Below are 144,179 nucleotides of genomic sequence, written 5' to 3'. Positions count from 1 at the left end.
GTACATCTTAGGTCTGAAATGGGGCCAAGGGACAGCTGTGGGCAGGCAGCATGGACGGAATTTGTACACGTGAGTTGGTGAACCCACATACGTCCATGCAAGGGCCCTAAGGAAGGGGAGAAAGGAGGGTAGCAGGGGTGCTGTGGTAGTTTCTCCTGTGCTGCCATATTCTGGCGTTAGACTCTGAGCATTTGAATTCCAGATTCAAAATTGGCCTTTTAGGTTGTTGCAAAGGTGGTCGTGTCCAGGTAGGAGGACAGAACATCTTACTTACAGTTTTTTAGCTTGATTTATTGCTTTTAAACGTTTAGACAATCGGGGTTGTCTAAACCCTATGCAGGGGTCTCCCTTTGTATTCTTGCCCCATACATGTTAAAGGTGTGCCTGCTCGGATCATACCTCTCTAAGGTCCCTTCCAGCTCTAACTTATTTCAGAGAAAATAATAGAACATTGGGACTAGAGGTTGCTCTGTTTCAATCTTCAATTTGTTCACATGACTCCTTGAGCAAACTGCTCAAATTTTCTAAGTATCAGTTTTTTCATGTATTAAAAAAAAAAAAAAAACCCAAAAACTCTTTGCAAAGTAGTAATGAGGCTGAAATGACATTATCTATTAAAAATTCTGACACTTAGTGGGTCGCCAACAGATGCCAGCTCTCTATGGTGGGAGAAGATAATTCGCAAAAAGGGATAAATCAAACTGGCAGTCACACTCCTTGGTATTTACTCAAACGAGGTGAAAACATACGTCCACATAAAACCTGCACGCAGATGTTTATAGCAGCTTTATTCATAATCTCCAGAACTTGGAAGCAACCAAGATGTCCTTCAGTAAGTGAATGGATAAACATGAGCTATCAAGACATGAAAGAAACTTAAATGTATCTAAGTGAAAGTAGCCAATCTGAAAAGGCTACACACTGTACGATTCTAAGTACATGATATCCTGGAAAAAGCAAAACCAGGGAGACAGTGAAAAGACCAGGAGTTAAGGGAAAAGGAGGGATGGAGAGGTGGAACACAGAGGATCTTTAGGAGAGGGAAAATATTTTGTATGGCACTATAGTGGTAGATACATGTCACTGTATGTTTGTCAAAATCCGTAGAACATACAACACCGAGAGCGAACCGTAAACTATGGACTTTGGGTGATAATGATGTATTCATGTAAGTTCATCAATTATAACAAATAACCACTCTGGAGGGGGATGTTCATTGTTGGGGGGAGGTCGTGCATGTGTGGGGCAAGGGGTATATGGGAACTCTCCAGACTTTCCCCTCAATTTTGCTGTGAACTTGAAACTGCTCTAAAAAATAAAGTCTACCTTTGTTAAAAAGGGGTGAAGAAATTAAATCCTATCATAATGCGTACCCACTGTCCCTCATTTCTCCTTCAACAATGAGATTCTGCTAAGAGAGGAATTATTCCAAAGATTAATAACGCTTTTTATCTAAAATGAGGAGATTTAGCTCATCCAAAAAAGCCATTCAAATTATGAAGCAGATGTTCCGTACCAGCTGTTTGCAGATAATCTCACCAGCAGTGTCAGACATGGAGTTCCAGAAATACAAAGATGCTAAAACAGCAGTAACTCAGAGCAGAGTTTAAAGCAAGGAACTTAACCCTTAGCGGATATGGAAGACTGGGCCACCGCTGGATACAGGGGTGTAAAATCAGTTTTAAACTTCAGCTAACAGGGTCAATATTTTTTTTCCAATAAATCTAGTGACCAGTGTTTACATACTGTTTTGATTAACATGTGGTTTTATTTTTTTTAAGTCATCAATATAGAGAATACATTTGTTAGTCAGGGCTAATGAAATTATATCCATGTCCAATTCTCAGCGCCCTGGAGGAGCTGAAGTGACTAACGCTCCATGGAGAACACGCTGAGTATACTGGGAACAGCATTAACCCAGCTATTTCAAAGCTCTCTTCTGAGGAAAGGGTGCTACAGAGTGTTCCACCGTCCTGGTTGTCCAGGACCCCACTATTCAAGGAAAACGCTAAGTTTCCCCAGATCTATTAATCAGGATAGCCAACGATGAAATAATATAATACTCTGCCACACAGCACTGTAAATCAACTATACTTCAATAAAAATTTAAAAATAAACATATATATATAAATGCTCTGCAAAGTGCCCAGTGGCCTGTGTGTTACTGAGATCAGGGGGATGTCCTATGAGTCCTGGACAAACAAAATGCTTAGAAAGGAGACCATAACCTCCCCTATTTCTTAGACTTGAGACAAAACAAAAACAGGATAGGAGCTAAAATAAGTAAACAAAGACACACCTAAGCATCTCAGATATACATAAAAATTCAGTTAAAGCAATGCAATGCCGTGAAGATGACTTAGGAAAGAAACCTAAAATTAGATGTTCACTTGCATTGGAAAAAAACCTCTCAGCCTTCCTGTAAGAAATAGTCATTATTTCAATGCTGAATTGTTGAGGTGATCCAGTAGGGGTGTTTTTAAGGCTCTGAAGAAATAATGAAAAATTTGGGGTGCGTGGATTATTCCTCACTGGGACTAGGCCCTGCCTGATAGCACAGGATCTATAATTAGTCATGTAAGTAAGAACCATAGGTCAGCCTCCCTTCCCATTCAGCACTGGTCAAGCTTTTAATAATTGCCTGTTTTTGGCTCAGCAACTAAAGTGTGATACTGAAAATCTGGATGGGGTCCAGGAAAGAACAATGAAAATGATTAGGAAACATTCCCCCATGAGGAAAATGTAAAGAAATGGGGCTTATTTAACCTAGAAAAGAAAAGGCTCAAGGGAAACTTAGTAATATCCTTTAAATAGATAAAGGCTAATGTGAGTGACATGAACATGATTATTTTTACTGATAACAGTTTAAGAGATGATATTGCAGCACAAAATAAATTAAGTTAGATATTAGGGAAACGTGGTAAGACCTGTGATCTACTGAAAACTACAGAAGACTGAGAGTAATATATATATGTGTGTGTGTGTATATATATATATATATATATATATATATATATATTTTTACAGACATTTAAGAAAGGAATCCTCTAGTGATGCCTTGCACCTTAGGGAAAAAATGGATGAAATGAGTTTCTCAAAGTCGAGCCTCTGAAATCCAAAGTATTTTTAGGTAACAGTACCACCTCATGTGTATCCTCAATATCAAAATCTATTCATAAGGATCTCAAAGATTACAAAAGGTACACACCTTGCATTAATAACATAAATTAGAATCAAGTAAATAAACAACAGAAGTTTAGGCAAAGCAAGTAAAAGAAAGCATACTCTGTGTTGGCTTCTTAGTAATGTGCTATAAATGACACTCAAACATGATATAAGAAAATGTAATCCTAGTCCACAATCAAGTTAAATCTCTATTTCAATCACCTCCAATAGTTCATTTCATCAACTCTGAAAAATTAAGCACATTTAAGGTCAAAGGTTTCTGCACGATTCATCCTGCAATAAATTTCTCTTCAACCTTGCTATCCTTTCTCACCTGAGCCAATGCCAACTGGTTGGCTCACCCCTTTCTTTCCATCCTTAACCCTCATCACAGTGGAAGTGCAGGAAAACAAAGGCAAAGATCCTAAAAGCAGTCAGAGAGAAAAGACAGAAAACCTAAACGAAATGACAATTAGACTGATGAGTGACTTCCGGAAAGCAACAATAGAAGGTCAAGCCCATGGAATAATATTCCAAAGCTGTCAATCTATAATTGACTTAACCAACTAAAAAGACATTTTTTATATAAACTAAAATTGAGTAAGTCTCACAATGAAATCTGACTAAAAATCACCAATGATGTTTTTTTAGAATGTAATTGAAACTAAAAGGACCAGAATGCAATAAAAGCAAGTTGTTTTTCACAGCTGGGGATCAGACATGGAGCTTCTGGGGGCCACCCACACACAGAAAGAGCCTGTGTAAGAATCAGATCAACAAGAGGAAAGCAGAGGTGGATATAATGAGGAGATTCATCCTAGAGCCCTGAAGCCAACCATTTCCCTGGAGTTTCTAACCATGCGAGACAATAAATTATATTTTTTGTTCAAAGCAAAAGGAGAAAATGTGGAACATAAAATGTAAACTATGAAAAAGCAATTTATAAAGTGAAGAATACAAGATCAAAAACTAATAAACAATATAAAAAATAACTGTGTTACGAGATATTTTTAAATTTTCTTTGTTACTTGAGTAAGAGAAGGAATGGGGAGGGGCAAAAGGAGAAATAATCCAATAAAAGTGTTCAGAACAGAAGGCTTTAGATGTGCAGTGGTGATCAGGAAAGAGGAGGAATAAAAATGGCGCTCAGATTTCTGGCTTCAGCAGCAACGGACTGAGGTGCTATGTTTATAGAGATGTGGAAAAGTAAAGGACAAGCAGGTTTTGAAGCCCAAGAGTTAAGATTTAGAAATATACAGTCTTTCCAACTACAAAGGTGAAGAAAATAGATATGTAAGTCTTCGTATCCAAAGAGAATCCAGAACTGAAGATAGAAACTTGGGAGTACTGTCCAGCAGAGAGTATTTGAAGTTTCTAGGAGAAAGAGAGAACGTAACGGGGGAAAGGGGAAGAAAGAAAAGAGGAGAAGAGGCCAGGATTCATTCTTTGTTTTTGCGGTATGCGGGCCTCTCACTGCTGTGGCCTCTCCCGTTGCGGAGCACAGGCTTCGGACGCGCAGGCTCAGCGGCCGTGGCTCACGGGCCCAGCTGCTCCGCGGCATGTGGGATCTTCCCGGACCGGGGCACGAACCCGTGTCCCCTGCATCGGCAGGCGGACTCTCAACCACTGCGCCACCAGGGAAGCCCCCAGGATTGATTCTTGATAAACTCTTAACATTACAAGGACAGGGCAGAGATGGAAGGGTGGGCTAGCATACAGAAGAACAGCAGCCAGGAAAGTCAGTGGGGGTGATGGCAGGGGAGGGGGCACTAGAAGAAAGTGGTGTTAGCAAAATCAAGAGACAAGGGTTGAGTGGTTTTAAAGATATGTCTATAAATTCTTTGATACTGTTTTCTTCAGGTGGAGCTGAATTTTCTTACCCTGAAGCATGCGCTAGACTTAGTGACTCACTTTTAATGAGTAAAATAAAGAAGTGATGCTGTGTAGTCGACTTCAGACAGTAGGTCATAAAAAGACACTGCACCTTCTGTCTTGGTCACTTTCTCTCTCTCGGGTCACTCACTGCAAGGGAAGCTAGCTGCCATGCACAGCCGGGCAGCCCTGTTGCGAGACCCACATGGCAAAAATCTGTGGCCTCCAGTCAACAGCCCCGTGAGGGAGTCACCCTGGAAGTTAACCCTCTTGCCCCAGTCAAGCCTTAAGATGACTGCAGTCCCAGCCTTGTGAGAGACCCTGAGGCAGAATTACCCAGCAAAGCCGCTCCTAGACTCCCGACCCTCAGAAACAGTGTGAGATAATAAACGTCTGTCATTTTAAACCACTAAACTGGGGTAATTGGTTATTCAGTAGAAGATTAAAAACACACACACACACACACAAGGATGCTAGAGGAAGGCAGGAGTGGTAAACTGTGTCAAACGCTGCAAAGAGTTCCATATGGAACGGTGGGGTGGAAGCCAGAGTAGAAATGGGTCAACATGTGAAGGAAAGATGAAAACAGAGAAAGCAGATAATTCTCTTGAGAAGTCCGGCTCAGGACGGAAGCAGAGAAATGGGGCAGTAAGCTGGCAGAGGGCCAAGAGGACAACTAAAGCAGCAAAAGTCGATCTAGGGATCTAGAACAGAAGTCGACGGCTGACTCGTGACAGAAGCAGAAAACCTCCTCCACGGAGACAGGAGGAAGGCCAAGAAGACAGGTGCAAAGGTAGGTAACACTTCAGATCTTGTTAACACGATTTTCTCAATAATAATAAGGTGGGGTAAATCCTTGTCCACAGTCCCTCACAGGTGGGCATCTGGCCTCTACTTGGGGACATCTACCCCCCTCCTCACGGTCTCCAGGGGTGCGGTGTGCTGCCCCTCCCCTAGGAGGGGAGTGCCTTCCCAGGAAGCTACTCCTGAAACAAGACAGCATAAATCTTCACTCTGATGTTCGAGGAATACCTGACTCCTTATGTTGATTCAGGGAATTACATTTTCTTTTAAAAGATACCAAACAAAAGATACCCTCCTTCCCTAGATATGGTATTTGGGATGAGGTGGGACTGAGACTTTCATTTTTATTTTACACATATTAGAATATACATTTCACTTTTCTAACTAAAAAGATTATTCAGGACCCTTTAAAACATCTCCAATTATATTTAAAATATCATTTCTTTGCTTTAGATGATATTCCAATATAAATAGCTAATGATCAATTTACTAAACCTACAGTTTTGTAGGTTCTGTTTTGTTTTAAGTCAATTCCCTTTCCAATCCCACTTTAGCTGCCACAATTTCTCAGCTGCAGCAGGTCCTTGGTCATCACAAAACTTGACCCCAGTAGCTATTTCTCGTTAATAGTTTTGGTCATTCAATCGCTACAAAGTGTCATGTGTAGGCTGACAGCAGTCCCATCCTGTCGTCTGCCATTACCAAGTTAGCTTGATCAAACGTCAGATTCACACACAATACTCCATCAGCGGGTTGCAGCTGGGGGACCTAACACCAGAAGCAGCCCGTTCCTGGAAGTCAAGTCCACATGCTTTGGACGGTGTTTCTTCTCAATTTTCAGAGAACTTGTTCACTTATTTCTAGGTTTTGAGCATTCTTAGGAAGGGCTTATCTTCCATATTTGACTTGTGAGTCTTTTATCTCCATTTAAATACAGACTACAGTTTCTTACTCAAGTCTAGCAGGGAACATAATCTTGGTTGGTGCCTCTTTCTGGGAGACTCTCAGACATACTGCCAAGAATTCCGGCAGTTGTTCAAGATTTTGCAGCTGGGTCACTGGAATGATCTTTATCCATGAGAGCCCACATAGAATGACATAAAAGTTTAGGTTCTTTCCAACTTGAAGGCAACATCAGAATTCATTTCTGGAATGGGTCAAGTCTTAAATTTAGTGAAACAACATAAGCCACTCTGAACTCGTCTCTTTGACAAACAGAAACCTGAATATCACATCATTGAGTCTCAAAGTCTGAGGCCCAGAGCAGCAGCAGCAGCTGGAAACTAGTTCACAATGCAGATTCTTTGGTCCCACCTCAGACCTACTGAATTAGACACTCAAGAGGTAGGGCCAGCCATCTGTGCTTTAACACACCCCGTTTCCAGGGGATTCTGATGCTTGTTAAAGTTTGAGAGCAACCGACACATTTTGCTAAGTGGTTCATCCTCTCACAGAACCAAATGCTGTGAATTTGACTTGGGATGTTAGGAACCTCCTCTCAGAGAACAATTCTCTAACCAAGGACAGAATGCGTATTGTTGACTTGTGCGTGAAGAGAGCTGGGTGAACTCTCAGTGGAGGTTTTAGACGTAAGAAAAGATAATGTAGGATTCTGGTAAGGAGGTGAACAGTCACTGTGATGGTAGGCATCTCACATACCTCCCATTCCTGGGGAAGAATGAGTAATGGTTCTTCTTTTGGAAAGAGGAGGCTTTAAAAACAATGATGGTTGATGTTGCTGGTGTGAAATATAAAGGGTAAAAAGAAAAGCCTCCAAAAACATCTGCAGAGACTGCTGATTTTGTTTTGTTGTTTTTGTTTGTCCCCTTCTGAAGGGACACCGAGAAACATTTGTGTTTAATGACTCTTAAGTTGACAGGAGCTGTGTCACGGGGGAATATAGGGCCATAAAGGGCAGAAATAAACCATTTCTTGGGGTCTTCTGGATCACACCCGCAGCACACAGGCTGAAACCCACAACAATGACTCACAGCTCAAAGAGAGCACCCCCTGCCATTCCAATGCTCACTGGCACAAGAACAGGCCCTGACCCACTAAATCGGATCCACCCTCTTACTTTTAAAACCCACTCTACTAAGTGAGCTATTTTCACAAAGTTTTTTTTTGAGGTATAATGAGGATGATAAATAATAAGCACATACAGCATAAAATATGGAATTCCTTCTGTCAAACAGCAAAACTGTCACCTGTATTAATACACTAGGCCCCTAACAAAGAATCACCGACTAGACAGAGAAAGAGAGTTACCTGGGAACGTATTAATTGTCTTAATACATTGTGTTGGAACATTCTGGCCAGTTTTCATTTTACAAATGCTCAAATCTCTCATCTTCTATGTTTAGAAAGTTAAAAAAGAAAAAGTTCATCAAATTGTATTTCATTTTCCCTACTTTTCCTTTAGCCTTTTAAAGATGGCTTGGCCTACTTATATCTATGGTTAAGGTTACGGTAGCACAAAGCACTTCTCCTTACTTCTCACCTCAGATACCTTTTTGTCACCAGCCTCCATTCCTTACTCTAATTTTATCCCAGCTTCTTCACCCATCTTCAATGCTTTCCCTTAAATGCAGTCTGAAATGATCTCATCCCTGAACTTGGAGTAAGTGGTGTCTGAATAATTCACCTGACACTTGACTGTGTACTCGTCTTATCACATCTCCTTTCTCAATGATTTCCCTGTATTTTGGAGCAACATTAAGACAAAACCTCCAAATTATTTATTATATAATTTGTGTCTCTCCATGTATGGACTTAAAGAATTTTTATGTTTCACAGTCAAATACTGTGACTGGAAGAATTACTCATTTCATTCTAACTTATCACTTTAATTTTTGTTGTTCATCACACTATCTGGATTAACTTTTTGCTTCAGTTCCACTTAACACTGGACTAGGCACTGAGTGTAAAAGTGTCTGTGGGTAAAACAAAGACAAATAAAACAGTGCCTGCATATAAGCAGCTTACTTTCCACTAAATGAATCTGCCTAAAACTAACTCTGCTGCAAAAATCAGAAGCACTTTACATAGCCAGGGAAGATAAATAAATATTCCTGCCTGGAAGTTCTTTATATAAAGTATTGGGCTGAGAGGAGAGAAAAAAGGAAAGAGCAAGAAGAAACCAAATAAAGTTATGGGTCCCTGAAGGAGGTAGAAGAGGTCCAGTGATTACAGGTTGATGCCAATGCCTCGCAGCACGTGGCGTAGTCAGAAGCTGAGCACCAGGAGATTGGTTCAAGATGGCAGAGTAGAAGGATGTTTGCACGCTCCCTCTTGTGAGAGCACTGGAATCACAACTAACTGATGAACAAGCATAGATAGGAAGACACTGGGACTCACCAAAAAAGATACCCCACATCCAAAGACAAAGGAGAAGCTGCAATGAGATGGCAGGAAGAGTGCAATCACAAGAAAATCAAATCCCATAACCACTGGTTGGGTGACTCACAAACCGAAGAACAATTATACCACAGAAGTCCATCCACTAGAGTGAAGGTTCTGAGCCCCACGTCAGTCTTCCCAAACTAGGGGTCCAGCAACGGGACAAGGACTTCCCAGAGAATCAGACTTTGAAGGCTAACGGTATTTGATTGCAGGACTTCAACAGGACTGGGAGAAACAGAAACTCCACTCTTGTGTGTGCCAAAGTAATGCACACATTACTTTGGCACACATAAAGTAATGTGCACATCAGGACCCAGGGAGAAGGAGCAGTGACCCCATAGGAGACTGAACCAGACCTACCTGCTAGTGTTGGAGGGTCTCCTGCAGAGCTGAGAGGAGGCTGTGGCTCACCATGGGGACAAGGACACTGGGAGCAGAAGTTTTGGGACATATTCCTTGGCATGAGCAGGCCCAGAGTCTACCATTAACCCCACCAAAGGGCCTGTAGCCCGCAGTGCTGGGTAGCCTCAGGCCAAACAATGAACAGGGAGGGAACTCAGCCTCACCCATCAGCAGACAAGCAGATTAAAGTTTTACTGAGCTCTGTGCACCAGAGCAACACCCAGCTCTACCCACCACCAGTCCCTCCCATCAGGAAGCCTGCACAAGCCTCTTAGATAGCTTCATCCACCAGAGGGCAGACAGCAGAAGCAAGAACAATCCTGCAGCCTGTGGAACAAAAACCACATTCATAGAAAGATAGACAAAATGAAAAGGCAGAGGTCTATGTACCAGGTGAAGGAACAATATAAAACCCCAGAAAAACAATTAAATGAAGTTGAGATAGGCAACCTTCTAGAAAAGAAATTCAGAAAAATGAGAGTAAAGATGATCCAGGACATCAGGAAAAGAATGGTGGCAAAGATTGAGAAGATGCAAGAAATTTTTAACAAAGACCTAGAGGAATTAAAGAACAAACAAACAGAGATGAACAATACAATAACTGAAATGAAAAATATACTAGAAGAAATCAAAAGCAGAATAACTGAGGCAGAAGAAAGGATAAGTGACCTGGAAGACAGAATGGTGTAATTCACTGCCACAGAACAGAATAAAGAAAAGAGAATGAAAAGAAATAAAGACAGCCTAAGAAACCTCTGGGACAACATTAAACACACCAACATTCACATTATTGGGGCCCCAGAAGAAGAAGAGAGAGAGAAAGGACCCAAGAAAATAGTTGAAGAGATTATAGTCAAAAACTTCCTTAACATGGGAAAGGAAATAGCCACCCAAGTCCAGGAAGTGCAGAGAGTCCCAGGCAGGATAAACCCAAGGAGAAACACGCTAAAACACAGAGTAAGCAAATTGCCAAAAATTAAAGACAAAGAAAAATTATTAAAAGCAACAAGGGAAAAAAGACAAATAACATACAAGGGGACTCCCATACGGTTAACAGCTGATTTCTCAGCAGAGACTAGTCAAGCCAGAAGGGAGTGGGATGATATATTTAAAGTGATGAAAGGGAAGAACCTACAGCCAAGATTACTCTACCCAGCAAGGATTTCATTCAGATTTGATGGAGAAATCAAAAGCTTTACAGACAAACAAAAGCAAAGAGAAGTAAGCACCACCAAACCAGCTCTACAACAAATGCTAAAGGAACTTCTCTAAGTGGGAAACACAAGAAAAGAAAAGGACCTACAAAAATAAACCCAAAACAATTAAGAAAATGGTGATATGAAGACACATATTGATAATTACCTTAAATGTGAATGGATTAAATGCTCCAACCAAAACACATGGGCTCGCTGAATGGATACAAAACAAGACCCATATATATGCTGTCTACAAGAGACCCACTTCAGACCTAGGGAAACATTCAGACTGAAAGTGAGAGGATGGAAAAAATATTCCATGCAGATGGAAATCAAAAGAAAGCTGGAGTAGCAATGCTCATACCAGATAAAATAGACTTTAATATAAATAATGTTACAATAGACAAGAAAGAACACTACATAATGATCAAGGGATCAATCCAAGAAGAAGATATAACAACTATAAATATATACACACCCAACATAGGAGCACCTCAACACATAGGCAAATGTTAACAGCTATAAAAGAGGAAATCAACAGTAACACAATAATAGTGGAGGGCTTAAACACCTCACTTACACCAATGGACAGATCATCCAGACAGAAAATTAATGAGGAAACACAAGCTTTAAATGACACAATAGACAAGAATAGATTTAATTAACATTTATAGGACATTCCATCCGAAAACAGCAGGTTATACTTTCTTCTCAAGCACACATAGAACATTCTCCAGGATAGATCACATCTTGGCACACAAATCAAGCCTCGGTAAATTTGAGAAAATTGAAATCATATGAAGCAACTTTTCTGACCACACATTAATGAGATTAGAAATCAATTACAGGGGAAAAAAACTCAAGAAACACAAACTCATGGAGGCTAAACAATACATTATTAAATAACCAAGAGATCACTGAAGAAATCAAAGCGGAAACCAAAGAAAAAAAATACCTAGAGACAAATGAGAATGTGTAAGAGGGAACTTTATAGCAATACATTCCTACCTCAAGAAACAACAAACATCTTAAATAAACAATCTAACCTTACACCTAAAAGACCTAGAGAAAGAACAAACAAAACCCAAAGTTAGCAGAAGGAAAGAAATCATAAAGATCAGAGTAGAAATAAATGAAATAGAAACAAAGAAAACAATAGCAAAGATCAATAAAACTGGGCTTCCCTGGTGGTGCAGTGGTTGAGAGTCCGCCTGCTGATGCAGGGGACACGGGTTCATGCCCCGGTCCGGGAAGATCTCACATGCCGCGGCGGCTAGGCCCGTGAGCCATGGCCACTGAGCCTGCGCGTCCGGAGCCTGTGCTCCACAACGGGAGAGGCCACAACAGTGAGAGGTCCGCGTACCAAAAAAAAAAAAAATAATAATAATAAATCAATAAAACTGAAAGGTGGTTCTTTGAGAAGATAAACAAAATTGATAAACCATTAGCCAGACTCATCCAGAAAAAGAGGGAGAGGACTCAAATCAATAAAATTAGAAATGAAAAAGGAGAAGTTACAATGGACAGCACAGAAATACAAAGCATCCTAAGAGACTACTACAACCAAATCTATGCCAATAAAATGGACAACCTGGAAGAAATGGACAAATTCTTAGAAAGGTATAACCTTCCAAGACTGAACCAGGAAGAAATATGAACAGACCAATCACAAGTAATGAAATTGAAACTGTGATTAAATATCTTCCAACAAGCAAACTTCCAGGACCAGATGGCTTCACAGGCGAATTCTATCAAACATTTAGAGAAGAGCTAACACTCATCCTTCTCAAACTCTTCCAAAAACTGCAGAGGAAGGAACACTCTCAAACTCATTCTACGAGGCCACCATCACCCTGATACCAAAACCAGACAGAGAAACTACAAAAAAGAAAATTACAGAACAATATCACGGATGAACATAGATGCAAAAATCCTGAACAAAATACTAGCAAACAGAATCCAACAGCACATTAAAAGGATCATACACCATGATCAAGTGAGATTTATCCCAGGAATACAAGGATTCTTCAATATATGCAAATCAATCAATGCGGTATTAATAGAAGGAAAAAACCCATATGATCATCTCAATAGATGCAGAAAAAGCTTTTGACAAAATTCAACACCCAATTACGATAAAAACTCTCCAGAAAATGGGCATAGAGAGAACCTACCTCAACATAATTAAGGTCATATACAACAAACCCACAGCAAACGTCATTCTCAGTGATGAAAAACTGAAAGCATTTCCTCTAAGATCAGGAACGAGACAAGGATATCCACTCTCGCCACTCTTATTCAACATAATTTTGGAAGCCCTAGCCATGGCAATCAGAGATAAAAAAGAAATAAATGGAATCTAAGTTGGAAAAGAAGAAGTAAAACTGTCACTGTTTGCAGATGACATGATACTAGACATTGATAATCCTAAAGATGCCACCAGAAAACTCCTAGAGCTAATCAATGAATTTGGTAAATTTGCAGGATACAAAATTAATGCACAGAAATCTCTTGCATTCCTATACACTAAAATGAAAGATCAGAAAAAGAAATTAAGGAAATGATCCCATTCACCATTGCAACAAAAAGAATAAAATACCTAAGAATAAACCTACCTAAGGAAGTAAAAGACCTGTACTCAGAAAACTATAAGACACTGATGAAAGAAATAAAAGATGACACAAACAGATGGAGAGATATACCACGTTCTTGGATTGGAAGAATCAATATTGTGAAAAGGACTATACTACCCAAAGCAATCTACACATGCAATGCAATCCCTATCAAACTACCAATGGCATTTTTTACAGCAGTAGAACAAAAAATCTTAAAATTTGTATGGAGACACAAAAGACCCCGAATAGCCAAAGCAATCTTGAGGGAAAAATGTGGAACTGGAGGAATCGGAGTCCCTGACTTCAGACTATACCACAAAGCTATAGTAATCAAGACAATACTGACACAAAAGCAGAAATATAGATCAATGGAACAGGATAGAAAGCCCAGAGATTAACCATGCACCTATGGTCAACTAATCTATGACAAAGGAGGCAAGGATATACAATGGAGTAAAGACAACCTCTTCAATAAGTGGTGCTGGGGAAACTAGACAGGTACATGTAAAAGAATGAAATTAGAACACTCCCTAACACCATACACAAAAATAAACTCAAAATCGATTAAAAACCTAAATGTAAGACTGGACACTATAAAATTCTTAAAGGAAAACAGAGGAAGAACACTGTTTGACATAAATCACAGCAAGATCTTTTTTGACCCACCTCTAGAGTAATGGACATAAAAACAAAAATAAACAAATGGGACCTAATGAAACTTAAAAGCTTTTGCAAAACAAAGGAAACTATAAACAAGATGAAAAGACAACCCTCAGCATGGGAGAAAATATTTATAAACAGGCAAGAGGCCAAGGATTAATCTCCAAAATAAACAAACAGCTCATGCAGCTCAATATGAAAAAACAAACAACCCAATCAAAAAATGGGCAGGAGACCTAAACAGACATTTCTCCAAAGAAGACATACAGACAGCCAAGAGGCACATGAAAAGCTGCTCAACCTCACTAATTATTAGAGAAATGCAAATCAAAACTACAATGAGATATCACCTCACACCAGTTAGAAAGGGCATCATCAGAAAATCTACAAACAACAAATGCTGGAGAGGGTGTGGAGAAAAAGGAACCCTCTTGCACTGTTGGTGGGAGTGTAAATTGATACATCCACTATGGAGGTTCCTTAAAAACTAAAAATCGAATTACCATATGACCCAGCAATCCCACTACTGGGCATATACCCAGAAAAAAACATAATTCAAAAAGACACATGCACCCCAATGTTCATTGCAGCACTATTTACAATAGCCAGGACACGGAAGCACCCTAAATGCCCATCAACAGACGAATGGATAAAGAAGATGTGGTACATATATACAATGGAATATTACTCAGCCATAAAAAGGAACAAAACTGGATCATTTGTAGAGATGTAGATGGATCTAGAGTCTGTCATACAGAGTGAAGTAAGTCAGAAAGAGAAAAACAAATACCGTATATTAATGCATATATGTGGAACCTAGAAAAATGGTACAAATGAACCAGTTTGCAGGGCAGAAATAGAGACACAGAAATAGAGAATAAACGTATGGACACCAAGGGGGAAAGTTGAGGGGGCGGGGGGAGTTGTGTGATGAATTGGGAGATTGGGATTGACATATATACACTAATGTATAAAATATAATGTATAAAATAGATAACTAATAAGAACCTGTTGTATAAAAAATTAAATTAAATTCAATTTTTAAAAAAATAGAGAGAGAATCTGAGTACCATCCACTGTACTGATATCAGAAACACTTACCCTTCCCTCTGGAAAACTGGTCCCATGCTCTAGGGAACTCATGCTTGGATTATTGTGATAGTCCCTTAGCAGCTCCTCCTCTGCTTTCTATTTCCAGCTTACAGCTGGCTCAAGATGCAGCTGCAATGCTAATTCCTAGTCCATCTCCAGAGCTGCTCACATGACTTTCATTTTCTAATAAACATTATTCCCTTTTACCTGATGAAATGGGCTTCAGGTATTAATTTTTATATTCCAAGTCCTCCAATAATTGCCCTGAAAGTACTTAAATGGCTCTATACCCATTCTACTGGCAAGCCCAGAAGTGAAGTTCAGATGCGGCTCCTGTGACAGATATGCATCTGGGCTTAAGGCTATGTCCGTTTCTTCTACACCGGCTTTACCAAGTGGGAGGCAACATCATCTAAAATTGGGTCAAGAGTATCCTGCTGCCTTCTCAAATGTAACACTGCATAGCGAGGTCCTTCCTATCCCACCCCATCCACCCCCTGCTGTTACTCTGTCCTAAACAAGGCTGTAAAGTAAAAGATTCTAAGTAAACCAAGTAGGGAGTTGAAAGAATATGGACTTCAGAGGCACAGTGATCTGGCTTTAACCTGAGCTATTGGAATCACTCACTTACTCATTAATACATTGATTCAGTAATTATTGGGCACCTACTATATGCCAGGAGGTTGCAATGGGGAGTAAGACAAACTCCTTCCCTGCCTTAGTGGAGCTCAGAGCAAGGCAGGACAGATGATCATTTCAAAAGAGCATGGTGGGTACTCTGATGATGGGAAGCAAATGGAGTTATCAAGCACAAGGTTGCAGCTCACATAACCTAAAGAGGGGGGCTTCCAGCAGACATACCACCTGGGCTGAGCGCAAAAGGAGGAGTGAGAACCAGACAGCCATCAGGGACAGAAGGACGTTCCAGGTACAGAGGGCAGAATGTATGGAGGCTCCAAGAATGAGAGAGCACAGCAGGATGAGGAAATATAAGATGTGTGATGTGGCTGAAAATTGGTAGGTAGGAAAGAGCCTGGCAGAAAATGAGGTATAAATAAGGACTGACTTGTTATCATAAGGTGTCTGGAGTGAACTGTGAGAATCATGGGTAACTACTGAGCAGAAGAGGAAGAGACAAAATCAGAGGTTTGTTTTTCAAAGGCTCGTCTCACTGATTTGTAGAGAAAGAATTGGAGGAGACAGGAGACTTAGAAAAAGAGGTCGGTGGGAGGCTGTTGCCATAATGGAGGTGATAAATATTAAGGAGCCAAACTAAGGCCCTGGCAGAGGAGTAATAGAGGAGTGGGGGTGTGTGAGTTAGGAACCAGAATCAACAAAACCTGGAGACAGGTTGATGTGAGGAGAAAGAAAAGGAGGGAAAAACAACTTCCAGGTTTCTGGCACATGCAGCAATGTCGTTCCTAAAAGAGGGACTTCTGGAGCCCAAGTACATTTTAGAAAGACAGTGAGTTCCATTTTGGATGTGTTAAGTATCAGGTGCCAATGGCATGGCCAACTGCAGGGGACCAACGAGCATTAGACTAACTTGGAGCTCAGAAGAGAGATCTGCACAGAACACATTAAGGGATGTGCATAGGAAAACCAGCCCACAAAAGATCCTGTGAAAGAGCTTCTAGAAAGGTATAACAGGAAAAATTTCCTCCCTAAAATGCAAATAACAATATATACCCCACAGGGCTGTTGTGTGAATTAGGTAATGCATGTATGTAAATGAAACATAATGTCCCTGATAGACCAGGAACATAATAGGTACACCACAAATGATAAATTTCATCATCATTAATGTTATTATTTATAATAAAAATAATGCATGAGTTTTCTTTAGGTGTTTAAGTAGTTGTCTATTTTTTTTATAATACCTCTTAACAAAGTTAGATCAACTCTGAAAGTTTGGAGTATAGTTTACAGTCATCTGGGATGAAAGCCTTTAAGTGAAAAATGCACATGTCTATTTAATTTATTTATTATTTTTTTAACATCTTTATTGGAGCATAATTGCTTTACAATGGTGTGTTAGTTTCTGCTTTATAACAAAGTGAATCAACTATACATACACATATGTTCCCATATCTCTTCCCTCTTGCGTCTCCCTCCCTCCCACCCTCCCTATCCCACCCCTCTCGGCTGATCTCCCTGTGCCATGCAGCTGCTTCCCACTAGCTATCTATTTTACCACATATGTCTATTTTAGATGATATACCTGAAACAAACAAATGAAAATTAAAAATTCTGATGTAAAAAATATGTAATTTAATAACTATGTTTACTCTTCTGTCTCTTCTGTAACTGTATGTGGTCAGTTTATGGAAACATCAAAGTGATCATACCAGGATGACAATAAAATTTAGAAAAATGAAAAACATGAAGGATATTAGCCACCTAAGGAATGGCTAGAAGGAGCAAAGGCATTGTCTATAAATAAATATGTGGCTGAGGAGTTTTGGAAGCACCTTCTTTCATCTAAGGTGCAAGGCACAGAGCACACACTCAATAAATATTCACCAAGTGAATGAGTGAATGTTAGAGTCGGGCACACACAGCTGACTACTGGATCTCTTCACCTGGGCTTCCCACCAGCACCTCACATTCAATCTATAAAGTGGAACTTACTATCTTTTCCCCCAAATCTGCTCCCTTGGTCACTTCTCTAAGGAGGTTAACACCATTATCACCCACCCAGATGAAGACTCTGGACTCTGCTCCCTCCCTCACCCCCAAATCACCACATCCCATCCAGGCGGCATCCTGATAGCACCGCATTCTCCAGTCGAAGTCAGAGCAGTCCCTCTAACACCCCAAAATCCCCCACACTGCTCCCCTGTTTTATGCCTCCAACGGCTCCGCACTGCTGCAGGAAAAATTCCCAACTCTTTGATGGCATAAAAAATCCAACCCCAGCTTGTCCCCAGCAAACCTACCCATTCCTCAGTCGTACTGAAGCCTCTGGGGCTCCCTAGAACCTCCGTGCCATTTCACACAGCCCTGCCTTTGTGAAAGGGTTTCCTTCCCACCTCATCTTCCAGGACGCCCCTTCAGACATACCTCTTCTCCAAAGCCTTCCTGATAAGCACCCTTTCATACCACCAGAGGTAGAAAGAACTCCTTGTACTGTACCCTCGCTCTGCCCTGCACATAACACCTACAGCATTTTATTGCAATTGCATGCGTAACTGTGTGTCTGATCTTTGAGAGTATTAGCTCTTGGAAAATAGAGCCACTTCTTAGTCACCTTTGTATCTTCTGAATTTAGCACAGTGGCCTGGCATACAGTAGGTGCCCAATAAATGTTTGCTTGCATTTACATCTTATTATTTATGTATTAGTACTTGTTATTTATTATAGTGGGTTTTTTAATCTGATGCTCTAGCTTATTCAATAGTCTTTTCTGAACAGGGTTTGAGTAAAGCAGTTCTAGAGACCTGATACCTTTTTTGTACATTGATAAAATCATGATTCTGGACTTCAAAAAATAAAGAAATTCCTAGATCCCTCTCTCAAAATATGATAACCACATCAAGATAAATTCATCCAGTGAGAACCATCTGGTCTCTATAGATGCCATCTCTAGTTCTGCCTGAATTACAATAATCTACATTGTGTTTGGGGACATGTAAAGGAGCTCTTTGGGACTAAGTATGAAAATATAATGGAGTTTTAAGAAGAAAACTATAAAACTCTACTGAGGGATATAAAAGAAAACTTGAACTACCTAAAAGCAAAATGCGCAAAGACTGTAAACTAGTAATTCACAAAAGAAATAGCACTGCTCACATAAGCAGTTCGAGGATTATAATCTGACAAAGATTAAAAAGACTGATCCTGTCTGGCTTTAGTTAAGTAGAGAAGCAGGCACTGTCAGCAGGAATGTAAATTCATACAGCATCTTTGGAGGGAAATTGACAATATCCAAAAAAAAAAAAAAGTAAATGTTTATATCCTTTAACCTATCACATTTCTAGGGATTAATCCTGTAGATATACCTGTGTGAATGCAAAAAAACACATGTACACAGCATATGTTCACAGCAGCACTAAGACAGCAAAAAAAATTGGGAATAATCACGTGACCATATGTTGCCAGTTAAGTGACTTTTGGAGCATCTATGAATAGAATTCTATACACCCACTAAAACACCAAAATGAAAATGTTCTGAGACAGAAACATGTCCAATTAGTTATGTAAAAGAAAATTATAGAATATTATTAAATGATTATTAAAGAATAATATGATTAAAGGATTTCATTTAAAATGATAACTATTTGTAAAAAATTTTCTACTTCAGGGTAGTATTAGGGTACTACCTTCAAAATTGCTGCCATATTCTATACCACTCGTGCTATTATTTACTTGTTTCTTAAAAATCAACCAATTTTTTTTTATATAGATGAATGTATTGGAAGAGAAGAGTGATAACATCCATGAAATCTTGAGTTCAATATGTATGTTTTCCTGATACACCTGGAAAATAAATGCAGAATATTAAAATAAAATATGTTCTTCCCTGCACCACCTAAGCTCATCTCTTGTGTGTCCCACTAGTGTTTCACATGCCTCACTTTGTGAGTCAGTGTGAGGACTGGCAGAGAAGACCAGCCAGATGTGGGGATTCGGTCACCAAACTGATAACAGCTGGGATGCGTGGGGCTGGGGTGTGGAGATTGTATTATAGAGAACTGTCATTTTCTCCATTACAGATGTCTGGGATATTGGGGGTATCCCCAGGATAAAGAACACACAGCACCTTTGTACTCAGAAATTAATAAATATTTATTTCAAGGTCTCTCTGTCTTGGATTATCTGTCAGAGAAACAAATATCACACTAACTAGACCTAAGACGACGTGAACGAACAGCAAATGAATCACCTTTCAAATGAGGCCAGCGCAGTGCTCTAGCTGCAAGGTGGTGGCCACAGTCTAAATTTCACAGTTGGGGGCTTCCCTGGTGGTGCAGTGGTTGAGAATCTGCCTGCCGATGCAGGGGACACGGGTTCGAGCCTTCTGGGAAGATCCCACATGCCGCGGAGCAACTAGGCCCGTGAGCCACAACTACTGAGCCTGCACGTCTGGAGCCTGTGCTCCGCAACAAGAGAGGCCGCGATAGTGAGAGGCCCGTGCACTGCGATGAAGAGTGGACCCCGCTCACTGCAACTGGAGAAAGCCCTCACACAGTAACGAAGACCCAAAACAGCCATAAATTAATTAATTAATTAAACGTCACAGGTGGGACTAATGTGTGAGCCTGAAGGATGAGTCTGTGCACGTGGACGGCTTAGTGATGAAGTGACTGCCACGCCGCTGTCCACAGCACCAGCACCTCTTCCAGTCCCAGGCCCGGGAGTCACTGAGAAAATTAACTCCTGTCACGAATGGGGAAGATGCACCGCCCAGCACCAGGCTACTGTTTGTGGGGAATGAAGACATTTACTGCTGCCCTGGAAGGTCATCATCTCCGGCGCTCAGGATGGGAAAATCAGCGTCTGTGCCGGAGTAGAGACAGGAGAGAGGCTCAAAGGAGCAAGAAGAGTGGCCTGCGGTTAGACTGAGTCTGTGCAGCACCCTGCTCGCCCTTCACAGAGACCCCTGCACAGAGGAATAAGAGGCATTCTCGACTAAAGCAAGCCCTCTCCCCACTCCACACAGACAGCCCTGCTCCATTCTCTGCATCTCTAACCTGAAATACTGTGTTAAACAACAGTGATGATGGCGAGGAGGGGGAATGTGCCAGTTCCGCTTACACTACCTGCAGCCATCTAAGACTCTCAGTCTATGGGTCACGTCCCAAACCATTGTTCTTATGTAAAGACAAGCATCCTGATAAAATTGCACGTGAGTGCTGCTGAAAAACAAATAACATGAATTTCTTCCCACCTTGATTAGACTTTTCTTTATGTTATGCAGCTAGATACCCACAGGAGTTGATGTGTAAGATATTAGCAAGTGACCAAAGAGGAATGTATGATAACGCCAAACACCTAGAAAAGCTTGACAATTCCATGGTCAAAACAGAGACGCTAATATAAATTTTAATAATTGTTAGCTAAATAACATACTGTCTAGATATTCTATGAAATTACATCTGTGTAATAATTTTAAAGTACATAAGTCTTGAAATATGTAATAAGGATCTGGTGGTTTAAGTACAATTTCCATGAAAATAAATAAATAAGAAAACAAGTGAGTAGAATAAGGGAAAAAAAGGTTTTTTAATATATATTATTGTCACCATGTGAAATTACTATATTAACTCAATCAACCTGAAACTGTCATCCTTAAAAGCAGAGTCAAGACAAATCCAATTATTTCTCAAACATAAAATAAAATCTTAACCACTCTCATTTACTAGAGCACAAGAAGGCAGCCTCCAACTTCCAGCCCCCTCTGGTTCTCAGCTTAATTGCTTCCGGACAGGAAGGCAAATCCTAAGAGGTGACCACATTTGTGCTCTGAGTTGTAAAAAATGTTATCTGGCTTTAAAATCTTTAAATGAGATTATCCTCAAAAGACAAAAAAAAAAAAAAAAAAAAGTTCTTTTATTCCCGAAAATGTTTTCCTATCCATAGAAGATTAAATGAGACACTACCATCTTATTAGGGAGGCAAACTATGGGGGTGGTGGGGGTGGGTTACTGACCTTAAATAAAAGTTAAAACACTCTTTTAACAAAATATAACAATATATATGTAGTCAATTACCTTCAAATATTTTTGCTCTTGTTTTATCCTAAAAACTAATTTTACAAAATGAGCTAGATCTTGACCACCACTCATCTGTTCAAACATTTATGAAACACCCTACTATGTGTAGGGCTAAGAGTTGGGGATTCTGAACTGAATGATATCAAAATGTATTGAGTCTAATGTAGGAGACAGGTGAGCACATAAATAATTATTATGCATCTAAATAAGTAACATAAAAATATATGTGGTGAATTTATAGTCATTGGGCGCTTAGGATATACTAAGCACCATGCTGACATCTTTATATACATTGTCTTAATTCTCTCATTTCTTTTTGACTAAATGTCATTACTGAACTTATATTATAAATGAGGTAACTGATGTAAATTGAGGTTAACATACTGGACCAGGATAACTCAGCTATCAAGGGGCTGAGCCAGAACTGGGTCTCAAGTCTCTTTGGTTCCAGTGTTGGAATCGCTGGCTGGACTGGGAGGAAATGGGATGGGGGCAGGTCAGGGAGGTCCTTGGATGCCATGTTTAGGATTCTATTTATCCTTTAATCAGGTGGGAGCTACCAAACAATCATAATCATGGGAGGAAGACTTGTTTTTGAGAACATCTCTGCATAAATTTTAATAATTGTTAGCTAAATAGCATACTGTTTAGTTATTCTATGAAGTTACGTCTGTGTAATAATTTTAAAGTATTTAAGTCTTGAAATATGTAATAAGGATCAGGTATTTTTTTAAGTACATTTCCATGAAAATAAATAAATAAGGAAACAAGTCAGTATAGCTAATTGTAGAGAAAGGAATTTGGATAAGGTTGACTTCTAGGCTATCACTATAAACTTAATAAGGATTGGAAAACAGACTAAGCAGAATTTAGTGACTGGATGAGTGAAGTGATGGATAGTGACTCCAAATGTCATGACTTGAGTACCTGGATGGACCATAAGTAATCAGTTCATACAGGGGAACAGCAGGAAGAGCTGTGGAGCCAGGAGCAGGGGTGCAGTGGAAAAGAATGAGTACATTTGGGGGCATGTTGAATTCAACTTATGTGGAATAGAGTAGACACATCCAGTGGGCAAATAGAAATATGACTCCAGAGCTCAGCAGTTAGACCTCTTTAAATATGAGTTTAGAAATCATCAGCTGAAAGGGCAATTAAGCCCACAGAAAGACACAGAGGAACTTTCTTCCATTTCTCATCCCCTAACTTCCTTTCCCTCTAACTTTCCTCCCCCCACTCTGTCTTTAACTGTTGTAATTTATCAAAGAAATACAGTAGGCTAAAAAAAAAAAAAAGAAAGAAAGAAATACAGTAGGCCAAATAATGGTCCCCCCTCAAAGATGCCCATATCCTAATCTCCAGAACCTATGAAAAGGTAGCTTATATGACAAAAAGGAGTTTGCAGAAATGATTTAAATTGAGGATCTTGAGCTGGGGATTATTCTACATTATCTGGGTGAGCTCAATCTAATCACAAGCGTCCTTATAAGAAAGAGACAAGAGGATCAAAGTCAGAGAGAGAGATTGGAAGATGCTACACTGCTGATCTGGAAGATGAGGAAGAAACTGCAAGCCAAGGAATGCAAGTGGCCTCTGGAAGCTGGAAAAGGCAAAGAAATGGATTCTCCCATAAAGGCTCCAGAAGAAACACAGCACTGCTGATATACTGACTTTTATCCAGTGAGACTGATTTTGGACTTCTGACCACAAAACCTGTAAAATTTTTAAAACTGTGTTGTTTTAAGCCACTACATCTGTGGAAATTTATTATAAGAACTATATAAACTATATAAATCATACAAGTTTATATACAAACTATGTAAACTAATACAAGCACTAACCTATTTTTGTTTTATTCTTTAGAGAGCATTTTGCATGACCTGTTATTAATTTTGTTTGAATTCTATTTTATTTATTTTTTTATACGGCAAGTCCTTATTAGTTATCCATTTTATACATATTACTGTATATATGTCAATTCCAATTCATCACACCACCACCACCCCCTCCGCCACTTTCCCCCTCGGTGTCCATACATTTATTCTCTACTTCTGTGTCTCTATTTCTGCCCTGCAAACTGGTTCATCTGTACCATTTTTCTAGGTTCCACATATATGCATTAATATATGATATTTGTTTTTCTCTTTCTGACTTCACTCTGTATGACAGTCTCTAGATCCATCCACGTCTCTACAAATGACACAATTTTGTTCCTTTTTATGGCTGAGTAATATTCTGTTGTATATATATACAACATCTTCTTTATCCATTCATCTGTCGATGAGCATTTAGGTTGCTTCTATGTCCTGGCTATTGTAAATAGTGCTGCAGTGAACACTGGGGTGCATGTGTCTTTTTGAATTATGGTTTTCTCTGGGTATATGCCCAGTAGTGGGATTGCTGCATCATATAGTAATTTTATTTTTAGTTTTCTAAGGAACCTCCATATTGTTCTCCATAGTGGCTGTATCAATTTACACTCCCACCAACAGTGCAAGAGGGTTCCTTTTTCTCCACACCCTCTCCAGCATTTGTTGTTTGTAGATTTTCTGATGATGCCCATTCTAACTGGTGTGAGGTGATACCTCATTGTAGTTTTGATTTGCATTTCTCTAATAATTAGCGGTGTTGAGCAGCTTTTCATGTGCTTCTTGACCACCTGTATGTCTTCTTTGGAGAAATGTCTATTCAGGTCTTCCGCCCATTTTTTGATTGGGTTGTTTGTTTTTTTAATATTGAGCTGCATGAGCTGTTTATATATTTTGGAGATTAATCTTATGTCTGTTGATTCATTTGCAAATATTTTCTCCCATTCTGAGGGTTGTCTTTTTGTCTTGTTTGTAGTTTCCTTTGTCGTACAAAACCTTTTGAGTTTCATTTGGTCCCATTTGTTTATTTTTGTTTTTATTTCCATTACTCTAGGAGGTGGATCAAAAAAGATCTTGCTGTGATTTATGTCAAAGAGTATTCTTCGTATGTTTTCCTCTAAGAGTTTTATAGTGTCTGGCCTTACGTTTAGGTCTTTAAGCCATTTTGAGTTTATTTTTGTGTATGGTGTTAGGGACTGTTCTAATTTCATTCTTTTACATGTAACTGCCCAGTTTTCCCATCACCACTTACTGAAGAAACTGTCTTTTCTCCATTGTATATCCTTGCCTCCTTTGTCACAGATTAGTTGACCATAGGTGCATGGGTTTATCTCTGGGCTTTCTATCCTGTTCCACTGATCGATATTTCTGTTTTTGTGCCAGTACCATACTGTCTTGATTACTGTAGTTTGTAGCATAGTCTGAAATCAGGGAGCCTGATTCCTCCAGCTCCGTTTTTTTTTTTTTTTTCCCCAAGATTGCTTCGTCTACTCAGGGTCTTTTGTGTTTCCATACAAATAGTGAAATTTTTTGTTCTAGTTCTGTGAAAAATGCCATTGGTAATTTGATAGGGATTGCATTGAATCTGTAGATTGCTTTGGGTAGTAGAGTCCTTTTCACAATATTGATTCTTCCAATCCAAGAACACGGTATATCTCTCCGTCTCTTGGTATCATCTTTAATTTCTTTCATCAGTGTCTTATAGCTTTCTGCATACAGGTTTTCTGTCTCCCTAGGTAGGTTTACTCCTAGGTATTTTATTCTTTTCATTGCAGTGGTAGTTGGGAGTGTTTCCTTAATTTCCCTTTCAGATTTTTCATCATTAGTGTATAGGAATGCAAGAGATTTCTGTGCATTAATTTTGTATCCTGCAAATTTGTGAAATTCATTGATTAGCTCTGGTAGTTTTCTGGTGGCATCTTTAGGATTATCTATGTATAGTGTCATGCCAGCTGCAAACAGTGACAGTTTTACTTCTTCTTTTCCAACTTAGATTCTATTTATTTCTTTTTTATCTCTGATTGCCATAGCTAGGACTTCCAAAACTATGTTGAATAAGAGTGGCGAGAGTGGACATCCTTGTCTCATTCCTGATCTTAGAGGAAATGCTTTCAGTTTTTCATCACTGAGAATGACGTTTGCTGTGCGTTTATTGTATATGGCCTTAAATATGTTGAGGTAGGTTCCCTCTACGCCCATTTTCTGGAGAGTTTTTATCGTAATTGGGTGTTGAATTTTGTCAAAAGCTTTTTCTGCATCTATTGAGATGATCGTATGGTTTTTATTCTTCTATTTATTAATATCACATTGATTGATTTGCATATATTGAAGAATCCTTGCATCCCTGGGATAAACCTCACTTGATCATGGTGTATGATACTTTTAATGTGCTGTTGGATTCTGTTTGCTAGTATTTTGTTCAGGATTTTTGCATCTATGTTCATCCATGTTATTGTTCTGTAATTTTCTTTTTTTTTGTAGTGTCTCCGTCTGATTTGGTATCAGGGTGATGGTGGCCTCGTAGAATGAGTTTGAGAGTGTTCCTTCCTCTGCAATTTTTGGAAGACTCTGAGAAGGATGGGTGTTTTGCTCTTCTCTAAATGTTTGATAGAATTCGCCTGTGAAGCCATCTGGTCCTGGAAGTTTGTTTGTTGGAAGATATTTAATCACAGTTTCAAATTCATTACTTGTGATTGGTCTGTTCATATTTTCTATTTCTTCCTGGTTCAGTCTTGGAAGTTTATACCTTTCTAAGAATTTGTCCATTTCTTCCAGGTTGTCCATTTTATTGGCATAGAGTTGCTTGCAGTAGTCTCTTAGGATGCTTTGTATTTCTGTGGTGTCCACTGTAACTTCTCCTTTTTCATTTCTAATTTTATTGATTTGAGTCCTCTCCCTTTTTTCTTGATGAGTCTGGCCAATGGTTTATCAATTTTGTTTATCTTCTCAAAGAACCAGCTTTAAGTTTTATTGATCTTTGCTACTGTTTTCTTTGTTTCTATTTCATTTATTTTGCTCTGATCTTTATGATTTCTTTCCTTCTGCTAACTTTGGGTTTTGTTTGTTCTTCTTTCTCTAGTTCCTTTAGGTATAAGGTTAGATTGTTAATTTGAGATTTTTGTTGTTTCTTGAGGTAGGATTGTATTGTTATAAACTTCCCTCTTAGAATGGATTTTGCTGCATCGCATAGGTTTTGGATCGTTGTGCTTTCATTGTCATTTGTGTCTAAGCATTTTCTGATTTCCTCTTTGATTTCTTCAGTGATCTCTTGGTTATTCAGTAATGTATTGTTCAGCCTCCATGTGTTTGTGTATTTCATGTTTATTTCCCCTGTAATTGATTTCTAATCTCTTTAGCATGTGTTCAGAAAAGATGCTTGATATGATTTCAATTTTCTTGAATTTACTGAGGCTAGATTTGTGACCCACCATGTGACCTATCCTGGAGAATGTTCCGTGCGCACTTGAGAAGAAAGTGTAATCTGCTGTTTTTGGATGGAATGTCCTATAAATATCAATTAAATCTATCTGGTCTGTTGTGTCATTTAAAGCTTGTGTTTCCTTATTAATTTTCCGTCTGGATGCTCTGTCCATTGGTGTAAGTGAGGTGTTAAAGTACCCCCCTATTACTATGTTACTGTCGATTTCCTCTTTCATAGCTAGCAGTCGTATTATGTATTGAGGTGCTCCTATGTTGGGTGCATATATAATTCTTATATCTTCTTCTTGGATTGATCCCTTGATCATTATGTAGTGTCCTTTCTTGTCTCTTGCAGCACTCTTTATTTTAAAGTCTATTTTATCTGATATAAGTATTGCTACTCCAGCTTTCTTCTGATTTGCATTTGCATGGAATATCTTTTTCCATCCTCTCACTTTCAGTCTGTATGTATCCCTAGGTCTGAAGTCGGCCTCTTGTAGACAGCATATAGATGGGTCTTGTTTTTGTATCTATTCAGCAAACCTGTGTCTTTTGGTTGGAGCATTTAATCTATTCACATTTAAGGTAATTATCGATATGTATGTTCCTATTACCATTTTCTTAATTGTTTTGGGTTTGTTTTTGTAGTTCCTTTTCTTCTCTTGTGTTTCCCACTTAGAGAAGTTCCTTTAGCATTTGTTGTAGAGCTGGTTCGGTGGTGCTGAATTCTCTTAGCTTTTGCTTGCCTGTAAAGCTTTTGATTTCTCCATCGAATCTGAATGAGATCCTTGCCGGTAGAGTAATCTTGCTTGTCAGTTCTTCTCTTTCATCATTTTAATTATGTCATGCCACTCCCTTCTGGCTTGTAGAGTTTCTGCTGAGAAATCAGCTGTTCACCTTACGGGAGTTCCCTTGTATGTTATTTGTCGTTTTTCTCTTGCTGCTTTCAATAATTTTTCTTTGTCTAATTTTTGCTGATTTGATCACTGTGTGTCTCGGCATGTTTCTCCTTGGGTTTATCCTGTATGGGACTCTGCACTTCCTGGACTTAGGTGGCCATATCCTTTCCCATGTTAGGGAAGTTTTTGACTATAATCTCTTCAAATATTTTCTCGGGTCCTTTCTCTCTCTCTTCTCCTTCTGGGACCCCTATAATGCAAATGTTGTTGTATTTAATGTTGTCCCCGAGATCTCTTAGGCTGTCTTCATTTCTTTTCATTCTTTATTCTGTTCCATAGCAGTGAATTTCACCATTCTATCTTCCAAGTCACTTATCTGTTCTTCTGCCTCAGTTATTCTGCTATTGATTCCTTCTAGTGTATTTTTCATTTCAGTTATTGTATTGTTCATCTCTGTTTGTTTGTTCTTTAATTCTTCTAGGTCTTTGTTAAATATTTCTTGCATCTTCTCGATCTTTGCCTCCATTCTTTTTCCGAAGTCTTGGATCATCTTCATTATCATTATTCTGAATTCTTTTTCTGGAAGGTTGCCTATCTCCGCTTTATTTAGTTGTTTTTCTGGGGTTTTATCTTGTTCCTTCATCTGGTACATAGCCATCTGCCTTTTCATCGTGCCTATCTTTCTGTGAATGTGATTTTTGTTCCACAGGCTGCAGGATTGTAGTTCTTGCTTCTGCTGTCTACCCTCTGGTGGATGAGCCTATCTAAGAGGCTTGTGCAAGTTTGTCGTTAATTTTTTAAGTACATGAGTAGAACGTTCTAAAGACAGATAGACATACAGACAGAGATGTATGTATTTATTTTTCTTCCTCAATTTATTTTTCTTTTGATAATGGCAGGATCATGGTAGGAAAAGTTTTGATCATGATAAAAAGATGGTTTCCACTCCTGTTGGATTTCCCTTAGCAAAGGTTTCCACTGGGCAGTACTATTCAATCTTAGCTGCACATTATAATCACCAGGAGAACTTTTTAACTCCCTGCCCCACCCCACCCCCAATGGCCAGAATCCCTGGATACAAGTTTTCCAAGTGTGGTTCCTGGACCAGCAACATCAGCATCACCCAGGAGCAAGATAGAAATGCAAATTCTTAATCCCGAATCCAAATTTACCGAATCAGAATTTGGTGATGGGGCCTAGCAACCTGTGTTTTTACAAGTTCTACAGATGATTCTGATACATACTAAAGGTTTGTTCTAGTGAAAGAAGTCCAAGGTTTACCTCTGTTCTCCCTTATAATTCCTCACCTGGACTCTACACTTCCTGGAAGGAAGAGTTGGTAGGGATTAGTCAGACATGGAAACACTGGGTAGATCATGTTTGCTTGGGGTGCAGTCATTTTGCACTAAAAGCTCAGCTCTTAGGCATGGCTTTCTCCCTTCTGTCTCTAACACCCATGGATCCAGAGCAACAAGTTCTCTTGACCAAGTAAGTCCTGCCATCACCACCCCCTTTCAGATGTTCCCACTTCTCTCACCAGGAGAAAGAGAAGATCTTGGCTGGACCAAGATCTCTAAAGGCCTAAGCACTAAATATATTATAGTAATTCCCTCTGACAAAAGTAACGAAATAAAATTTTTAAAGTTTCTTCAAAATGAAACAAAAACTGTATGCTTATAATAGAAGTTTCTTTCTAGATTTTTCTAGGAATATTCAAAGCAGCTGACTTTTCTTTTCTTTGCCCCAGCTTTTCAGATGTCCTAAGCACGCACTTAAGCATATCTCAGCCTGGCTCTCCAGAAAAGAGCTGGGGTTATCGGGCAGCCTCCACTGATTCCACTCAATGCCAGATGGATGCCTCCAGCACAGGTAATGTGAGTGTTGGATGGTCCTCTCCTGTTGGCAAGATTGAAGATTTGGGTGTGAGCTTCAGGAGATAAAACAGAAAATGCTCACTAGCTTTGAAAAGATGAACTCCAGGTGGTCCTGCCCAGCTTCCTAGAAGTTGGGGCTTTGGTCCAAAGCTCTAGCAAACAATAAGGTAGTACTTTGCCTCTGAGTTGTAGGTCATTGTCTCCTTGTGTATTATATTCATTTTTCTCAAAAACTAAATGAGGTGAAACAATCGATTATGGACATTTTTGAATCCCATCGCATGGTTACAATTCGTTCATCACTTCCAACAAGCAAGTAGTAAACTTGATGTTCCAAACATTTAGCAGGAATACAAAGTAATATGAGACATAATTCATGCAAAAGAGCTTTTACTCTTTGGGAAGAAATCCATATACATAAACTCAAGGGATCCTTTTGATGACCTATACTGAAAATCACAATTTTTATGATGTCAAATGTGGGGACCTGGTGACTTCTACATGTTCCAATCTTCACAATAAGAATAAGCAGAGATGCATTCTTCCTCCCTACCAAAGTGCTTTATCATTGTGTTATTTAGAATAGTTCCCAGAAGGACACATACTTTTCCCTGTGCTGCTTGGCTAAGTCAGAAGCAGCTGCAATGCTCACTGTGGACAGAGTCAAAAACAGCTCTTGAAAGCCACTGAAAACATTCATCTGTAGTTACTCCGCTGAGTGGCTTCCTAAAAGAAGTCTCTCTGCTCTCCCAGCCAGTGCCATGTGCACAATGACGCCACACAAGGTCAAGCTGGCCATGGGAGTGCGGCCACCATGCCTGCAGGCACTTATCACATTCTGGGGCCTTTTTGTCTCACACAGAGGGGATACTGGCTCTGAAGCAGAAGTGGTGACTGGTAGGGTTTATAAGAATTGGCTGCCAGCCCAGGGGCTATTTGGATTTCTCCACTGCTTTAGCTGAAGGATTCTGCAGGAAGATTCTTTCAGGGCACTCACTGCCATCTGAGGTTACATAATAGCAAGCATCTGAATAAGTGATTATTTGAAATTCCTGCAAAACCACCAAAGCCCAATTCCTGGTCTGAGAGAAGGGAGGGGATGGGAGGACTTGAAGTTTCTATCTTTGGAAGCTGACAGCTTATTATTAAGAAAGGCAAGGTGTCAGAGGCTTGACATTTTTTGTTACCCCTTTCATTGACTTCATACGCAAGCAAATGCACTTGGCAGCCTTTTAGCCAAGCACCAGCTTGAGAGGAGAAACCAGTTCAGGAAATGGATTTATACTCCAAGCTCAGATGAATCTGAGCTCATTTCAGAGGGGACACAAGCAGACTGGCAAGGACATGCCTCTGAAATCAGCGCAGATTGACAGTGTTTATAGGCAAGAGGAAAATGCTCACATTCTAGTATGTTTGGGGATGTAAGCAGAGGTGGACCCTGGCAAGGGCAGAATAGCTAGAATCTATCCAGGCTAGGTGTTGCATGGTTGTTTGGGATAGGGAGTGAGGCGAAGAGGAAGGGCTGTAGTTTTCTGACAAGTTCACAGTCGACTAAATACAGAGTTACTACATCCAGAGGCATTTGAGGCAGCCACTGGGCCACGTCCTCAGATGCATATTCAGCTGGAGAAATTTCCATAAGTCACCAATGACCCCCATCTTCATTGGTGGACTTGCATGCAGAATGCCATACATTAGGCACTCTCACAGAAGAATTTCTGATCAGTCATAAAGTTGGCCACTCCCAACCATTTCCCTGGTGTCACAGCCTAAGGAAGAAAGGGTTTTCAGGAATCTTATTTACACATAAAATGGAATTTGTGGAGACAAAAAAACCTGAAGGTCTTAGTTGTCTACAAGATCAATGTGTGGTAAATGTACACTGGAGTTAATCAATCAATCAATCAATCTTATAATGCATTCCCATTTCCACAAGTATAGTGGATGAAACCTCGGAGGTGATTGTCTCCATTGTTATGGCACTGTGTTCTCTCTTCCCAGTGCCTTTTAAAAGAATCGCCGTATCAGTTAGGATGCCTTCAGTTGCTGGTAACTGAGAACTCCAACTGAAACTACCACAGATGACTCTGAAATGAGTTAACTTTAAATAAAAGTTCAGAAATCTGGTCATCCAATTCCTGTGATTCACTTGGCTTTGTTCTTCTCCGTGTGTTAGCTTCACCTTCCAGATGGGTGGGAGAGTTCTAAAGCTTCACATCAGATGCAATCAAGTCCACAGGCAGAATAGTGTCACTTCTCCCACTGGCTTCCCTGGGGAAGGAGGAAACATCTCCAGAAGCCCCTGTCCCCAGAGATCTCCCTTCACATGTCATTAACAAGACCTGGGTTACAACCCTTTCCCTAAAGCAGCACCACACAGAGAGAATAGGATTCCCAGTATTGTCAGGAACAAACTAGCATCTACCACCAGGGCTGGAATTGGAGACAGCTTTCCCTGAAGTATATGGATGGATGTGTGAAAGAAGGATGGAGGCCTGAACAAATGCAGTCTCTGCTAGGAAGGAGAAAGGAGGGAACTGCTATCTGGTGAGCGACCAGTGGTGCCTGCTATAGGCATTCATCAGCCGTCCCTTATGCAAGGGAAGGTGATAGAAACATGTTCTAAGTGATTAATCCCTTATTCAATTCAGAGTCCAGTTCCAAGGGAAGGTTTACAATGAAAGGTCTGTGGAAGTTAAGGGTTCCTTTTCAGATAGTCCTGACTGGATTATCATAGAGCAGAGAGACCTTCAGCTCATGTCAAAGCTTAAGCAGCCTCTGCCACCATGAGGATCTGCAGGGCCAGCAGGCAGTAAGCATGAGCCCCTGCAGATGGCTCCAGCAGCAGCCTGTGGAGGATCCTACAAAGTAACTCACACAAAAGCAATGGAGAAACAAGCGTTGTGGAGCACAAAGAAAGTAGATAAGGTAGCACAGCTGCTACCTTCTAGACTCAAAATAGTAACTTGTCCTGTGTATTTCTAGACTTAAAAACTGGGTACTCTGAACAGAAGTTTCAGGAAAACAACTATTAGCTCAATATAAAATTGAGGATATCAACAACCAGAACTGCCCAACAATAATATGGGCTCCCATTAAAGGCTGAGAGGTCCTTTTCACTCAAGGAGTTCAAGTAAGCCTGGTGACAAGGAAATCTGCTCCAGGAGAAACACACTCAAGGCATTTTAATAACAGTACAACTCATTTTGACACGAAGCATCATGCTGGTAACTTATAAGGCTCAATGAGTGCTTGATCATCATGTATAACATGCATTTATTTAAAGTTTCTTAAACCTGAAAAAGATTCCCCACTAAAATTTACAACCAGGAAGCTCCTGTGCATTGATGAAGTTAGGACATGGGTTCATTTCCTCTGTGTGAGTGGATAAGGTGCAAAAGAATGGCCAAAACCAAACTCATCTTCCCCAAAGTCAGCACTGACTCTTGACTTCCCTACCTCACCGCCATTCTCCTTGTCACCCAGGAGTAAGTCCTTGGAGTCAGAGGTCCTTTCCTTTCCCTCCCAACCAGCCAGCAAGCCATTTGAATGTGGCCTCCAAAATGCTTCTCACATTTATCATTTCCTTCCTTTCTGATTGATCCTCTGGTTCTGAGAACAATTATCTATCCCTTGAATTGATGCAATAACTTCCTGACTTGTGTCTCTGACCCAAATGTACTTCCTAAAGTTCAGCTTCAATGACATTACTTGTCTGCTCAAAAATTTCCAACAAGTAAGGACAGCTAAGCCTCCAGAAACACACATTATCCAAGAATAGCCGGGTCTAATTAAGGTACAATCCACACCTCCAGAGTAAGGGGGTCTTCACAATGTCTGCCCAGTGGGATTTCAGCATGCTGTAAACCAGTGACTGCTGTAGGCCTGCCATTCTTCCCCCTTCCAAATGGGAGTTTTAAAATGGTTCCACAATTTATACATGAGGAGAGAGGGCAAAAATCTTATCTCTTTAGTTTATAGGAGGAAGGAGGAGTCCATTGAACTAATAGAAACTGTTGTAAGTCACCTGGAGATCCTGGACTCAGAGCTGGGTAGAGTGACTGGATTTGTGTCTGGATTGTTTCCCTTGGAGAGAAGGTGACTATAATCTATTGTAAAAAGCTCATTGACAAAGCAGACTGAGCAGAGACGATTCCAGGTTTTGACAAAATCCCATTTCGTATCCCTTTTAGAAAAAGCTGGTTACTTAGAGCACTGAGGTAGCAATTTTTAGATTGCAGTGTCAGGCAACAGTTGTAATTTTCAACAGTATAGACTCCCCTCTGTGCTTGTATGTGGCCCTATGAGGCCTCTTTGGATTGCCCCTTGGAATCTCAACACCCATGTGACCAGAATATACTTTAACTCCAATAATCCATTACAAACTTTCAAGTACACAGACTTCATCCACATAGACAAAGACTAACCAAAGCAAGCCGACACGTGAAATGAAAAAAAGAAAAGAAAAGAAAAGAGTTAAGCAGAGAGAAAACCACAAGAATAGAGAAAAAAGAATGAGTTGGAGAAAAGAGTGAAGCAAGGGAAGGTGTGTAAACAGAGAAATGCATTACCAGCATCCCTCAAGCTACCAGGAAACAGGAGGAAAGGACAAACGACTGAGAACGGCCACATGGAATCAGCTGGGCAGAAGTGTTCCCTGAGCCTGATGTCCTATGAAAAATTACCATCTCAGGCTTTTGTTTCTGTCTTATACCTGGTAGGACCACAGAATTTGTGAGTAGGAAGGTTCCAAACACCATACCTACCCCTGCCTGATGCAGAAATCTTCTTAAATGTCCCTGAAATGTTTTCCACTGGAACTGGAGATTGGGTATCCCAGCATCACTAAGCTGATGAAATTTCATAGGAGCCAGAGTAAGATTGAAAATGCCAGGCAAGTGTCTGCTTTTCTTTCTTTCTTTCCTCCTTTCTTTCCTTCCTTCCTTCCTTCCTCCCTCCCTTCCTTTTTCTTTCTTTCTTTTTCTTTTTTCCTGACTCCCAAGATGTGGGAGTAGCATGTGATGCATTTCCTCTCCTCCAGGGAATGTCTCAGCAAAGTTACAGACTTTCAAATTTGGAAGTAGGAGTTGAACATGGTCAAAGAAGGGAGGACAAACAGAGAAATGAAAAGTTTAGCGACAAAATTTACTGCAAAGTGAAAATACAAGATTGTTTTCCTGGGAAACTAGGTTTAGGGCAGGAGCTGGTCCCATCCTGGATAAAAGCCTTTACAACTTTAGCTGATGTTAATGATCCCTCAGGGAACCTCTGAGATCCATCGTCAGCCACCCTCTCTTTTCACCCTACACACTCTCTGTTGACTCTTACCTCCCTACCCTCACTCCACTGGGAAGGCTTAACCTTTCTGAGTGGCAGAAAGGACAGGGTGATGACAATTGTCATTGACCCAAATCGATTCACAAAAGCTACCATGTCAGGAGAATGAATTCTACATCCTCCCAGTCTTGGGGTTTCATTCTAAGCAAAAGTGATCACCAGGGAGAAAGAAATGGCAACACAGATACATAAAAATATTCATCTTATTTTCATGACACCAAGCCAGCAAGAGACAGGACAGGTTATAATACAGAGGAAGTTCCAAGTATGAAAACTCAATTCTGTCCTTTGTTTACAACTCCAAGACTACCACCCCTATGATCTCACCCTAATCACATCTCACGACCCTTCCAAATTCCTTTCCAGATCTTTCTCCAAGGTGGAGCCAGATTGATCAAATACTGTCCGTTTATAATTATTGTTAGAGTTTTATTTAAATTTGACTTGTCTCTTTATAATATCATTTTCAAGGAAGAGACCTCTCATTCCAATAACCAGCTACTCACTCTTAAGACCTCTGTCCTATCTGGCCGCACTTTGAGTGTGTTCCTTGTTTATGTCACCGTTAGAGTTACAAGAATTCAGATGCTATTCAGCCTCCTCTCCATTATCTTAGTGAACTGAGTATTTCCACTTTAACTTTAAAAACCCCAAGTACTAAGGTCTACAAGATTACTTCTTTACAAGGCCTTTTACCAAATGCCAAACAGTAACATGTATAGAACCACATACTACTATTGCTTCCATTCTCCTACAACAGGTGTCCTCCTTCTCTTTGTCAGAATCTATCCCTCTCCCAGAGCAAACTCATCCAAGCATGGTTTCACTATTGTCCTTAGAGGGATGAGGTCCAAGTCTGTATCTGAAGCACAGACCTTTCTTCTAAATGCCAGCCTCTATTTTCAGCTATTTACCTGACATGTCCCTGAGCCATCTTGCTTAGCTTGGCTTCCCTGGAAAGCAGAATCGGAGATAGAGATTTCCACGTGATGGTTTATTGGAGCTGCTCTTAGGAACACCACCTGTGAGGGAGCCCTGTCAGCAGGGAGGGGCAAGAAGAGGTTGGACGGTGATGCAGCCCCAACAGAGGCTCCCTCAATCCCACAGGGACCAGATGATCCTTCAAATCTTTTCCAGACTGGGGCAAGGAGGCTCAGACTTCGTATCCCAAGATCTACCAGCCCTTGACTGTAGGCCACCCCCAGAGAAGGGGGCATAATCTTCAGCGAAGCAGTGTCCTTCATGGCGATCTCCAGGGAGGGATTCAGCTACGAGCCATGGCAGCCAACTTCCCAGGCAGCTGGGGAAATGAATATCTAGCAGCTTTAGCTCCTCCTGATGGTCAGAAGCAGGTGCTCCTGCTAAGACCGTGACTTCTTCCCTTGCCTCATGCTATATTGGCACGAGGAGCCTGAAGTAACCAAGTGAAGTCATAGCTGGAAGTTTAATAGAGACTCTTCTTGTGTTTCCTGATGGAAACATGTCCTTCTGAGAACCAGGACTTCTAAACCCGTGAAGCCCAGGGTTGCAGAGGCAAGAAACACAAATTCCCCAAGTGGGTCAATGAAGCAATGGCAAGAGGGGCCACCTTCTACTTCTACCCCCTTGGTTTCCAGACTCATGTATTCTACCTTCTTAGGACACAGCACCACATATTGGTTGCTGATTTAGAATGCATATTGCATCCTGGAGGATGACCCCATCCTGGCAAGGTATTATCTCAAAGTTGGTGCCACAGCCGTGCCTTTGAAAGGCCATTCTGTTGCTCTCTTTGGCTGCACCTTCTAGGTGGCATGGTATATTAGGGCTGGAGGTGCAGTACGTGGTGGACACAGTGGATCCCACGGTCAGGGGTGCATTGCTTCACTTCCTTTGTGGTAAGTAGGTGCAGGTGGCACATCACAGTAACACATCCAAACTGAACTCGTCGTCATCTCTATCCCCACTGCCAATCCACTCCACATCCTACTTTTCGTATCTGTCACGAGCACACTGCCATGCTGCTCAAATGCGATGTTCCCAGGCAAGCAGTGCCACAGCCTGTGTAGCCCTGGCACTGCATCTTCTCTGGCACATGATTCCATATCCCAGAATATATTCAAAGCATCCTCCTGGAGCAGAAGTTCCTCTCCAAGATAAGTAGCTTTTAATAGCATTACTATATAGAAATAACAAATATGTTATACAGTAGGACAAGACATCAGATGAATTTTCAAAAAAACAGACAACTTCAAATAAATGTGGTGTTTTAGCAGATTGATTTGGACTGGATGCCCAGAATCCAGGAAATGTATGCGCTGTCCTTTATCCTTAGAAATTATTTAAGAGAAGGAAGCACTGCCTTGGGAATGAGCACTGGAGTAATAACTAAGAGATCTGAACTCTAGAATTGGATTTTCAATTGATAATGATATAATTTAGTTAAGACATTGAGCAACTTAGTCGTCCATTTCCTCATCTATGACCCTACCTACAAATATCTATCCCATGTCTTCTCTTGGATGTCTCAAAGGTACCTCAAACTCAACACGTCCAAAACCTACATCATAATTTTTCCCCACAATCCAGTCCTTTTCTAATATTTCCAATTCCTGCAAATGGTACCACCACCCATTCAATAACTCAGGCCAAAAATCTAAGAATTCTCCTTGACACCTATTTCTTCTTCAACCCCTATATTAAATCTATAATCAATCCCTGCTGATTTTACTTCCTGAAATCAGGATAGATGGCTCTAAAATTCATCCACTCCTGTCCACCTCCTCCACTACCATCAACACGCCCACACCTACTCTAGTCCCAACCACTTCTCATCTGGACTAATGCAGGATCCTCCCAACTGTTCTACCTGCATTTACTCTGTCTCCTCCTCATTCTCTTGAAATTCTGGGCATTTAGTCTAAATGCCCCACAGATGCAGATACATACACACACACACAGATCAATTGGCCACAATACAACCAGAGTAACCTTTTTTTTTTTTTTTGGCTGTATTGGGTCTTCATTGCTGCGCTCTGGCTTTCTCTAGTTGCGGAGAGCGGGGGCTACTCTTCGTTGCGGTGCGCGGGCTTCTCATTGCGGTGGCTTCTCTTGTTGCGGAGCACGGGCTTTAGGCGTGCGGGCTTCAGTAGTTGTGGCTCACGGGCTCTAGAGCGCAGGCTCAGTAGTTGTGGCGTGCAGGCTTAGCTGCTCCGCGGCACGTGGGCTCTTCCCAGACCAGAGCTCGAACCCGTGTCCCCTGCATTGGCAGGCGGGTTCTTAACCACTGCGCCACCAGGAAAGTCCCCAGAGTAACCTTCTGAAGAGCAAATACCCTCCTGCCACCACTGCCTGCTTATTCAACATGACCTAAGAGGCAGGGCATGGCCAGGTCCCTGCCTCCCTCTCCAGCCTAGTCTGAAATCAAGCTCCCACTCACTCTGCCTCCTGGAAATGCTCCTCTGTTATGGGCTGAATTGTGCTCCCCCTAACCCTAACCTACAAAAAATACATGTGTTAAAGTCGTAACCCCCAGTATCTCAGAATGTTATTATAGTTGGAGGTAGGGCTTTAAAGTAATTAAGGTAAAGTGAAGTCATATGGGTGGGCCCTAATCCAACCTGACTGGTAAGTAAAATCAGTAAGAGATTAGCACACAGTCACACACAGAAGAAAGACCATGTGAAGACACAGAGAGAGGTTGTTCAAATACAAGCCAAGGAGAGAGCCTCAGAAGAAACCAACCCTCCTGACATCCCAATCTCTGACTTCCTGCCTCCAGGCCTGTGAGAAAATAAATTACTGTTGTTTAAGCCACCCAGTCTATGATAATTTATTACAGTGGCCCTAGCAAACATCCTCCCTAAATAAAATTCCTAAATCACCTCCAAAAATAACAGCTATCAGTTCTTGAGCACATGCCTTGTGCCAGGGCCTGCCCTTGGCCCTTTGTTACCTTATCTCCTTTAACTCTGACGAGGACCATTGTCCCTAGTGAGAAGGAACCTGAGACGCTCATGGATTTGCAAAGACCACCTGGCTCCAGAGCCTCTGCTCTTCCACACATGCCATGGCTTCCTGAGGAAAACTTGTCTAATGTTTCTGGAATTCTTGGGGATAATCTGGATTATTGCTTAAAGCATGAGTGTTATAAAAAGCCAAGTCTCCTTTCCACTTGGAAGCTGAAGAGTGACTCTCAGCCCAGCTGGTGGGACACCACAAGAAGTCACTATGATGGCCATGGAAGGAGGAGGAAGGTAGTAGGGATGGGGGTTAAAGCCATCAGGGAAGTAAGATACTATTGGTGTATTAAAGCTGACCCTCTGGAGGTACACTTACAACCATCCATGTCCCTCTGAATTTGCCTGGGAGAGTAAAGACTGCTTCAAGGTACTGCTTGAAAGCATGGAGTTTAGAGTCATGTCAGCCTAGGTCTGAATATTACTTCTATCTGTGAGAATTTGGGCAAGCCATTTAATTTCTTTTTTTTTTTTTTTTTTTTTTTTTTTTTTTTTGCGGTACATGGGCCTCTCACTGTTGTGGCCTCTCCCGTTGCAGAGCACAGGCTCCGGACGTGCAAGCTCAGCGGCCATGGCTCACGGGCCCAGCCGCTCTGCGGCATGTGGGATCTCCCCGCACCGGGGCACGAACCCGTGTCCCCTGATCGGCAGGCAGACTCTCAACCACTGCGCCACCAGGGAAGTCCCATTTAAATCCTCTAAAGTCACTTTCCGAATCCCTACAGTAAGAAGAGCAATTATAATAACATTATAGGGAGATCATAATAATCAAATGAGATAATAAGTGTGAAGCACTTACACAATACCTAGCATAGAGTAGGCTTAAATAAATAGTATCTGTTATTAGAATTAATGAGAAAACATGCTTTCACATGGGGGTCTGTCTACAGTATTGTAACATAATTTCTTACCTGTTTTGGACATTGTCAGTGCCCCTCCCACATCCTTTCCATCTCCTTTAACTTTCCTGACTGCCCCTCCCCTGGTCTCTGTGTTCTCTGGCCTCTGACAATCTGCACCTGGGCCTCTCTTGGGTGACACCTCAGGCTACTGGAGCGTGAAGAATGACAGGCACAGAAGTATGAAAGCCCAGCTCTCTTGCTTTGCACGAGGACAAACTCTGAGTTCCCTGGTGGGATCAAGTTGAGGATGAATCTTTGTCTGAAATGTCATCCTTGCTTGACTCTTTCCCCCTCCCCATCCTGCCTCTACCGCCCCCCTCACCAGTTTCTCCTGGGATCATTTCCTCAATAAATCTCCTGCACATGGACCCCTGTCTCAGGGTCCATGCTTCTAGGGAGTGCAGCCCCGGAAAGATCTCATCCTCCCGGTACTACAAAGAAGACTGACAACCATTTCAAAAGGTCCAGCTCTAAACCCTGCAGAAGAGGTAGGATGCAGGGCTTGAGGAGACGGGGTCCAGGCATTTAGCCCCTCCAGGTTCAGGATGTTGGTCCTTCACCAACACAACTAGTGAGTAAAAAGGACATGGGTTAAAATACTCTCTTTTGAAATCATCACGTTTGAAGTTGAAAATTTGAGAAATGGATGTTCTTACCCTTTTGTCTGCTTTTTCTGAGCCTTAGCGTCTCCATCTATGAAATTTTATGCTAACAAGTTTCACAGGGAGTTTATGGGGATGGCTGTACTTGTATCTTAACAAAACATTTTTAAGTTACTGTATTTTCTTTCTACACATCACCTTCTCCCATCTAGCCCACTGTCATAAAAGAGGCTGCAACAAACCCCAGCCAGCACACGGTTACCTGGAGCACGGAGGAGGGAGTCATGCCATGGAAAGCACACAGTCTCTCTACATACAGGGTCTCTACCATCACAGGGACCGAGACCACCAAGGTCTACACCCATCACAGACACTGTGACTACCAAGGAGACCATTCTTTCTTCCCACTGGTCTGTACAAATTCAACAAATTCTTACTGAACACTCTCTGTGCACCAACGCTCTGCTATCTGTGGTGGTCAGTGAAACTGACAGTTTTTGCCATTGTGGAATTAAAGACAAAAATTAATAACAAAGCAAAAAACACATAATTGCTAACTGCTCTAAATGCCAAAAAAGGAAAAAGCCCAGGGTGCTGGGAGGGCTTATTATCGGGGATATGACCTAGGGAGTGGAGTGAAGGAAGGTATCCCTGAGGAAGCTAAGAGGGAGGGGAGGAAAGGAGGTAAACGAGCACTGAAGGAAGCATGTGCAAAGATCCGGAGGCAGCAAGAGGATTGCACATTAGAGGAAGTAAAAGAAAGCTGAAGGGGCTAGAGCACACAGTCAAATGAACGTGCTGGGAAACAGCACTGGAGAGGTGACATGAAGCCCGGTAGCACAGGAAAAAAGGCCACCAAGCACCTTCCCTGCCAATGCCCCCTGACTCACTGGACCGCCCCACCTCTGCGATGCATGACCCTGCCCTCCCTAGCAGGTCTGCCTGGTCTCTGAAATCTAGTGCTTTGCACCTGGGTCCTTCCTGGTTTCAACCACATCCAGTTTCTAACATTACCTAAGACTGTATTTTATTGTGAATTGATACCAAGAGTGTGGTGCTCTGATGACAGAGGTGAGCTCATAACAGAGAGGGCAGAGGCTTTCAGCACAACAGTTAGTAGTCAAACCATCAACAAGTGTTTTCCAGTGATAGCGATTAGGGGTCCACGTTGAGGAGCTGTGAATTGTGCCCCCTCCTTTCCTAGAGTACATAATGCTCCTGCAAGACTCTTCCTCTGGTTTGCTGGTAAACAAGATCAGAACACCACTTACCAAGAGGACTCCAAGCACCGGATGTTGTTTTTCAATGCCATGCGTGGCATTCAGCATTAATGCTAAAAAAAAAATGCAACTTTGCCAACAATAACCCACGTAAATGTGAAGGACTCTTTACAGTGAATAACATCTGTGATGATGAAGAAAGTTCAAGGGAAAAAAGCCTCAGCTGCAGTTCTGCAGAGATGAAAGCGAATCCAGGAGAGGAGCGGACCTTGAGATTCAGCGCTCTTGAAAGGCAGCATTATCTTTCGCTCAGTCAGTTTAAAATCCTCACGCTATGTTTCAGGGACAGGGACACTAATGAATCCAGTGAAGTAAGTCACAAAAACCCCAGATGGAACCGAGGCGGCCCTTTGTCCAGGTCGCATTTTTCACCCTATCCCCAGCTAGGACCTCATCCAGCTGACCTCGGGCATCCTTCTGCTTGGACCCACCCCCAGCACACCCAGCTGGACCCAGACCACCGGAGAGGAAGGTCAAGATTACTGAAAACTTCTATTTTACAAGTAACTGTGCTGCTCAAGAGACAGAGGAAAAGTAGACTACACGAAAACTGTATGAAGATCCCACTTCGTCAAATTCATTAGAAGTTAGAAAAATCATAAGCCAAAAGAAGGGCAGAGGCTTTTTCAATCCCTAAAGAAAAGCAGTAGAGATGAACCTGAGGCTCGTTGTACTTAACTACGAGTTTATTTTGAACCAAAGTTGATCCTTTTTTACTATCAGTTTAAAAAGTAGCTCATAAAGAAAGATAAGCTTCAAATATTCCTAATTCAGAGCGTGTTTCATGAGGCTTGCCCACGATGAGACACACATACCACAGCTCACCCTCTGTCTTCAATGAAGGGATTATCCAGCTGCGGGCGGTGGTTTCCAGGTCCCTGGGCAGCCCTGGCGCTCAGCCATTTAGCTGAGCCCTTTCTTACCCTCCATAACAATGGCCTACCAAACGCTGGCAGAGTTAGTCCAGGAGACCCGCCCAGCTCCATTCCGGAGGGCTCTGCTGGGAAAGCTAGTACACTCGTCCACACCGATGCTTTCCCTCCCACGCATCCAACAATCCAGAATCATGAGATGGTGGGATTCAGAGGGGGCAACGTCCAAGTAAACATGGTACTGCCTGTCAGGGCTTTAAGACAAATCCAGCAGTGGGTCCCAAAAAAATGTGTATGCTTCCCCCCTTTTTCTGAGCTTGACTGGGGCTCTAGGCTCCCAGAGGCAATAAATTTAGGAGCAATCGTACGCTTTCTTGACCTGACAGCGGGGAAACTAAGAGAGGAAGATGACAAACAGAGGTAAGAGAGCAGCAGCCGCCGAAGGATGTCAGTGCAAACTGTGGGTGGGGTCATTTGTTTAAATAAAACTTGAAAAAAAAGGAAAAGTAGCCAGCTGAGCCTGAGCAAGGCTCTGAGTGTCAACTTGATCTGAGTTCACACAGGGTCATCGAGGTCAGCCTCTAGAGCACCCTATGGATACTATCATCCCCATTTATTGAGCACCACTGGTATGCCAAGCAGTGTTTAAAATGCTGTATCTGCATGCTGTCATTTATTTCTCACTATAACCCCACAAGGTTGGTACTTTCACTACACCCATATCACAACTGAGGAGAACAAGGCTCAGAAAGGTCAAATCAATTGCTCCAGGTCACACAACTAGAAAGCACAGACCTTCAGAGCTGGGACTGCCCACCCCCAACAAGGCAGCATCTTGTTCATCTCTGCAGCATGGCTACCACAGCAGGATGTCAGCAAGCCACATGCAGCTGAAATGACACTACCCCAGCTGCTTCCAGCTCACATCACAAGAGCCCCAGGTGAGTTTACAACACCTACCTGCTGGTCGGGACAATAAATGGGGGGGGGCGGGGAGTAACACAGGGCCCCCTCTGTTCCAAGAGTGAGGAGACCTAGGCCAAGTGGCTACCAGACCCTTCGGTGGGCCAGAAGGACAGACCCCCAGGGTGGAGCCAGCTTCCGGCTGTCACATCCACAGACACGTGTCACATCCTGCTCCTGAAGGCCAGGGCAGAAGTTGTGACGCTGTGAAGGGAGAAATGAGAATCCCTCTACGAGGAGTCTTACCCTCCATTGCAGGGTGGGTGTTAAGGAAGCACATAAAGCCAGCTGAGCTGACAAGTGACAGGCTGCAGGAGGCCACAACTCCAGCTGCCATATCTCACTGCCAGAGCTCTGGGGAGATGCAGCCTTGGGGAGCACAGAAGGGGGCCTGAAAGGAGATGCAGTACTGGCAACAGAGGCCCTGGCCTAGGACATGCTCCACAGATGCCTGATGAAGAAATGAACAAGGTGAGGAATTCAGAGGTGCAAACGACTATGTGTAAAATAAATAAGCTACAAGGATACATTGTGCAGCACAGGAAATACAGCCAATATTTTACAATAACTATAAATGGAATATAACCTTTAAAAATTGTGAGTCACTATGTCATACACCTGAAACATATAATACTGTACATCAATTATACCTCAATTTTTAAAAATCAGTTCTGTAACAAAAAAATGAAACAAGTTGCTAACAAGACCTTGGACCTGGATGTGTTGCCTTGAAACCCCACATGAGATGGATTGCTGGAATTCTTCTGGCCTAATGCAGGAATTTCGGACCAGGGTTCTAGATGGGGATGGGGTGTGGAAAATGGCAGCATTTTTAGATAATTGAGAGATTAAAAAACAGAGATGCCTCACCTGAGCTCACACAGGTTAGTGAGGGAAACAAGGTAAGAAGCCCAACCTCCAGGTGCCCCCTCCATAGCCTCCCCTCCCCACAGGGTTTCCACACTTGCCTAAGCATAGGGTAACTGGGGCGCTTGTTTTAAAAATATGAATTCCTGGGCCTGACTCGACATTTACTGAATCCGAGTCTCCAGGGGCCGGGGCATGAGTCTTTTTCATAGGGACTGCAGGTCCTCGTAAGAGCAGACATGTCTGAGAAACACAGCAATAGTCCAGGACCTTCTTGCAATGGTCTTTGTGACGTGAGAGCCTCACCAGTGTAACAATTTTGAAAGCTATTTCCTAGCTCAAATGAATGTTTAGTGGTTTCAGGTTTAAAAACATTAAAATACATTACAATGGGAAAGTCATTTTTGAGAGAAGAGTAAGAATTAAAGGAAAATGGACCACTTAGCAATTATTTTCAAAAGTCAGATGATTTTGAAGAAAACCGCCAGCACAGAAGAAGCTGAAGGCATCCATTGTGCTAATAAATATACTAATAAAGATTTATTTGGAATTCAAATAAAAGTCAAAGAATAAGCTCACTTGAGATCTGCCCGTATTTTTAGAGACTGTGCTTTCTTAGGAACTTTAGACCCGAAATGAGGAAAAGTCAGTGAATCCTCGAAGTAACTGAAAAAGGTCTTGATCCCAGCCTACCTCACAGAAGCCTCCATCATCTAGGCCCTACTACATGGTAGATTTGAGACTCTCCTCTTTCCATCTACTGGCTGGCCTGCGGAAGGCTGGGTGAGGGAGTCTCTGAGGAAACAGGCAGACCTGGAGGGTTTCAACTTCTGTCTCCGTACCATGTGTCCTTGGGCAAAAAGTAATTGAAACTCTCTGGGTCTTGACTTCATCATCTACAAATTAGGGTAATAATGAAAGCTCATTCTCAGGGTCATTAGAAGTATGAAATGAAGGAAGTTAACACAGAATCTGCACTTAGTCAAAGCTCCATAAGTATTAACCAGTTTCATGACTATTTTTATTGTGAAGTCTCAGTGTTACTCAGCTTTTTAATTAACACTGGCCTCGTGTGGTCACCCACTGCTAAAATATTTTCTATTCCTGGCTTCCAAATTTGCTTGTATACCCGACATCTGAATTTTTACCCAGAGCTAGTAGCATCATCCACATCAGCATCACAGCTTTTTAAAATCTCTCTCTCCAGGCAATAGGTTGCTCTGAGTTGCCCCATGATAAAAAAAAGGTACTCCTAAAGGGAATGGACTGAATTTTTCCATATTTAACTATGCTTAAGAGTCAGATCTTATAAGTACATTTCCTGTGATGGGATTCTCTCATTCACCATTCAGCCAAGTCTTACTTTTCCCTTAAAACCTCCTATGTGAGGTCTTTCTTCCCAATGAACCTAACCTGTGATGGGGTCACACTTCACTGATGACGTACATTCAGCATTCATTCATTCATTCATTCCTCAACAAAGATTTACCAAACACCTACTAACTGCAACATTGCTTTTGTCTGTATCTTTCATCTGGCACTCTCTTGTGATTAATAATAATAATTATTATTATATTATTCCCTCTCCACACTAAATTGTAACTCCCTCACCATCAGAGACCATGCTGAATTCCTCCCTAAATCCCTAGTGCCCAGCAAATGCTTTCCATACAGCAGACTTCCAGGAAAAGCTTTCTCATTGACCATGATCCAGACCCTTATCCATGTGGGGCAGTTTCCTCATGGTAGAGAAGACAGGCTGCTCAACCAGCTTGCTTGGGCTTACTAGCAAGGTATATGACCTTAAGGTAAGTCACCATGTCTCTGAGATCCCCTCAAGCATTAAGACTTGATGCAACTTAGATCCTTGTACTTCTAAAGCTTAGTTACTTCATCCTCAGCCTCAGAATTTCCACTAAAAATGCTTCTCTCTGGGCATCCCAACACAGAGGAAAGCCAAGGGACAAAGAGACCTGTACATCCTCAGAGAATGGTTTCTGCATTTTCCCAGTGAAGTCGCATATTTTGTTTCATTTTATTAAAAAACTCAAAAACATTCTGCTGCTAATCTTATCCACTTCCCATCTCACCCTTTATCCTCTCCTTCCCCCCAGGAAAAGACAAATAAAAACATATTAAGACCAAGTTGACTCCAATCAGCACCACTTTCAGCATTCCCTGAAGAACAATGAACTCAGTAGTTGGCCAGTGACCAAAGATAAGAAAATTACAAAAGTAAAAAGACCAATATCTGTCCTGAAGTAGACTGAAAATTCCCTGCCCGTCTGATTTGTTGCACTTTTCATCCAGATGATTTGGCATCATGGAGACACAGGTTTTTACTCTGTTTATATTTTCTGCCTTCAAAGGCAATTCATAAAAAGTAAAATAAAAATTTTTAAAGCATAAGTCTTGGGTGATAGGAGTTTCATTAGCCATATTTGTTACTTAGATTTGGCATCATAAATTGTATTTGAGTCTGATAGTTGACTCCTTTCATCAACTTTCCTAGACCTCTAAAATGCAGAAGTTCATCCATATTTTCGTCTTCACTCACAGATATCTTCCAGTGACGTTCTAAGCTGGTGAATAAATTATTATAGAAGTTGTCTGAATTGCACAGCCTCATTGGAGACCAAGCTGAGTCTCTCTGGAGCCACTGGTCTTCACGCTGCACTCTGAGAGCACACTGTACCCATTGCCCTGCTCACAGCCCTGTCCTTGGGAACTGCTGGTCCTGAGGCAGAGAGAACAGGGTGTGGGTGAATTTCTACAAAGTCATCACCATGGCTAGACACGCAAAGTACAGGTTGTGCTCATGGTGGGTGAAAGGCATCTTTGGACTCCGAGTACAGCACACTTCACTTTCATAAAATATTACTGGGATGTTCTCAGACAACAAGTGATGCATTTGATTCCCACCCTAAGCTGCCCCAAAAGGCAATGATGAGAAAGTCTGGCCATTAGCTTGGGTACAGCAAATGCAAGAAAATCACAGGAAGTTTATAGTTCCTCAACTCGCTGGCTATTTCATGCTCAAGGAACATGAGATTACATTTCTCTTTCTATTCAAACAAATTAAGCTACAGACTCCAGTTCCTGCAGCTGGAGCCATCTTATTGCTTCATAGCCTCCTTTTGCTTCTCTTGGTTTAAAGTCTTGTCATGGGGGTGGATCGGACCAAAAGACCTACTGCTCCTCTCATAGAAATAACCTCGCAGAAAATACAAAAAGAATTCTTGGTCATTTTTCTAAAACCTAAATGAGCATTTGATGCTGGGAATAGAAAAACTATTTTTACTGTTCTATCCCAATTCATGTACTCTTGTCTCGCCTGGTAGTGAAATTTGTAATGTGATTATAAAGCCATGAACTAGATACAATGTCCCTAAATTTAATAACTGGGCTCTGCAAGCAAAAACAGTAGGGAAAAATAAAAAATAAAAAACAATTGCCCTACAGCTGGAGTCTGATCTTATCACCCGTTCTCTCTAGTTGGGAACAAAGCTGGGTAGACTGGCGTTTTAGGTACCATTTGGCAAATTCATTCTAACAGAACCCACACAGCCCCCAGACCAAAAATTAGTTCATTCCTTTGGTAAAAGGAAGCATGCAGCTCTCAAAAGGTCAAAGTCGTGTGAAATTCTTTCATTCTCCATTTAAATAATAAGCCCAGTTGGCTTAGGGAGTGAAGACATGCTAGGTTACAAGAAACAATATTCATTTCCCTACTGCTCTTCAGTAACATCCTCCTCTCTCCCTTCTTTTTTCCTCCCATAATTTCCTCCCTGAAACTTCTGTTTGCCATTGTCCTGAATGGACCCAGAGTCCCTTCAAACAGAGTGAATGTTCCTGAAGAAAGAGGAGTAAATGGGGCCATGTGAAAGTAGACAGCCACAATTCAATTCTTCAGGCAGTTCTTTACCTAACTTCATTCCTTACCTTACAAACCTAGATGGGTGGCATAAGAAGAACATAGCTAAAAGTAAGAAGACATTTTAATCCAAATAAGAGAAATTCATGACTATTCAGCATCATCCAGGGTTCAGTATTGCTTTTTGACCCTTCTTTCTGAGTAGCAGATAAATTCTGTCAGAGGAAGTGAGATCTTATCAGTCCTCTCTGGGAGAAGACAGACAGTTATACTTTTCCAGTGAGGAAGTGCTAATGTTAAATATATCCATATAGACATATAAATATATAGATACAAAATATATTTCTACATAAATTTTTAATATTTATAAATATTTTATAAAATATAAATATATATTTATATGTAAATTATGTTTATATGTAATATAAACATAATATTTTTATATTATCTATAAAGTATATGTTTATATATTATATATAAATATATAATTAAAATATTTTATAAATTTATATTATATATAAATATATAGTTACATACAAAAAATACAGATAGGTAGATATGGATAGATAGAGCTAGACAGACAGAGCTAGATAGAGATAGGCAGGTTGACGATTGATTGATTGATAGGTAGACACATAGATAGGGAGATCAACTGATCATCATTCCTAGGACATCAGTACAGAATTGAAAAACAGTACTGCAGGTTTGTACACAAATGCAGGAACATATGACGCCAAACCTAAACAACACTAAGCTGCTTCCTAGAGGTTTTCAGGGGGAAATATTTTTCTTCTCAAATATCATCAGGTAGAGAACACCCGAAGCCAAACCAAATAATACTGAGCTACTTCCCAGAGGTTTTCATGGAACAATATTTTTCTTCTCAAAAACTATCAGATGGAAAACCCAATGACCACACAAGGAAGATCGCAGTCCGTTACAACAAGCCACTTTACCATGAACAAGTTTTCCTGCCCTCACTGAACTGTTTTGGCAGATCATGCTGTAGTGTTTGAGGAGAAAGCAGATCCAAAACAAAGACCACCTAAATCACAACGGGTACTTTCCCTCCTTCGTCTCTCTAGAAAGAAAGGAGCTCAAAAGCAAACCGACTTCCCCGTGATAAGCTGAGATTTCTCAGGTTCCATTTATGGAGGAGCAGTACTACGGAGAGAACAGGAGCATGACCTCCATAGTCTGAGATAACTGTGTCCCACTTCTTCCTCTTCCTACTAGTAGGACTGAAGTCTCCGTTTCCCTGTTAGGCAAATTAAACTGTTATCTACTTCATTGTATTATTATAAAATGTAAGATTAATACATATAAAGGACCTAGCCCACAGTACACAGTGAATTCTCTATAATGCTAGCAATAGTTATTATATTTTGATTACAATACTTGTAGTTAAGATTCTGTAAATCTTGATATTGTTATGACAATCAAGAGGTTGGTTAAAAAGATTATGTATCTTGCACCCCTATATTCATAGCAGCACTATTTACAATAGCCAAGACATGGAAACAACCTAAATGTCCATCGACAGATGAACGGATAAAGAAGATGTGGTACATATATACAATGAAATGTTACTCAGCCATTAAAAACAATGAAATAATGCTATTTGCAGCAACACTGATGGACCTAGAGATTATACTAAGTGAAGTAAGTCAGAAAGAGAAAGACAAATACCATATGATATCCTGTATATGTGAAACCTAAAATATGACACAAATGAACATATCTATGAAACAGACTCACAGACATAGACAACAGACTTGTGGTTGCCAAGGGGGATGTATTGGGAGTTTGGGATTAGCAGACGTAAACTAGTATATATAGGATGGATAAACAACAAGGTCCTACATATAGAACAGGGAACTATATTCAATATCCTGTGATAAACCGCAATGGAAAAGAACATGAAAAAGTATATATATATATATATATATATATATACACACACACATATATATATATATGTATTTATACATATATATAACTGAGTCTCTTTGCTGTACAGCAGAAATTAACACAACATTGCAAATCAACTATATTTCAATAAAATTAATTTTTAAAAAAGATCAGGTATCTCAGAATTTCCAGGACAACTTCAGTTTCAAATATCTCATCCTATGGTCATACATCCAAAGTATTGTCTTAGTAACTAGGGTACTCACTGATAGATACTGCAGGTTATTTTCAATGAATGAAGGAAGGAAAAAAGGAGAAATTAAGAGAATACAAGATCTACTGAATATGGTAGTTTCCAAACTGGGGTTCCTGAACCCCTTAGAGATTAATGAGAGCAATGTTTTTGTGTTCCTAAAGTCATAATAGGCATCTTACCAACTACACAGTCACAAAGATGCTTAAATATAACCAGCATATTAGACAAGTATACTGAATGCTTTAATGGAAAAGGAAATGAGGAATGCTTTCATAAATCCAGCTTGCCAAAAACATAGTAATAAAAAGGGTGTTTAGTGATAGAAAACTTAGGAACCACCACTTCAGATGAAGTTCTTCCATGGCTCCAGGGAAATGGACAACAAAGCTAGGTAGGCAGTTACCTAGAAATACTTTAGTCTCTCAGTTACTTGCTGTTGAGTTTTTGATACAAAGAACCAAAGAAATGCCGCTATCATCAATCCTCCCCAAGCTCCTCTTAAAGTAGCAAATCAGCGATTGCCTTCTTTTTAAACCATAACTAGATGTGAAGTGATATTTTTGCAGAATTGGTTCAATAAAATCACACTGTAACAGTGACTACAAAATGTAAAACATGTATTTTAAGTGAGGGTGCTGGCCTCTGTTTTAATAGATAACACAACTTCTATGTCTTGAATGGGATGGTGGTTCTAACAGTTACTTTTCAGTGAGGCCTGGGTTCTCCTCCTGGGCTTTTATCCTTATGCCTCCCTCAAACCACGTACCTTTGTTGTCTGGATTCAGGAAGATTCTGTGGCTGTGGAGTAAGTTAACCTCTATGGGGCAGAACTGGCTAGCGATGGGATAGAAGGCTCCATCTCCATCCCATTTGTGACTACCGGTTGTAACCAGCAGAGCCTCGACACAGCACTTGGAAAAGAAGACAATAGGTTCCCCCTAAATACATAAACTTATAGGTCGACCATCATTATCAGCTCTTAACTGCAGACCACCACCAAGCTGGAGCACAAGGAAATTAGAGGTGGGAGAGTTAAAAACCAGAAGGACTGTATCCCAAGTCAATAAGAGCTGGCTGTGACACTCAACACACCTGCACACAAAAGAAATTCCAGGGACTTCCCTGGTGGTCCAGTGGTTGAGAATCCACACTCCCAGCACAGGAGGCAGGGGTCTGATCCCTGGTCAGGGAACTTGGATCCTGCAGGCTGCCCAGTGCGGCCAAAAAAAAAAAAAAAGGAAGAAGAAGAAATTCCATCCCCTGAGATAGCCAAACCTCTCCACAGCCTAGGCTGGTTTGTGGGTCTGAGGGGTGATGCTGTCTACCCCAGACGTGAAGAACTGTGTGGGAAGCCAAGAAAGAGGACAGAAGTAACGTCCTTCTGTTTTGTGTCTGCACTCCTTTATGTGGCTTCCTTATTTTATTTAAAAGTATATCTTGGAATGCTCTGAACACACTTCTGTATTTTCTTCCTAAATGAAGCTAAATATGTCTGGACTAGAAAATACTGCATTGTTACTATCTAAATAAAAAGACAGAAATTAGGGACGTACCTCCTGACAAGCTCAACAGTGGTTTTTTCTGCCACCTTCAAGGTACACTGCTGTATCATACTCAGAGGTTTCCCACCCATCACAAAGAAAGATATACTGCTCTCTGGAGGAAGAGGGGAAGAGGGGAAACACCCTTTCAGGGAAGGGCAGCTGCTTAGTGCTGTTTTCTCGTATTTATTCCCCCTTGTGACCAAAGATTATGTTTATGAGATGCCTCTCTTTTTTATTTTTCCCATTTCATGATGCTATAATCCACGAATAACCATACTGAAAGATACCATTTATAAAGCACCTATTCCATTCCAGGATCAGTAATAAGCCCTTTCGTTTAACTTTGACAACGAGCCTTGAGCTAAGTATTATCACCACATCTGGATGATGATAAGTCAAAGGCTCAGAGAAGGTGTGCGACATGCCACACTTCGCAGTCCTAGGAGCCGCCAGAGCTGGAGTTCAAACCCACATCTCTTTGTCTACAAAACCTAAGTTCTTACCACCTCACTAGATACACCTGCCAAGAGGCAGACTGGCAGACCCGGAGTTAGCAGGATTACAGTGGCTGGTGCCAGGGACACCCCCAGACACGTCTTTCCTGGCCAGTCATGCCAGCTGGTGAGTCCACACAGCCGTATTCCCCTCTGTCTCCCCTTCCCCAAGTGGCTAGCCTGCCTTGACCCACCCGAGTCCTGACTTTGACTTGGTGAACCAACTCCAATCTCTTTGCTTCTCACATTAGTTTCTAGTTTTGGGTCTGGTTTATCCCAAATCCTCATCTCTAATCTGAGCCTAGTCAATCCTTCCCAAGTAGTTTTTCCAGTTGGTCTAGAGCCCCATCTCATGAACTGGATGCCAGAAACAATCAGCACATGTGAGCTAAGAAAGTCTTCCTATTAAAGAATTAGTGTGTGTGTATTAGACATAGATACAACCACATTATTTATTTAAAAAAAAAAACAGCTAATACTAAGATGACCCTCTAACTAGCCTGAGGATAGACCTCCCAGGAATCCTTTTGCTTCCTTCAGAGAATTCTTCACAGCCCCACACGTCTGGGGAAAACGGCCCTGCAAGATCAAACCTACTCCACACAAGCCTCACGTTTTTGCTGTTTTTCCCAGGCCTAGCTTGCCATCTACTGGCCAGAAGCAGCAGCAAGAATCCAGGGGCAAGGACACCGGAAAAGAAAGACGGGAGCGGAACCTGACAGCTGCCCTCTACCAAATATTCATGTCCTTAGATCTTCCAAGGCCCAGATCTGCTGGGCAACCATGGAAAGGCTGGGAGCAAGGCAAGTTCTCACTCCCAAGCTGCTGGCAATATCTGTGTCTCCCTAAAGAAACACTATGAACAAGTGAGTGGTCCTTGTGTACTTCATTGGCCAAAAATTTGCTTCCATTTAAGAAACTACAGGGCTTCCCTGGTGGCGCAGTGCTTGACAGTCCGCCTGCCGATGCAGGGGACACGGGTTCGTGCCCCGGTTCGGGAAGATCTCACATGCCGCGGAGCGGCTGGGCCCGTGAGCCATGGCCGCTGAGCCTGTTCGTCCGGAGCCTGTGCTCCGCAACGGGAGAGAGGCCCGCGTACCGCAAAAAAAAAAAAAAAAGAAACTACATTTAAGAAAACGCATCAGACAGAAGAGGCAAATATGAACATCCTAGAGAAAGCTCCAGAAGACAGCCCAGGAGGACTTTGATGTTTCCCAGTGTGCTGGCAGATGGCCTGGAGAACGCACAAGCCCACAGCAGGCCAGCGGACAAAGTGGTGAGCAAGCAGGTCACTGCTCTTCCCAGGAACTTGAACTTGTGAGCCCAAACTTGAAGGAATGCCAATAACGTTCTAGGGCCCAAACTAAAGCCTAATGTTAACTCTTTTACTGACCTTCATTGGAAATATTCTCTGAAAAATAATAATATCCTTGCCAAGCTCATATAAAATTAGAAATTTCTGTATTAAACCTATTAAAAACATATCACGCAAATCTGATTTCAAGGCCCACACCCTTGCAATGCCCGGAGCTTCTCAGTAACAGCAAGTCCTTCCAAACATGACTTTCTTTTGCAAGATTTGATTTTGTTCCCTAACCTTCTCCACATCCTGAGAAAAGATGAGAATAAGGAAGAAAGATCGGCCAGCCTACCTCATTGCCCTGTGCTCTCACTTGTCAGAAACTGGCCTAATGGGCTTTAAATAAATTTTAAGTGTTGGGGTCTTTTCTCTGTTTAAAGTGCATGTGAATTTCAGGTTAATCGTGACAGATTGATCACACGTATTCATTTCCTTTCCCTCCCAACACTTGACTAAAATGACAATGACAAAATTTTAAAGATATTACCCACAAGGGCAAAGAGAATGAGAGAGGAGGCAATAGCAGACAAGGGATCCTGGCACACGTGTGGAACACTGAGCACTGGTGGACGTTACAGAGCAGTGGTATTTCCACCTAAGTGCCCACAGGGAACAGTGCTGCAGAGAAGCACAGGAATTCAGTCTGCAGAGTCGCAGAGGAGAGCCGAGTGTCTGCAGGCACCTGCAATCCAAGGCAGGTAAAGCAAGAGGTACAGGAAAAGGACTTGGTTCAAAGTCTAGAGACAGAGCTGTTAGAAGCCATTTCTCCCCAAACAACCCCATCCCCACAGAACAAGATGACTACCTTTCTCACCCACCACCGGGCTCCCTGCCCCACCCACACTGGAGACTGGGGTTTATTCTCTGGAGAAATCAAGCCTAAGAGAGGCTCAAAATTTTGGGGTGCCAAGCAGAGCAAAAAATTCCGATATAGCATCAGGCAAAAAAAAAGACTTCAGAGTGAACTCAGCCCTGGACCCTGAATACCAGCAACCACGTTTACACATCACTATGGATTCAAATGGTGTAAACACTATTATTCAGTTCTTCAAAACTATGTCACAATCATTACTGATTTAACCAAAAATTGTGGAATATCTATAGGGAGGATTGAGGGAGGGAAGGTGGCAGAGAGAAGAGAAGACAGCAGGAGCCTAAAATCCTATCACAGAAGTCTAGAGATAAAGTGAAATTGATATATTTGAAAATAGTGGTAAAAACTTAATGTTTGTAGATATGCAGGTAAACATCAGAAGAAACCATTAAAAGAGTAGAAAGTAATTGCCTCTCAGATGAGTCAAGGAGATAGAGAAAAGGGGGGCACTGATCTTCTCTGTAAGACTTGTTGGACTATATTATTTTTAAATTATGTGCATGTGTTACTTTGATTAAAATATTTTTAAAGAAAACAGCTAAGGAGCTTCATTTTGCAGAGATAAAAAAATTCCGGAGATGAATGTTGGTGATGGTTGTACAGCAATGGTAGTGTACTTAATGCCACTTAGAAATCATTTAAAAGGTAAATTTTATCTTATCTATTTTTACTACAATAAAAAATGTTAATTAAAACAGCATTTGGATGGATAAAGAAGATGTGGCACATATATACAATGGAATATTACTCAGCCATAAAAAGAAACGAAATTGAGTTATTTGTAGTGAGGTGGATGGACCTAGAGTGTTATACAGAGTGAAGTAAGTCAGAAAGAGAAAAACAAATACCGTATGCTAACACATATATATGGAAGCTAAAAAAAAAAAAAGAAATGGTCATGAAGAACCTAGGGGCAGGACGGGAATAAAGATGTAGACCTACTAGAGAATGGACTTGAGGACACAGGGAGGGGGAAGGGTAAACTGAGACAAAGTGAGAGAGTGGCATGGACATGTATACACTACCAAATGTAAAACTGATAGCTAGTGGGAAGCAGCCACATAGCATAGGGAGATCAGCTCGGTGCTTTGTGACCACCTAGGGGGGTGGGAGGGAGTGAGACGCAAGAGGGAAGAGACATGGGGATATATGTATATGCATAGATGATTCACTTTGTTATAAAGCAGAAACTAACACACCACTGTAAAGCAATTATACTCCAATAAAGATGTTTAAAAAATCGCATTTGGTAATTAAGTCAGGAATGATTGAACCGTTGACCCACTGGTGATGGTTGACCATTCATTGCCATCTACAATATGCGGCAAGGCTAAGTGGCTTTTCTTATATACGTAAACTTACAGGCTCAAGCTAGTTGGTACAGGGCATTCATTAATTTCACTGAAAAGTTATCAAATGATACAATAAGCACATGACTGAAAATGATGAGAACAATGGGAGACAAATTTTGACCTCAAAGAGTTTAGAGTTGAACATACAGAGAAGAGCGATCAACAATGTATTGCTAGATATAAGAATCTAAGATGTAGTCTGTGAAAAGACCCAGATGGTGTCTCATAGCAACCACTCCATGAGTGCTTGTCAGCGCTGAACAGAAACTGGAAAAAGGTAACTGCTCTACTGTTGGTGGTAACAAAGTTTTGTAGAAACGTAATTCTACCCAAAGGACCAGGGGAGACTTTCCAGAGGAGATGCCTTTTGAACAGAGGTTTAAAGACCATTCCAAGCAGAAGCCAGTGGCCTCTCCCAGAGCTCCAGGCTATCCAAATACACCACAAATACTGGAACTGGTGAGGCTGCCATTTAAAGCTACTACAGCTTTACCCATAAAGGCTTTGAAATAAAGTCAACAACGAATGATTTTATAGGGCAAAACAATGCTTTCTCTGACAATCTGTTACCCTGAACAGAGAGGCTGACGGTCTGAGGCAGGGCAGGGAGACAAGGGCTTGGACGGAGCAGGGTGGGGGGAGATGGAAAGGAAAAATATTGATCAGTGGCTTAGTATTTGCTAATTCTCTTGGTCTTACCATAGAGAAGCAATTACCCTTCAACTTCACCCACCTTTCCCTAGGTTAAACAAACCAAAAACTTCGCCTGAGAAAATTCCCCAGTTTTTCAAGCCACCCAACAGAAGCAAACAAGACAATTCATAAGGAGACTCAGAACACAACATTGTAAAGCAATTATACTACAATAAAGATGTTAAAAAAAGGGGGGGGACTCAGTAGCTTAGAGGAGAGGTATATGGGTATATGCATGGCATCACCCTCCTTCTTCTGCTAGTCTCAGAGTTCATCTTTAACTCGTGATTTCCCTACAGAGAGGCAAGCTTTTGATTTTTATTTTGATGGGCCTCCATGTCCTCCACACCAAGAACATGCTTTCTAGCGAAATACTAGATCTACCACGTTACCATTAAGACCAAACAAATTGTCTGATAGAGCTCCTTCCTATGGAATTTTACATGCTTACGGAAGCACTTACCTCCAAATCATCTAATTAACCCCACCAACTGACTTTCTCCAGTTCTGACCTGAAGAAATCTCATCATTTCAGGTATTCCTGGGAATTTGGAGAATTTGGTTTAGTTTCTCTATGGTGGAGGATCCCAAGAGCACTTTGATTCTGTTACATTTCTACTGTAATGTTACTTGTGCCCTCTTTAGCTCCCCATGGAACCGTGAGCCCCTCTGAGGAGGCACTGTGTTGTATTCATTGTGAAAGGAGTAAGAGTTGATAGAAACAGAGACGCATAAAGCCGATGCTATGGTACCCTGTGTTAATGACCTCAGCTCACCCTGGAGGGCACTTGTAGGTGGTTCTTATTCCCACTGCTGGCTTCAGGCATCTCTATGCCCAGAGGATGCCATCAGGCCATGGGAGCGTGTCAACCTACTTGTATAAGATGAAGTGTGAGGATTGAATGCCCCAATGAAGGAGGAAGGTTAGTGGATAAATGTCCTGGTTTCCTGACCCTCAGTGGGACAACTCAGAGCTATGCTCCAAACAAATTTCTCACGTGGTCCCCAGCACAATGAAGATCTGGTTGTCCATGGCTCATTAGTGGCTTTCCTTGTCTTGTTCCCACAATCCCTCATAGTAATTTCTGTAACCACCTCTCATATAAACTTCCTATATGGAGTCTTTGGAAAAGCCCAATGGAAGGATCACAGCAAAGCAAATAGCAGTTCACCATTTGGAAAGCAGCTCTAACATGTTGCTAGAGGCTGAATGGCTGACCACAGAAAATCAAGAGACTGCGTGACCAGAGCTGCCATTCAGGAGCTGGGTGTGGTCAGATCCATGAAGTCCTAAGGTCAGGCAGGCACAACATGAGTGGCTGGTACAAGAGAAGTGCTACTTTTAGGATTGAGCCCAAACAGAATGGAAGACACAACAAATTGACACAAAAAGATGACCCAGACCCTAAGCTGCCAAACTCTTGTCCCTCCCTTAGTTCTTATCTATGATCCTGTGAGAGATTCCCAAACACCAGCCGATAAAGAAAGGAAAAAAAGAATAAGAGGCCTGGTTCATGGGCAGGTCATAAAAATGTACGGCTACCACAGTACAGGGCACCCCGGGAAATCCTCCAAGCAGCACACATGGTCATTAACTTTGTGTGGAGGGAGAAGCAATCAGAAGTCAGGATATTCAAGAACTCCCGGGCAGTGGCAACTGACTCAGTATGTTGGTCAGGGGCCTAGAAGGAGCAAGAGAACAATATTCAGAAATAGACGCGAGGAGGTCTGGAGAAGCAGCACATAGCTGGGTCTAGGGGAATGGGCACAAAATGGAGGTCACTGTGAATCAGATCCATGTCCAGCACCAGATCATCCACCATGAGATGATGTACAGAAAGGCTCATCCCACGGATGACAGCGAGCCTCTGTCCTTGAGCACCTCAAGCGTTTACACAACAGGTTCATAATGGAGTAGTCAGAGTGGCAGGGATGGAAGCTATGCATAGGCCCAGTAGCATGGGTGCCTTCTTATTAAAGATAACTAGTTATTCCCTCTGATAAATGTTAGCAGCAGAAACTAATGTTGAGCCCTTGATATGATACATTCCAAAGGAGGCCAGGTCATCTGGCGGCAGGTTGATTTCATTGACCTCCTTCTACCCTAGAGAGGATAGTGATTCATCCTTACTAGGATTGACGTGTATTCTAAGTATGAGCTTTGCCTTCATTGCTTATGCTGCCTATACCAATACCACTATCAGAGAGTTCACAGAGTATCTGATTTACAAGTGTGGGATCCCCTATAACTTCTTCTTGGACCAAGGAACCCACTTTACAGCAATGCAACAATGGACACGTGATCAGAGGATCTACTGGCCCTATCATTTACCACTCCACCTAGAAGGCTGCCTGCCTTATAGAACACTGAAATGACCTCTTAAAGGCACAGCTCATGTATTAACTTGAGAATGACACCTGATGAAGTTGGGGTGTGGCCTTCAATATGAGGTATAAACACTGAATCAATAACTCTTATGAGGTCAGCGTCCCGACAGTTAGAATACACTGATCTGGGAACTAAGGGGTAACAGTAGAATGACCCTCTCTCCATCACTTCCAGTGAGCCACTTGTGGATTTGTGGCTTACTGTCCTTGCAACTTCACGTTTTGGGGGATACAGAAGTTAGAGTCCATGGGGGTGGAATACACATGTGAGGGGACACAGTATAGAATTCCACTGAACCTAGTTACCACTGCCACTTGGCCATTTGGGGCTCCTCTATAGGAGTTCATATACTACTAGGGGTAGGCTGTGATTATAATAAGGTGGGTACCACATAATAGGGGCAGGAAGGAATATGCCTGAGAACATGGGTGATTCACTGGGGTGTCTCTTAATGCTTACACAGCCTTACAAGGGCAAAATAACCAGGGAGTCTCAGCAGGGCAGAAGGTCTGGGTCATCCCATCAAGCTAGCAATCTACAGTGAAAATGTTAACCAAAGGCAAGGAGAATCCAGTATAAGCATCTGTGAGGGAGAGGATGAATATCATCTTAGCCTAGGGAACACCACAGCAGTGCCCTACCAACTCTCCTGCCGTTAAGTCCTTATATTAGAGATATGACTAAAAACCATGTTGAAGAAGAATCAGTGCCAGAGTGACTTAATGTGGGGCATGATGATGAGCAGTACAAGGGAGGCACCAGGGAAGATGTATCCATGCCCTGCTCTTATCACCTGACACACCCTGGAGGTCATGTGAAAATGATAATTCCCACATGTTCCATTGGCTTCCTGCATCTCTCTGAGTCTGAGGGCTTTCTCCACCTGGGAAGTGTGCTTGGCTCTCCCATGTGGGATAAGCTGGTAGTACCAGGGAGCTAACAACCCCGGAGTGACTCAACCAATGAGAGGCGTTGATAATGACCCCAGCTTTCTCACCTTTCGGTGGCACAATTCTGAGCTGTGTTTCACACTGTTTCTTAGAGGGATCCCAATGAGACTGAGCCCCAGTTACCCCCAGATGTCACCCTTGATTAATGCCACCCAAATTGTTTTCTTCCTTTTCCTGTCTCACTTCCCCATTCCTTCTGAGTTCTTCCTGGGTTCACCTCCCAAATCAACTTCTTAACTCCCAAATCCTTGACTAAGGTCTACTTTAGGGGAAATCCAGCCTAGGACCAGAAAGTGAAGGAAATGTCGATATATCCAATTAATAGAATAATATGTGGTCAATGAAAATGCTAAGTATATAGGAATATGAAAAGACATATGCATTATAATGTTGACTGAAAGACAACTGTTTATTCTGTTTACAACCGAAAGCATGTGAGAACATATGCTTAGAAAGAGAATAGAGAGATTGACCACTGCTTTGTTGGAGTTGAAGGAAGAAAGTCTCTCAAGGAGGGAGATCAATAGCGTCAAGGTGCTGAGGGTTCTAATGAGAGCCTTGCTCTCAAAGTTCTCAGCAGTCACAAACCACAAGATCATCACATCCTGGGTCCTGCCAGTCCTTTTCCCCAAAGCTGGTCATTTGCTCCCAGAGAGAAGGCTGGGGAAGCTCAGCTGATTCTGCTGTGGCTTTAGAAAGCCTAGATGGGAGAAGCTAGACTAACCATGTACAACCTTTGTAAACCAACCGCAGTTTGGAAGAAAAGCTTGACCTCTGTGTTGGGATACTCAGTAACAAAACTCACTACCCCACAGACTCCGAGCAATTCTGACCCACCTTCTGAGTCCAACAGGGCAGAAGGTACCTAAGCCACAAAAAAATGGCTTCTGTCAATGGAAATCTTCCTTTTTACTGAGAGAAAACCGATTAGCATATGTCACAGACCAGACCATGAATGAAAAGGATTTTAAAATTTACCATATAAAAATGTAAGACAACTGGGGGGGGATAAAACACACCATAAAAAGAAAGTCAAAAGCTAAACAATAAACTGGAAAAAACACTTGTAATATATACTATGACAAAGGGTTAATATCTTTAATAAACTAAAACAGGAGACAGATGGTGAATAATCTTTATTCATAAGCTTCACCAACATATTTGAGATTGTCAGCGCTCAGCAAATATTTGGAATTCTATGCTGACCTAAGAGAAAACTTTAAATGCTTTAAGAAGTCAGCATTTATCAATGGCAGTGGAACTGCTAGATTCTGTGAAGGAATCCAGGAAAAGCATTGGCTCATTTCCATGGTTTTACACTGAGCAAAATAAGGAAAGGAAAGTGTTATGCTGGGGCTGAAGTCGTATATTTAAACATAAAGCCTTGTGACCTAGGGCTTTCCCAAAGTTAACAAAGTCCTGGCAAGCTATGGGGAAAATAAATAATAAGGAAATCATTCAATAATAGCCCTGTTTTTAATAAGCTATGATTTGACAGTTCTATAGGTTGGTTTGTTTTGGCAAGCTTGGGAATAATCACAGAATAAAATGTGAGATGATTATTTGGATAAAAATAAAAGCAACAACAAAGCCCAAGATTTCATATGGCACAAAGGAAAGCAGCACCTTGTATTCCTCAGGGACTGAAAACCACACAGAAGCAGATACTCATAGTGTAATTTGAGGGACCCTAGAAGCTTCCAGTGGAGAGTGTGTCCCTAATTTCCTCCACTGAAATTCAACCTTTGAAATTCAATTCACCGAGATCTCAAAGGCCTTTGGTTTCTTATGCAAATAGCAACAAGGCTATCAATCGAAAATCTTTTGCAACTATCACCTTTTGGGGAGGGTGTTTTTCAACTTAGAGTCAGACCCCAAGGGAAGGAGAGTTGAGATGGAGATTGAGGTGAGAACCCTAAAACGGGAAGACCTGGGAGGGGGAAAATACACATTTTGAGCCATTCCAGTTGCTCCAGCCAGGCTTCCGCTGGGTATGCATACTCACAGGCACATCTGGAAGGCGTATGGCTCAGAGGAAAATGCCTCTGGACTCCAGAGTAAGGTGATTGCTAACGTGTGATTTACTGGCTTAGATAAGGCCCACCTAAAACACATAATGGACAAGCCTAGAAGGTCTTAACTCCTCCCACTCAACCTCAGTCTTTGGGGCCTCTCCAGAGTTTCACAAGATGAATGAACTGCCCCAGCAGTGGGTTTCCAATTTCACCACAGCCGCTGCAGGCCCTTCTCTGTATTTGCACACCTTGCTGGGTTTTAACAGTGAGGACAATTGGTCACAGATCGGTTAGCCCCTGAGGCAAGGCAAGAAAGCTTTTCTGAGAAAAAGAAAGTCTGCAAAGCCTCCAGATGCTGACCGCCTCAGAAGAATTGCTTTGAACTGAGCATTCCAAACAGCTGAGAATCTTCCTCATTCTAAACCACCTCCCACCAACCCAGGGATATTCAGGCCGTTCCCACTGCCTTCTGGGGATATCTCCCTTGTTCAGAAACCAAGAACATTAAATTCGAAAGAAAACGAACATCCTTTAGCACCTACCCATATCGGGCACTGTAAAAGGTGACTTGCGTGCATTTAATCCTCAATTTATCTCCATTTTGAGTGTGGGTGTTATTGCCCCTATTTCACCAAGGGAGGAACCGGTGCTCCTAGGGCTCAAACCCCTGCCCAAAGTCAGCAACTGGGGTGGAGTCAGAAGGCAATGAAAAAACCAATCTGATTGACACTATACCTGAGGCCTTTTCCACTTCATCCCTGTACTCTTAGGTTTGTGGCTATGAAAAAAAAAATGCACCTAAACTGGGTTAAGGTCCACACAAGTCAACTTAATAGAGGAACTGGGTAGACTCCTAAGATCCTCACTGGGGAAGATAAGAGGGAGAGGTGAGAAGTGGCCCCTGCACTAATTCAATAACATCGGTACATTCATTCATTCAACAAGTATTTACTGAGTGTTAAAAGTGCTAGAGGATGTTCTAGGTGCTGGGGATAGCCTGGATGGGGACAGACAAAATCCCTAGCTTCACAGAGCTTATATTTTAGTCAGGGAGAGAGATGATAAACACAAAGAAGTCATGACAGGTGGGGACAAGGGCAATGAAGAAAAATATGCAGCGGTGGGCCAAGGGGACAGGACAAGTGATGTTGGAAGGGTGGCCAGGGAAAGCCCTTTGAGGAGATGACCCTTGAGCACAGCCCTGCCTACAGTGAGGAGGGAGCCACCCACGTGGCTGGGGAGGAGGGGGTGGGCTGGGGGACCACAAGTGCCAAAGCTGGGAGGATTTCACTTGTCATGGTTCCAGTAATAGGAGAGGGAGGAGTGAGGGGCAGGGCTAGGAGCTGAGGGCAGAGCACAGGCCACGGGCCGGCCCATGCAGACCCATGGAGCCACCCAGAGGGTGGCTGGAAACACAGGTTGCTGGCCACCCTCAGAGTTACTGCTTCAATAGGTGGGGCCTGAGAATGTGCATTTCTACCAAGTTCCCAGGTGGTGCTCATGCTGCTGGCCTGGGGACCACACTCTGAGAGCCACTGATGTGGAGCCTTGCAGATCATGATAAGGCTTTGGATTATGTTCTCAATGTGTCAGGAAGGCACTGGAGGACTCCAAGCAGGGGATGAAGGAAAACTGTCTGTAAGGGGCAAGGGTGGAAGTAGGGAACCAGCTGGGGAGCAACGACACCAGCTCAGGCAGTGATAGTGAAGGTCTTGAACTAGGGTGGCTGGAGGGGGCGGGGGAGGGGAAATGGTCAGATTCAGAATATATTTTGAAGGCAGGACTGACAGCACTTGCCAGTGGACTGATGTGTATGAGAAGCAAAGAGAGAAAGCAAATGATGGCTCCTTCGTTTTAGAGCAACCTGCTGAGTAACGGTGGAGGCATCTGCAAAATTGGGGAAGACAGCTTTGGGATTGGGGTTCATTTTGAACATATTGATTTTCTGAGATGCTCATTTGAATGCAAGCAGGATAGCAAGTAGGTAAATAACTTACATGTCTCAAGCTCTGGGAGAGGTCCAGACCAGAGGTATAAATTTGGGAGGCACCATTTTCTAACCAGTATGTGCAATGATACGGCTGGATGTGATCATCAGAGAGTTATAAACCAGCAACAGCCAGTACTGAGCCCTGCAGCACACAAAGGAGATGGAGAAGGAACCGCCAATGAAAAGGAAAAACGCAGGAGAATATGAAGTTGTGGCAGCTAAGAGAAAAAGTGTTTCCCTGGGAAGGGAGTGACCCAGTCCTGGTGACAGAAGAGGAATGATGAGTGGCCGCTGGGCTTAGCAACCCGCACATGGAGTATTTGGGTGGTGGGAGAGACAAAGCTCAAAATATATGGAGAGAGAAATGAGTCTGTGCAAAGTTCCCATTTATAAGCAGGGTGTTCATTTTCATCAACACATTGTCAAAATGGAAATTCTCTCCTGTCAAGAATATACTTGATATTGCTGTGAAGACAATTATTAATATAGGCTATTTATTTGCTTTTTTATGTGAATCATGTAAGATAGAGTTTATCAGAGTCCCTATGTTTGTTGGGTACAAACCTGTAGCAATAATACAAACGATGAAGGCAACTTTATGTCAAGTTGTATGTTTTATGTATCCCAAGTACCAATAATAGAAACAAATGTTGGTCAACTATTCTAGACGAAAGACTAAACTGTCTTTATATTCTCTCGGTAGAAAATTATATTACAGAATTTTGTCATGTGAGGAAACAGAGAACATGCAGAACCAAGAAAGGTAAGGGACAAGTTATATAAAAGTGTGTCAGACACTTAAGTAATAAAAAAATTTTTTTTGGATTTTGTAATGTTTGTGATCTCTACCAGCTTTTTAAAATTCTTAATTCGTTGTGACTTATTTTCTCATTCCACATATGTATTTTCATGCCTAGTTTTGTATTCATAATTTGATACTCTTACAGAGGCTTCCCCACCCAGAAAATTGTATAAGCTTCAGGTCCACAAAACCTGCATCCATCTCTGAATGGAGGGGATGGAAACCAAAATGGGATATGTTCAAGAAATGGTGGGAAGAAAAGAAGTACAGACAGCCACTATGAAAGCTCTTCAGTGGCACAGGAGTAAGGCTGGGGGGTGGGGAGTGTGGAGCGTGGAGGAGGGGTTACAAAAGGAAAGTTAAATCATGGGAGGAGTGCCTGGGAAATGACACCACAGATGTCTCACATCAATTGGAGATCCTTGGCTGTCACATCTTCTGGAGTTTTCAGTGATGGATAACAAGGGAGCTGGGAGCTTGGAAGATAGACCACACACAACTGAGCATCACCAATGAGCCTGTATCTCCAGAGTTTCTCCTGGTTCCAGCCTTACACTCTGACCTTGTGTGGGCACCAGAGAGAAAGGGAGGTTTGGCAGAAGCTGTATTCTAAATCACCTCAGGGACACAATTTCAGTGGGTTTTTAGCCATTGTTAAATGGCATTTGATTTTTGTTTAAGTAAAAGAGCCTGTCCCATCAAAATCTTATGGGCATACCCAATATCTATCAGAGATTAAAACACAGACACTGCGCTTCCCTGGTGGCGCAGTGGTTGAGAGTCCGCCTGGCAATGCAGGGGATGCGGGTTCGTGCCCCGGTCCAGGAAGATCTCACATGCCGTGGAGCGGCTGGGCCCGTGAGCCATGGTCGCTGAGCCTGCGCATCCGGAGCCTGTGCTCCGCAACGGGAGAGGCCACAACAGTGAGAGGCCCGCATACCACAAAAAAAAAAACTCCCAAGAGTGGTCACTGAATTCTGATTTTTACCTGAACAGTTAGAACGTGTGATTTTCCATGTGAATGACTCCCGGTCTTACCCATTCAGCACTGCCCCCGCCCTCACCATAACTTGTTCTGCTAACCCCAAAGCACCCCTGGCTTCCACCTAGCAGGTACATGGACCACAGTTTCAGTTCAACTCCCACTGTGTCATTCAGGAAACTGAAAATCAGTTACTCTTCAGAGCTTCCAGATCCAGCTCTGAGACCAGAGCCAATGGTCTGGAGAATCCCCAAACATTATTCTTTCCAGTGAAGTTGTATTTTAAAACATCATAATAGAATTGACAGAAAACGATTCCTCCAGGTGGTGTAAAAAACTTCTCCAACAGGAAGAATTGAGGCTCTGTTTCCACCATGGTAATTCAGCTGATTGCTTGTACACAGTTCATGTTTGGAGTGGATAGCAATTTGCATCTATATCACGGCAGTTACACTAAACATTTACCCTTTGCAAAACGCCAAAGCGGATGCAGAGAGTTCTGCAGTTTATTGACTGCACAGCAGTACTCAGCTCAGGGGCCCACACTCAGCACTGCCTCTTTTTATAACTGACACAATGGTGTCATCTGCTCACCAAGCTGTGTACCCCCCAAGGCAGTGTCTGTGAGGAGGAGGGTGCCTCTTCTAATTCACACAAAAGCACCCCACGGACTAGCAGTGGCCCCCACAGTGAAAATGGCTTACACGGTTTATCTTAATCCTCAGTTAATTACTGCAACCTTATGAGGTGGCTCCTATCACGCACACTTCACAGCTGAGGAACCTGCCTCGCTATGGGTTTCCCACATTACACAGCCAGTAGGTGGTAAAGCAGGAATCGAACCCAGGTCTGCAGTGCCTAAGCATCTACAGAGATGTTCTGGTGCAGACAACGAAAAGCTGTATGGTTACCAGTGTCAATCTGACCTCACAACATTAACATATAGTCCCAGGGAGAATAGTCACCGTGGGATCTTCCCCAAGTCCCCGTATGCCCCTTCCTCTCAACTATGCTCCAAAATAAGCATGTAAAAATGAAACCAAGTAAATTGGAAGGCTGTTGCATTAGCTATTTCATTGTGAAACATCACATATAAGAAAGCACATAAAACAAATGTATATGCCACTAGAGATGATCATACTAAGTGAAGGAAGTCAGAAAGAGAAAGACAAATACCATATGATATCACTTATCTGTGGCAACTAAAATATGACACAAATGAGCCTATCTACAAAACAGAAGCAGACTCACAGACATAGAGAACAGACCTGTGGTTGCCAAGGGGGGTGGGGGGAGGGAGAGGGATGGACTGGGAGGCTGGGGTTAGTAGATGCAAACTATTACACTTAAGATGGGTAAACAACAAGGTCCTACTGTATAGCACAGGGAACTATATTCAATATCCTATGATAAACCATAATGGAAAAGAATATAAAAAAAGAACACACATATGTGTATAACTGAGTCACTTTGCTGTACAGAAGAGATTGGCATAGCATTGTAAATCAACTATACTTCAGTAAAAAAAAGAACAAACAAATGTATAGTTTAAATAATAAAGTGAACACTCCTATAATCACCACCTAAGTCCAGAAATTACCAGCACTTCCGGAGACACCTTCCTATTAGTTCCTTCCCAGTCATAACTTCTGCCCACATCCCTAGAGGTAACCTTCCCCTGACTTTTATGTTAAGGGTTTATCTTTTTTGACATCCACATATACATACCTGAACAATATGGTTAAGGTCACTTGGGCCAGAGTCTCTGTTCTAGGCATTTGAAATAAGATCCTTCCCCTCATGGGGCTTATGTTCTAGCAAATTTGTGTCTGTTTTTGAACTTGATACAAATATCATGCAGACATACAGCACTGTATTTCTTCTGCACAACATTGTGATATTCACTCACTTTGTTATATGTTAGTTGTAGTTATCTTTCATTGCTCTCTATAGTATCCCACATACAAATGTTTCATAATTTATTTCTTCATTCTGTTGTTGATGGACATCTGGGTCGTTTCCAGTTTGGGACTATGAGCTTTCTCGTACATGTATCCAGATGGACATGAGAATGAAATCTCTACTACATAGACCTATGAGTAGAATTGCTAGAGCATTAGATATGCAAATCTTCAAATTTATGACATAATAAAACTACTGTCCAAAAATGGCTGTACCTATCTACCATCTCACCAGCCATGTATGAGTTCCTAGTAATCCACAATTTTGCAAGTACTTGTTATTGTCAGACTTTAAAATGTTTGCTAATCTGATGTGTTAGTGATATCTCAGTGTGATCTTGTTTTGCATATCTCCAAACATGCATTGTTGGATTTCCTCTTTTGTGAAGTGTCTGTTCTAGTCTTTTGCTCACTGACAGTGAAATACAGAAGCAAACCTGATCTTGAGTATATGTCTGATACTGTCAGTCTGCAGGTTGTCATTATAATTTGGATGCTATTTTTTTTTTTTTTTTGGCCATGCCACGTGGCACACAGGTTCTTGGTTCCCCAACCAGGGATCAAGCCCGTATCCCCTGCAGTGGAAGTGAGGAGTCTTAACCACTGGACCACCAGGGAAGTCCCTAGATATTATTGTTGACATGATGACAGTTGTACCACAGGCTGATGGGGTCTAGAATTTGCTGAGCACCTACTATATGCCAGACACTATGCCAAGGAAGCTACAGCGGAAACTCACCTCAAAAGGTAATTCCAAGATAATTGTAAATAGAAGCAAAACAACAATGTAAAGACAACTTTTTATCATCTAATTCAAGATATTGGTCTAGCTAGAAAAATAAAATTGTTAAATTACAATGAAAAAAATTCATTTTTCTTTGTAGGACATTTGACTAAAGGAGAACAACAACAACAAAATGGAAAACAGAAGAAAAAAATCTTACTTCCTCAATCTACCAAGATCAAACGAGAATCTCATGTTATTGAAGGGAGCCAACGAGTATATTCCACTGTGTGAGAGAATTATAGAGAAACCCAGGGGCTTCTAGAGAAACTGGGACTTTGTGACATTTGCTCCCTGTTTGTGAAAGTAGGAGGGAATTAATATTGTTTATACACCAGGCATACATTACTTCATCTAATCTTCACAAACTCTACAAAATAGGTATTTTTTCATCTTACAGGTGAGGAAACGGTAGTTTGAGGGGTTATGACACTTTGCGGAGGTTACTCCCTAAAAAGTAGTGGATCTGCGAATTGAACTTGTCTACCTCGTTCCAGAGTTCTTTACATCTCACCACAATCCCTAGGCAGTGGGTCCAGAAAGCATGCCAAATGAGGACATTGTTGCCAAAGTCCAGGAGACCAACTGAGTCAGCAACACTGACAGGAGGCAGGGAGGTGGGGAGAATTTATCACAGAAGCCATTATTCTTTATGATTTATTAGGCTTTCAGAAGTGGGATGGCGAATTGCTGACATGATTTTCTGGTGCACTTTGATGAGCAGTTGAGGATACCAAAAGGACCCTCTATCTAAATTATCTCTCTAACCCACTATTCTATCTTTTTTTAAAAAAATTAATAGCTCTCCTTTTAAAATGAATTGCCTAGTGGGGGAAAGCAAGGGTCAAGAGCCCTGGGAAACTGCAGCTTAGTTTTGAGAAACTCTTGAGACATCCAGTGTCCATGGCAAGTAGGCGGTTATATAAATGGATTTGGGACACAGAGGAGAGGTACAGGCTGGAGAAAATAAACTGTGGAACCATGACTGAAGGCACGTGCAAAGATGCGAGCACCTAAGGGATTAGGATAATCCCCAGGGCTCCACTATGTTCCTAGTGTTAATCAATTAATAGGCTGGAACTGGAAAATCCTAAAACACCAAAAGCAAACACAGATGGTCCAAAATGACTCAAGATTCTCTCCCAGAATGTCAGTAGGAGAAAAATGCAATGATCTGGAGTCTCTATTTTTCCTCTAAAGACTTAACTGTTTCTAAGAGATCTGATCTCTTCAAATTTAACTCATTTGCAATCTAGTCTCTTAGTACAGGAGACCAGGATAGGCAGCCTAATCTCAGTTGTCTTTTTACAGTAAGAACCTAATCCTTCAGTCTGCGTTTCTTTGTCATACTGCACCCATCTCTTCTATTAATACAAGCGTAGATTCCTCATATGTCTAGATCCAAACCTAAAGTCATCTAACTGACAAAGGCTGTTTCATGTCCCTATTCACGGGGAATCTAGGTTGGAAAGACTTGGAAATATCGTTAGAAAAATGATCATCTGGGCAAAAAAATGTCAAACTCATGGGCCAACATAATCCAAGAATATTAAAAGCCATAATTTAAGTCCAGGTGAGTCAATTACATTCCTAGATAAATTAGGAACTGATGCAAATGATTCAAATAATAGCCCTTTATTTCATTTACCTTCCTCATCAAAATATTTTGGACTATCTTCGATGTGAATATTTTGTTTAAATCAATACTTTTTTTAACTTCAGTTGCCCCTAAATTAAACTATACATCAGTGGAATGCCAACATATAAAGAGAAGGAAGTTAATATAGACTGGAAACCTTTCTAGTTTCACAAATAACCTTTTAAAGTATAAAGTAATTTTACTAACTACATACAAATGAACTGTGGACAGGTTGGAAAACTGGAGAGAAGTGGTTGTGCCGTTGGTTGAATTAAAACTGATGAAACAAAAAAGTCTTTGGAGGAGTTAGGGAAATGATCTCAAAGAACTCAACTGAGACTATTCACAGATTAAATTAAAATCTTTTCTGAAGCAACTTACATTTTAGGGTAAAGGGAAAAGGCAAAGGGTACTGTAGACTAAGCAAATAATAAAGACAGATTTGGGCACTGTCACTAAGGTACACACATATCTAATAATGGCAAAGCAAGGTGCTACCGAGAGTAAATCTAAACTTTGTAGATAATGAGATTTTCCTTAACTGTAATCTAATAACTCCATCCACTTTAGAATTGATTATATAAATCTGAAAATTGCCTGTGAAAAAGATTTCTTACCACCAGATTCCTTGCTAAACCATCTGCATTACAAACTTCATGGGTATGGTTTCTCTCGAAAATACATAAAAGCTGAGTCTACTAAAGATACTGAAAAGATAGAGAACTTCTCATCTTCCCAACTGACAATACATCTCTTCAAAACTCTATGTGAGCATTGAAAAACTCAAAGGCTTTCAGAGGCAGGGCAAGTTACAAAGGTGAGAAGTGATCCTGAAATGGAAGGGTATATGCCCTGCCCCAAAGCAGAAAGGCGTTCAAATTCCAGATTTGTTTTGTTTACAAGATAGGTATTTTTCCCATTTACAGTTGAGGAAACAAAATATATACAGGTACATTCCTCCTGGAGTGGCCACTTTCAAACCCATGTACCAAGGATATTCTTCGAAGCATTATGTACAAGAGACTAGAAAATCTAATGATCTAACAATTAAATTCTATGCAGTCATTTAAAACTTGTTTTCTAAGAGTTAATGATAGAACCTATTTTATCAATTATTGTCATCATTTTACTTGCAAACATTCCTCAGTATTTAAATGGGTTTAATAGGAAAGTTGGATACTGTTTCAATAGTTAGATTTGGGGATAAGTTTTGAATTCAAATCCCCCTCTGCCACCAATTAGCTTTGAGATGCTAGGGAGGTTAATCTCTAAGTTTCCTCACCTGTAAAATAGGGTAAATGATACACTCTTGTGAATGTTATGAGAATTAAAATAAGATCTACATAAAGCAATATGCATAAGTTACAGCAGTCAACAAATGATAATAAATAAATTCTAACGAATCTTTTAGCTAATCGTGGCTATATTTTGCAATTACCTCATTCTAGTATTACCAAGGACCAAGGGTTAGGATCAAGCAAATTCTATATAAGACACATTCTGGCAGATATATGTTGAGATTGGCTGGTTTGTTTTAAATAGATGTGTTCTAAAACCCCTACACTTAATTTGGGATGTCCAAACTCACTCTATTATACTGTATGACCCAGTATCTTGGAAATTTCAATTGAGTGTTTACCCAACGGCCCGAGCTGATTCAAAGCTTTTTTAAAAGATAATTTTGGCCTTACCTGTAAATCTCATGAGGCCAACCTCAGATGACAGTTCCCATTCCAGTTGAGCTGAGACTGCTAAGTTTTCACTGCAAACTTTATGCTGTCATACCTCCTCTCCCGGCTCCCCAGCCATACACGCACAGAGGAACCGTCCTGCTCTCTACAGCCCGGCTACTCACACTGTGATCTATGGGTGAGCACTGTTAGCTTCACCTGGATCTAATTAGCAATGCAGAGTCTTAAGCTCCTTCTCAGGCCTCCTGAATAAAAATCTGCATTTTAACTAGATCCCCAGGTGATCCATGTGCATGTTAACACTGGAGAAGCACTGCCCCACAGTACCTGCTGCTTTTTAATTAACAAGATCATCAGCGGGTTCCAGGAGCCACTGAGAGATACACAGTGAACTGAGTTTATGAGACCCTGAAGCAGTGACACAGACTACATGTCCTTTTCCTTTGTGTTTTATGTTCTCTTGCTCATTTTTATGTAACAGCAAAGAAACACACCTGGACCATATTATCGTGACCTCAGAGAAAACTGAATTATCTGACTGGCTGAATTATACCTCAAGTTAATTATTCATATACAATAGTTTCCCCCTTATCCACAGTTACAGTTTCTGGTTTCAGTTACCCACAGTCAACCAGAGTCCAAAAATATTAAATGGAAAATTCCAGAGATAAACAATTCATGAGTTTTAAATTGCGCACCGTTCTGAGTAACATGATATCTCACACTGTCCTGCTGCATCCTGCCCAGGACCCTCAACCATTGACATTGTCCACTCCTGACACCCAAAATCAACCACGATATGATCATGGCTTGATGACCCAGGATCACCCAAAGCAGGTGATCCTCCTTCTGTCGTATGGTCAGAAGATCAATAGTAGCCTAATGATATTCACAACACCTGCGTCACTCACGTCACTTCATCTCATCATGTAGGCACTTTAACATCTCACAACATCACAAGAAGGATGAGTACAGGTAAATATAAGATATCTTGGGAGACCACATTCAGGTAACTTTTATTACAGGATAGTGTTACAAATGTTTTATTTTATTATTGTTGTTGTTAATCTCTTACCGTGCCTAATTTATAAATTAAACTTTATCATAGGTATGTATGTATAGGAAAAAAACATAGTATATGTAGGGCTCAGTACTGTTTGCAGCTTCAGGTATCCCCAGAGGGTTTTGGAACATATCCCATGTGGATAAAGGGGGACAAAAGGGGACTACTGTACCTCTGCAGTTTGGTTTTGGACATTAAAAGCAAATAACATCAGTTGAAAACTCTGAGTCCCCTAGTACAGTTTTGTATTCAAATATATTCCCATCATTTGTAAAAGATATCTTATGAGGTTAAATACTATTTCCAGAAATGCTATTTAAAAGCAGAATGTATATGTGAAGTCACCATATAGTGAGTACTTACTATATACAAGACACTGTGCTAACTATTTTGTATACATTATCTTATTTACCTAAGTACACAGTGCTAGAACTATTTTACAGATAAGATGAAGCTCACAGGTTATGAACTTGTCTAAGATCACACAATTGTTAAATGACAAACCTCAGATATAAATCCAAACCAAAACTTCATACTAAACACTACTGCTCGGTCCATGTGATCCACAAAATTCTGAGACTGAGCCATATAGGCAGTAAATGCTGTGAGAATTCCTGCAGTCAAAAACACATCAAATATCTAATTTTGCTTAATGGAGTATCACCAAAACTTATTTGCTCATGGAGTCCCCTCCTTTCCCCCAAGCCTATAAACTACTGTTAGATCACCCTTTAGACATGTACCACAATGTACTAACCTTTACAACATTTTTTAAATGTTTTTAGAACTCCCTGTCACTCAACATTTTTAAGGCATATTAGGGACGCTCCAAGAAGGAATTCAAATGCTTACATGTCAAAGATATGGGCAGAACTGGTAACCCAAGAAATTTTACCAGGAAAATAACTTCTGGAATACAAATATTTCCACTTAGTCAGATGCGCTTTGTTTAAAAAATGGAGGGACCATCTAGGATACAAAGAATCCAAATGGGAAAACAAATTAAGGTGTCATACAGCACCTTAAAACACTCAGGTTTTGTAAAATACTGAATCTACTCACCAAATACAAGTTCAATTTACCATTGATTTTCCAAAAAATATCTTCTACCAAACAAAGTACATCTATACACTATGCTATAGCGCCATCATTTAAAATAAACAAATAAAACCTTGAGAGTCAAGGAGGGACTTCTCTCGTGGCACAGTGGTTAAGAATCTACCTGCCAATGCAGGGGACACGGGTTCGAGCCCCGGTCCGGGAAGATCCCACGTGTTGCAGAGCAACTAAGCCGCTGTGCTACAACTACTGAGCCTGCGCTCTAGAGCCCGCAAGCCACAACTACTGAAGCCCACGTGCCCTAGAGCCCATGCTCTGCAACAAGAGAAGCCACTGCAAGAAGTCCGCGCACTGCAACAAAGAGTAGCCCCCGCTCGCTGCAACTAGAGAAAGCCCACACGCAGCAATGAAGAACAAACGCAGCCAAAAATAAATAAAATTTTTTTAAAAAACTTAAAAAAAAAATGAGTCAAGGAGTTATTTTCTAGAGCATTATAAAATGAAGATCTGAAAAAGATTCTAATTATATAGATTCACCATTCCCAAAATAATACTTTATCTAGTTTCAAGATGGCAAAGTCCTATCCACCTCCTCCTCTTGAAAATCACCCCCAAAATGAACAAGAAACTGAAAAGCAAACTCAACTACAGTGCACCTAGGAGACATTATAACTGCAAACTATAATGAAAAGAGAACAGATGGAGGAATGGCAAATGCCTTAGCAAAGGAAGGTCAAATCTAAATGTTTGCAGAGGGAGAAGCCCATGAGCAGCAGGCTGATTAACTCACACAGACCCCAGATGGGCTCAGGAATTGCAGGGACCATGTACCACAAAGGCAGAGATGAGTCACTGGGCTGAAAACCAAGGGAGACTCAAGGTGCTGGGATCCAGCAGTGATAAAAACTGGGTAAAAATCCTGCCCTCGTGAAGCTGCATTAGAGGATGCAGGCAAAAGTTAAACTTAAAAGTGCTTTGGAAAACAAAGCAGGGAATGAAAAGTATTGGGGGGCTGGGCACAATTTAAATAGGATGGTACCTGGTTCTCATTGAGAAAGTGACATCTAAAAAAAGACAAAGGTAGGGAAGAATGTGTAGATACCTGGAACAGCAGGAGTAGTATGAAATGTTTCACTTTTTTTCAAAAGGCTTATTCTGATTTTTTAATGGAGAAAAAGTAATGGTGTGAGGGCTTGAGGTATAACATTGTTAGCCCTCACTCATACTGGTTGTCTTCTTCCTGAGCACTCAGAAGATAACACACCCATGCCTATTAGTTAGCACCATGCAATTAGTTCTAGCCAATAAAACATGAATGGAAAGCATGTGCTGAGGCATTATTATCTGCTGGAACTCCTCCACGCTCTTTTCCTGCTGTAGTAACTTTAGAAACCGTGAGCTCGGAAGGTGGTGTCACAGAATATAGGGATCCTGATCCCTGTATCATCAGTGGAGGAGACCTTTACGGATCTACAATAGATTTTGTGAGAGCAAGAAATAAATTTTGGTTAAATCCAGAGGTTTCAGGGTTTATTAGTAGTAGAACTTAGCTATCCAACTAATTCATGGCTAAAGAAAGAAGACCTGTTAGGAATATATTATAATGATCAGGTTAGAATGTTGGTAATGGTGGAGGTGGGAGAAGCTGGATTCTGAGTATTCTGAAAGTCGAGCCAACAGGGACTGTTGGAAAATTAGTATATATAAGAAATAGTTAAACCCCACCCTTTCAGTTTCCCAGCTCCACCCTATATTATCAGATGATGACCCTCCCTTCCACCTCTCTCCTCTCCACCTGAGCCTCTACCACTACCACCACCAATCACTTCAAAAGAAGACAGAAGAGAGTCTCTGAAGAAAACTGCAAGAGTTCCTTATTCAGGGACAGTAAGTCCTCAGTTCCTAAGGACCACTATTCCGACAGAAGATTGAAGAACTCTTCTTTGGAGAAAAATGAATATCCCCAGAAGAAAGACCTGCAGAGTGATTTGGGGGATCTGGGGGCTGGAATCTAACAAAAGCCACCTCATCACTTGATTAAGTGATAGTGAAGTCCAATAGTCAATAATCAGCCTTTAGTGCTTCAATCTTTAATAGAAATAGCCCAAAACATGCAAACAATTGAGAAAATGCTCTAACAGGGAAGTCAGGAAAAACGAGTGGAAAACTCAAAGGAATAAAGTAACAAAGGGAGGAAAAAAATTTTCAGAAAAATAATTTAAAGTCTAAGAGTAGTAAAAAAAAATACTGCATCAGTGAAACAAGAACAGGATGCTATCAAAAAGAATAAGAATATGAAGTAGTCTAATAGTCACTAGTAAGACAGTTGCAAACAGGTAGTGATATGAAATTAAGGGAAAGAAATCACCAAAGAAATAATAATACAAGAATGCTTCCCAGAACTGAAGGAAATAACCAAATTTCCAAAACATGGAACAGGGGAAAATAACACACACTAAGAAACATTATAAATTTTCAAAACAACAGAGAGAAAAACAGAAGCTAAAAGCTTCCAAAGAGGAAAAACAGGTCACAAACAAAAAAATCAATAATCAAAATGGCATCAGACTTTAATAGCAAGACTGGGTGCTAGGACACAACAGAACAATGTCTTGAAATATAGGAAAATGATTTCAAACGGTGAAGTGGGAGGTTAGAATAAAGAAATTTTAGAATGCAAGATTTCCAAAAATTCTACCTTCTCCAAGATACTTACTGGAGAATATGCTCACTAAAACTAGGGCATAAACCAAGTCAAAGAAAAACATAGGATCCAGGAAATGGAGTTCAACTCAGAAGAGAAGGATGGGTTATTCCTGGCATAAGGGCAAAGGGAAGCTGAGGAACCAACTAGTAACAAGCTGAGGAACCAACTAGTCCATATTGGAACAGGATGACAAAGAGCTCTAGGAGAGGTTCCCCAGGAAAAATAAAAACATAGAAATATGTTTGATCTGTGAAAATGCCATATTAGAGGCATTTTATAGAGCTTTTGGAAGATGCAGGACAACTTAGCTAGAGAGCCAAAGAAAATTATGTAAACAAAATAGGCACTTATTAACTCCAAGGGAAAAAAAAAGTTGTACAAGAAAGGTGGACATAACAGATCTACTTAGCTACATATTGAACAATATTTACTTAGAGAGTTAAAATCCATTATAAGATGTTGGTAAGTAATGTCTAAAATTATTAGGAGAAAATGAACATTACTATAAATGCAGAAAAAACAAGTAAGATTTAACGTCACTGACTCTAGGGAACTGGAAGGGGTAGAGGTGGGGGATTGGGTGGCCTCTGTTTTTTGGTATGCATCTTTTACCGTTATTTGACTTTATAAACCCTGCTTTTACAGCAGCTAACAGTACTCACCACTCTACCAAGGAAAGAAAGTTAGAAAATCAACGTTGCTCCAATAGTCTTCATAACACATGACAGGTGTACTATTCCAAAGGACGTTAGCTCTGTGCTTAAAAGACTTAAGGTCTTTTAAGGAGACCAAGACTTAGAAAAAAAGAAACCAGATCTTCAGAAGCAGTCATATGATCTGGCCAGTGAGCATAGATTCAAACTCATCTGAACCACATTCCAACATAAACAAAACCAAGGAATTTTTTTAGGTCTTCTAAAAGCATTCAGTATGGCATTTGAAAAACTAACAAACCACTGCGTTCAGATAAGATAAACAAAGGAATCTAGGGAAAAAAAGTATTTTTTATTATCCACAGGCAGTCAGACTATATAATTCACTTATCGCACATTTCAATTTTATTTTGACAGTATGTTACAAACTTACTTCTACATGCAGGCATCAGTCTAGCCAGAACCTTAAGGGCACTTTTTTCTTAACCATAACACTTATTCTTCTCTATCCAAAGATATTTCCAACAGGAGATGGCAAACTCAGAAAAGAAGCAACTCCATTAGTCTCAAAGATGAATGATCTCAGCATAGAATGACCAATGGGGAAGAGAAATACTAAAAAAAAAAAAAAAAAAAAAAAAGCTAAAAGGAAAAAGTGCATTAGCTTTCTAACCCCTTTAGGAATCAAAATGATTCCTTTCATTTTTATGTGTTTTAGCATTTCAGAACATTATAAATACCCTCATTTAAGCAGCCAGCCAGCACAATGGCCCATAGCCTCCCTTCTTTTCCCTCAAATACACCAAACTCCTCCCCAGTTGTGCCAGTTATTCTCCCTTACGCCACCCGCACAACCACCACCAGATCCCTGCCTTCCCATCTCTGCCCCCAGGAAGATGATCCCTGCTGTGTGCATCTCTAGAGAGCGCTTGCTGGCTGGCTGCCAGTTGGGTTTGGTCAACAGGCAGCCCCAGCAGATCAGGTGGAGGATCTTTCTTTCTGACTCCCTCCCTGTCTTGGGCACCACATCTTTGGCAACCGCTGCATCCCATGGCAACCCTTCCTTCCTGTTCTCACTCTCCCTGAGATCTAGTAACACTATTTCCCCTTGACCCCCTTGCTCTAGAGGCGGTAATGGCTTTAGGCTGTGGCTAGTCTATTCAGCCTCTCACCACTGCTTGTTTCTTCCTTTCAGGCTGCCCATATCTCTAAGCAACTCTTAACTTCTTTTCAATTGAACCAGCTAGGGTAATTCTATTACCAGCCAGAACTCTGACCAATTCATTATCTCAAGGCCTTTTTGCACTTCATGTTCACTATACCTAACGTGTTCTTCACTCAGCCCTTTTGTATACTGGCTCCTCAGAGATCAGGTGTCAAACTCCTATCACCCTCCTCAGAGGGGCTTCCCTGACCACCAAATCTAGTATTAGCTCCCACCTCAAGCACTCTCTTAGTCCCTTCCACTTTTATCATCTCTCTTTCCTAGAAATTAAGCTCCTAAAAGTAGGAACCTAACTAGGCTGTCTTGTTCACCTTTTACCCAGTGTACAGCATGGAGTCTAATAACAGCAGGAGTTAAAGAGTTCGTGTGAAATGACGTGGTTTCAAATCAAACTTAAAAAAAAAACTCCTTCAAGTTTAATTTTTAAAGGAAAAGAGTCCCAAGACAATCTCCAACTCTTATGGGATGTTATTCCCATAAGCAGATAAAACTCATTTAAAATGAATGCAAATGTTTGGTAGAACATAATTTCTTAAGAATATCCCCGCCTATAACACTAGTTCTCGATTGTTTTCTGTAGCAATACAATAATTGATTATATTCCCACATGGGATACACTGTCAGGGTCTATCAGATAACGGGGACTAGTCCAAAGATTTAACAGGCTCAGATGGTGTTCAATCCCCCAAAGGTAGCTCTAATTCCTACTACTTTCAAGAAAGCAATTGTGAATATGAGAATTAAGTTATTATACAGTATCATAGGGATATGCATGAGTCAACTCTTATTTATTTTAAAATTAAGACCCATCAAGCATTTGTAACAATTCACTGCAATTCAAACTTAACTACCAGAGCCCCATAACCCAAGAGTATGAATGTGAACTAAAGGGCCACTCACTTAAACCACAATCTGACCTATTATGGATCAGAAAAGAAATATTAGACAAACAGATCAGTTTAGACAGTTGATCCTTCTACAACACAGGTTTAAACTGCATAGGTCCACTTATACATGGATTTATTTTCAGTAAACATGTTCTACAGTACTACACAACCCCCGGTTGGTTGGATCCTCAGACGTAGAACCGAGGATGCAGAGGGCCAACCATAGAGTTATACTCGGACTTTCAGCCGCATGCAGGGTGGACACCCCAACCCCTGCATTATGCAAGGGTCAACTGTAAATTAGTTTCATGTTACGCTTTTCTAATGATCATCTCCACAAGAATTAAAGCTAGTAAATGCCCAAAATAATTTTATATAGAACTCTAGCTCTAAGTTAATATATTCAGTCAAACATCTTTTCATAAACTGTTCTTATTTTCCATATAAACACAGAGAATTCCTGGAATGTAGATTTCTATAATTATACTTAACTTACTTTAAGCTTTTATTAAAAATGAAAGAAGTCCAAGAGAACAATTTATATGCAACTATACCATGTTTTAAGTGGCTTTCCTATTCCTATTAAAGCTTTATATTTAAAATGTCTACGTAATATGTGCTTCACAAGCTTGACACTATCAAAGTTTACCACACATGTGACTTTAGCAGCTTTATTGCACAATGATCTACGTTAACACTGCATATTTGTTTAGTTCACCCTATGTCATAAAGTGCTATTCATAGGTGGGAAAGGAACAAAGCTTACTAAACACTGAAATTCTCCATGATATTTCCTACCTCAGTCAGGGAAAAGAAAGCTAATTTAGTGCTACCAACCTGAATAGCAGATTTCCATTTATATATATATATAACCAGAAAGAAAAAAAAAAAAACAGATCTAAGAGTTTTGTTTAGTCAATTAAAATATGTCAAAAGAATTCCAAGATGATTAATGCTAAATGCCTAACAGTCTAGTTTCTCAATACTCTAACTTAAAAAAAAAACTAACCAGTTTAAATAAAACCACCCAAGAAAGAATCTTCCAAAAATGAAGATAAAATTTAGATAAAATGAGATTCTTCAAATTCAAAGAAATTTTAACTTTAACAAAGGGTACACACAGTCGTTATGATTTTAATTATTATTCCTAAACAATTAAATTTGTATTTTTACTTGCTTATATGACAAATGCTTACTACCAATGAGTCATAGAAAATGCCATACAACTGACCAGATAGTTACTTCACATTTTATAATATGTTTAATGACACTAAAAATGTATCAAGAACTTTTCAAACATGCGAACATAAACCAGAACAATCTGATATATAATATTTGTGCCAAAGAATGAAAATTACAAGACACAAAAAGAAAGCAAAAGTATATGACAATTATCAGTGTATCTTCACTAATATTTATGAAAAATAATTATTTGATATAAGCTCAAATATTTTCATAGAGGAACTAAAAAAAAAATTGAAGAAAAAAAATTTCCCAAAAAATCATATGAAGTGAAAAGCTTCGTGTATTATGGGGCTTCCCTGGTGGCGCAGTGGTTGAGAGTCCGCCTGCCTATGCAGGGGACTAAGGGTTCGTGCCCCGGTCCGGGAGGATCTCACATGCCGCGGAGCGGCTGGGCCGGTGAGCTATGGCTGCTGAGCCTGCGCATCCGGAGCCTGTGCTCCGCAACGGGAGAGGCCACAGCAGTGAGAGGCCCGCGTACCCCCCCAAAAAAAAAGCTTCGTGTATTAGCCAAGAATTTTGTGTTTCCTGCAAGAAACCATGTTTCCTACACATGCAAGTAGGGGCATTACAGCTAAGAGAACTCTTAAAAAATGTCCTTAAGAATACAGTTTGTGGTCTTCAAAAAAAAAAACAGTAGTATTCATTTTCCAGGCAATATATTCTGAATATTAAATACATAATTTTTCATTTAAATATACTACCGTTTCTATGGCCTTTTTTTTACCTATCTATACCTTTGTTTTCCCATTAAAAATGAATGCACAACACAAGGCTTAGTACTAATTTCTATCCAGAAGGCATTTAAAAAATATCTTCTCTTAGGACATAAACATGATATAAAAATGAAAAACCAAACACAAAAGAAGCACAATAAATACTTTTGTATCCCTTCCCCCAACCCCGAAACAGGAATGTAAGTATCAGCAACACAAGCTGACATAAATAAATTAGACTTTCCGTGCATAAAAAGATAACCCAGTTAACCATTTCAGTGTTAACTATGAAAAAGTACCTTTTTCCCGGAGTTTGTGAAAGGCAGGAAGGCTGTTTAGGCTTTCGGTTTTAAGAAGAAACATACACAAAAAACAAGTGTGGCGACAGGATACTTAGATGATATGTAATGAGTTACAAAGGTTAACACCAAGGCATTATTTTGCTCACATTTTTTATCCTAAGTCACATCAGATGCTTAAACTACATGGTCTCTTGGTATTCTAGATATTTTGCTGTGATGGGTTCTTCAAGCTGAATTCCTCCACTGCCCATTAATGCAAATGCTGGGTACATAGTATGCGAACAGTCCACTTGGCGCTCATAAAGGCATTTCATGTGATCCATATCATAGAAACCCACTTTGCCTTTATCATAGTCGAGGAAAACCCCTATACTTGTTGGCATGGGGAGAACTCGATTTTCAGGTTCATTAGCAGAAGTAGGTGACTTGGGAATAAAAAATTTCTTCATGCCTATAGTAACTAACGTAAAGGGTTGTGAAGAATCAAAACAGGTATCCTCACTTCCGCTGTCATGCCCACTGTCTTGCTCGTATCTAAAATACAACACAGACAGACAAAGCAGAATCTTATCTGTATCAGCATAGGCTTTCAAGTAGCTTCAAGACATTTTCACAAGATAATATATACTGAGTTAAAATTAAAATCAATTGTACATCAAAACCTTTCTGGTAAACCATAATCAATTAAAAACATAAGGACTACACATTGCCACTTAGAATTACACCACAAACTCAGCCCCAAATTCTGTCATTAAGTAGCATCCATTTTTACCTATATTATCTGAGAACCTAAAAATAATAATTTTGGCCTATCAAAAATAAAACAGGGGGAAGGGAACTGAAGGGACTTGACAAAGATTAAATATTCCTAGCACAAAAATCATATATAAAACAATTAAAAACCAAGACAGGCCCCCTAATCCAAGGAATTATCAGACTAAGTAAAATAAATGGGCACTGCAAAATAATGCAGGAGAAAAAACCATGTTTCATTCTCCTGCTAAGAACTATATTTACTGGTTGGGAGCTCTGCATGGATCTATGATGCAAGCAAGTATTATGAAGGTTTTTTTTCCCCCCTTGATTATAAAACAGTAACACCTTGAAGAAAATTTTGATACAAAGTTCCTTCCATTTTTTCCCTATGCATAGATTGCTTCTTATATATTTGTGATAATACTACATCAACAACTTTAATCAGGTCTTTTCACTTCTAATATTTCTCATGTTGTAAACTTTTTTAGCATTATTAATAATAATCTACCAAGTAGACATGCCACTATGTTTAAGGGACTATTTCCCTATTTCAATTTTCGCTGTTATTTCAATTTCTCATCTTGGTGCAAAAAGTTTTTCCTATTACTCAGATTGTTAATCTGGGATTTCTGTAGACATAAATGGTCAAAAATTACTTGACCGGACTAGTGCACACTATACCATCTAACAAAAATAAACTGTACAGTCTCCATTAAGTAGTCAAACTCAAGAAACTCGAATTCTCTGCCATGGAAACACGTTTACCATGACCCAATTTTGTAAGTACTTACGGGACAGTTTAAAGAATTGTATCCTTTAACAAAAGAACAACTTAATATCAATTGTGAAATATGGCATTTAGAGGCATTTCACTATTTATGCAATTTTATCACATCATTAAGGTACCTGATTGAAAGACTTTGAAAATTCTAAATTGCGAAGCTATACCATAATCAAGAGGTGTACCCAAAACAGACTTACTTCCTCACAGCATGAGAAATTAACTGCTGAATCTCATTATTCACTGTGTAAATACAACACAACCTGACTCCTTTTCTTAGCCAGCTAGCTACATAAGCACAGCCAAAACACCTGAGTCTAAGAAATGTATACTCTAAATACTAAATACTCTAAATGCAACAAGTAAATCCAAGTCTATTTTCAGTCTCACCTTGCTAAACCAGGATGTTTACTTCCTAAAGAACTAAAGAATTATCAGTAGAAGAATCTACCTTGGACTAACTGTATCCCGGGGAGTCCGGAGCCATTCTTGTAGTTTATCACTGGAAGCAACTCCCACTTTTACCAGGTATGAATATGGTTCTACACGGAAGGCCCAAAAGTGCTTCCCTTTTGTAATTCCAACATCTCCAATGATGTAGTCTAAGCTTGTGTAGTAACCCACTTGGATCCGCTCTGCAGCAAGCAGAAGATTAAATCCAGCTCTGCTCTCTACATGGTCTCTCTTCAAGTTCAGCAAGAGGTGTTCATTATTGTAGCCGCATTTTTCATCAAAAAGGAAACTGAAAACTGTAAACAGAGCAGAAAATCAGTCTGCAAATTGTTAGCATTTCTACAATCTATGGTTAAATTTAACAGGTTTTTCAAATAGAAATTACTAAAAAGATATAGGAAGAGGAATATCTCATTCTACCCTACATAAACTATGACAAAACAAAACCCCAACTTAGAAATAATTTCCAGTAAATTCTCTGTACCTGAAAATCTTCAGAAATTTCAAAGCAGAAGAAACATTTTAAATGCATGAGAAATTTATGAATGCAGTTCCTTGGAATAGATATAGCAAATCTATCCTAAGTATTTTACACTCTTGAATCTGTCCTTTTATCCCTAAAATAAGCGGCTGTACATTTTCAAAAATATCTGTGTATTTTATTAAAATTTTATTCCAAATTTTATAAATATGGAAACTATTAGCAATTTTAATAAGGTCTTTTCCTTATCAATCAAGATGGCAGACATGAGAAACAGTGTACAGTGTTAAAAAAAAAAGCACAGGCTTTGGGTTCAGAGAGACCGGGTTTGATGCCTGGCTCAAGCATTTAACTAGAGTTTAACCTAAACTTTGATTTCCTCAACTACAGAATGGAGATAATGTTGCCGGTGAATTTAACGTTCTTTCTTCCTCGCGAAAGAATTTGGAGAATTCCAAATTCAAGAAGTGGATTTATTTAGAGAAAAACACACTCCACAGACAGAGTGTGGTCCATCTTGGAAGGCAAGAAGCCTTGGGAGAAACACACTCCACAGAGTGTGGTCCATCTTGGAGGGCAAGAAGCCGTGGGAGAAACACATTCCACAGAGCGTGGGCCATCTTGGAAGACAAGAAGCAAGAGGCCTCGAAATACGGCGTGGTTAGTTTTTATGAGCTGGATAATTTCATAAGCTAATGAGTAGGAGGATTATTCCAATTATTTTGGGGAAGGGGCGGGGATAGCCAGGAACTGGGCTACCACTCACTTTTTTTTTTTTTTTTAGCATCTTTATTGGAGTATAATTGCTTTACAGTGGTGTGTTACCACCCACTTCTTGACCTTTTATGGTTGGCCTCAAAACTGTCATGGTGCTAGCAGATGTGTCATTAACATGCTAATGTATTACAATGAGTGTATGAGGCTCAAGGTCTACTGGAAGTCGAATCTTCCGCCATCTTGGACCTAGTTGGTTCTCACTAGTTTTCTTCATGTACTATGGCTACATCTTTCTTTTAAAGGTTGTGCCCTGCCCCTTCCCTCCTGTTTCAATAACACTACTCTTCTATCAACTTAAACCCATTAAGCCTAACATTTGGTGGCTGCTAGCCCCCAAAGAGGAAACATTCCAAACGCCCATCAATAGATGAATAGATAAAGAAAATGTGGTATATACGTACAATGGAATACTATTCAGTCTAAAAAAGCAAGGAAATTCTGATACATGCTACAACATGCATGAACCTTGAAATAAGCCAGTCACAAAAGGATTATGCGAATCCATTCACATGAGGTACTTAGAATAGGCAAATTCATAGAGGCAGAGGTAGAATAAAGGTTACCAAGCTCTGGGGGAAGGGTGGATGGGGAGTTACTGTTTAATGGGCATAGAGTGTCAGTTTGGAAAAATGAAAAAGTTCCAGAGATTGTGAGTGGTGATGGTTGCACAACACTGTTGAATGTACTTAATGCCACTGATCTGTAAAAATGGTTAAAATGGCAAATTTTAACTATACAATACCACAGTTGTAAAAAACTGTCTGCTAACAAGCTAAAACTGTTCTCCATATGTGATTTGACCAGTCTTCCTGGTAATGCCTATTGCCCTGGCATGGCAATTCACACTGTCTCTCAATCTCAAAAGTCTCCCAGTTTGCAAAATAAATTCAAACGGTCACCCTATTCATGTGGTTTCTCTTGGAGAAAAGAAACACAGTTTTTAACATTTCCTTTCCTCCATCCCCCTTCACTTTGTCACTGAAAACAGTAGCTACTTTCAGGTTTCCTTTTTCTTCCAATTTCAGTCAGAGACTAGAAAAGAAAGCGGAAACTGCATAAACAGTAAAATATTTACTTAATACTTGCAAATGGATCCTAAAACTCTCTTTTGGATTTTATTAAAATTCAAGAAAAATAATTTGAGGCAACCCTATTTATTTGCATTTCTTTTTAATTAGCCACAATGTACATGAAAAACAGAGTGAATAGTACACTCTGGACAGAAAGGGAAGGATGGACAGAGTGCACAAAATATAGGTACATAAGCCACTAACAATGGGCAGGAGCAAGGAGGTCTAAAAGCCAAATAAAGGAACCTCTGAGGCCGTGACCAACTGGGCAGAATGATTTCCTGCTCACCAGGATGAGCACAACTTTGGTTCTAAATGTCCCTTATCCACTGAGACACTGTAGTGAACATCAACTTAACCTGCAAGTCATTCTCATTCTATAAAAATTTACAGGTGTTGTTTAAGTAGTATCAGTGGTTATTAACTTGGAAAGGGGAGGGAAGATTGCTGGGCAGGAGGAGCTTTCAGTGTAGGAAAAAGCTATCCATGTGGTTCTAATACCTGCCTTCCATCCCCAGGTGCTCGTAATCACTGAGTTAGAAAAGCCAGACAAGTCAGAATTAGGTAAATTAAAATTATTCTTCACATTGTTGTACCAATAAATTTTTAAAATATCTGCCTAGAGCCTATGTTAATAGAGATTTCTATAAACTGATCAAAAATACAGAATTATACTATTTAATACTTGTAAGGTAGCATTTATGCTATTTTAATCCCAAATTAATAGCCCTGCTCACTCAAACGTCATGTTTTTTCTGTATCTGATGTCAGTCAGAAATCTAATCCTGTTCTCAGCCTAGATGGTGAAATTCAAGTATTCAGTCTATTTCTAAATCCTAGCTGGGTATGGAATCTACTTTTCTAGAGTATTTTACAGATGAGAGGTGGTTTTAATGTAGGTCTGCATGGACACATTAACTGGTTTATTTTTTATCACAGTCTTTTCCAACTCTATGCTTTTCTTATTCCCACTATTCACAATACCTGGAGCTGGAGGAGTATGAAGAATCAATTCCCTGCTGCAAGGACTGCAGATTGAACCCTTGTAGGCCCTTACTCTGAAAGCATAGTTACAATTACTTTCAAGATCGGAAATGACTTTACTTGTGCCACACACTTCTATCTCATTCCAAGACAACATTTCTTCATCTCTATTAATCTTCCGGTATTCGAGGACATAGCTATCAGCTTTATCCTTTTCTGGATGGTGCCAATTTATCAAAGCATTGTTATAAACTTTGCTCTGTTCCTCATTGATCTCTGGCACATCTATGCCTGAAAGAATTATGAAATAGAAAACAATGTTAAAATATTATTTCAGAACCTTTATTTTTCCTCAGTAAAAATGATTTATTGACAATAAAGGATTTCTCTGTTGTTCAAGAACTTTCTACATTTATAATACTGTGTATAAGAAAAAGAATAAATCCTGCAAATACAACAGGATGTTGGACTTTGAGGACATGCTAAGTGAAATAAGTGAGACATAGAAAAACAAATGCTGACTGCGTGATTCCACTTTCGTGAGGTATCTAAAGTAGCCAAATTCATAAAATCAAAGACTGGAATGGTGGTTACCAGGGGCTGAGGAGCAGGGAGAAATGGGCGCTTATTAATCAATAGGCATAAAGTTTCAGTTAAGCAAGATGAATAAGCTCTAGAGATGTGCTGTACAACTTGTGTCTGTAGACAACAATACTGTATTGTATACCAGATATAGAGGCTAGATCTCACGGTAAGTTTTATCATAATAAAATTTAAAAAGGAAAGTAAATTGAGATTTTAAAAGGTATATTTATGTTTATAACTGAAAGGGGAAAGAAGACTGAAAAATAAGACAGACAAAATAAGTAAAACTCAATTTTAGCTTTACATATTAATTCTGAAACACCATAAATTAAAATTTTTAACCACATACTCTTCAATTTCCATCTACTGAATAACAACCCTAGACTTGAAATTTATGTGTCCTCCTAAAAATTATTTTAATAAATATTTTTAAATCTAAGTTTGGTCAGTATAATAATAAACAAACTTCAATAAAACATTATATAGTTTTCTTTCATATTATCTTCCACAGAGTTGCAAAGCAACTTATTTATTTATTTTAAAATTTATTTATTTATTTATTTGGCTGCACCGGGTCTTAGTTGGGCATGCGGGATCTTCGTTGCCCCGTGCGGGATCTTCGTTACAGCGTGCAGGATCTTTAGTTGCAGCATGCGGACTCCTAGTTGTGTCATGTGGGATTCAGTTCCCTGACCAGGGATCGAACCTGATCGAACCCGGGCCCCCTGCATTGGGAGCATGGAGTCTTAACCACTGGACCACCAGGGAAGTCTGGCAAAGCAATTTAAATGACTTTTTCTTGGTATAAACAAGATACGTATTTTTTTAAGAAAATCAGAAACTACATAAAACACACACAAATTAAGTAACTCAAAGATTATCACTACAATAATTTTGTGTAGCTCCTGCCAGTGTTTTTCTTCCAGTGGCATTCCACTGTAGCAACATTTAACTATTTTCAGAAACATGTTTCCAATTTTTCACTAAAAATACAATGTTTAAAATATCACAGCTAAATCTTTGTGCATATTCATAATCTTTTCCATAGAATAAATTCCAAACAGCTTAACTGCTTTGGTCATATGGTAAAAATAAGCTATAGGAGTTACACATGCACACGCACACATAAATAAACACATATTTATATCAAATCACAGAGAAATACATGAAATGAAAAGCAGAAGTCTCCCTCTTCTCCTTATCCTCCAGCTATGTACAAGCAATGTACAGCATAAGTATGTCTATGTGTGCATTTGTGCAACTGAATGTTATGCAGCCATGGGATCTGAAAAGTCATCCAAACTACATTTTAAAGTTAAAAAAGAAAAGCTAGTTAAAGAATAACATGACTGGAATGCTCTACGTGTGTGCAGGAAAAAATGAGAAGAGCATCCATCAGCAGGAAGCTGGGTGACCAGCAGCTTTCCATTCTGACCCACCCGTTTTACTGGTCCTTCGTTATGCACTGGTATAACCCGAGATTACCCACACTCAACTTCCTTTTTCCAAAGACTGTTTTGGGACCCCCAGGGAAGGGAGGACCTTGTACTCCTAAGTAAACTAGCATGTATATAAAAAACAATTCAAGTATACATTTTGGAAAAAGAAGAAAGTACAGTATATGAAATAGAATCAGCATTTCAAATATCACCACATATTTGGAAAAACAAGATCATCAAAATAGACAAGAAAAGTATATACCTGACAGAGATACAGGTATTGATTGGAAGAGAAAGGTGGTCATAGTAATAATCCTTCAGCGTGTTTAACTTTTAAACAAGACAAATTTCCTCTGACTGAATACAAATCTATGTATCCATACCTGTACAGTAATTAAACTATAAGTGTACTTTTCCAAGGACTGTAATTGTTCACCATTATTAGAAGAGAAATCTGAGGGAGATGAACAACGTGAGAAGAAAAAAGGAAAGGTAGACCTCCCTGCTGGGGAGCAGCAGAACACAAACACAACCAAATGTGAGGGGCTGAGTTGCCCGCCCTAAAACTCATATGTTGAAGTTGTAGGCCCTAGTACCTCAGAATGTGCCTTTATTTGGAGAGAGGGTCTTTAAAGAAGTAACACAGTTAAAATCAGGTCGTTAAGGTGGACCCTAGTCCACCATGACTAATAGGACTGGAGTCCTTATAAGACGAAATTTGGACTCAGATATATATAGAGGGAAGACCACGTGAAGACACGAGAAGACGGCCATGTGCACACTTAGGAGAGAGACCTCAGAAGAAACCAACCCTGGCGACAGCTTCATCTCAGACTTCTAGCCTCCAGAATCCTAAGGGAATTCCCTGGTGGTCCAGTGGTTAAGATGTGGGCTTTTACTGCCAAGGACCTGGGTTTGATCCCTGGTCGGGAAACTAATATCACCGAAAGCCCCAAGGTGTGATTGATAGATAGATAGATTAGATAGATAGATAGATAGATAGATAGATGGGGAACTAAGATCCCGCAAGCCCCAAGGTGTGATAGATAGATAGACAGATAAATAAATAAATAAAACCTTTTACTGCCAGAATCCTGTGAAATTAAATTTCTGTTATGTCACCCAGTCTGTGGTATTTAGTTTTGGCAGCCCTAGCAAACTCATACAACAATGTAAACACTTAAACATCTTAGAGTCATTTTTAGCCTGGAGATATCATTTCTAGGTTTCTGCCCTAGGGAAACTCATACACATGCACAAAGAAACACTGACAAAGATGTTCAACAGAGCGTTGCTTACAACAGAAAAAAAAACAGGAACAGACTGTCTCTCAGTGGGAAACTTACTTACATAATGGAATACTGTAAAGTTAACATATAGCTGTAAACCAGAATTTCATGTATTAACAAATATTTATCTTAAACTTAATTTCTCAAAAAAACAAATTACAAAAAAAGATACATACAATGTGGTGCCATTCACACAATGTTTAAAAACATACAAACCAAAAGAATCTAGCTTCTGTGCATAAAAACTTGGTTATAAAAACATAAATGGCATATGATTTTACCATATGATGGTCTGGGCAACTGAGATGCTGCATTATAATGTCAAACTAAAGAGAATTTGTGTTTCTCCTACACAATGTGAATTCAAACTAAAAAAGTGAAGGTATGCTGTTACTAAAACTCACCACTAGAGAAAAAGGACAATTCTCCAAGAAGTTCTGTTTGTTTAGATGCATTAACAACATAGTCTTCAAAAGAAGTCTGAGCCGCAGGTCTAAAGCTCTTCAAAGATTCTGTAGCTTTCTGTATTCTACAGACAGACATAAAATATTTTACACAAAAATGATTCTTTAAAAAGGCAAATCAGACTAAGTATTTTCAATGAGATTAACAAAAGAAAACTTCACTCAACATTCAAGTTAAGAGTGAAGCAAGAGATACTGCACATAACACAGCATTCTGAACCACTCAGAGCTACAGCTGAAACATAAAGCAGCATTTAATGACACTGCTAGAGAGACTGTCAGTTCAAAGTTAAATACCTGAGGTGGAGCTGTTTTGCGGTCTGAACAAAGCAAGACTGATCTGTCTCCTTCAGCACTTCTTGAGCGTATCCCACGAGTCCGTTGTTCTCTAGCAGCCCCTGATACTCTTCCATTTGAGTCTGAAATTTGTCTAATCTTAGTTTCTTAGAAGCATCAATTGCCTTCAAAACAGATGATTTCCTTTCTTCTAGGATTTCAAAGAGCTTTTCAAAATGTGTAATTGCGTCTTCTTTAGCCCGCTCTCCATTACACTATTATAAAACAAGCAAAGCTTTACCTCATCTGCTAAATCCAAATGCCTTTTCAAGAAAGAGTCACAATTCAACAAAACGAACCCAAATACTGGAAAGAAAAAGATTTTGTCTGACTCCTTGTTTTCAGAACAATAATTTGGCATCAAATATGCTTACTAAGGAATGATCAGCAACTCTGAGACATACTTTGTAATTTTATAATACTATATTTCCTTAAGCTTTCAATCTCCAAAGTCCAGCAATAAACAATTTATTCAATGAAATAAGAAAGCAACGTTCAATTTGTATACAAAGGAACTTGAGGCAGAAATGAACTGATTTAACCAAAGACACAGGAAAATACAATCTTGCACTTATTTATTTTCATTCATTTCTAATTCAGGAAATTTTATCCTTTCTACCATATGCCAATTTTTTAAAAAGTTAAGCCACAGCTATGAAACTCAAAAAAATTACATCCTATACTAAGTAATAAAAATGTAACTCTCTTCTCTTCAAATTAATATTTAGTTATATATAATTGTAATTAAGCTGTAATTTAATTAATATTGATTTAATTATAAGTTATGCAAATTAACTTCTTTATGCTTAAGTTTTTCCTCTTCTGAAAACTAGGGGTAAGAGAGACCATTTAGGTTTTTCTGAAGATTGAAAAAGATTATTCACATAAAATGCCCACCACAATGTCACATACTCGCAATAAACATTATTTTCACTGCACACATAGCTATTCCTCTACTTTGCCATAAAATGATCCTCTCTGTAGTGCTTATTAAACATTTTGAATGTCCACAAAATCAGAGCTCGACCTGATTTTGAAAATAAGACCAGCAAAGCACTTACAAGCATTTATCATAATAGACTCATAGCAGCAGCCAACAGAAGAGTCTTCAAGAACATTCTTAAAAGCTGACAATATATATGGTAGAAGTGCATTGCTCATTTTCCAATGGCTTCTGGCCAACATTTAAAATGAAAGGAAATTTTTTCCAGATTTCCTTCTCTGATTCCTAACCTCAACAGCCAATTTTTTTAAAGGAGGATAGGAGGAGAGAACAGAGGGTAGTGACATTCTGGTAGTATTTCAGTGACATATCACATTAAGTTCAGAAATATCATTACACATAGATCAAGAGAAGACTTTTTCCAGCTAAGTATAATTATAGGTAAAAAGACAGTGTCACAGTCTTCACTGAGTAAAATTCAAGAATGGAGACAAATTCTCAAAGATTCTTACTGATAAGCCTACAAATGCAGCTTAGGTCAAAGGCAAAAGAAGAGGTTAAATAATTTCTCCAGGATCCCAAAGCATCAATGCCTACATGAATACTTGATGCCTGAGTTCCTCAGTTTTCAACCTAGTGAATGACAAACTCAAAAACAAGCACTGGGTTTCCTTCTCTCAGAAGTAAAGGCAGGCTGACTGAGAAAACCAATAAAGACAAATCTAAAATTACCACAGACACAATCCCTGAAGCAACCTACTATCTAGATGATAATGTGCTATGTGTTCGGGGATTACAGTAAACTGAGAGAGTCTGTCAATCAGATACAAATGTGAGAAACAGAATCCTACTTTTAAATTACATGAAAATGCAATCTGTGACTAACAGAAAAATAATATTTAAAATATTAAAGCAATACTGGTAATATGGAGATTGGTTCAAGATGGCAGAGTAGAAGGATGTGCTCTCATTCCCTCTTGCAAGAACAACAGAATCACAACTAACTGCTGAACAATCATCGACAGGAAGACACTGGAATTCACGAAAAAGATACCCCACATCAAAAGACAAAGGAAAAGCCACAATGAGATAGTAGGAGGGGCGCAATCACAATATAATTAAATCCCCTAACTGCTGGGTGGGTGACTCACAAACTGGAGAACACTTATACCACAGAAGTCCACCCACTGGAGTGAAGGTTCTGAGCCCCACGTCAGGCTTCCCAACCTGGGGGTCTGGCAAGGGGAGGAGGAATTCCTAGAGAATCAGACTTTGAAGGCTAGCAGGATTTGATTGCAGGACTTTGACAGGACTGGAGGAAAAAGAGACTCCACTCTTGGAGGGCACACACAAAGTAGTGTGCACATCAGGAGCCAGTGGGAAAGAGCAGTGACCTCATAGGAGACTGAACCAGACCTACCTGCTAGTGTTGGAAGGTCTCCTGCAGAGGTGGGCGGTGGCTATGTCTCACCATGAGGACAAGGACACTGGCAGCAGAAGTTCTGGGAAGTACTCCTTGGCATGAGCCCCCCCAGAGTCCGCCATTAGCCCCACCAAGGAGCCTGGGTAGGCTCCAGTGTTGGGTCACCTCAGGCCAACTAACCAACAGGGAGGGAACCCAGCCCCACCCATCAGCAGACAAGCAGATTAAAGATTTACTGAGCTCTACCCACTAAAGCAACAACAAGCTCTACCCACCACCAGTCCCTCCCATTAGGAAACTTGCACAAGCCCCTTAGATAGCCTCATCCACCAGAGGGCAGACAGCAGAAGCAAGAAGAACTACAATCCTGCAGCCTGTGGAACAGAAGCCACATTCACAGAAATATAGACAAAATGAAAAGGCAGAGGCCTATGTACCAGATGAAGGAACAAGATAAAACCAGAGAAAGACAACTAAATGAAGTGGAGATAGGCAACCTTCCAGAAAAAGAATTCAGAATAATGATAGTGAAGATGATCCAGGACCTCGGAAAAAGAATGGAGGCAATGATCAAGAAGATGCATGACATGTTTAACAACAACCTAGAAGAATTAAAGAACAAACAAACAGAGATGAACAATACAATACCTGAAATGAAAAATACACTAGAAGGAATCAATAGCAGAATAACAGAGGCAGAAGAACAGATAAGTGACCTGGAAGACAGAATGGTGGAATTCACTGCTGCGGAAAAGAATAAAGAAAAAAGAATGAAAAGAAATGAAGACAGCCTAAGAGACATCTGGGACAATATTAAACAAAACAGTGTTCACATTATAGGGGTCCCAGAAGGAGAAGAGAGAGAGAAAGGACCTGAGAAAATATTTGAAGAGATTATAGACTAAAACTTCCCTAACATGGGAAAGGAAATAGCCACCCAACTCCAGGAAGTGCAGAGAGTCCCATACAAGATAAACCCAAGGAGAAACACACCGAGACACACGCTAATCAAATTGGCAAAAATTAAAGACAAAGAAAAATTATTGAAAGCAGCAAGGGAAAAACGACAAATAACATACAAGGGAACTCCCATAAGGTGAACAGCTGATTTCTCAGCAGAAACTCTACAAGCCAGAAGGGAGTGGCATGACATACTTAAGGTGATGAAAGGGAAGAACCTACAACCAAGATCATTCTACCCGCCAAGGATCTCGTTAAGATTTGATGGAGAAATCAAAAGCTTTACAGACAACCAAAAGCTAAGAGAATTCAGTACCACCAAACCAGCTCTACAACAAATGCTAAAGGAACTTCTCTAAGTGGGAAACACAAGAGAAGAAAAGGACCTAAGAAACAAACCCAAAACAATTAAGAAAATGGTATTAGGAACATACATAGTGATAATTACCTTAAACGTGAATGGATTAAATGCTCCAACCAAAAGACACAGGCTTGCTGAATGGATACAAAACAAGACCCATACATATGCTGTTACAAGAGACCCACTTCAGACCTAGCGACACATTCAGACTGAAAGTGAGGGGATGGAAAAAGATATTCCATGTAAACAGAAATCAAAAGAAAGGTGGAGTCACAATACTCATATCAGATAAAACAGACTTTAAAATAAAGACTATTACAAGAGACAAAGAAGGACGCTACATAATGATCAAGGGATCAATCCAAGAAGATATAACAATTATAAATATATATGCACCCATCACAGGAGCACCTCAATACATAAGGCAACTGCTAACAGCTATAAAAGAAGAAATCGACAGTAACACAATAATAGTGGGGGACTTTAACCCCTCACTTATACCAATGGACAGATCATCCAGACAGAAAATTAATAAGGACACACAAGCTTAAAATGACACAACAGACCAAATAGATTTAATTGATATTTATAGGACATTCCATCCAAAAACAGCAGATTACACTTTCTTCTCAAGTGCGCATGGAACATTCTCCAGGATAGGTCACATTGTGGGTCACAAATCAAGCCTCAGTAAATTTAAGAAAATTGAAATCATATCAAGCATCTCTTCTAACCACAACGCTATGAGATTAGAAATAAATTACAGGGAAAAAACCCGTAAAAAACACAAACACATAGAGGCTAAACAATACGTTACTAAATAACCAAGAGATCACTGAAGAAATCAAAGAGGAAGTCAAAAAATACCTAGAGAAAAATGATAATGAAAAGACTACAATCCAAAACCAATGGGATGCAGCAAAAGCAGTTCTAAGAGGGAAGTTTATAGCTATACAAGGCTACCTCAAGAAACAAGAAAAATCCCAAACAAACAACCTAACCTTACACCTAAAGGAACTAGAGAAAGAAGAACAAACAAAACCCAGGGTTAGCAGAAGGAAAGAAATCATAAAGATCAGAGCAGAAATAAATGAAATAGAAAACAACAGCAAAGATCAATAAAACTAAAAGCTGGTTCTTTGAGAAGATAAACAAAATTGATAAACCATTAGCCAGACTCATCAAGAAAAAGAGGGAGAGGACTCAAATCAATAAAACTACAAATGAAAAAGGAGAAGTTACAACAGACACCGCAGAAATACAAACCATACTAAGAGACCACTAAAAGCTACTCTATACCAATAAAATGGACAACCTGGAAGAAACGGAGAAATTCTTAGAGAGGTATAACCTTCTAAGACTGAACCAGGAAGAAATATGAACAGACCAATCATAAGTAATGAAATTGAAACTGTGATTAAATATCTTCCAACAGGGCTTCCCTGGTGGTGCAGTGGTTAAGAAACCGCCTGCCAATGCAGGGGACACAGGTTCGACCCCTGGTCTGGGAAGATCCCACATGCCGCGGAGCAACTAAGCCCATGCGCCAAAACTATTGAGCCTATGCTCCAGAGCCCGAGAGCCACAACTACTGAGTCCATGTACCACAGCGACTGAAGCCCACGCACCTAGAGCCCATGATCTGCAAAAAGAGAAGCCACCGCAATGAGAAACCCGCACACCGCAACAAAGAGTAGCCCCCACTCGCTGCAACTAGAGAAAGACCACATGCAGTAACGAACACCCAACGCATCCAAAAATAAATAATAAAATAAAATTAATTAATTAAAAAAAATCTTCCGACAAACAAAAGTCCAGGACCAGATGGCTTCACAGGTGAATTCTATCAACCATTTAGAGAAGAGCTAACACCCATCCTTCTCAAACTCTTCCAAAAAACTGCAGAGGAGGGAACACTCCCAAACTCATTTTATGAGGCCACCATCACCCTGAAACAAAAACCACACAAAGATACTACAAAAGAAGAAAATTACAGACCAATATCACTGATGACTACAGATGCAAAAATCCTCAACAAGATACTAGCAAACAGAATCCAACAACACATTAAAAGGATCATACACCATGATCAAGTGGGATTTATCCCAGGGATGCAAAGATCCTTCAATATATGCAAATCAATCAATGTGATACACCATATTAACAAATTGAAGAAGAAAAACGATATGATCATCTCAATAGATGCAGAAAAAGCTTTTGACAAAATTCAACACCCATTTATGATAAAAACTCTCCAGAAAGTGAGCATAGATGGAAGCTACCTCAACATAATAAAGGCCATATATGACCAACCCACAGCAAACATCATTCTCAATGGTAAAAAACTGAAAGCATTTCCTCTAAGATCAGGAACAAGACAAGGATGTCCACTCTCGCCACTATTTTTTATTTTTCGCCACTATTATTCAACATAGTTTGGAAGTCCTAGTCATGGCAATCAGAGAAGAAAAAGAAATAAAAGGAACCAAATTGGAAAAAAGAAGTAAAACTGTCACTGTTTGCAGATGATATGATACTATACATAGAGAATCCTAAAGATGCCACCAGAAATCTACTAGAGCTAATCAATGAATTTGGTAAAATTGCAGGATACAAAATTAATGCACAGAAATCTCTTACATTCCTATTCACTAATCGTGAAAAATCTGAAAGAGAAATTAAGGAAACACTCCCATTTACCATTGCAACAAAAAGAATAAAATACCTAGGAATAAACCTACCTAGGGAGACAAAAGACCTGTATGCAGAAAACTATAAGACACTGTTGAAAGAAATTAAAGATACCAACAGATGGAGAGATATACTATTTTCTTGGATTGGAAGAATCAATATTGTGAAAATGAGTATACTATCCAAAGCAATCTACAGATTCAATGCGCTCCCTATCAAATTACCAATGGCATTTTTTACAGAGCTAGAACAAAAAATCTTAAAATTTGTATGGAGACACAAAAGACCCCAAATAGCAAAAGCAGTCTTGAGGGAAAAAAACGGCGCTGGAGGAATCAGACTCCCTGACTTCAGACTATACTACAAAGCTACAGTAATCAAGACAGTATGGTACTGGCACAAAAACAGAAATATAGATCAATGGAACAGGATAGAAAGTCCAGAAATAAACCCACGCACCTATGGTCAACTAATCTATGACAAAGGAGGCAAGGATATACAATGGAGAAAAGACAGTCTCTTCAGTAAGTGGTGCTGGGAAAACTGGACAGCTACATGTAAAAGAATGAAATTAGAACACTCCCTAACACCATACACAAAAATAAACTCCAAATGGATTAGAGACCTAAATGTAAGACTGGACACTATAAAACTCTTAGAGGAGTAGGCTTCCGGGAAGATGGCGGAAGAGTAAGATGTAGAGATCACCTTCCTCCCCACAGATACACCAGAAATACATCTACCCATGGAACAACTCCTACAGAACACCTACTGAGCGCTGGCAGAAGACCTCAGACCTCCCAAAAGGCAAGAAACCCCCCACGTACCTGGGTAGGGCAAAAGAAAAAAGAATAAACAGAGACAAAATGATAGGAAGGGGACCTGCAACAGTGGGAGGGAGCCGTGAAGGAGGAAAGGTTTCCACACACTAGGAAGCCCCTTCGCGGGCGGAAACTGCAGGTGGCGGAGGCGGGGAGCTTCTGAGCCGCAGAGGCCAGCACAGCAACAGGGGTACGGAGGGCAAAGCGGAGAGATTCCCGCACAGAGGACTGCTGCCGACCGGCACTCACCAGCCCAAGAGGCTTATCTGCTCACCCGCCGGGGCGGGCAGGGCTGGGAGCTGAGGCTCGGGCTTCGGTCGGAGCGCCGGGAGAGGACTGGGGTTGGCGGCATGAACACAGCCTGCAGGGAGTTAGTGCGCCACGGCTAGCAGGGAGCGAGTCCGGGAAAAGGTCTGGAGCTGCCGAAGAGGCAAGAGACTTTTTCTTCCCTCTTTTTTTTCCTGGTGTGCGAGGACAGGGGATTAAGAGCACTGCTTAAAGGAGCTCCAGAGACGGGCGCGAGCCGCGGCTAAAAGCACGGACGCCAGGGACAGGCATGAGACGCTAAGGCTGCTGCTGCCGCCACGAAGAAGCCTGTGTGCGAGCACAGGTCACTCTACACACCCCCCTTCTGGGGAGGCTGTGCAGCCCGCCACTGCCAGGGTCCCAGGATCCGGGACAACTCCCCCGGTAGAACGCATGGCGCGCCTAAGGCTGGTGCAACATCACGCCGGCCTCTGCCACCGCAGGCTCGCCCCACACTCGGTGCCCCTTCCTCTCCCCAGCCTGAGTGAGCCAGAGCCCCCGAAGCAGCGGCTCCTTTCACCCTGTCCTGTCTGAGCAAAGAACAGCTGCCCTCCGGCGACCTACATGCAGAGGCGGGGCCAAATCCAAAGCTGAGCCCCGGGAGCTGTGAGAACAAAGAAGAGAAAGGGAAATCTCTCCCAGCAGCCTGAGAACCAGCAGATTAAAACTCCACAATCAACTTGATGTACGCTGCATCTGTGGAATACATGAATAGACAACGAATCATCCCAAATTAAGGAGGTGGACTTTGAGAGCAAGATTTATGATTTTTTCCCCTTCTCCTCTTTTTGTGAGTGTGTATGTGTATGCTTCTGTGTGAGATTTTTGTCTGTATAGCTTTGCTTCCACCATTTGTCCTAGGGTTCTATCCGTCCTTTTTTTATTATTATTATTTTTTCTTTTATTTTCTCTTAATTATTTTTTTATTTTAATAACTTTATTATATTTTATCTTACTTTCTTTTATTTTACTTTACCTTCTTTCTCTTCTTTTCCTTCCTTCCCTCCTTCCTTCCTTCCTTCCTCCCTCCTTCCCTCCCTCCCTTCTTTCTTTCTTTCCTTCCTTCCTTCCTTCTTTCCTTTCTTCCTTCCTTCCTTCCTTCTAGTAATTCTTTCTTTCTACTTTTTCTGCCTTTTATTCTGAGCCATGCGGATGAAAAGCTCTTGGTGCTGCAGCCAGGAGTCAGTGCTGTGCCTCTGAGGTGGGAGAGCCAACTTCAGGACACTGGTCCACAAGAGACCTCCCAGCTCCACATAATATCAAACGGCGAAAATCTCCCAGAGATCTCCATCTCAACACCAGCACCCAGCTTCACTCAACGACCAGCAAGCTACAGTGCTGGACATCCTGTGCCAAACAACTAGCAAGACAGGAACAAAACCCCACCCATTAGCAGAGAGGCTGCCTAAAATCATAACAAATCCACAGAAACCCCAAAACACACCACCAGACGTGGACCTACCCACCAGAAAGACAAGATCCAGCCTCATCCACCAGAACACAGGCACTAGTCCCGTTCACCAGGAAGACTACACAACCCACTGAACCAACCTTAGCCTCTGGGGACAGACACCAAAAACAATGGGAACTACGAACCTGCAGCCTAAAAACAGGGGACCCAAAACACAGTAAGATAAACAAAATGAGAAGACAGAAAAACACACAGCAGATGAAGGAGCAAGATAAAAACCCACCAGACATAACAAATGAAGAGGAAATAGGCAGTCTACCTGAAAAAGAATTCAGAATAATGATAGTAAAGATGATCCAAAATCTTGGAAATAGAATAGAGAAAATGCAAGAAACATTTAACAAGGACCTAGAAGAACTAAAGATGAAACAAAAAACGAAGAACAACACAATAAATGAAATGAAAGATACTCTAGATGGGATCAATAGCAGAATAACTGAGGCAGAAGAACGGATAAATGACCTGCAAGATAAAATAGTGGAAGTAACTACTGCAGAGCAGAATAAAGAAAAAAGAATGAAAAGAACTGAGGACACTCTCAGAGACCTCTGGGACAACATTAAACACACCAACATTCGAATTATAGGGGTTCCAGAAGAAGAGAAAAAGAAAGGGACTGAGAATATATTTGAAGAGATTATAGTTGAAAACTTCCCTAATATGGGAAAGGAAATAGTTAATCAAGTCCAGGAAGCACAGAGAGTCCCATACAGGATAAATCCAAGGAGAAATACGCCAAGACACATATTAATCAAACTGTCAAAAATTAAATACAAAGAAAACATATTAAAAGCAGCAAGGGAAAAACAACAAATAACACACAAGGGAATCCCCATAAGGTTAACAGCTGATCTTTCAGCAGAAACTCTGCAAGCCAGAAGGGACTGGCAGGACATATTTAGAGTGATGAAGGAGAAAAACCTGCAACCAGGATTACTCTACCCAGCAAGGATCTCATTCAGATTTGATGGAGCAATTAAAACCTTTACAGACAAGCAAAAGCTGAGAGAGTTCAGCACCACCAAACCACCTCTACAACAACTGCTAAAGGAACTTCTCTAGGCAAGAAACACAAGAGACGGAAAAGACCTACAATAACGAACCCAAAACAATTAAGAAAATGGGAATAGGAACATACATATCGATAATTACCTTAAATGTAAATGGACTAAATGCTCCCGCCAAAAGACACAGATTGGCTGAATCGATACAAAAACAAGACCCATATATTTGCTGTCTACAAGAGACCCACTTCAGACGTACAGACACATACAGACTGAAAGTAAGGGGATGGAAAAAGATTTCATGCAAATGGAAACCAAAAGAAAGCTTAAGGAGTAGCAATTCTCATATCAGACAAAATAGACTTTAAAATAAAGAATGTTACAAGAGACAAGCAAGGACACTACAAAATGATCGAGGGATCAATCCAAGAAGAAGATATAATAATTGTAAATATTTATGCACCCAACATAGGAGCAACTCAATACATAAGGCAAATACTAACAGCAGTAAAAGGGGAAATTGACAGTAACACATTCATAGTAGGGGACTTTAACACCCCACTTTCACCAATGGACAGATCATCCAAAATGAAAATAAGGAAACACAAGCTTTAAATATACATTAAACAAGATGGACTTATTTGATATTTATAGGACATTCCATCCAAAAACAACAGAATACACATTTTTCTCAAGTGCTCATGGAACATTCTCCAGGATAGATCATATCTTGGGTCACAAGTCAAGTCTTGGTAAATTTAAGAAAACTGAAATTGTATCAAGTATCTTTTCCAACCACAATGCTATGAGACTAGATAACAATTACAGGAGAAGATCTGTAAAAAATACAAACACATGGAGGCTAAACAATACACTACTTAATAACGAAGTGATCAGTGAAGAAATCAAAGAGGAAATCAAAAAATACCTAGAAACAAATGACAGTGGAGACACGACGACCCAAAATCTATGGGATGCAGCAAAAGCAGTTCTAAGAGGGAAGTTTATAGCAATACAATCCTACCTTAAGAAACAGGAAACACCTCGAATAAACAACCTAACCTTGCACCTAAAGCAATTAGAGAAAGAAGAACAAAAACCCCCCCAAAGTTAGCAGAAAGAAAGAAATCATAAAAATCAGATCAGAAATAAATGAAAGGGCTTCCCTGGTGGCGCAGTGGTTGAGAGTCTGCCTGCCGATGCAGGGGACACGGGTTCGTGCCCCGGTCCGGGAGGATCCCACATGCTGCGGAGTGGCTGGGCCCGTGAGCCATGGCCACTGAGCCTGCGCGTCCGGAGCCTGTGCTCCGCAGCGGGAGAGGCCACAGCAGTGAGAGGCCCGCAGAATGCAAAAAAAAAAAAAAAAAGAAAGAAATGAAGGCAACGATAGCAAAGATCAATAAAACTAAAAGCTGGTTCTTTGAGAAGATAAACAAAATTGATAAACCATTAGCCAGACTCATCAAGCAAAAAAGGGAGAAGACTCAAATCAATAGAATTAGAAATGAAAAAGGAGAAATAACAACTGACACTGCAGAAACACAAAAGATCATGAGAGATTACTACAAGCAACTCTATGGCAATAAAATGGACTACCTGGATAAATGGACAAATTCTTTGAAATGCACAACCTGCCAAGACTGAATCAGGAAGAAATAGAAAATATGAACAGACCAATCACAAGCACTGAAATTGAAACTGTGATTCAAAATCTTCCAACAAACAAAAGCCCAGGACCAGATGGCTTCACAGGCGAATTCTATCAAACATTTAGAGAAGAGCTAACACCTATCCTTCTCAAACTCTTCCAAAATATAGCAGAAGGAGGAACACTCCCAAACTCATTCTACAAGGCCACCATTACCCTGATACCAAAACCAGACATACATGTCACAAACAAAGAAAACTACAGGCCAATATCACTGATGAACATAGATGCAAAAATCCTCAACAAAATACTAGCAAACAGAATCCAACAGCACATTAAATGGATCATACACCATGATCAAGTGGGGTTTATTCCAGGAATGCAACAATTCTTCAATATACGCAAATCAATCAACATGATACACCATATTAACAAATTGATGGAGAAAAACCATATGATCATCTCCATAGATGCAGAGAAAGCTTTCAAGAAAATTCAACACCGATTTATGATAAAAACCCTGCAGAAAGTAGGTATAGAGGGAACTTTCCTCAACATAATAAAGACCATATATGACAAACCCACAGCCAACATCGTCCTCAATGGTGAAAAACTGAAAGCATTTCCATTAAGATCAGGAAAAAGACAAGGTTGCTCACTCTCACCACTCTTATTCAACATAGTTTTGGAAGTTTTAGCCACAGCAATCAGAGAAGAAAAGGAAATAAAAGGAATCCAAATCGGAAAAGAAGAAGTAAAGCTGTCACTGTTTGCAGATGACGTGATACTATACATAAAGAATCCTAAAGATGCTACCAGAAAACTACTAGAGCTAATCAATGAATTTGGTAAAGTAGCAGGATACAAAATTAATGCACAGAAATCTCTGGCATTCCGATACACTAATGATGAAAAATCTGAAAGTGAAATCAAGAAAACACTCCCATTTACCACTGCAATAAAAAGAATGAAGTCTCTACGAATAAACCTACCTAAGGAGACAAAAGACCTGTATGCAGAAAATTATAAGACACTGATGAAAGAAATTAAAGTTGATACAAATAGATGGAGAGATATACCATGATCTTGGATTGGAGGAATCAACATTGTGAAAATGACTCTACTACCCAAAGCAATCTACAGATTCAATGCAATCCCTATCAAACTACCACTGACATTTTTTACAGAACTAGAACAAAAAATTTCACAATTTGTATGGAAACACAAAAGACCCCGAATAGCCAAAGCAATCTTGAGAAAGAAAAACGGAGCTGGAGGAATCAGGCTCCCAGACTTCAGACTATACTACAAAGCTACAGTAATCAAGACAGTATAGTACTGGCACAAAAACAGATAGATCAATGGAACAGGATAGAAAGCCCAGAGATAAACCCACGCACATATGGTCACCTAATCTTTGATAAAGGAGGCAGGAATGTACAGTGGAGAAAGGAAAGCCTCTTCAGTAAGTGGTGCTGGGAAAACTGGACAGGTACATGGAAAAGTATGAGATTAGATCTCTCCCTAACACCATACACAAAAATAAGCTCAAAATGGAAAGTCCTAAATGTAAGGCCAGAAACTATCAAACTCTTAGAGGAAAACATAGGCAGAACACTCTATGACATAAATCACAGCAAGATCCTTTTTGACCCACCTCCTAGAGAAAGGGAAATAAAAACAAAAATAAACAAATGGAACCTAATGAAACTTCAAAGCTTTTGCACAGCAAAGGAAACCATAAACAAGACCAAAAGACAACCCTCAGAATGGGAGAAAATATTTGCAAATGAAGCAACTGACAAAGGATTAATCTCCAAAATTTATAAGCAGCTCTTGCAGCTCAGTAACAAAAAAACAAACAACCCAATCCAAAAACGGGCAGAAGACCTAAATAGACATCTCTCCAAAGAAGATATACAGACTGCCAACAAACACATGAAAGAATACTCAACATCATTAATCATTAGAGAAATGCAAATCAAAAGTACAATGAGATATCATCTCACACCAGTCAGAATGGCCATCATGAAAAAATCTAGAAACAATAAATGCTGGAGAGAGTGTGGAGAAAAGGGAACCCTTTTGCACTGTTGGTGGGAATAGTGAATTGGTACAGCCACTATGGAGAACAGTATGGAGGTTCCTTTAAAAACTACAAATAGAACTACCATATGACCCAGCAATCCCACTACTGGGCATATACCCTGAGAAAACCATAATTCAAAAAGAGTCGTGTACCAAAATGTTCATTGCAGCTCTATTTACAATAGCCCAGAGATGGAAACAACCTAAGTGTCCACCATCGGATAAATGGATAAAGAAGATATGGCACATATATACAATGGAATATTACTCAGCAATAAAAAGAAACGAAATTGAGCTATTTGTAATGAGGTGGATAGACCTAGAGTCTGTCATACAGAGTGAAGTAAGTCAGAAAGAGAAAGACAAATACCGTATACTAACACATATATATGGAATTTAAGGAAAAAAGATGTCATGAAGAACCTTGGGGTAAGACAGGAATAAAGACACAGACCTACTAGAGAATGGACTTGAGGATATGGGAAGGGGGAATGGTAAGCTGTGACAAAGCGCGAGAAAGGCATGGACATATATACACTACCAAACGTAAGGTAGATAGCTAGTGGGAAGCAGCCACATAGCACAGGGAGATCAGCTCGGTGCTTTGTGACCACCTGGAGGGGTGGGATAGGGAGGGTGGGAGGGAGGGAGACGCAAGAGGGAAGAGATATGGGAACATATGTATATGTATAACTGATTCACTTTGTTATAAAGCAGAAACTAACACACCAGTGTAAAGCAATTACGCTCCAATAAAAAAAAAAACTCTTAGAGGAAAACATAAGAAGAACACTCTTTGACATAAATCACAGCAAGATCTTTTCTGATTCACCTCCTAGAGTAATGGAAATAAAAACAAAAATAAACAAATGGGACCTAATGAAACTTAAAAGCTTTTGCAAAAGAAAGGAAACTACAAACAAGACAAAAAGGCAGACCTCAGAAAGGGAGAAAATATTCGCAAATGAAGCAATGGATAAAGAATTAATCTCCAAGATATATAAACAGCTCATGCAGCTCAATATTAAAAAAACAAACAACCCAATCAAAAACTGGGCAGAAGACCTCAACAGATATTTCTCCATAGAAGATGGAAAGATGGCCAAGAGACACATGAAAAGCTGCTCAACATCACTAATTATTAGAGAAATGCAAATCAAAACTACAATGAGGTATCACCTCACACCAGTTAGAATGGGTATCATCAGAAAATCTACAAACAACAAATGCTAGAGAGGGTGTGGAGAAAAGGGAACTCTCTTGCACTTTTGGTGGGAATGTAAATTGATACAGACACTATGGAGAACATTATGGAGGTTCCTTAAAAAACTAAAAATAGAATTACCGTATGACCCAGCAATCCCACTACTGGGCATATACCCAGAGAAAACTGTAATTCAAAAAGACACATGTGGGCTTCCCTGGTGGCGCAGTGGTTGAGCATCCGCCTGCCAATGCAGGGGACAGGGGTTTGTGCCCCGTTCAGGAAGATCCCACATGCCGCGGAGCGGCTGGGCCCGTGAGCCATGGCCGCTGAGCCTGCGCGTCCGGAGCCTGTGCTCCGCAACAGGAGAGGCCACAACAGTGAGAGGCCCGCGTACTGCAAAAAAAAAAGAAAAAAAAGACACATGCACCCCAATGTTCAGTGCAGCACCGTTTACAATAGCCAGGTCATGGAAGCAACCTAAATGCCCATCGACAGACGAATGGATAAAAAGATGTGGTACATATATACAGTGGAATATTACTCAGCCACGAAAAGGAACAAAATTGGGTCATTTGTAGAGACGTGGATGAATCTAGAGACTGTCATACAGAGTGAAGTAAGTCAGAACAACAAATATCACATATTAACACATATATGTGGAACCTAGAAAAATGGTACAGATGAACCAGTTTGCAGGGCAGAAATTGAGACACAGATGTAGAGAACAAACGTATGGACACCAAGAGGGGAAAGCAGCTGTGGGTGGGGGTGGTGGTGTGATGAATTGGGAGATTGCGATTGACATGTATACACTGATGTGTATAAAATGGATGACTAATAAGAACCTGCTCTATAAAAAAATAAATAAAATAAAATTCAAAAAAAAATTTACTGGTAATATGGTGCTAATTCACATAATTTTTCAATGATTTTTACCCATTTTTGAAAAAAATTTGTAAGAAATGACAGTCTCATACTAGCCAGAGTATTTTTATATTTAATTACAAAACATAAAGTGATCAAGGGTAATGGCTCTTCAGTTTATTTCAAATAGAGAAAAGAAATAGGGATCAAAATCAGTGAAGACTATTAGGAATTTTAAAATAACCCAGTCCTATCCTCTCTTACTATATTTTTAAAGTGCTATCAGTTTTTAAAATTTTTTATTGAAGTATAATATGCAAAGAGGAAAATGTACATATAAGTGTAAGGATCAGTGAGGCTTTGCAACCACACCCATGTAACCAGCATCCAGATTGAACAATATTACCAGTATCCCAGAAGCCACCCTTATAACTTTTCCAGGCACTAATCCTCTCTCTCTTCAGTAACTCCTATCCTGAACAACACAGTCTTGTTTCACCTGTCTTGGAATCACCCAGCATGTACTCCTTTGTATTTGGCATCTTCCTTTCAATATTAGTGCCAGACTTATCTACATTGTTGCACATAGTTGTAGATATTCATCCTTCACTGCTATTTATATTCCACTGTTAATGAACATTTGAGTACTTTCCGTTTTGTGGCTATCACAAATAATGCAGCTAAGAACATCTTAATACATGTCTTTTGGTGAACATATGTGACAGGAATATATTTCGGAGTATCTGGAAACTTAAATAAACCTGGTCTTATTGACATATAGTATATTTTTCAAATGCAATCTGTTAGTTTTATAAGATACAGATAATCATAAAAGCTATCATTTTCCTTATATTGCTACTTTGGAGAACTCGTTAACTGCCACATAAAGAATTAGTCATTCTTTCCTCTGTGTTCCAATATCATTTAATCACAACCTCTATCAGCACCGATCACATAGCATTATATTTTACATTTGTTTTCTTAGTCCCAGAAAAGCAGGAGTGAGATCTAACACAACTTTGTACTCCCAGCTCAAATAATACCCTCTGGATTTTATGAACGAATAAATGAATATCTAAATGAATAAGTGAAAAATATGCAAACCAGCTTATCACTTACCTCCGTTTCTTTCATTAACAAGTTCAGTTCAGAAATCTGACTCTTCACCTGGCTCTCCTTGCCAATAAGGTAATCAATATCTTTTGAAAGCTTTTCCTATTGGAATATATTAGAAACAGAAATAGAAGTGTAACAAAGGCCTTCCAGAATTTCTTTTAACACAGTATCCTCTTCTCTAGCCTATGATGAACAGACAGTAAAATCAACAATGGTTATTATCGTTATTAACCCAGCGTAAACAGTCACTGGCGTTGAGCACACAGGCCTAAAGATACATGAGGGATTAGAAGCAGTTAGAAAAAAGAACAAGGTAGTGATGCTCAGATTAGTAAAAACTCCTGAATACACAAATAGCATATTTTTGTTGTCTCATCATCACTCCCAGAATGCTTCCTCCCAAGGCTTCTAAGTAGATGGAAGGGCAGCAATCCAAATAGTGTTGTCTTCCACCAGATTTTATAATTCACTCTCACACACACACCCCCCACACACAACAGGAAAAACAACAAAGACCCTTCCAAAATAATCTTCAGAGTCCATCCCAGCCTAGATGTTCACTAAACAATTACACAATAATGAAAACACAGATTTATAAAAATGGTAACTTCAAGAGCTTATTGAATAGTTTGTTCATAAAGTAGTCATTTTGAAACTGGTATAGTTTACCATAGAGATAATGTCATAGATTTTGGTGAGATCACTAGTGTGGCCCAGAAAACATTAATATACCTGAAATACATTTAAAAACAAACAATAATACCCTGAAACACCACAGGGTACAAAGCAGTAAGAGACAATGTATCCTGAGACTAAGTGAGAATAAGAACACCCAGAAAACACCTCCCATGCTGTAGCCCTGACAGGAGGATCTGAACATTTCTTGCTCACAACTGGACTAAGGGTTGAAAAGAGTTAGGAAGAAGAGGGGCAAAGCTCCTAGGAATTGTAGAAGTGAGTCTCCTTCTTATATCATCGTCCTCTTTTTTTACTTAGACCATGTTACAGGGTAAGAGAACGTATGCAGAAATGAAAGTGACAGGTCTCCAGCATGGCCCATCTTTAACTCTTTGGGACACCCAGCAATCAGACCCAGCGAGTTTCCTTGATGGCTCACTGGAGGGACAGAGGAAAGACCTGTTAGGAGGCAGAGGAACAAGATTTCTGAGAACTCAAGGCAGGATGGGACCAAGAAGGAAATCATAGGATGTTAAGGATAGGAAGAGACATTAAAATCCTGCATTTTAATCCAGCGTTTTACAGATAAGGAAACCAAAGCTCACTGAGTACAAATATCACATAGTCAATAGCTGAACTAGAAAACTCCTCACCACACATTAACCATGATGTCACAGGCTGAGAGGTGCTTCCTCAGCACCAAGCTGCAAGGAAGATGATAGTTCCTCCAATACCACCGCTGTCAGGCCCATGTTAGGACCAGACCTACGGGATATGAGTGCTGGCACTCTTTTTAGCTATAGTAGCAAAGAAAGGAATTTGGCAATTTAAACTGAAGTAGGGCTTAGTTCTGAAACAGCTTAAGTTAACAGTGCTAAATAGGCTAGAGAAGAATAGAGGACAGAATTCAGAAACACCATCCAAGGTCTAAGTGGTTCCAGTGAGCTGTGATGCTTAGACCAAGTCTCTGGCCAACCACAGCCTTTATCTGAGATGGCTCCAGTCTTCTCAGTCCCCTTAAACTTAGGCAGTCTGTGTTAAGACTAGATCTGTCTTAACCAAGAATCAGTGGTCCATTTATTCATAATCCTCAAAAAAGTATATGCACCGGACACTGATACTAGGCGTTTTATCCAAGAAGTGCATCTAACGTGAGAAGCAGGTTTAAATCCTTTAGTGTTATTAGGACCCCAGTTCTCTAGGAACTGATCAGAGGCTAAATTCCCAAGGACCCCAAAGTTGCTCAAAGCTTCCTCTAGAGCAGTGGTTCTCAAATGCTGGTGTGTATCAGTCTCCTGAGAGTCCATAAAGAGCACAGAGGCCCAAGGTCATTAAAGTAGTACAGGCCTGGCTTCCATAGTTTTACCAAGTGTTCCAGGTGATTCTAACACCCAGCAGAGTTTGAGCTCTCTTCCTGCAACACTCAAGTGAGTAAAAATGAAAATGATATTATAAACCTACCTATGTCACCTACATCGTGAAGGCCTCCAGCTTAAAATCTAAAACAAGTAAAAAGGAAGATCTGGGGAGATCTGTTTACTACTTTCAGCAAAACTGAATGATTTTACTCTTACTAAAAAGTGAATAAATTGAAAAATCCATTATGGAGTCTCAGTTTTAAAAGTGTGAAACATAAATGGGAGAAATTAACAACAAGGCAAAGGGTAACTTAAGTGTATGCTATTGTCAAATATTGATTCCAAGTAACAGAAAAAAAAAATTTGGACAACTTATATAATATCCAACCAATAAGAAACAAACGAAAAAGGTGTCAAAGTTAAAGTTAGCAAACAGTGTTATTGCCACTGTGAGGCACAACAGGGAAACAAAGACTGGATTTACTCACCCACTTGAAACAACTAAAAAATCCTAACAGAATGAATGAAACAGCTCTCAAGACACTGGACACCAAGAAACAAAACACAGTGTCCCTGAGGGATGGGAAACAAGATGAGCCTATGATTGCTCTCAGCTTATTGTCAGGAGAAGGCTTCCCAGGCCTGGTGCAGAGAACTCAAATGGGGCCCAGGATCTCCCGTGAGATGAGGTGATGAAGCTGGGAGTCTGGGGAGGCCAGAGTTTATAAAACATAACACCTAAGAACAGGTGGCCATAAAGAGAAAGAACTCCAGAGATTTACCAAGCAGCCCCCTTGCTTATTCATATGAGCTTTGATCAATTTTTATGTGTGAGGAAATTGCCACAGGCCAGGGCAAGTATCACCCAAAAGAATTAGAAGGAAGAATTTCAGAGCTCACACATGCCGGAAATAGTGCCTGTTCCCCACAAGCCAGACTAAAAAAAAAAAAAAAAAAAAAAAAAAAAAAACCCTCAAAATTCATAGGGCATTGGGAAGAGTAAACAAATAGCTTTACTTCAATAATCACATAAAATTAGTCCTAGAACAAAATGCTGCTCTGTCCTAACAAAGCTTAACAGCAAGACCAAAAAGGAACAAATTGTTCCCAAGTAACTTCATCACACAACAGAAGAAAACTCAAGAATATCTTTAGGAATATAAAAATATCCAGTGCCCAACAAGGTGAGTTTTACAATACCTGGCAGCCAATCAAAAGTTGCCAGGCTTGCAAAGGAGGAGGGGAATACAACTCATAATGATAAGAAAAATCAGTCAAAATTGACCTAGTAATGACACAGATAACAGAATTAGTAAATGAGGACGGACAATAAAACAACAATACTGTAACCCATGTGTTCAATGTAGAGGGAGGACTGAGCATGCCAGACATACAAAATGCAAAATATGAAACTGTATGTATAGATGCAAAATAGATACAGGTCAAAAAATGCATACACATATTGTTAAAGGAATCAAAAATTTAAAATTTAAATTTAAATTTATAAATGAATTGATTCCCTTTTAAAAAGGAAAAAAGAATGAAACAAAAAAATAGCACTATACCACTGCCTACTTGATTGTAGATTATCAAATTTAAAAGTTTTAAAAGGGCCATGTGGGCTTCCCTGGTGGTGCAGTGGTTGAGAGTCCGCCTGCTGATTCAGGGGACACGGGTTCGTGCCCAGGTCCGGGAAGATCCCACATGCCGCGGAGCGGCTGGGCCCGTGAGCCATGGCCGCTGAGCCTGCGCATCCGGGGCCTGTGCTCCGCAACGGGAGAGGCCACAACAGTGAGAGGCCCGCGTACCGAAAAAAAAAAAAAAGGCCGTGTATAAGGTTAACAGACAGTGAATAACTCAGTTTTAGCTGGAACCCACCAGAATAAACAAAAATGCTTATACTAATTATATTGGCAGCAATAAGAATCAAGTGTCTTAAAACAGCTACTACCCTTCAAAGTGTGTCACTCCCGTAACCACACTCAATGTCGTGGCATTGGGCTCATGTAGGGATGGATCATAATGAAGTGTCCTTCATCCCTCTCTTTCCTCAGAACTAGATATCAGTAGGACAAAGAGCTGCCTGGTCAGAAATACTAACAACCTAATATTAATAGATCATTAAGTAACACTTTAGATTATTAACTCATTTCAGTAAAACAGACCACACAATATGCACAGTATGATTTTATACAGAAAAAGTTAAAGGTCTAAAGTTATAAAGGATCAAAATTTAGTTCTAAAAATAAGTTCTACCTTTAAGGTTTTGTAGGCACTGCTCATAGTGGTTACACGGTGGTTGGAATGATTACCACCCAACTTACAGAGATGACAAACTGGCCTCTTACATAATTCACAGTACATGTTTATTCTCTCCGTTTCATGTTCTGGGCACATTAAAATCTATTGAATAAAGAATAAAAGTGGGATTAAGGGTCTTCATAGCTTACATGGCACTCAAAAGATTTCAAGTAATTGGATAAAGTCCCAAAACACAAAGATTTGCTTTATGAAATCACTAAAGCCATTTAAAGTAATGAAAGTGTAAAAAGAAATAAAAGCATTTGGTACATTATATGAGAATTCTCTACATTAGAATTACTGTTTTTCAATTTAAGGGTTCAAACGGTCAATTAATTATGTAAGTGTTATTTCCTCTACACCTGGTGATAAGAAGGTAAAAATTTACTTCCTATAAGACTTAAGTGAAATGCTTAAACAAGCTAGAAAGGTCCTCTGATCATAATGACTAGGTAAATTCTTAATGATCATGATCAATATTTTTTAAGGTATCATAACAAATAACTTATGAGGACCCATAGCCTCATTATCCTCACAAGAAATCTGTTACTAAGAGAGTCTTGGAACACTTTGTAAGCTTCCAGATGTTTGCTTTTACATATTGATTGCACACACACTGACCAAATTTAGAACTGTGTTCTCCTGATTTAAGTTTCTACCTTTTTGTTTACTCTGTAAACTATCATCATAGTTACACTGAATTTTTACATAATGTAGCTGTTTTCATTTGGAAAAGAAGGAGGATTCTTTTAAACTAGTGTGTTAATGGAAATCAAAAAGCTGCCCATTATTCCAAAAGATTAGATTTTAAGCAACTACAACTGGTCTGATAACTTAGAGAAAATTTTTTTTAATTCCATTATTAAAAGTCTTAATACCAATGTGTAGCTCCAGGAGAAAAACTGGAAAAGATTTCAAATTTCTAAGCACGCCCAGGTTCCTACATTCTCAAAGCCATTACATTTAAAATAGAATATAAAGTCAGGCTTTCTGCAAGGAATGCAAGAACTCAAAGTTATAAGGCAAATATTCTATAGGATGAGACACCTTTTTAGAATTTGACTATAGTGAATTACACTATTCACTATTTTGTTTCATCTATAACTTCATTCATAAAGTTTTTCTGTACGTTACTATAGAAATTACCCAGAATATTTAAGAAATGCAAATTCCACTTTAAATACTATATAACCATTATATCATAAGCGTCAAACTATTAGGCTGTAGTTACTCTTATTTATTCATAATACAATTTTAGGTAACTAAAAATGTCAGAATGTTTCCCAATCACATCTTTTAGACAATTATGGATTTATCATATTAAAGCACAAAAGCCTTTTAACTTTAACCATTTCAATCTTAGACAGTATATCTGACATCACCTTTCCTCTCTTACTCAGTTATCATTACAAACATTCATATATTGTATTGTATCACACTGTATTGTAATAGAGTGAACCATAATATTGCCTTCTAAGCTCTGGGGATGTTTAGCAACATACTAAATAACTCCAACTACTAGGCCTTAATTTCTTGTTCCGGCTTTTAAAGTTATTTCCCTTCTTACTGTCAGGTTCTAGACTTGTTACAATTTATCTTATCATATTAAGTTTAATACTCTAACTTAATAGAAACTTCACTTACCTTGGGTCTAAAATTCGTAGTTGGGCCCACATACTCATGCTGCGCTTTTACAGTACCCCAAGGATGATAAATTTTGAAGCATTCATTGCAGTAGCTTGCACTACAGTCCATGCAACTTTTTGTGGATTCTTGAGGTGGTGGTTTACAAAGGTCACACATAATGGCTGTGGCTGCCCTGGCTGCCTGACGATATCTTTCGACAATAGTTTCCAAAGTGAAATTTCGAAACAGACCGTTGATTCCCCGTTCTCCAAGATCCACATCATGCTCACAGCCAGGACACGGAAAAGTAGTTGTCCTAGGGGTCAATGAATTGCGCTTCCAGCCTGTGTAATTAGTTAAGTCCTTGTTTAGTTACATCAGTAGGAAAATGGATAGAATGAAAACTAAGGAGTCATGGTTTGGAAAGATACATAACTACAAACATATTGCAAAAACATAATACTCAAAGTGGCTCCATATAAATCAATTTATGTACTGAAAATGCTTTTTTTAAAATGGTTTTTCCTTGGCATATAAAAGATAAGCCCAAGTTATTAAACACTGATCAAATCAAAAAGGAATGAAATTATTCTGTAATAAATCCCATATAAAAACCATATTAAATCAAACAGATATGTGGACAAAACATATAATACAATACTACACAGGGTCAAGATCTTTTGAAATTATACAATTAACATTTATAGTTAATTTCATATATCATTCCCAAAGGAATTTGGCTTGCATTTAAATGAACACAGCCTTGGCTCATTGATAGGAACTGAGTTTATACCTAAAAGAGCAAGAGTCCTTAACCCAGCCAGGGTCCATGGATTGACTCCAGGAAGAGTCAAATAGTTTGGTAAACTATTTGAAATTATATGCAAAATTTCGCATGTATGTATCCATACATATTTTCTGGTTAAACAACCCATAGCTTTTACCAGATTCTCAAAAGAATATGTGACCACAAAACTGTTAAGAACCACCGCAAGAGAGGGTATCCCACTGTAGTATTGTTTTATCTAGAAAATTCAGTAGGCAAAATCATTAGTTAATTGAGTGCAATCTATAAAAGAGTAAAAAGCTCATTCACAGATCTAGAATCTAGTGACTTTAAGAGGAACCAACCATTTAATATCTTCTTATGACCTGAAAAAAAGAATCATTAAGATTATTTAATTCAGTAAGCCAGAAGACACACCAAAAAAATTACAGATAACTTTACAATATATAAATAATACAATGAATGACCTTAAACATCACACTCTTCTTCAGTATTATCCTGATTTTAACAAATCAAGAAACCAAGGCATGACAGCCCTTACCCACAGGTTCACAAGAATCTGGGGTAGTCTGTTTAACACAGGTGTATGCCTATCATGTTCCCTCCTCTTCTGTATAAATTTGAGTATGTAGCCTTGGTTGCCTGCAAAATAACTTCCTAAATATAAACACAAAGTTTTTAACCTACAGCCTTCTTTCATACTACTATGTATCCAGTACCAAAAGTGAATGGTTAAACTTAGTATATGACATTTAGAAAAGGTCTTTAAACAGCTATATTAATATTGCCTTGGCAACATTACTATCATCACTGAAGACTGTCTTAAAAGATATCTGGCATATCACTACATAAATCACTACAGGTAAAATTTAGTGATCAGCCCACGATATTATTCATTTGAAGTGACTTTACACCATGCAAAATGGCATTAGGCCCCCAGAGCTACTTATGCAACAAACATGCAGCTACACTATTTTAAATTTTAAATATTTTCAAAATATTTAAAGATATTTTTAACCTTCACATTTTAAAACATACCCAAAAAAGCATACAAAAAAATCTGCCCCATAAAAATCTGAAAATCCGACATAAAATATACTCTTGTAATAATTCTAAAAACATGCAGTACAGTACAAGATATTTCACACCACAGCAGGCACATAATAAAATAAGCAGCAGAGCTACTTTTAAAACACATGCCAATGAAAATTCTGTTTAGTGAAAAAACAAGCCAAATAATTCTGGAAGTGATATAGTACAGTGGTCAAGTTTAAACAAATGGAAATTCATATTTAATTGCATGCTTCCACACATGAACTAGGTGATATAAATTAAAATGGATGACTAATCTCAACAGTCAATGTTTTTAAAAAAATGAATTATTGGTTTTATGAATAGAAGATTGTGATCAATTATGTAATGGGGAAAAACAAAAGTAAATTATGCCAGTAAAATCACGCTTTAACACATACACTGGTGACACCCAGATTTTGGCCTCATGTTCAGAAATTTTAGAAAAAAAGTTTTATCCCTTTTCTGTAAACCTCTTTTGTTTTTATAATTAAAAAAACAAGGTATAAAGCATCACACTGAACTTCTTATATCAGACAAAATACTAAATCAATATATCTGCTAAAGAACTTTTATTTCATCTGTCTTAACTTCTACCATTGTTTTCATAAAAACAATCAATAGAATATATATTCAGGGCAATAAAGAAAACAGGACAGATCTAAGGATATTCTGGGAAGTGAGCCTGATGGAAAAAAATCAAGATGGTAGAACTAAGAAAAAAACATAACAGAATCAACATTTCTCTATAACTCTGCTAATATAGTAAACATTAGCCAAATGTAGCTATTTAAATTTATTTAAAATTTAATTTAAAATTCATTTCCTAAGTTGTAGTACCCACATTTAAAATTCTCAAGAGCCACATATGGCTAGTGGCTACCATCTTGTATGGTGCATGGTCAAACATTTCTATAATTATAGAAAGGTCTATGGGACAGTACTACCCAGCAGCATGATATAATGGGGAAAAAAAGTAATGATGTCTTAGAAAGGTAAAGAAGCAATATAGGCCAAGCAATGCAATTTTCTATGTCAAACTCCATTTGCGGGGTCAATAATATTTGCTAATTATCTGAACACTGCCACCTCACAGAATCAATTCTTTACCCCATACCTTTAACTTCAACGACAGATTAAACTAGTTAAGCATAAACCACGACACCATTATAAAATGAAGACGCAATAAAAATTTCAAACTCGTTTATAGCAAATCCCCCCCCAAAAGTCAGCTTTCCATCATATGTTTTACCGTTTAAATGATCAAAGAGAATAATAAAGTATTTCAAAACAAAGAGAGTCAATTCATAACAGGTTCCAAACCTGTGCCAGCTGCATCTTCTCCCATATCCTGGCTGCAAACAACTTCCCCACTGTTAACACCTGGACACGTTAAGTAGACTATTTCTCCTCATGCTGGACACTCACGTTGGGCTTCCTGGTGTTGTGCATTGGACTGATGCCTTATGCTTCCACCTTAATGCTTCCACATTCTGACCATCTGATGCCTATGAGTTACATTTACCCTTTGAGTATTAGCATTTTCAAACTGCAAAAACTTTTTCTCGACTACCCTCTGAAGCAAAAGTAGGTAACAAGGTAATTTTTTAAGCAAACTGTTCCTATCTTTCCTCCTAATTATTAACTTTCAACACTTAAAATTCTCAGGGACTCACTAAAGCCTGTAAGAGAATGGATTACACGTGGCTTCTAGAAGTGGCTGTAAGATTTTAAAATCAAGGCATGTAGAAGCAGGTGAGGAAACCAGAAAAGGGATACATTTCAGGTGTTTATTTTCTCCACTAAAATTTAAGGTATCACCAGCATTCCTGAAAAAAAGTAGCCAATTTTACTTTAAAGGTCAACTGGAGTAAAAAAAAAAAAAAAAAAAATTATTTTAATAAAATGGGTTGGCCCACCTTTCACACAAAAGCAATGTACGTTATTTACCCACAAGTGAGACCTGAGTGTTAAAACTCTGAACCCAAATACCTTAAAATAAAAACAAAAAATACACCATACGCATAAACAAGCAAAGATTATAGTATTAACTACAAAAATTATCAATACCTTTAAGTAAATTTTTAAATACAGAAGAAAGTACTGGCTTATTTAACCTCCCGAAGGGTAATATGGCTGTCAACGTAAGCTTTGTTCCACTAAGTAAATGTAAAGCATTTTTAAGGTAACATTAAAAAAAAACAAGGGGATGTCATTTTCTTTAAAAATATCCCATAATGGGGCTTCCCTGGTGGCGCGGTGGTTGAGAGTCCGCCTGCCGATGCAGGGGACACGGCTTCGTGCCCCGGTCTGGGAAGATCCCACATGCCGTGGAGCGGCTGGGCCCATGAGCCATGGCCGCTGAGCTTGCGCATCCGGAGCCTGTGCTCCACAACGGGAGGGGCCACAGCAGTGAGAGTCCCGCGTACCGGGGGAAAAAAAAAAAAAAAAAAAATATCCCATAATGGACATGTGTGTGTGTGTGTGTGTCTCTGTGTGTGTGTATACATGGCAAAATGAAAGCACTAATAATCAGAGCTCCATTTAAAAACATCAGAAATTGTTTGGAATTTTAGTCCTGTTGACCTTTAAGTCATGTCAGCCAAATTTGTTCACTTTCTACATGATTTTGAAGACTTGACCACTGATATTTATTTAAAAAAAAAACTTTATCTATATAAAGTTATTTAATTTAAATCTAACACTATACTGCCTGCGGCCACACAAGCAATAAAGCATTTTCTACCTCTCCACCCCAAAGATCTCCGTTGTGATGCTGTGAACAATGAACAGAAAGCTGGATTTAGAATTTAATTTCAAAGAGAAGATTCACAACATGTTAACAAAAGATAAAGCAGTAACTGTGTCCTACACATAATACAATTACTGAATTAACAGTAAAAAAAAAATGTTTTTCCTGGTACGCATGGTATTTATATAAAGCCACCAATGTAAAACAGTCATCAAGCTTATCCCATCACGGTTCAGAATTAATCACTGTTGGTGCATCACTTAAGAGACCTATACTTTATCCTATAGATTTGTATTTTTAAACAATCACACTTCTGAAAACTGTTGAATATATAAAGTAAAAATCAAGCATCTCTTTTCTGGTTTTTTTTAAGTGATCTAAATCAACACAGTAAATAAACATTACTACTAATGATTGTATCTTAATGACAACAGGTGATACAGAATGGGAGAAAAGCTTGCATATATATGACCAAAAATGAACACTTATATAGCTCTTTTATTTTTACACAATTTAACATGCTAGTGTTATACACACAAATCTTACTCTCCTTTCAAGGCATCCTTTTATTTTAAAATCTGTCAAATGACCCATGCAATGCTATTTGAAAGGAATATGTGTGAAAGTGTAAGCCACATATGTCATTTTACAGTTTTCAGTAGCCACAAAAAAGTAAAAATAAACAAGTGAAATTAATTTTAGTAATACATATTTAACCCAATATATCCAAAAACTCTCATTTCAAAATGTAATATAAAATTATTAGAGGTATGTTATATTCATTTTTTCACTCTAAGAGGTACAAGTGCATATCTCAATTCAGACTAATGTGTTTCAAGCACTCAACAGCCACATGTGGCTAGTGTACTGGACAGATCTGGAATTTTTGCTGTGAATATACCCAGAGTACTACTACTCTTCCACAAGGCAGCCATCATATTCTGCAGTCATCCCTTCACCAAATATTCTTATGTCCTATAATTGATCTCCACAGAGAAGCTTTCTAACTTGCCCCCCATGAGGACATAATACAGCTTAACAGGGCTCTTCCTAAAGAAGAGGGAGGAACATCTCGGTAAATCTAGTTTTGATCTCTTGTTCTGGAAAAATGCCATCATCGATAAATATAAGCCATCATGGCTTATATTTATGGCTCTGTACAAATCTTATAGCAAACGTTTGTCATTCAACATCCACTCAACACATATTTATTAAACATCTACCAACTACTGTGCTAGTTAAGTTCCTGAAAACAGAAACAGTTAACTATTTTTCATCTATATTTCATTCATACTTTATATCGATCACATAAAAACCAAATCTTAAGATTCAAAGCCTATATAAAACACAGAATTTCATGAAATACATGAAATACACATGTGAGCTCAATCTAATGATCAGTAGAAATACTAGTATTTAACTACAATTTTATTTAATGGTCTGTGCTGAATATTAATATACAAAAAGTGAATCTTCTTGGTCAATCAAGCCAGGGTCCCTAATTATCCAATGAGGATCTAGCAACAGAGTATGAATTTTTATCTGGTAGAATGATTTTAAGCTATCACTGTCTTTCCTCCCCTCCTCAGTATGCCAGTTTCCTAACAGGGACGAAAACATAAAAGTGATGACTTCACAAAGAGCATAACCCTCTCCAACCTCATACATCCTGCACTCCCATCGTTACCTAATGCTCCCTTTTTTGTATATACATATAATTTTTATGTGTGTAAAATATCCTCCAAGGAATTGGTGATTACCATTTTAAAAAAATTCATGTTTTTAAAATATCATAATACCACTCTTAGAACAAATCTCCTCTTATACACTCTCTGATGGAGCACATAGACACAAATATTGCCCAAGGAGACTCCATATCACAGCATGGACCAAAAAAGATGGCATTCTCTAAAATGCAAATGAGGAGAAAAAGATTCTTTTCTGATTTTAAAAAAAGGGTTTTTTTTTTACAATATTAAAAAGTTACTCCTATACTAAAGAGGGAGAAATGGACAGAGTGGACAAAAGGATTAAACTGAAAACCTCAAAGTCCAAACTGGGCAGAGCTGAAGCCCTGAAGTCTGGTGCTCATGGCCGCTCGAGGACTCTCCTCCATAGGAAGGAAGTGCTGAACATGATGCTGTGGTATTTCTACCCAAACCTCTACCTCCCCTTGACCCTTACTGCCGATTTTGGCCCTTAACTTCCCAGTGGCCCTGTTCCCAATGATTTTAAATTAATTTTGATCTACATTAATCCTGCAACAGATGTTCAGAAGAAAGAAACACCATCCCTATAGGAAAAAATTTAAACACCGGCTATATAATAATAGTATAGGACTTCCCTGGCGCCACAGTAGTTAAGAATCCGCCTGCCAATGCAGCGGACATAGGTTCAAGCCCTGGTCTGGGAAGATCTCACATGCCACAGAAGCAACTAAGCCCATGCGCCACAACTACTGAGCTTGCGCACCATAACTACTGAAGTCCGTGTGCCTAGAGCCCAAGCTCCACAATGAGAAGCCACCGCAATGAGAAGCTCATGCACTGTAATGAAGAGTAGCCCCCGCTCACCGCAACTAGAGAAAGCCCACACGCAGCAATGAAGACCTAACGCAGCCAAAAATAAATAAATTTATTTTTAAAAATAAATAAATTTATTTTTAAAAATAAATAAATAATGGTATAGTACATGTGCTATACATCTAATTAGATCTACTTCTACACACTACTACAGAATTCCACTACTGTTTAGCTGATGTTCAAAATCCTTATTTTAAAATTTGGATTAAAAAATGGCTGAAGAATAAAATGGAATAAAATGATACCAAATAACATTCCTCTAAAAAGTCTTCTAGAACTGGGCATTATGTAGTCTCATCCCTTAATTCTGCATATTTATTTACCTATTACCACACATAGATGGTTCCCTAGTAAGTACTTCAGTGGTCCATTATTTCATTCCTCATATAAAGGACTTCACAGGGTCAGAACACCCCCTAAAATACAGACACAGTTAATAATGGGTTCAATACAAAATTCGTGTTCAATATCCAATATCCATTTTAAATGCATACCAAAAGACAATAAAAGTTCATTTTGACGTTTTAAAAGTTCATTTTAAAAGAGAGAGGGATTCTTTTCTAACTATAGTTTTAATTTATTCACCTGGAATGATTAACCCCCAAAACAACGAAAATAATTTCCCTTCCACAATTATCACTGAACATATAACCAAACTCCACCACCCCAGGTTCTACCACATACCTGGTCTGCTAATTCTGTCAATTTTATCCATGCTAGGGGAGGGAAGCCGAAGTCGAGGACTGCTCTGATTGGAGTTGTCTGATCCCACGTCATTGAATGAATCATCAAGCATCAGTAAGAGTTCTTTTACACATTTATGACAGATACTATGTTGACAAGGGAGAATCAACGGGTGGGTAAACAGCTCCTTGCATGCCGGGCAAATGAGCTCTCTTTCAATATTCTTAATGGTAACCTTAAGTTGAGAAAAAGAAATCAGAATCAAAGGCTTTTAGTGTAAATACATTAACATGCTTATACCTCTTGTATAAGTACATGTGTTAACCTTTCAAAAAAGAATTAAACAGATTTTTTTAAAGTCTGAAGTTTCGTTTTGGCTATGAAAGTCTATACCATTAATTATGTCCCCCTCATTATCCATTGCCTAGAGGTGAAGGGGCATGAAATGGTTAAAGAAAAAAAAAAAGAGAAAACCTGAAATATGAGAAAAATTAGCATAAAGTATTAGGGGACCATAATATTTCATCAACAATTATTAAGTTATTAAATCATTATTAATTAACTGATTTAGGACTTCAATGAAATCCTTTCATTGAAAGGAATCCTTAGGACGTCAATAAAAATTAAGTATATAGCACTAAGAATAGGATTATTCCTATTTAGCACATTAGCTCTGTAACTGGCAAGTAACAAGAGCTGGTAAAAACTGGGTTAGCCATTATGTTCATGGAACTCTACTTGAAATCTATTTACAAGCTGAATTATCTGCAACTTTCTACATTAAATGTGACCATTTTCCACATGCTGCAACTGTAATGTACGTAAGAGTTTCTCAGGCTGCATATCAAAGCAGTTATCTTAAAAGCACTTTATGAATACTAAAAGGGTATAGGGGATTAGAAGGAACCATTATAAATGCTCTCTCGATACTACAGGCTTGCAATATTTTCAGTGAGAAACATTTAGACTCATCACAACTAAAAAGGTCTAATGACCTCATACCAGTTTTCCCATTCTTTGCCTGTGTAGTTTTTCCCCACGGATCCCAAACTTCAGGTGCTATGAATCTATATTTAGCATACCTGCAATTTTAATGATGGTAGAATTTTAAAGTACTCATAACCCTGTACAGTCATTTCAACTACTGGAAACACAGAGAAAATTTAAACTGAATTAATTCACTTGTTTTAGTTACATAAAAATGCATGTGAGTATTCCCCTTAAAATGACACCAAGTGCTTTAATAATCCCTGACAATAGCACTTCAGCCAACTGGCTTTATCACTGTCAATGGGTCTTGTGATGCAGCGTTTCTTGATGCATCTCACAATGTTAAAAAAAAGCCCACATCACATCATAGTTTTAGTAAATTTGGAGGATATCCACACCTCACAATTCACATCAAACAATACAGAATATTCACATCCTCCCTCATTTCGTAAAGAATTTGACATCTGATTCAAAAGGAAATTATTGTCCTGAATGTTCAGAACAGGCTCTCACGCCCCATTTTATGAGAGGTGTACTTCCCACTGAAAGATCTAAAATCATTTCCACTTTTCTTGTACACAGAGCAGTGCATAAGCTTGCTAATCACGATGGATATAAAGCAATTCTTACGCAAAAGAAAAATTTAGTGCTCATTTTACACTCATTGAGAGGAAACAACCTGATTAAGAGAAATGTGATGTGCTGGCTCCCCCAATTAAGCTATTTCAAAATAAATGAGGTTCGACGGGAAACTAGCAAGTTGGAAAGAATTGCATATCCGACCCCTTGAAACAAAAACACTTGTACCCCGACAGCTGCTGCAGTAAGCCCGCCTCCCGCGAGCAGGCAAAGGCGGGGAGGAGCCACTGATCGCGGCGACTGCGGGCCAGGCCCGCGAGGGTCCGAGGGGGACTCGAGAGCCGCCGCCACCGCGCTCCCAGACAAAGGAAGGCGGGACACGCGCGGGACACGCGCCCCGGGCCGCGACGGGCACCCGACTCCCTAAAGCGAATTAATTCTACAATCTGAATACCATTAAAGAGCCCCGCCCAAACTCCCCGAGGTTCTCAGGTGAGCCATCACCGCACAGGAGTGGCACAGTCTTCCGGGCCCCGGTGACCCCGAGTCCGACCGTCCCACTGAGGAGCAGAAAGGGGGCGCCCCGGGTTGCGAAACCCTGCCCGGGGCGGGAAAGGCGAAGAGGAAGCGGGGCCACCACACGCCCGCCCTCGCTCCTCCGGGGGGAGAGGGTCCCTCACGGCTCAGGGCAGAGGGGAGAGACCCAGGGGACCCGGCGCGCCGCCACCGAGGCGTTAGGCGGCCGTCCCTCTCCGCCACTCACCAGCGAGTCTGAACCATCCCCCTCCATGGTAGCCTTTTGCCAGGTGTCATCAAAGGCAGGATCCAAACAGGCAGACGGGCGGCCCCTGGCTGGGTCTGGTGAGCGGGTCCCTGTGGCGGCCTTGGAGCCTCGGTTCGGAGCCGGAGGGCGAGCTGGTCAGCCGGACCCGACTAGCGGACCGACGCGGCGAGGAGGAGGTCAGGGCGGGCAAAAGCAAAGACGCGGAGAGACGAGCTTTGCTCCCTACGGTGGCTCCGTGAATCCCGCCCGGCAGCCGGCTGCAGCGGCGGCTCCTGCGGCCTGCGGATGGGCGGGCAGACACGCGGAGACCGGGCCGGGGTCCGTGGAGGGCGGGGCCGGGGCGGGGCGGCGCCGTCGCCCGGGCAACAGCGCCCACCGCACAAAGGAGGAGGGGCCGCGGGCGGGCGGGTGGAAGGCCCAGCGGCGGAGCAGTGGGCGGGGGCGTGGCAGTCGGCGGGGTTCCAGCTCGCTCAGCCACCGCAGCTGCCCCTTCCCCCCCCCCTCCTCACTGTCGCCCGGGCCGCCACCTTCGCCCCCTGCCGGGTAGGAAGTCTCGGAGGGTCGGAAGTGAGGGCGGGGAAGGGGCGGTGGAGGCCGAGGGCCGAGCCGGGGCGGGGCCGCAGTGGAGCGGGCCGCGGTGGAGCGGTCCGTAGGTGCTGCCCCGGACTACTGCCCTGGCCATTGCTCCGCGCCGACCCTCTGCTCTTCATTTTTCTTTCCGTGCGCTTTGTTAAAGCGCGGACTAAGCATTCAGAGACAAGCTCCATTTCCTGACTCTAGCCGGGGCGGCAGGGAGAGGGCTGGCCCAGGCCGCCTTCCCGTGCCGTCGCACCCGGCACACAGAGTCGCGCGCGCGGGGGAGGCGACCAGGGCGAGACCCAGCTCACCCCGCCCCAACCGGGGTCGGGGGTTTCCCCTAGAGGGTCCCTGTCCCCGCCCCGCTCTCCTCCTTCTCTTCCGGCCCGATTCGTAGCGTGAACTTCACATTCCCAGACTGGTCACCAACCACTCGTTTTCTGCTTCTGCTTTTGCACAGCAGGGCGCCGCGCTGCCACGCACGGCACGTTCTTGCCAAGTGGCGCGGGGACAAGCCGCAGCATAGGGGTCCCTCTCCCGGGTACTGGCCGGGAATTAGAGGCGGCAGCTCCCTGCCCCGCCTAGTGTGTGCGTCCGGCCGCCGCCGCGCGGTTCCCACCCCCGGGCACGGAGGGTGTGGGGAAATCGGGACAGCTGGTTGGTCTTTAACGGCTCCGGCACCCACGCACCCAGGCGGTGGGCGCCCGCCCTGTGTTCAGGCACCGTTTTTCCAGGTCGGAGACTAGCCGCATAAAGTTCACCTGCTGCGGTTCAAGCGCGTTTCTTCCAGTTTTCAAGGCAAACCGAAAACACATTAACGTGGGGTTGTTGGAAACCGTATTGTTAGATCACGCCACCGCCCTCCCAGCTGGCTAAATAATTCCATCTCATGTATAGACTGAGAAAACAGGAGCTCTAAGCAGCTGGGCGAAGGGACCACAGAGCTGTAGCGCGGCATCCCGTTTAGGTTTTGACACGCTTCCCACTTTTATTTCCCATTTGGGACAAGTCTCTGTCTGTGACAAGTTCCGCCGTCTTCCCACAGCACTGTCAGCAGTAATAGCCTCTTCTCCAGCCGACAATTAAATAACGCTGTGGCAGTGCAGAATTAAGAACAGCAAGGGACCGTAGCAATTGTCTTTAATGGAATACCCTCAATTTACAGATGAGGTGCAGAGAGGATGAACACCTTGCCAAGTAATGACTGGACTATTCTGATCCAGATTAATGCCCGCTGCGTGGCCGAACATGCTGGAGTTGAGGCTGCTTCCTCCCCACAGGTTCTGAAGCGTCCTAATCAGAAGGGAACTGAGGAAGATAACAAAATGCGTGTGTAATTTAGTTACCTATATGATGTCCTACACCATGTTCCCATATAGATTTTAAAAGGCTCGACCATTAAAAAGCATTATAAGTCGGTTTCTGTCTTTAATTCTGGTCTTTGGGTTCAACAATACCCCTTTGGCTGTAATCTCACATCAGCACACTTGAATAGTGCTTTGGTCCAAAACTAACGAAAGTACAGAGTAAAAGAGATTAGAAGGTTTCATTAACATGAACTAAAGAAAAAACTGTATAGACAATACTTGGCTGAAAATAAATTTGAAAGCCCTTCCATTAGGCAAATTAAATGACAATGAGTTATTTTCCACCTGATTCTCAAAGTTCAAAAAATATGTTAATACACTTGGTAAGAATGTGGGAAACTAGACACTTGCAAACTTTTTTGTAACAGTGTAGATTGGTCCAGCTTATTTGAAGGGAAATTTTGTAAAACATTTCAAAAAATTTCAGTGTTTCTCCTTTTAAGCAATTCCACTTCTAATAACTTTCCCACTGAAAGACTTGCATTGTGCACAAAAACATGTACAAAGATCTCAGGGGGACTTCATAGAAATTAAATATCAACTATCCATAATGTACATCCATGCCATGAAAAGGATTTCTAAAATAGTGTAAAACAAATATAAAACTATATGGATTCTGTGTGTTGCCACTTTGGAAAAAAAAAAAAAAAAGGTGAGACAGGCAGGCATATTGCTTACATAGGCAAATAAGTAAATAAAATAAGTCCGAAATGGAGCACAAAAATTGGTAACAGTGTTGTGGAGAAGTAAGGGGATGGAGTCAGGTGCGGAAGACACTTTCCATCCACATTGTATTGTATTATTTGCACTTTATAATATGTGTATGTTTTACTTCTAGAAACTTTTTAATGTAACTTAATCCATAAACTTTTAAATCCATATTTATTTAAACTATTTAACCCATATACTTTTAAAAGCAAAACGGGGGAGGGGGAATATTGGTAAGAAGATAGCAAATATGAAAACCAGCAGTCTAAATGACCACCCTCCCATTTGCCTAGTCATTTCTCCCCCCTTGGCTGCCATGCTTTGGGGCATCTCATCACTTTCTCTCAACATCCATCCATCTCAGCCTCCCAGTTATCAAAGATACCAAGAGCCTTCCCAGTTCCTCAACTTAAAATCCTGTGTGGTTTGGGTTTTTTTTTTTTTTTAATTCTTCTCTTTCCTTTCCCCGTACCTCTCTCTGACAGCCTTCAAATCCTCTTACAACAACTCAAAATGAATCTAGTATAGTATGGAGGGCCTAGAATTACCATGCTTCTTCTCTGTAGACATTTGAAGGCGTTTATGTAGGAATGACATGAAAGATGTGTTTTGTTTTGTTCTTTAAATCATTATTCTCCCAGTTTGTACTGCATACACCATCCCTTGGTGCCTGCCCCTCCCCAGTTTGGAGTATCCTAGCACTTTCTTTTCCAGTAGTTTCTTTTAAAACATGGGGCAAAATTCAACACAAGGAAGCCTATTCCACATCCATCACCCCCTCCAGTCTACAGACCTTCAATACTCCTGCCTATATTATGATATCTTGTGCTTGGTGGCGTTGTGTAATTGCTCTTCTATCACAAGGGTGTGAGCTGTCTCAAATCTATCTGCTTCATGAAGTCCAAAGGTCAATTTCTCCTCCTTCACCTGCCATCAACCACCACTCCCGAAACACACACACATACACTATTCAGGTCTGGTAAAACAGACATTCAATAAATGTTCATTACCTCACATTTAAAATATAAACCTGATACCCTTTAGTTTCTACACTATTCACTAAAGTGACTTGCTCTCTTTCCACACTGACTCCTAATACCCAACAAGAGCTTAAATTCCTGGCCAAGTCAGGTCCTAATGACCCTGGTGCATATTTGAGTCAGTGCTGTGAGGCTCTTAATCTGTTTGGTCAGAGGTCAAACAGCCAGGGTACCCTTCTGTTAGTATATCCTGAACAAGAACAAGCAACAAGGTCCCATGGCCAGCATACTTCTAAACCTTGCCCCCTGGTGGAAGCAACCTGGGTTTTCAATTAAGAGAGCCCCTGGACTTAGGGGAAGTAAAGAAGGTGGCAATGAAGTCAATTAATGAAGTCAATCACAGGGTTTCACAGTGGACTGCCACATGCACTGTCTAAGCTGCTGGGTATCGGGAGGTTACAGGTGAAGGCACGACAAATGACATTTACCAATTATTGACCCAAGCATCTGACAAGCCAAGCTTACCTGTCATAAAGTGTTTCTGTGGGAACAACCTCAGGGGAGAGGAGTCCAGCAAGCCAGGAAGTTCGGATTTCCCTTGCCGAGCCAACTCGAGCTCATCTTTCAAGGTGCAAATCTAGAGCCTGCATCCTCATTAGTCTAGTTCTCATTGATCAGCTCCCTTTACTCTGAGTTCCTCTAGCACTTAGAGTCTTACCGCTCAGTTTAACACGATTAGGATGCTCTCATTTCGTACACTCATGTTTGATGTTTTGTAAGCCTTATCTTCCCATCCATTTCAAGCTTTTGTTTGTTTAAGAGAAAATCCAGGAGGCATTTATCTGCTAACTGGTAGCACCAGACCAGCGATTTGAGAGTTGATGAGAGGTAGAGTGTTGCTCTGGCAGACACTTCCTCATTAAAGGCAGGAGTGTATTGGCTGCATAACTGGTGGGCAAAGGGGTCCCTTAGCCAACTTGGGGTGTGAACAATATCGATAATATTCAGAGGTTGTTAGCAGGTCCCCTTTGACCACATCTTATTATTCCTACACTTAGGGTTGCTAGGTTTAGCAAATAAAAACACAGGACACCCTGTTAAATTTGAATTTCAGATACATAATGAACTTGTTTAGTATATGTCCCAAATATTGAATGGGATATACTTACATTAAAAAATCTGTTGTTTAACTGAAATTCAAATTTAACTCTACATCCTGTATTTTATCTGGCATCTCTACCTCCCATTGTTAATGATCATAGTTTGCATATAAGGGGTCTCAAGACCCAACCCTGTTGTCAAAGTAGCTAGAGGTAACAGCTTTACTTACTGAAGGCCTACTATGTGCCAATAACAGTATTAGGAACTTTGCACAGAATATTCATTTAATCCTTGCAATAACCCTGTGAAATAGGTATAATTCCCTTCAGAGGGGACATGTAACAGTCACAAGTCCTCTCCACCTCTATTCGGAGATTAAGTAATACCCTCAAGGTCACATGGCTAGATACCAAGAGCCAAGATTCGAACCTGGGTGTCACTCTAGCATCCCTACTCAGGCCCACAGGAGTGTCTAACATGCAATTTCAATTTAATAGAAAATATGATTTAAACATTCTTTGACAAAGCAGTTTCAGAGACAGTTTTTTCCCCCCAAATTATCTTTCGAGTAATGTAGTAAAAACATCAGAGGAAAATTCTGATATTTATAAAATTAGCTATGTTCAAGTTATCCTGCTATCATCTAAATCTCTTCACCTTTCCTCCTCCCCACAACACACACACTTTACCCAATCCCAAGATATAAAAAAATATTTTAAAGGATACTTTGCAGTGTGCACAACCTTAGTATTATCACCCAGTTTAGATTCAGTTGTGTGAGCAACTATCTACTGAGCCTTCTGAAACAGATCATTTGGTGGTATGTTTGTTTTGGTCTCAGGAGATGTTTAAGACTTTACATTAGTCGAGATGTGAGGATTTTCTAAACGTAATTCTTTCAGAGTATAAGCATCTTCTTGAAAGCAAATTTTGTGTTTATAAAAGTTCTTGAATCTTTTGTGCCTCAAAGATATTCAAAGTTAAAAGTAATAATTCACCAAGTAATGGAATCATCACCTGTTTCTCGATTAAAATTAAATGTAACCTTTCCAAAGCCTCTTTATTTTGCTCAAACTATTGTACTCCTTGGATGTACCTGAACAGTAATTATTGAACTGTGGGACACAAGAAGTGCTTTCTGGCTGTGAATACATAAATATAAGTATGTTTAAATGCTAAATAAAGAAGCATACTGAATTTAAATTCTTCTATGTTCCTTGTCATCAAATCTTCATTATATGATTCTAGAAAAGTGTGTGATAGTGTGAGGAAAAGAAGTGTATGAAGATGATAAAAAATTAATAAGGTAAATCTTTCTAGAGACCAAAACAGTTTGAAAATACTGCTTTGTGTAATCCTAGATATTGACCACAGAGTTGGAAAGCTCTCTTTTAGCCCAAAGAGATGAGTTACAAAAGAAAAACCAAAACAAAACAAAAAAACAAAACCTCAGAAAGCAGCTTCCAGAAATGGTACAAATTTCTGTATTTCTGTGATAGTGAAATATAAGCAAGTCCATTTACATTGATTTTTAAACCTCTTGAGAATTATCATAGGTATTAACCATACTCATAGGGTATTGTTTGATGAACAGAAAGACTACAATGGTAGAGATCACTGTGTACTTTAAATATTAAAGTCATCATCACAATAGAGTAAAACTAGATGATCAACTTTGTCATGTGGGTTTTATGTTACTCGAAGATGAAAGGCTCACCTCCCACATTCAAGAACACAACAGTAAGCTAATTTAATTTGAAATAGACACACAGCAAACTGCTGCCCCTGGGAGATGCAGTGGATTGGAGGTGGGAGTGAAGTTCCACCTTTTACTCGTAAAATTTTCTGTAAAGTTTGAATATTTTGCAATGAGCATGTATTAAACGTTGTAAAATTTTAAAGCCATCAGAGACAAGTGAAAGAAATTAGGATGATGGTCAACCCACTGGTCTCAACTTTGAAGGAAGGGAAGGAAAGGGCAGGGGGTTAGGAAGACAAGAGCCTCTGCTCTTTTTTTTTTTTTTAACTCCATGAACTTGGCATAATTAGATCAGTTTCACATTATTTTTCGCCTTACCAATTTGAGCTACAAAGTGGAACCTAACTTCTCAGAGGAAAACAAAGCAAGTCAAAGGTCTGCTAGTCCTTGGCTAATACTCAGCGAGGTATTCGGTGTTCAAATCCTGTATAATCACATATATAAGCAGGGTTTTAAATAGAGTTAGGGGGCGGAGCTGTGAGGAAAGTGGGCAGAGAATAAGCTTGAGTTGTAATGGTTAGGAGGCTACTCCTGACCCCTCACGCCCCACCCCGCCAAATAAAAGGCAGAGGGAGGAACTGTCCTAAGATCTCACTGTGAGAGGCTACTTCCCAACTCCAGAGATTTCACAGGGATACCTGCCTCTCCAACTTTGGAAGTCAGCTGACCTCCGGCTCCTGCTTTTGCTACAGGCCCATTACTGAAACCTAGTGAAGAGGGTCCGCCTACTGGAGAGCGAGGCAGAGAAATTCAGTGGATGAAGCCAGAAGGTTATTTGGGTTCTGTTTTTTCATTACAGTGAGCATATTGTGAAACACAATGCTAATTCTGAGAGGTTTGTTTTTGTTCACCTGACTTAATTATAAGAAGTTTTAAGGGTTCACTAATGGTTCTGCCCTACTCGCCCATTTAGTATTCATGAGAAGTTCACCTGCCTGCTTCATAACCACCTGGGATGTCAACTTGCAGATCCCTGGTCCCACCTCAAAACTATTCTCTCCGTATATCAAGTGTTGCCTGCTATTGAAGGAAAGTATTATTAACCAACTAATACAATTCTGGCTTACTCTGAAGAATGTCTGAGCACCACGGGCCTAAACTCACCTCTCCATCATCCTATTCCGATCCCATCAAGAGTGGTACATTTGTTTTACAATCAACAAAAGGCATCCTCTTTCCTTCTCCCCGCCCCCCGCCCCCCGAGTTCCTAGGCAACCAGGGTCCTGCTGTGTGCTCTAGAGGGCCAGTTTCTGGCCCTCTTGCGGCAAGCCTTCTCGCTCAGGGCCAGCACCTCCTTCTGGACTTCTTTCCCCAGGGTCGGTCCTCCAGAGGGTAGAGAGGGCTGTAGTACGCATCCCAGACGGGGCGGGGAGGGGCAGGGTGCTGGTGGCCAAGGGGAAGCTGTTTGGGGCGACAAGGAGCTTGGAGATGCCTATGCATGTGCAGGAGGCTCCTCGAGTTGTAGGATGGAGCCCCAGGATTCGAAGAAAAGTAGAACCAGGGTCCTCCATTTGTACTTCTGGTCCGGGGTGTAAATGATAGGGGTGGCCCGAAGCACAGCCTCTACCTTCGAAATGTTAATAAGTATTCTGTTTCGGAAGAGTGTTCCGTGTTTGCAGAACAGGAGAGAGAATTCAGGGAGGCTCACAGTTCGCCCGGGACGCTCTCGTCTGGGAGGGCGTTAACCGGCTCCCCAGCCCCGGGAGCCGCGGGACTGTCTGGCCTGAAGCATCCACAAAGTTGGGGTTAGTGAGGTATGAGACTGATGTTTCAGGTGCTCGCACCAGAGCTGCAGATCATCCTTATCCTTTCTGATGACCGTGCGCAGGGCCACAACCTTTTCTCGAAACTCCAGGTGCAGAAGACAAACGCAGACGCCGTTTCTCGCCTTCTAGCCACAGGCGAATCCCGGCAGGCCGCGCACCGCGCAGCCTTCGCATTTCCCGACACTTCCCGCCTGTAAACCAATTAGGTGCCTCTCCAGGCACTTTCTCTGAGGCAGCGCGGAGGCCCGCCTCCCCGCAAGGCTTTCAGCTTAGGCGCGGCGCCACCCGGCCCGGCCGAGGGCGCGGTCACCACGCGTCACCGACAGCGCAAGCCTGGGTTTCTAAAGGGCTCCGGGACAGGTGCCTGGCTGAAATCCGGTGCCTTAGCATCTCTTCCTCCCCACCAAAGGAAGGATGTTTGAAATGTTCCCGACCTGGGACAACGGCCAAGGACCTGGAAGGAGTGCTGATAACGCCAAGGCTTGGCGAACGGGGGTTCTTTTCCTATTTATCCGCCATAAGGTCGGACTGCTTGCTGAACCCGATCCCACCCTCCTCGCCTATCCACCGTCTGGTCCGACCCTCCCTCTGCGCTCCGCGCCTGGACGGGCGACGTCAACCACTCGATGTCACCACGCTTAGGAGCCCTGGGTGCGTCAAGGAGAGCCCCCTGGCCAATGCCCGACCCTCCTCCCCATCTTCGCAGGCTGAGATCTTGACCCTCGCCGTCCCGAGAGCCCCCGCGGTCGCCCAGCTGGCCAAGTGCCTTTTGGCTCATTTCAGAAATGCCGCGCAATTAAAAAAAAAAAAAAAAAGAAAGCGTCTACTTTGCATTCTGCAGCTGCTAGGGCGCCCTGGCTGAGAGCGCTGACCTGGGACTCCAGCCCCGCCCTCCCCGGCGGCTTCAAGGGCCCGGGACGCCTACAGCCACAAGCCGAGCAGTGCCTGGAGTGGGGGCCACAGGCTGAGTAGTGCCTGGAGTGGGGGCCCAGTCCGCGGCTCCGCGCGCCCCGGCACTTACCTTGCCTCTGGCTAGCAATTCCATGATGTAGCCAAATTCACTTATGTCCCCCGACTCAGACATGGTTACGACCCTTCGCAAACTCGGGAGGAACCAGGCAGGTGCATCGAATATGTTCTTTTTCTCTCTCTTGCTGTGTTTTTAGTCTGAGTTTTGCCAAGCGCCCCGCCTGTGTGCTGTTAACGAGGAAAAATGAGAAAGCGGGGGGAAAAAGCAAAAAGCGGGGTTGGGTGGGATGAAGGCCATAGAGGGCTACTGGGCAGCCACGTCTGGCGTTCTTAGCTCCGGGCAGGGCGACGTAACGCAACAAACGAGGGCGTCGGCGGCGGTGGCGACCGTGAAATCCTCACCGGGCGGAGCAGGGCGCGGAGGCCCCGCCTCCTCGGGGATCGCGGCCCGCGCCTCCTGCCAGGGGTCGGAAGGCTGCGGAGACAAACACCTACACAAAAGCTTGTCTACTCCCGGCGTGGCGCCGCCCCAGCCCGGACACCCACGGGATAGTTAAAGCCGTCCTTTATGCGATGGCTGAGACGGTGGCTGTCTGGAGCTCTCAACGCAAGGACCAGGAAAAATCCTCACCCCACTGTCTGGAGGTGCGAGGGCAGAGAGAATGAATGCAAAGCAGGCACAACAAAGGATCTGGCTGACAGCGCCGGAAAAAAAATAAGTGAGGGCCCAGGAAACGGCAACGCCGCATCTCAAGTCAGCCTTCCTGAAATCCAATAGGTAACAAAGACCAAGCCAGCGCTTCTGAGATGAGAACAAATACCAGGATTGTATTTTAAACACTCTAAGTGTGTAAGGTCGATTGTATCTCTATATCCTCTTGATACTCAACTTTCCTTTAATTTAAAAAAGAAAAAAGATTCCTGCCAGCAAGATTCCTGGACATTCTCACTCCTAGTTACGACTAACTCACTTTCCAATTATTTATTTCATTGATTGAGTTAAACATTCAGTGCATGTTTCTCACATTTTATACTTCTTTTAAAAATAGCAGCTCCCCTAGGAGGCTGCAGCTGAAACAGCCTCTTAGTCTTCTCCCTGCTTCGCTCATACCTGACTATCTTTGCTTCTCTTGAGAAGAAAACTTGGCGGAACAAAGTCAGGACTACTCTATTCCTCCACTATAGGCAGTCTCTTATCTTTATTGAAAAGGAGGAAAGTGATAAGGTCATGACCTTTTCTTTAAATAAAAAAAGAGAGAGAGAAAGAAGAAAAGAAAAGAAATGCCAGCTATGATTAGATTAGACCCAACTATACGATTTACTGCAAGAATGAAACCATTTCCCTTAGGGGTTTTTCTTGTTTGCCTTTTCTTTGGGTCATTTTCTGATTTCTCTTCTCTGGTCCAGAAATCCAAAAGTATATAATGATTTCTTTCTTCTTTTTCCTGCACATAAAGCTCCAATCATGTTGCTCCTTGACTCTTCTTCCACTAGAACTTTGCTCCTTCTTCAGTGTGTTACTTTTCTAAGTTGGTGCCGATCGCCTCTTAGAGCAAGCAGCAAAAGTTAATGTGTTGGATGTTCACAGTTGGGCTCAGTAGGAGATAAGACAAAATCATAATGCTTCTTGTTCAGAAGCTTCTTGTCCTTCTCAAGTTCTCCAGAACCCTGTGTGTGCCCTTTGCTTCCATAAGGAAAACTAAACAGAATTCAAGAAAGGTCTGTAGCATCCATGAATGCATTCCTCCCCAATATTAGCAATACTTGACAGATTGCCAGAAAGAGGTATTGCTTTAAAAGAGAGTTTTTCACACCCAGAAAGTATTTGGGCACATAATAAAAATCACGATGTGAGAGCCAAACTAGTCTTAAGTCAGGCATGACAAGCAGGAAGGAGGAACGGAGAGACAAAGGAACAAAAAAAGCCAAATGTTTCCCCTTAAAAAGCTTACCCCCAAAACCCCATCCAATGACCTCCACTTACATCTCCCGTATGAGAACAAGGACATATGTCCACCCATAGTTACAAGGAAGGCTGGGAAGGTGATTATTTTACTCTGGGAACATTGCCACTCTAAACAAAATCAAGGATTTATTAGTGAGGAAGAAGAAGAAAGAGATATTGAGTAGGAAACTGTTGGTTTCTGCTACCCCTGGGGTAAGTCCATTCAGTTTCCTGAGTTTCTTTCTTCTTTATTTTCACTTTTTTGCCAGCACCACGCGGCACGTGGGATCTTAGTTCCCCGACCAGGGACTGAACCCGCCAGGGAAGTCCCAGTTTGCTGAGTTTCAATTTTCTCTTCTGTAAAATGACTGGTTTTGAACTAAATGGTCTCTAACCTCTTCCTCCTCTTAATGCTAATGTCTCCAATCTAAGGATCCCTTTACCATCTGGCAGCACTAGCTGCTCCTCTTTTCCCTGAATAAGTTGCTATTATAAAAGGTCTGTCCACCCGATCACTTGCTATTAGGAAATACTCCAGGCAAAATATGCTTAACAGTTGCCTGGATTCCCACCCAAGGCCAAGATGGGGCTTGGGGCAAGGGTCTTAGAATCAGCTGCTGTAGTGGCAAGAAGTGGAACTGCCCGTAAGAGTCCAGATTGGTGCCCACAAGTTGGACACTGAACATTTACTCAGATGCCTGGTGGTATTTACCACTCTTTATTTAGTCACTGACTGAATAGCACTATGGAACATTAAGAACCTTTCAAAGATGACAGGCATACAAAATGAAGACTGCATTTACATTTCCCTTGAAATTCTCTGTACAGACTTCAAAGACACAGGATCAGTCAGTAGGTGCCAAACAAAATTTGCTTTATTATTTCTCTTACTTCAAAGAACAAAATAAGATTAATATCATACAGATTAAATACTAACTTCATTCCCCATAGAAACCAAAATTAAGAAAAAAGTTAATTCACATTTCTCAAAAATAATAAAAGTAGCATGACAGATGCTGCTTCACAGGGAACTTCCCCACCTAAAAGAAAGATATTTAATAGAGGGATTACGTGATGTGTGAATTTTTCACACTGAGAAGTCTAGCAATATTAAAGAGTCCCTCGCTGTGGGAAATCTAATTGTCAGTTTCCATCTAATGGAGAAAACTTTTCAATATAACTGCTTAATTGCCATGCGGATTCCTGAAATGACTAACCTATAGAGAGCCACAGCTTTTGGCTTCATTTTCATCCATGACACCCTATTTTCTCCTCCTTATAGTAAACAACATAACACAATAGTTTTAACAAATAACACAAAAAATACACATTCCAAGTTTTTCTTAGCTGTGGACACAAATAAATAATTGTACAAATTTAGAAGTTGAAATCTATGATGATGAATGTTTAGCAGTTTAAGAGTTAGAGACTGGAATTAGTAATATAAAAATATCCTGGTTTTAATAAAACCTCATATTTACTTCAACAGTCTTTATTTCAGAAGTGGAAACATACAATGTAGCTTTCTGACACAAATGCATCCTAGCACCTATACCTAGAAAGGTCATTTAAAAAACCAAAATTTTTAACAGCTTTATTGAGGTATGATTTACTTACCATAAAATTCACCAATTGTAAGTGTACAGTTTAGTAATTTTTATTAAATTATGGAGTTATGCAATCATCTCATAATCCAGTTCTAAAACATTGGAATATCTCTCCATTTATTGAGATTTTCTCTAATTTCTTTTAGTTGTGCTCTATAGTGTTCAGATATATTGCACTGCTTTTGTTAAATGCATTGCTAAGTATCATTATTGTGAATGAACTTGATTTCTTAATTTCATTTTTGGGTTGTTTATTGCTTGTACAGAGAAATGCAACTAATAATTGCATAATAAACTGTATCTTGCAATGTTGTAAAATTCATTAATCCCTAATTAAAGAAAGTTTTACTTTTTCCTTTCCAGTCTGTATGCCTTTATTTTTCTTGCCTTATAACTCTAGTTAGAACCTCCATTATAATACTGAATAAAAGTGACAGGAGTTGACATCCTTGCCTCATTCCAATAGTAGCAGAGAAACAGTCCATCTTTAACCATTAAATATTGGTTTAACTACATTCCATAAATTTTGACACATTGTGGGTTTGTTTTTATTCATTTAGAAATATTTTCTAATTTTTCCTTGTGACAGGCTATCTAGAAATAATTTCCAAATTATTCCAAATTTCTAAATAATTTAGTTTTCCCATATTTCTTCCTGTTGATTTCTAATCTAATTCAGTTTTAAACAAATACCATTTTTAAAAATTATTTCAATGTTTTTAAAATATATCAAGGCTTTTTTATGGGCTAACATGGGAGTTAGCAAACCTTCTCTTACTGGGTGAGATGTTAGTTAAACATTTAACACTTGCAGCAATACAGTCTTTTTGATGAAAGCACAGTCAACAATAGATAAACAAGCGGGTGAGGCTATGTTCCAATAAACATTTATTTCCAAAACTAGGCAACTGAATAAGCACATGAAAAGGTGCTCAACCATCATTAGTCATTAGGGAAATGCAACTCAATACCACTTCATACCTACTGGGATGCTTATAATTTAAAAGAAATGGAAAATAAGTCTTCGTGATGATGTGGAGAAATTGGAAGCCTTGTACATAGCTGATGGGAATATAAAATGATGCAGTGCGAAACAGTTTAGTGGTACCTGAAGAAGTTAAACATAAGACTACCAGCAATTCCACTTCTAGGTAGATACTCAAAAGAACTGGAAGCAGGGACTCAAAGAGATACTTGTTTGTACACAAGTGTTCACTGCTGCATTTTTCACCATAAACAAAAGATATAAACAACCCAAGTGTTGATCAACACATGATTGGATAAACAAAATGTAGTATATACATATAATGGAATATTTTTTTTCTACAATATGGAATGAACTTCTGATATATGGTACAATATGGATAGACCTTGAAAACATTAGGCTAAGTGAAATAAGCTAGACACAGAAGGACAAATACTATATAATTTTACTTATATAAAATGTCTAGGATAGGCAAATTCATAGGGACAGAAAGTAGATTAGACAGACCGGAGGGAGAGGGGAATGGGGAGCTACTGTTTAATGGGTACAGAGATTATGTTGTGGATGATGAAAAATTTGGGGTATAGTTAATGGTGATGGTTGCACAACATTACAAATGTAAATAATGCCACTGAACTGCACACTTAAAGATGGTTTTAAAAAATTAAGTGTCTGGCTCTTGAGTTGTAGTTTACTGATTGTTTCCTAAAATATTATCTGTTTTGGGTAATATTCCATGTATGCTTAAAAGGCATGTGTATTCTTCTGTTGGGTGCAGCGTTCCAGGAATCAGCTAGGTAAAGTTGGTTTTCCATGTCTTAGGTCTTTGTTCTTCTTCTGTTCCTCCTCTACTATATTCTTTTGTGTTAAACTTTTTTTAGTGAACCTATTTCATTCTTCTGTTGATTTTAACAAAATTACTACTTCTTAATAGTTACTCTAGGAATTATGATATAAATATTAACTGAGCACAATCTACTTTGGGTTAATACTGACTTAATACCAGTAAAATACAGCAACTTAACAATGTAGTTCCAATTCTCCTCCCTCCACTGCCATACATATTATGTATGTATAACACCTATGTATGTTATAAACCCAAGAATACATTCTTATAATTACTGCTTTACACAATCTAAGACAAGATTGCTGTGTTTTTAAAGAAATTGAGAGGAGGAAAAAATATATGTACACAATTTATTTATTCGCAGTTTATCATTTCTGGTACCTATCATTTCCTGCTATCTGTAGTCATTTCCTTTCATTCTGAAGACCTCCTTTAGTATATTTGTAAGACAATGTGTTAGCAATGTTTCTTCAGTCTTTTAATTAATCTGTAAATCCAAAATAATCACAATAAAATTACTTTCAGGATTTTCTAGAAACATGTCAAGTTACTTCTAAAATTAATTCAAAAGACCAGTGGGTACGACTCTGTACTCCCAATGCAGGGGGCCTGGGTTTGATCTGTGGTCAGGGAACTAGATCCCACATGCATGCTGCAACTAAGAGTTTGCATGCCACAACAAAGAAGTCCGCATGCCACAACTAAACATGCCACAACAAAGATCCCACGTGCCACAACTAAGACCCGGTGCAGCCAAAATAAGTAAATAAATAATTTTTTTTAAAAAAGAGAGAAATGCACAAGATTGGCCAAGACAATTTATAAAAGTACAATGCTGTAGCAAATACAAAAATGAAGCCATAATAATTAGAACAACTGGTATAAGAATAGATGAGTAGATCAATAACACAGAATAGAAAATCCAGATTAAAACTTATGATTAGATTTTACATGATTTCTGTTGATTTACTAAGTAATAAAGGTGATATTTCAAATCAGTGATGAAAGGGAGGAGGTCGAGATGGCAGAGTAGGAGGATGTGGAACTCACCTTCCCCCACGAACACATCAAAAATACAACTACATGTGGAACAATTCTCACTGAAAACTAACTGGAGACTGGCAGAAGGACTGCTGTACAACCAAGCCTGTAAGAAAGCTACACACAGAATCAGGTAGAAAGGGAAGAGAAAGAATCAGGTTGGGACCTGCACTCCTGGGAGAGGTCTCAGAGGAAAAAGGAGATTACACAGGTGGAGACTTGCCCTGGGAGTGAGTGCTTCAAGCCACATATTGGGCGCCTTGGCCCTGCGGTCCAACACAGGAAAGACAAGCCCCGTTGCCTGGTTGGAGGTCTGGTGGCACTAACAGGAGGGCTGTGGGAAGCCTGGACTCCACTTGTGAAGAGTGCACGCACACTTGCTCTTGAAGCAGAGCAGAGACAGTGGATTGAGATGGCATACCGCTGCCCCTGCATGTACCCCAGCCTGAGATGAGTGATAGCTCCAGCCACTTGCATCCTGACACAGCTCTAGACTAGGGCAAAGTCTGCCAAGGCCCAAGGAGAGAGCTCTGCAGTGAGACAAAAATGTGGCTGATGTGACGTCTGAGCAGGGTGGGGGCAGCCATTACTGGTGCTTACATAGGCAGCATATCAGAAGCAGTCTGGGTCTCTGACCCCAGCCAGACTGCCACAGGCCATCCCCTGACTCATGCCAAGTGCCCACACTAGCCCCTCTTGCTCCAGCACTGCTTCCCTCTGGGGTGAGGGTACTGGTGCTGGGAGGGGCGAGAGCACACACTTAAAGGGAACAGAACCAGCTCAGACCCAACTCTCAAGATTTCTGTTCCAGTAACTTGGGACCAACCCCACCCCTGATAGGGTGATGATGGTCACAGAAAAGACAGGAAGACCTAGCTCACACCTGGCTCCAGCCCTAGCCGCTACATCTCAAGCCTCACCTCCTACCATGGTGATAGCTACCAGCACACCCTGGGGAAAGATGTGACTCATGATCACATGAGATTCAGCTCCCCCCACCAAAGCCACTGGGCACACACAGACTGAGTGAGGATGCTCCCACATAAGGACACTCCTTCAAGACCACAATAGGTAACTGTCTCACCCAATTTCAGAGTGACAAAGTCAAACAAAATGAGAAGACAAAGGAGTTTGTCCCAATTGAAAGAGCAAGATAAAACCCCTGGGAAAAAACAAAAAATGAAACAGAAATAAACAATTTACCAGACAAAGAATTCAAAGAATTAGGAATAAAAATGCTAACTGAAGTATGGAAAAGGATAGATGAACACAATGAGAATTTTAACTAGGAACTAGAAAACATGAAGAAGTATCGGTCAGAGCTGAAGAATACAATAACTGAAATGAAAAACATACTAAAAGGAATTAACAGCAGACTAGGTGATACAGAAGAACTCATAAGTGATCTGGAAGACAGAATAATGGAAATCACCCAATCAACCACCAAAAGGAAAAACAAATTAAAAAAATGAGAACAGTTTAAGAGGTCCCCGGGACAACATCAAGTGTACCAACAATTGCATTATAGGGGTCCCAGAAGGAGAAGAGAAAGGGAGGGAATTGAAAATGTATTTGACGAAACTATGGCTGAAAACTTCCCAAACCTGAAGAAGGAAAAAAATATCCAGGTATAGGAAACAGTGTCCCAAACTAGATGAACTCAACAGACCCACACCAAGACATATCATAATTAAAATGGCAAAAGTAAAAGAAAAGAGAGAATTCTAAAGGCAGCAAGAGAAAAAGAAAGAATCACATACAAGGGAAACTCCAAAAGGCTATCAGCTGATTTTTCGGCAGAAACGTTGCAGACCAGAAGGGAGTGGCATGATGGATTCAAAGAACTGAAAGGGAAAAATCTGCAACCTAGGATACCTTACCCAGCAAGATTATTAATTAGAATTGAAGGAGAGATAAAGAACTTCTCAGACAAGCAAAAACTAAAAGAGTTCATCAATGCTAAACCTACTCTAAAAGAAGTCTTAAAGGGTCTTCTATAGGAAAGGCAAATACATAGTAAAGGCTGAAGATCAACCACTTAAATAAGCTAGTATGAAAATTAAAAGCCAAAAAAATTATAAAATCAACTATAACTATAATAATTATTAAAAATATAAACATGAAATTGTTAAATATGACATCAAAAACACAAAATGTTGGGGAGGGGAGTAAAAAAATGTAGATCTTTTAGAATGTTTGAACATGAAGGACTACTTGTTTGAAACAAGTAGACATAGTTATAGGTCAACATATATGAACCTCATGGTAACCACAAATCAAAAACCTACAACAGATACATAAAAACAGAGAGAAAGGAACACCAGCACACCACTGAAGAAAATCATCGAAACACAAAAGAAGAAACTAAAAGAAGAAAAAGAGAAGAAATACAGAAACAACCAGAAAGCAAGTAACAAAACAGCAATAAGTATGTAGCTATCGATAATTACTTTAAATATCAATGGACTAAATGCTCCAATCAAAAGATATTAGGTGGCTGATTGGATAAAAAAACAAGACCCATTTATATGCTGCTTGCAAGAGACTTACTTCAGAGCTAAATACATACACAGACTGAAAGTGAGGGGATGGAAAAAGATATTTCATGCAAATGGAAATGACAAGAAAGCAGGGGTAGCAATACTCATACCAGACTTTAAAACAAAGTTTATAACAAAAGAAAAGGAAGGGCATTAGGGATCAATACAAAAAGAGGATATTACACTTGTTAACATATATGCACCTAGTACAGGAGCACCTAAATATGTAAAGCAAATATTAACAGACATAAAGGGAGAAAGTGACAATAATCCAATAACAGTGGACTATTAACACCCCACTTATATCAATGGTCAGATCATCCAGACGGAAACAGTGGTCTTGATACAATAGAACAGTTGGGCTTAAGAGATATCTATCAGACATTCCATCCCCAAACGGCAGAATACACATTCTTTCAAAGTGCATATGGAACATGCTCCAGGATGGATCACATGCTAGGCCACAAAACAAGTCTCAACAAATTTAAGGTGAGAGAAATTATATCAAGCATTTTTTCAGACCACAACAGTCTTAAACTAGAAATCAATTACAGGGAGAAAAATGGAGAAAGCACAAACACCTGGAGACCAAACAACATGCTACTAAAAAAACCAATGGAACAATGAAGAAATCAAAGAGGAAATCCGAAAATGCCCCAAGACAAATGAAAATGGAAACACAATTTTCTAAAATCTATGGGATACAGTAAAAGCACTTCTAAGAGGGAAGTTTATAGTGACACGGGCCTACCTCAAGAAATACCAAAAATCTCAAATAAATAGCCTAACCTAATTACAAAAAGAAGAACAAAGTCCAAAGTCAGCAGAAGGGAGGAAATAATAAAGATAAGAGAGGAAATAAATAAAATAGAGAACAACAACAACAAAAAAAACAATTGAAAAGACCAATGAAATCAAGAACTGGTTTTGTGAAAGGATAAACAAAATTAATAAACCTTTAGCCAGGCTCATTAAGAAAAAGAGAGGATCCAAATAAACAAAATAAGAAATGAAAGAGGAGAAATAACAACAGATATCACAGAGATACAAAGAACTATGAGAGAATACTACAAACAGCTGTATGTCCAAAAACTGGAAAACCTAGAAGAAACACATGAAATGAACACATTTCTAGAAACATTCAGTTCCGAGACTGAATCAGAAAGAAAAAGAAATAGACAATCTGAACAGACAGATCATTAGTAGTGAAAATGAATTTGTAATTAAGAAAAAAAATCCCAGCAAACAAAAGCCAGG

General features: G+C 40.4%; 1 protein-coding gene across 7 annotated transcripts; it reads right to left on the bottom strand.

Moving 5' to 3' along the window:
* Positions 1-82,400: 82,400 nt before the first annotated feature.
* On the bottom strand, positions 82,401-134,072 carry TRIM36 (tripartite motif containing 36; the record flags this gene model as incomplete). 7 transcript variants are annotated; one of them, XM_082836591.1, is made up of 11 exons in its annotated part: positions 82,401-82,755; positions 84,210-84,507; positions 87,524-87,814; positions 91,241-91,365; positions 91,598-91,851; positions 108,543-108,638; positions 112,832-112,978; positions 114,521-114,846; positions 119,086-119,136; positions 122,379-122,613; positions 134,010-134,072. In XM_082836591.1, 11 exons carry the CDS (start codon positions 134,070-134,072, stop codon positions 82,401-82,403), a joined length of 2,241 nt encoding a protein of 746 aa, XP_082692717.1. The 7 variants fall into 7 exon arrangements, with proteins under 7 accessions (XP_082692717.1, XP_082692718.1, XP_082692719.1 ...); XM_082836592.1 differs by having other exon boundaries at positions 119,107-119,136; XM_082836593.1 differs by lacking the exon at positions 119,086-119,136 and adding an exon at positions 115,634-115,654.
* Between the last annotated feature and the right edge of the window lie 10,107 nt (positions 134,073-144,179).

The sequence above is a fragment of the Leucopleurus acutus genome, assembly GCF_964270905.1.
Source record: "Leucopleurus acutus genome assembly, chromosome: 3".
Classification (NCBI taxonomy): Eukaryota; Metazoa; Chordata; class Mammalia; order Artiodactyla; family Delphinidae; genus Leucopleurus; species Leucopleurus acutus.
This window is presented reverse-complemented; position numbering and strand designations above follow the sequence as displayed.